Below are 124,278 nucleotides of genomic sequence, written 5' to 3' on the forward strand. Positions count from 1 at the left end.
TCTGCATGAAATACAAAATATTTTAAACAAATATTTTTTAATATTCACCTTGGACCCCTCTATCAAATGGATATCTCCATTTCGACATTAGGTTTACAATTTCACAGAGTTTGATAAAAATGTACAGTCACCCAAGAAAAGTGATACTTTTTCTGTCACATCCATAACGCATCTTTTATTGGCATTTTCTGGCATGCCCTAGATGTACTATGGGAATTGTTCTTGTTCTATCACTTCTCCAGTATGGTACAGCCTTAAAATATGCAACACCTGTTTAAATACTGGGAGACAATAAAACATGCACTGGGTCATTTGTTGCCATTTTGAGTTCAAGTGTCACGTCCATAACGCTGGAATTGCTCTCATCTGGCTTTTTTTTTTTGGATATCGCGAGGAGGACGTGGAACAGCAAATGCCAGTTTGTAAAGTGTGCAAAAAAAAAAAAAAACTGTCAACACAAAAGGCAGCAGCACTACAAATGTGTTCCATCACCTGAAAACTCACCCGGTACAGTATGAAGAGTCTCTTAAACTCCGAACTACTTGCCCACAAGCTAAACCCCCCCCACGAGCTAAACAAATGACCATAGCGGCCTCGTTCTCCAAAGCCACCCCATATGTTGCAATTTTCAAGATTGTTTTTTCAGTTTGTGTGACATCTTTGTTGAATAAAAATAGTCTTATTTCAACTCACTTGTGATTAATCACGAAGATGAAAATTTAAAATGTGTTGTTGAAAACCACCTGTAAAGTTAACCAAGAATGTTATTTAATCTGCAGGGATTGTAGTGAAAACAGTAAAGAGTAAAAGTTAGATTTCTTGGGGTCCTTTAGAGGAGATTTCAGTATATCGTATATCGTGAAATAGAGAAAATGTATCGAGATATTCATTTTTTCCCCATATCGTACAGCCCTAATTCAGACACACCGTCAACTAAAGCCGCCACATATTAAGCATGTGCCGTGTCTGTGTTAATCGATGTGTTTATCGGCAGGACGGAAAATACCGAAGAATTCCGAATCATATCGTGTACGAGTCAGGCTGTCGGTTTTTTCACTACTGCGCATGCACATAACGCATCTCGTTGAATATCGCGATAATCACGTTATCAAATTCAATAGGCCACATTATCGCCCATTTAAACACATGCTTTTGTTGTTGTTTACATCTACATTTGACAAAGCTACGTTGCAATGTGGAATTTTCTGAAAGGTGTACAGAAACCGCCAGAGACGGGGACAAAGCGACCTCGGTCTGAAGAGGAGAAAAAGGCCACCGATAAAGCGTACGAGAAGGAGAAACAACAAAGGACTTGTAAGCAAACGTGGGAGCAGAGTAGCCCTTGGCTGCGATACGATTTTTATGGAATAATTAATTTTTTTCAAGTTGATTCCGAGTCAATATGAAGCTCCTAATGCTTTCTCTCTCATAAATGGTTAAATACAGAAAGCATGTTGGACATATTTTGGGTGCTATAGTCATGATAGTAAGTATATTTGCTTTCAATACTCATACACCAAGTTACCAAGTTTTCCAACATACTATTATTTGTTGATATTATATTATGGTGCTCTGTGTTGTTCTCATTTATGTACAACCCCGATTCCAAAAAAGTTGGGACAAAGTACAAATTGTAAATAAAAACGGAATGCAATGATGTGGAAGTTTCAAAATTCCATATTTTATTCAGAATAGAACATAGACGACATATCAAATGTTTAAACTGAGAAAATGTATCATTTAAGGAGAAAAATTAGGTGATTTCAAATTTCATGACAACAACACATCTCAAAAAAGTTGGGACAAGGCCATGTTTACCACTGTGAGACATCCCCTTTTCTCTTTACAACAGTCTGTAAATGTCTGGGGACTGAGGAGACAAGTTGCTCAAGTTTAGGGATAGGAATGTTAACCCATTCTTGTCTAATGTAGGATTCTAGTTGCTCAACTGTCTTAGGTCTTTTTGTCGCATCTCCCGTTTTATGATTCGCCAAATGTTTTCTATGGGTGAAAGATCTGGACTGCAGGCTGGCCAGTTCAGTACCCGGACCCTTCTTCTACGCAGCCATGATGCTGTAATTGATGCAGTATGTGGTTTAGCATTGTCATGTTGGAAAATGCAAGGTCTTCCCTGAAAGAGACGTCGTCTGGACGGGAGCATAAGTTGCTCTAGAACCTGGATATACCTTTCAGCATTGATGGTGTCTTTCCAGATGTGTAAGCTGCCCATGCCACACGCACTAATGCAATCCCATACCATCAGAGATGCAGGCTTCTGAACTGAGCGCCGATAACAACTTGGGCCGTCCTTCTCCTCTTTAGTCCGAATGACACGGCGTCCCTGATTTCCATAAAGAATTTCAAATTTTGATTCGTCTGACCACAGAACAGTTTTCCACTTTGCCACAGTCCATTTTAAATGAGCCTTGGCCCAGAGAAGACATCTGCGCTTCTGGATCATGTTTAGATACGGCTTCTTCTTTGAACTATAGAGTTTTAGCTGGCAATGGCGGATGGCACGGTGAATTGTGTTCACAGATAATGTTCTCTGGAAATATTCCTGAGCCCATTTTGTGATTTCCAATACAGAAGCATGCTTGCATGTGATGCAGTGCCGTCTAAGGGCCCGAAGATCACGGGCACCCAGTATGGTTTTCCAGCCTTGACCCTTACGCACAGAGATTCTTCCAGATTCTCTGAATCTTTTGATGATATTATGCACTGTAGATGATATGTTCAAACTCTTTGCAATTTTACACTGTCGAACTCCTTTCTGATATTGCTCCACTATTTGTCGGTGCAGAATTAGGGGGATTGGTGATCCTCTTCCCATCTTTACTTCTGAGAGCCGCTGCCACTCCAAGATGCTCTTTTTATACCCAGTCATGTTAATGACCTATTGCCAATTGACCTAATGAGTTGCAATTTGGTCCTCCAGCTGTTCCTTTTTGTACCTTTAACTTTTCCAGCCTCTTATGGCCCTTTTCCACTACCCGTTTTCAGCTCACTTCAGCTCGCTTCAGCTCACTTCAGCCCGACACGGCTCGCGTTTCGACTACCAAAAAAACAGCACGACTCGGCTCGCTTCAGCCCTGCTTAGCCCCTAAAACTCGCACCGTTTTGGAGTGGGGCTGAAGCGAGCCAAAGCGAGCCGAGTGAGGCTGGGGGCGTGAGCAGACACTCCCCTGTGCACTGATTGGTGAGGAGGAGTGTCCTCACATGCCCACACACGCCCCGCGAGCACGCTGGGATCTGTAAACACCGCAAACCCGGAAGAAGAAGAATTACGAGAATTTCTGAAGCCTTATGCGCCTCGCCTCATCTATACGCTCTTGCCAGTATCTGTTGGCGTTGTCGGTGACAACAAGCCACAGCACCAAGACCAGCAACACTAACGACTCCATGTCCTCCATGTTTATTGTTTACTATTCGGGTCATGAGACTACCGCTTAAAAGCTCACTGATATCACTGTTTGCGCTGCTTAACGACATCACATGACGTCCACCCACTTTCGCTAACTCCACCCAATGTGTCCACCCACTTCCAGCCAGGACGGTTCAGCGCGGTTGTAGTCGAAATGCAACTCCAACAGCCCCACTCAGCTCGACTCAGCCCGACTCAGCACGGCACGGCTCAGCAGCGTTTGTAGTGGAAAAGCGGCATTATTGCCCCTGTCCCAACTTTGAGATGTGTTGCTGTCATGAAATTTCAAATGAGCCAATATTTGGCATGAAATTTCAAAATGTCTCACTTTCGACATTTGATATGTTGTCTATGTTCTATTGTGAATACAATATCAGTTTTTGAGATTTGTAAATTATTGCATTCCGTTTTTATTTACAATTTGTACTTTGTCCCAACTTTTTTGGAATCGGAGTTGTATTTAACAACAGTATCAAAATACTCGGGTCTTGAAAAAAATGCACATTAGTCATGAACAATGGTAACTACTCTCTTTTGTTTTATTTTTGACAGAAGTAAAATTCATACATGAACAGATTTTGGCGAGTTGATTTTCTGTTTGGCTAGTTACTTTGGAAGGTAACTAGTCCGGCTAGCTGGCGAAAAAAAAAATCTGAATGTCAAGCCCTGCATACACTCACAATCTCTCTCACTCTCTCAATCTCTCTCTCTCGCTCACAATCTCTCTCACAATCTCTCGCGCTCCCTCTATTCTACAATCTCTCCCCCTATTCTACAATCTCTCCCCCTATTCTACAATCTCTCCCTCTATTCTACAATCTCTCCCCCTATTCTACAATCTCTCCCCCTATTCTACAATCTCTCCCCCTATTCTACAATCTCTCCCCCTATTCTACAACCTCTCCCTATTCTACAACCTCTCCCTATTCTACAATCTCTCCCTCTATTCTACAATCTCTCCCTCTATTCTACAATCTCTCCCTCTATTCTACAATCTCTCCCTCTATTCTACAACCTCTCCCTATTCTACAACCTCTCCCTATTCTACAACCTCTCCCTCTATTCTACAACCTCTCCCTCTATTCTACAACCTCTCCCTCTATTCTACAATCTCTCCCTCTATTCTACAATCTCTCCCTATTCTACAATCTCTCCCTCTATTCTACAATCTCTCCCTATTCTACAATCTCTCCCTATTCTACAATCTCTCCCTCTATTCTACAATCTCTCCCTCTATTCTACAATCTCTCCCTATTCTACAATCTCTCCCTCTATTCTACAATCTCTCCCTCTATTCTACAATCTTTCCCTCTATTCTACAATCTCTCCCTCTATTCTACAATCTCCCTCTATTCTACAATCTCTCCCTCTATTCTACAATCTCTCCCTCTATTCTACAACCTCTCCCTATTCTACAACCTCTCCCTCTATTCTACAATTTCTCTCCCTATTCTACAACCTCTCCCTATTCTACAACCTCTCCCTATTCTACAACCTCTCCCTATTCTACAACCTCTCCCTCTATTCTACAACCTCTCCCTCTATTCTACAATCTCTCCCTCTATTCTACAATCTTTCCCTCTATTCTACAATCTCTCCCTCTATTCTACAATCTCCCTCTATTCTACAATCTCTCCCTCTATTCTACAATCTCTCCCTCTATTCTACAACCTCTCCCTATTCTACAACCTCTCCCTCTATTCTACAATTTCTCCCTCTATTCTACAACCTCTCCCTATTCTACAACCTCTCCCTATTCTACAACCTCTCCCTATTCTACAACCTCTCCCTATTCTACAACCTCTCCCTCTATTCTACAACCTCTCCCTCTATTCTACAATCTCTCCTCTATTCTACAATCTCTCCTCTATTCTACAATCTCTCCCTCTATTCTACAACCTCCCTATTCTACAACCTCTCCCTATTCCACAACATCTCCCTCTATTCCACAACATCTCCCTCTATTCCACAACATCTGCCTCTATTCTACAACCTCTCCCTCTATTCTACAATCTCCCTCTATTCTACAATCTCTCCTCTATTCTACAATCTCTCCCTATTCTACAATTTCTCCCTCTATTCTACAACCTCTCCCTCTATTCTACAACCTCTCCCTCTATTCTACAACCTCTCCATCTATTCTACAACCTCTCCATCTACAACCCCGATTCCAAAAAAGTTGGGACAAAGTACAAATTGGAAATAAAAACGGAATGCAATGATGTGGAAGTTTCAAAATTCCATATTTTATTCAGAATAGAACATAGATGACATATCAAAAGTTTAAACTGAGAAAATGTATCATTTAAAGAGAAAAATTAAGTGATTTTAAAATTTCATGACAACAACACATCTCAAAAAAGTTGGGACAAGGCCATGTTTACCACTGTGAGACATCCCCTTTTCTCTTTACAACAGTCTGTAAACGTCTGGGGACTGAGGAGACAAGTTGCTCAAGTTTAGGGATAGGAATGTTAACCCATTCTTGTCTAATGTAGGATTCTAGTTGCTCAACTGTCTTAGGTCTTTTTTGTCGTATCTTCCGTTTTATGATGCGCCAAATGTTTTCTATGGGTGAAAGATCTGGACTGCAGGCTGGCCAGTTCAGTACCCGGACCCTTCTTCTACGCAGCCATGATGCTGTAATTGATGCAGTATGTGGTTTGGCATTGTGATGTTGGAAAATGCAAGGTCTTCCCTGAAAGAGACGTCGTCTGGATGGGAGCATATGTTGCTCTAGAACCTGGATATACCTTTCAGCATTGATGGTGTCTTTCCAGATGTGTAGGCTGCCCATGCCACACACACTAATGCAACCCCATACCATCAGAGACGCAGGCTTCTGAACTGAGCGCTGATAACAACTTGGGTCGTCCTTCTCCTCTTTAGTCCGAATGACACGGCATCCCTGATTTCCATAAAGAACTTCAAATTTTGATTCGTCTGACCACAGAACAGTTTTCCACTTTGCCACAGTCCATTTTAAATGAGCCTTGGCCCAGAGAAGACGTCTGCGCTTCTGGATCATGTTTAGATACGACTGCTTCTTTGAACTATAGAGTTTTAGCTGGCAACGGCGGATGGCACGGTGAATTGTGTTCACAGATAATGTTCTCTGCAAATATTCCTGAGCCCATTTTGTGATTTCCAATACAGAAGCATGCCTGTATGTGATGCAGTGTCGTCTAAGGGCCCGAAGATCACGGGCACCCAGTATGGTTTTCCGGCCTTGACCCTTACGCACAGAGATTCTTCCAGATTCTCTGAATCTTTTGGTGATATTATGCACTGTAGATGATGATATGTTCAAACTCTTTGCAATTTTACACTGTCGAACTCCTTTCTGATATTGCTCCACTATTTGTCGGCGCAGAATTAGGGGGATTGGTGATCCTCTTCCCATCTTTACTTCTGAGGCCACTGCCACTCCAAGATGCTCTTTTTATACCCAGTCATGTTAATGACCTATTGCCAATTGACCTAATGAGTTGCAGTTTGGTCCTCCAGCTGTTCCTTTTTTGTACCTTTAATTTTTCCAGCCTCTTATCGCCCCTGTCCCAACTTTTTTGAGATGCGTTGCTGTCATTAAATTTCAAATGAGCCAATATTTGGCATGAAATTTCAAAATGTCTCACTTTCGACATTTGATATGTTGTCTATGTTCTATTGTGAATACAATATCAGTTTTTGAGATTTGTAAATTACTGCATTCCGTTTTTATTTACAATTTGTAATTTGTCCCAACTTTTTTGGAATCGGGGTTGTATTCTACAACCTCTCCATCTATTCTACAACCTCTCCATCTATTCTACAACCTCTCCTCTATTCTACAATCTCTCTATTCTACAATCTCCCTCCATTCTACAATCTCCATTCTACAATCTCCATTCTACAATCTCCATTCTACAATCTCTCCCTATTCTACAACCTCTCCCTATTCTACAACCTCTATTCTACAACCTCTATTCTACAATCTCTCCCTATTCTACAACCTCTCCCTATTCTACAACCTCTATTCTACAACCTCTATTCTACAACCTCTATTCTACAACCTCTATTCTACAACCTCTATTCTACAACCTCTATTCTACAACCTCTCTCCCTATTCTACAATCTCTCCCTCTATTCTACAACATCTCCCTCTATTCTACAACCTCTCCTCTATTCTACAACCTCTCCTCTATTCTACAACCTCTATTCTACAACCTCTATTCTACAACCTCTCCCTATTCTACAACCTCTCCCTATTCTACAACCTCTCCCTATTCTACAACCTCTCCCTATTCTACAACCTCTCCCTCTATTCTACAATCTCTCCCTCTATTCTACAATCTCTCCCACTTCTACAACCGCTCCCTCTTCTACAACCTCTCCCTATTCTACAACCTCTCCCTATTCTACAACCTCTCCCTATTCTACAATCTCTCCCTCTATTCTACAATCTCCCTCTATTCTACAATCTCTCCCTCTTCTACAATCTCTCCCTATTCTACAATCTCTCCCTATTCTACAATCTCTATTCTACAATCTCTATTCTACAATCTCTATTCTACAATCTCTATTCTACAACCTCTCCCTCTATTCTACAATCTCTCCCTATTCTACAATCTCTCCCTATTCTACAATCTCTCCCTATTCTACAACCTCTATTCTACAACCTCTCCCTATTCTACAACCTCTCCCTATTCTACAATCTCTCCCTATTCTACAATCTCTCCCTATTCTACAATCTCTCCCTATTCTACAATCTCTATTCTACAATCTCTATTCTACAATCTCTATTCTACAATCTCTATTCTACAATCTCTATTCTACAATCTCTATTCTACAATCTCTATTCTACAATCCCTATTCTACAATCACTCTATTCTACAATCACTCTATTCTACAATCACTCTATTCTACAATCACTCTATTCTACAATCACTCTATTCTACAATCACTCTATTCTACAATCACTATTCTACAATCACTCTATTCTACAATCTCTCCCTCTATTCTACAATCTCTCCCTCTATTCTACAATCTCTCCCTCTATTCTACAATCTCTCCCTCTATTCTACAATCTCTCCCTCTATTCTACAATCTCTCTATTCTAAAATCCTTCTCTATTCTACAATCTCTCCCTATTCTACAATCTCTCCCTATTCTACAATCTCTCCCTATTCTACAATCTCTCCCTATTCTACAATCTCTCCCTATTCTACAATCTCTCCCTATTCTACAATCTCTATTCTACAATCTCTCCCTCTTCTACAATCTCTCCCTCTATTCTACAATCTCTCTATTCTAAAATCCTTCCCTATTCTACAATCTCTCCCTATTCTACAATCTCTCCCTATTCTACAATCTCTCCCTATTCTACAATCTCTCCCTATTCTACAATCTCTCCCTATTCTACAATCTCTCCCTATTCTACAATCTCTATTCTACAATCTCTCCCTCTTCTACAATCTCTCCCTCTATTCTACAATCTCTCTATTCTAAAATCTCTCCCTATTCTACAATCTCTCCCTATTCTACAATCTCTCCCTATTCTACAATCTCTCCCTATTCTACAATCTCTCCCTATTCTACAATCTCTCCCTATTCTACAATCTCTATTCTACAATCTCTCCCTCTTCTACAATCTCTCCCTCTATTCTACAATCTCTCTCTATTCTAAAATCCTTCTCTATTCTACAATCTCTATTCTACAATCTCTATTCTACAATCTCTATTCTACAATCTCTATTCTACAATCTCTCCCACTATTCTAAAATCCTTCTCTATTCTACAATCTCTCCCTCTATTCTACAATCTCTCCCTATTCTACAATCACTCTATTCTACAATCTCTATTCTACAACCTCTATTCTACAACCTCTCCCTATTCTACAACCTCTCCCTATTCTACAACCTCTCCCTATTCTACAACCTCTCCCTATTCTACAACCTCTCCCTATTCTACAATCTCTATTCTACAATCTCTCCCTCTATTCTACAATCTCTCCCTATTCTACAATCTCTCCCTCTATTCTACAATCTCTCCCTCTATTCTACAATCTCTCCCTCTATTCTACAATCTCTCCCTCTATTCTACAATCTCTCCCTCTATTCTACAATCTCTCCCTCTATTCTACAATCTCTCCCTCTATTCTAAAATCCTTCTCTATTCTACAATCTCTCCCTATTCTACAATCTCTCCCTATTCTACAATCTCTCCCTATTCTACAATCTCTATTCTACAATCTCTATTCTACAATCTCTATTCTACAATCTCTATTCTACAATCTCTCTCTATTCTAAAATCCTTCTCTATTCTACAATCTCTCCCACTATTCTAAAATCCTTCTCTATTCTACAATCTCTCCCTCTATTCTACAATCTCTCCCTATTCTACAATCACTCTATTCTACAATCACTCTATTCTACAATCACTCTATTCTACAATCACTCTATTCTACAATCACTCTATTCTACAATCACTCTATTCTACAATCTCTATTCTACAATCTCTATTCTACAATCTCTATTCTACAATCTCTCTCTATTCTACAATCTCTCCCTCTATTCTACAATCTCTCCCTCTATTCTACAATCTCTCCCTCTATTCTACAATCTCTCTATTCTAAAATCCTTCTCTATTCTACAATCTCTCCCTATTCTACAATCTCTCCCTATTCTACAATCTCTATTCTACAATCTCTATTCTACAATCTCTATTCTACAATCTCTATTCTACAATCTCTCTCTATTCTAAAATCCTTCTCTATTCTACAATCTCTCCCACTATTCTAAAATCCTTCTCTATTCTACAATCTCTCCCTATTCTACAATCTCTCCCTATTCTAAAATCCTTCTCTATTCTACAATCTCTCCCTCTATTCTACAATCTCCCTCTATTCTACAATCTCTCCCTCTATTCTACAATCTCTCTCTATTCTAAAATCCTTCTCTATTCTACAATCTCTCCCTCTATTCTACAATCTCTCTATTCTACAATCTCTCTCTATTCTACAATCTCTCCCTCTATTCTACAATCTCTCCCTCTATTCTACAATCTCTCCCTCTATTCTACAATCTCTCCCTCTATTCTACAATCTCCCTCTATTCTACAATCTCCCTCTATTCTACAATCTCTCCTCTATTCTACAATCTCTCCCTCTATTCTACAATCTCTCCCTCTATTCTAAAATCCTTCTCTATTCTACAATCTCCCTCTATTCTACAATCTCCCTCTATTCTACAATCTCTCCCTCTATTCTACAATCTCTCCCTCTATTCTACAATATCTCCCTCTATTCTACAATCTCTCCCTCTATTCTACAATCTCTCCCTCTATTCTACAATCTCCCTCTATTCTACAATCTCCCTCTATTCTACAATCTCTCCCTCTATTCTACAATCACTCCCTATTCTACAATCTCTCCCTCTATTCTACAATCTCTCCCTCTATTCTACAATCTCTCCCTCTATTCTACAATCTCTCCCTCTATTCTACAATCTCTCCCTCTATTCTACAATCTCTCCCTCTATTCTACAATCTCTCCCACTATTCTACAATCTCTCTCTATTCTAAAATCCTTCTCTATTCTACAATCTCTCCCACTATTCTAAAATCCTTCTCTATTCTACAATCTCTCCCTATTCTACAATCTCTCCCTATTCTAAAATCCTTCTCTATTCTACAATCTCTCCCTCTATTCTACAATCTCTCCCTCTATTCTACAATTTCTCTCTATTCTAAAATCCTTCTCTATTCTACAATCTCTCTCTATTCTACAATCTCTCTCTATTCTACAATCTCTCTCTATTCTACAATCTCTCTCTATTCTACAATCTCTCTCTATTCTACAATCTCTCCCTCTATTCTACAATCTCTCCCTCTATTCTACAATCTCTCCCTCTATTCTACAATCTCTCCCTCTATTCTACAATCTCTCCCTATTCTACAATCTCTCTCTATTCTACAATCTCTCTCTATTCTACAATCTCTCTCTATTCTACAATCTCTCTCTATTCTACAATCTCTCTCTATTCTACAATCTCTCCCTCTATTCTACAATCCTTCTCTATTCTACAATCTCTCCCTATTCTACAATCTCTCCCTCTATTCTACAATCTCTCCCTCTATTCTACAATCTCTCCCTCTATTCTAAAATCCTTCTCTAGTCTACAATCTCTCCCTATTCTAAAATCCTTCTCTATTCTACAATCTCTCCCTCTATTCTGCAATATCTCCCTCTATTCTACAATCTCTCCCTCTATTCTACAATCTCCCTCTATTCTGCAATCTCCCTCTATTCTACAATATCTCCCTCTATTCTACAATATCTCCCTCTATTCTACAACATCTCCCTCTATTCTACAACATCTCCCTCTATTCTACAACATCTCCCTCTATTCTACAACATCTCCCTCTATTCTACAACATCTCCCTCTATTCTACAACCTCTCCCTCTATTCTGCAATCTCTCCCTCTATTCTGCAATATCTCCCTCTATTCTACAATCTCTCCCTCTATTCTACAATCTCCCTCTATTCTGCAATCTCCCTCTATTCTGCAATATCTCCCTCTATTCTGCAATCTCTCTCTATTCTACAATCTCTCCCTCTATTCTACAATCTCTCCCTCTATTCTACAATCCTTCTCTATTCTACAATCTCTCCCTATTCTAAAATCTCTCCCTCTATTCTACAATCTCTCCCTCTATTCTAAAATCCTTCTCTATTCTACAATCTCTCCCTATTCTAAAATCCTTCTCTATTCTACAATCTCTCCCTCTATGCTGCAATATCTCCCTCTATTCTACAATCTCTCCCTCTATTCTACAATCTCCCTCTATTCTGCAATCTCCCTCTATTCTGCAATCTCCCTCTATTCTGCAATCTCTCCCTCTATTCTGCAATCTCTCCCTCTATTCTACAATCTCTCCCTCTATTCTACAATCCTTCTCTATTCTACAATCTCTCCCTATTCTAAAATCCTTCTCTATTCTACAATCTCTCCCTCTATTCTGCAATATCTCCCTCTATTCTACAATCTCTCCCTCTATTCTACAATCTCTCCCTCTATTCTACAATCTCTCCCTCTATTCTGCAATCTCTCCCTATTCTACAATCTCTCCCTATTCTGCAATCTCTCCCTATTCTGCAATCTCTCCCTATTCTGCAATCTCTACCTCTATTCTACAATCTCTCCTTCTATTCTGCAATCTCTCCCTCTTTTCTGCAATCTCTCCCTCTATTCTACAATCTCTCCCTATTCTGCAATCTCTCCCTCTATTCTACAATCTCTCCCTATCTCTCTCTCTCACACACACACACCACCTAAATCAAAGCTGTGTAAAGTGTGATGGAAATGAGCGCAGTCTCGAGTTACACTAATGGTTCTACTGATTACTGATGTGAAAATCTCATTGAAAGTAAACAGTACACACACATTCACACTGATAAACTCCCTGTGTGCTACACACGCGCTTCATTTCACATTCACACACCCCAGTGTGAGCGGTAAGCTGTGTGTCGGTCATTAATAAATATCTGATGTATTGTATATAAAACAGCTCAGTGACTGTTTCTCCAGTTTATCGGTTCACTTAGTTCAGTTGCTTCTCTCTCTCACACACACCACAGCGGCCTACTCAGGCTAAACACTTAGCATGCTGGCTAACCGGACGAGCTCGCGCGTTGTCAGCCCGGTATGGCGTACCTCTTTTTGAGACGGAGAGAGACTCTCTACTGAAGAAATGTAGCGTTCAACGTCCGCCTTACTTCGCCTCATGGCTGCGAAAGAAGGGCCACCGTGTTCCAAGCTTCTGCTATCCTCAATTCAGCACTTATTCCACAATTTACCACCAACTTCTACATTTACCTCAGGCGGACGACGCGAGAGTGACGTTCTCGCGAGATGTGGAGGACCATAACACGCTCTCTGATTGGCTGGATTGAAAATCTTGTCAAAACAGTTTGGGTGTGTTCACATTCAGCTGCGCTTCCGACTTCACTGCGCACACGCGTCCAGACAGGAGTGAGAACGGCATTCGGTAGAGTTAACACCTCCGCCAGGCCAGCCACATATTATCAACAGCAACATCAAAATCAATTCACCTGAACCTAGGATAATATTAAAGCTGTGCACTAAATTTCATCAAAATCTCTTTACTACTTTTTGAGTTATGTTGTGTTATGCAGTGAGGTGTGCAGCTGGAACAACTGAATGGTTCAAGCTGAAGGTGGGACTCCATCAAGGATCTGCTTTGCGTCCTTTTTTGTTTGCCATAGTGATGGATAGCTTGACGTACGAAGTGAGGCAAGAGTCACCATGGAACATGATGTTTGTGGATGATATTGTGATATGTGGTGAAAGTAGAAAGTTGGGTTTGGAGAGATGGAGGTATGCATTAGTGGTGTGTCGTTCACGAATGAACCGTTCTTTTTGAACGAGTCTTCGAAGTGAACGACTAGAACTAGTTCGTGCTGCCTCTCGTTCTCGGTCGTTCACGAATCAGCAGGATCTGCTCGCTGGCAGCAGGGCAGTCGCTGAATCTCGGTCGTTGGCGAATCAGCAGGATCTGTTCAGTAGCAGAAGGGCATCCAACTTGCATTTTGATCTGTGCAGAGCAGCGCCACTTTACTTCTTTAAGGGCTATCTGAGCCCTATTATCAGAGCGTTGACACATGCCAGGTCTTAATGGCCCTTTTCCACTACCCTTTTTCAGCTCACTTCAGCCCGACACGGCTTGCGTTTCGACTACCAAAAACCAGCACGACTCAGCTCGCTTCAGCCCTGCTTAGCCCCTAAAACTCGCACCGTTTTGGAGTGGGGCTGAAGCGAGCCAAGCCGTGCTGAGTGAGGCTGGGGGCGTGAGCAGACACTCCCCTGTGCACTGATTGGTGAGGAGGAGTGTCCTCACATGCCCACACACGCCCCGCGAGCGTGCTGGGATCTGTAAACACCGCAAACCCGGAAGGAGAAGAATTACGAATTACGAGAATTTCTGAAGCTTTATGCGCCTCGCCTCATCTATACGCTCTTGCCAGTATCTGTCTGCATTGTCAGTGACAACAAGCCACAGCACCAAGACCAGCACCACTAACGACTCCATGTCCTCCATGTTTATTGTTTACTATTCGGGTCGTGAGACTACCGCTTAAAAGCTCACTGATGTCACTGTTTGCGCTGCTTAACGACATCACCTGACGTCCACCCACTTTCGCTAACTCCACCCAATGTATCCACCCACTTCCAGCCAGCACGGTTCAGCGCAGTTGTAGTCGAAATGCAACTCCAACAGCCGCACTCATCCCGACTCAGCACGGCACGGCTCAGCCCGACTCAGCCGCGTTTGTAGTGGAAAAGCGGCATTAGTTTACAATTTAGAGCTCTCACTCAGCAATACATTTCAGTTCACAGTGAACGAGCTCAGCAGTTCGCGAACGAACGAACAGCCAGCAGCCAGCCTGCCTGCTGCCATACTGGGCTGGGCGCATAGCAACGGTTTCCATGACTGTGATAAACAATGAAGAACGTGGCTCTGGAGATCGCGGCATACTGTGTTCGTTTTTTTAATGTTAATGCAATTTGTAATAAAGTGGTTTGTTCTTTGTAATGAGCGTTGTTGTTGAATATGACCAAAATGGGTGTTACTTAATGGGTTTGAACAACTGCATGAAACAGTCTGCATCTATCGTAGTTGGCTTTACTTTATTTCCCTTGCCTACTGGGAGATACCATTATCAGAAAGTTCGCACCACTATGGGGGCGGGGGGCATGCATGTCTATTACAATTTCATAATAATACTTAAAAAAGAGAGAATAAAATACAGCGGGCTGCCACTACTTATTTATTCAGAACTAGCATTTGTATTCATTTTTTCAGCAACACCACCACCTCTCTCGTTGTTGACAGAGTAGTACACAATTGACTGGTCATTGTAAATTGTGAGTTTTAAAATTGAGACCAGTTCAAGAAGAAACAATGCAAACAATGTAGGCAGTACGAATACATATAAAAATTACAAGAACTTTATTTACCTTTTCAGATTAACTTTACAGTGACTTGATTTATCACAACTTTTACCATCACGATAAGTCCCCCCCTCACCCCGGCTGGGACGAGAGTTGAATATTCCGTTGGTCTTTAACATGAACTTGGGTGCGGATGGGGTGGGGGGTGCATGTTATTCTCTGAAATGAGTGTTGCTGTTAAATAAGCTTTTTTTTTTTTTTTTGCTTAATGGGTTTGAGAGAACAACTGCATAGCCGGCAGACCATGGCTCTACTAAAATAAATATAAAAACAGCTTTATTCTCATCTACATTTAATTAACTTTCAGAGCTTTGTTTATGTAGTCTTTTTCAGATAATGCTAGGATAATGTTTTTCTTCCATCTTTTTCTCAAGCACATTGTAATGTATGAAAATCTATTGTGGATGGCACCTCTGCCGCCTCTCGTTCACTCAAGATGAACTAAACTTCGGACGACAGCCATTGTTGTGCCGCTTTGGTGTGACGTCATCAAAATGAACGAGTGAACGAACTGAACGAACGAATTTCTTTGCTGAACTGACCGACATGAACGAACTGGCGGAAATGAATCGCCATGTCCCACCAATAGTATGCACTGGAATGAAGGTGAACAGGAGCAAAACAGAATACATGTGCATCAGTGAGAATGGGGATGAGAGTGTAGTGAAGATGCAAGGAGTAGACGTAAAGAAAGTTGGTGAATTCAAGTACAGACATCACGAGCATCTTAGAATGTGCGCATATGACGGAGGGAGCGCGAGAGAGACTGCGTGTGTGCCTGTTCATGTAGCACATGCTAGACAAAGAGCATCCTGATTGGTTTACTCAGCAAAATAAGCCAATCAGCTTTCGGTGTGGGCGGGCTTTTATCTCTTTTCTAGAGGACCGAAGTGCAGCCTACAGAGGTTTTCGACCCACGTGACCGTTGCCATGTCAACAAGTAGCCGGCGCCATTTTGACGGTCACAAATATGGCGACTACCGGTAGTGATACACTGTTGATCATGACGAAGTCTCATTGTCGAGTATTTTATCCGGCCTAGATGACGCGAGTAAGAAGTGATAAAACCAGAAAATCAATGATGCTGGTGTACGTGATCCGTACACGTTACCAGGCTATCTTTTTCTGGCTTTGCAGCGCGGGTGATCTTCCTGACCTGCAGTCAGGCGTGTGGGAAATACCAGGGAAAAAACATAAAAGAAAAAGGAGCGAGATGCAGAAAACACCTTCACTATCCAGCGATGTAGGGCATTTACAGGGCGAGCAGAGGGAGAGGTATTTGCAAAAATTGAGGTTAGCAGGCTTAGAGAACGACGTTTACCTGCTTCCACCAGGATTGTTCACTGACGTACGGAAGTACACCAAGCCCTCGTCTTTACCTGACTTCGGCCCACATGATCTGTATACTTATGTCGTTAAAAACCAGGCTGGGTAACATGCCTACATCAGCGGGTCGTCCCTAGCCTGGCTAACGCGACTTCAAAGCTCTCCGAGCATTTGGTCTGGCCAAGCTATTAAGCCAAACCGTTTCCCAGAGCCCGTGGTTGACCTGCCTCCCTGAAATGCCTCAGTTTGCTACTGGTCGAAGCCAGAAAAGGCTGTGACGAAGCTTAAACCAATCACATCACTCTTTCCTCTGACGTATGTGACGCGACGGGGCTAACTGGTAGATTAAACTCTTACCGAAGCCGGTCGGGAGCAAGGCTAAAACGTCCTTCCTTTCAATAAATACCTCCAGGGCTGCTCTTTGCTCCGTTTTCCATGAGAACTTCCCGTTGAATGCTTTCAATACAGCATCTACCGCTGTGTTAAAGGCTTGCTGCTGCTCCATGTTCGTGATGTGAATGAAGCGCTTCCGGCATAGATTCTGTAAACAATCTATGGCTTCCGGTCGCAGTTCTACTACGTCACTGCCTTGAACACGCCTCTACCCAGGGCCGTTGGAGATGCTCAAAGTTGATTGGTTCCCGATTTTTCGGGAGCTTGGAAATGCTGTAGATAGCCTGCCTGGCCAGACTAAGCTCGGAACAGGCCCTCGTGTTGCGTCACGCTTAGGATGGGCGGGCCCAGGCTAGGTTGTCCCTGGAGCCGGTGGTCGCCATGTTATTACAGCTAAGGTTTGTTCACATTTTCATTTACTTTTGGTCCTCAGGATAAACAAAATGTTATTAAATGTCATTGAAATAACTTCTTAGTCTGTTGAGACATGGCCCGTTATAAATTTGCTGTTACCAGGCAATGACCAAGAACTGTATTATTAGGGTCGGTGTCTGTGTTGTAGCAGTGCACTAGCAGCTAGCTGTTAGCACTAGCTAACAATCTCTAGCTAATGTCAACAACATCATAGCTGGTATGTTCATCTCATCTCATTATCTCTAGCCGCTTTATCCTTCTACAGGGTCGCAGGCAAGCTGGAGCCTATCCCAGCTGACTACGGGCGAAAGGCGGGGTACACCCTGGACAAGTCGGGCCGCATTACAGAAAGTTCCTAACTTGAGAATCTCATCTTATCTGTCTAGTTCCCGTGGCAACGGCACTTTAGGATCATATTTAGGAAAAGGCTATTACAGAACAGCCGTTCCTAACTCTGTTGTCCTATCCTATCTCAAGTTAAGAAAAGTGTATTACAGAAGCATCCTAACTTCTAAAAAAACTAAAAAATTCTTAAATACCCGTCCTAACTTTAGGATATCCCCACCGCTGTCCTAACTGTCATTTTTACTGTATAAATCAGCTAGTAGTCTACTATTAGACAGAATGGCAGGTATTTTGCTTTTGAGGCGACAACAACAACGTAACCGGAATTTGTTTATTGAAAGGCAGTTGGTAGACCAAAACGACGTTTTAAGGTTTGATGACAAAACTTTGATAAATCGCTACCGGTTACCCCGGGCCATGATCATACAGTTAGCTGATAAACTGCGGCCAGATTTAGAGAGGCCGACTCGTCAACATGGGGCTCTCCCGGTTATACTGCAGCTAACAAATGCGCTATCCTCTGCCATTCCCTTTCCTTAGATTCTTTAGTTAACGAAGAACTAAATCTCCCGAACAATATATCCTTGGACCCCTCCACTAACGCTACTAACGTTTCAATTTCATCCGGTTTAAAATTTAAAGCCCGTCGTTGTTTGTCCATACTGTTTACGTCTCTTGCTGTCTCGTGTCAAGTCGTCACTTGTAGCAGGGTATTGTTTCTGTTGTAGCAGCTAGCCAGAGATCACTGGACGTTACTTCACGAGACACAGTGTAGCTTTCGTTGCTAGGTAACAGACATTAAAGGCGATCATAGATGTTTCAATCGGTTATTTAGGAATCCTAACTCGAGATAAGATAAGAATCCTAAATGAAGTTAGGATTTGCTTCTGTAATACCAAACTGAAAAGAATCCTATCTCACAGCTGTCCCATCTTAACTTTTGACTTAAGATAGGAACTTTCTGTAATGCCGTCCCAGGTCATCACAGGGCTGACACACATAGACACAGACAACGATTCACACTCACATTCACACCTACGGTCAATTTAGAGTCACCAGTTAACCTAACCTGCATGTCTTTGGACTGTGGGGGAAACCGGAGCACCCGGAGGAAACCCACGCGGACAACATGCAAACTCCACACAGAAAGGCCCTCGCCGGCCCCGGGGCTCGAACCCAGGACCTTCTTGCTGTGAGGCGACAGCGCTAACCACTACACCACCGTGCCGCCCCAGCTGGTATGTTACTGTAGCAATGTTTACGTTCAGTCATTTGGATGACTGTTAAAGCCTTTCAGTCTCAAGTTTTTCCTTTACTGTATTTACTAGTTTACTGAGCTAGCGCGCTAGCTCGGGCAGGCTGGGAGCTAGCGCGCTAGCTCGGGCAGGCTGGGAGCGAGCGCGCTAGCTCGGGCAGGCTGGGAGCGAGCGCGCTAGCTCAGTAAACTAGTAAATACAGTAAAGGAAAAACTTGAGACTGAAAGGTTTTAACAGTCATCCAAATGACTGAACGTAAACATTGCTACAGTAACATACTAGCTACTGTTGTTGACATTAGCTAGCTTGACCTTCAAAATGGCGGACACCGGGGCGTCACGTCACCTGTGACGTCACGTCGAAATCCTCTACAGGATCGTCATGGAAGACTCGCCGGGTTCCCGCGGGTCCTTAAAAAGTCTTAAATACAACTTGGTTTTCAAGGCCTAAAAACGTCTTAAATTGTTTGGAATGACTGGAATTTTCGAAAGGGAGGTATTAAATTTAATATTGGACCGAACGAGTGAAATGTCTCCATCCGGTTTGGGGTATTTTTTTTAACCGTAATTTTAAAAGTGACCAGCGTACCTTTTGGGGGCAGCATTGGTTCTGTGCATTCCGGAGATGAAGAACGAACGTTAGGAGGCTACTGGAGGCGGTGTGGTGGGTGTGAAGAGTGAGAGATGCGCGGGTAGCTTACGCGGGCGCTAGAAAGCGTTGATAATTATGGGAAGATGTCTGTTTAACGACAAGTGGTTGGGGGATGATAAATACCCCCAAAATAAGGAGAAGAATCGTTTGCGATAAAAAGCGCTGGATCGCACAAATGTGTTTAAAGAGGGTAACGCAGCGCTGGGGACACGCCCACTGGGAAACTGGCTTTTCATGGACACAAGGCGCGCGCGCGTGTTAGAGGTCAAGCGCTCCGGAGTGAAACGCAGGGGGGTTCGCGCATGCGCGCAAGAGTCAGGTGGAAAATGGGGCTTATAGGAAATAATAATAATGATGATTAGCATCATTTTTTTACATAATTAACATTGTTTATTGTAGTAAGTTTAATATAAATATATAAACAACCTTTATTTCAAAACTCAATTAAAAAGAACTCCAGAAAATACAATAATTCTAAATATAGTACAAATATAAATAATTTGTACAAAAAGTTTAATTACTTATCGTCTACAACAGTGTTTTTAATATAATAATAAGAATAATATTCACAACCACTAATAATAATTAGTTGTAATAGTAATTATTATTGATTATTAATCATTACTACTTATGAATTAGTGATTAATAAGTACTAGGGATTATTAAATGTTATAAAATTAAGTTATTAAAAATTATTACAAATTATTAAAAATTAGTAATTGGTAGAATACAAACAAATGCTCATGGATTATAGATAATTTTTTTTTTAAATAGTGAACATTGATATAAAATAACTGTACTACTACTACTACTACTAATAATAATAATAATAAACAATAATACTACTAGTAATACTTGTTGTTAGTTATTATTATCAGTTCAATTGTTATATCAATGTTCACTATTAAAAACAAATTATTATCTATAATCCATGAATAGTTTGTATCACTACTACTACTAATAATAATTACTACTTTTTTTAATAATAATTTTAACTAATCTTATAACTCAATTTTATAGCATTTTTATAATCACTACTTATTATTTATTAGTATAATTTAGTAGTTGATAATAATTACTACTTATTATTAAATTACATTTTGATAATCACTGCTTATTAAGTAGTAATTAATAATACTGAATTATAATTGCTACTCAATTAATTAATATAGCTAATAAGTAGTGATTATTAAAATGTTATCAAATTGAGTTAATTTTTAAAATTATTATTAAAAAAGTAGTTATTATTACAACCCCGATTACAAAAAAGTTGGGACAAAGTACAAATTGTAAATAAAAACGGAATGCAATAATGTGGAAGTTTCAAAATTCCATATTTTATTCAGAATAGAACATAGATGACATATCAAATGTTTAAACTGAGAAAATGTATCATTTAAAGAGAAAAAATAGGTGATTTTAAATTTCATGACAACACCACATCTCAAAAAAGTTGGGACAAGGCCATGTTTACCACTGTGAGACATCCCCTTTTCTCTTTACAACAGTCTGCAAACCACTGGCGGCTCGTTAATGGGGGCGATTTGGGCGACGCACTCCCAAACAGGGAGGAAGATTTTTTTTTTTATCTACTCCTACTACCAACAGTAATGTCATTGTCCAATCAGGCTAAGGTCGCGCCTGGTGTAGCCACGCCCTTTTGGGGCGATTTCTGTCAGGTTCAGATTTGCCCCCAAATCTCCCATTGACAGTAATGGTACGTACGTACGTTAAGAGGCCCTGTGATTACCTGGCGACTTGTCCAGGGTGTACCCCGCCTTTCGCCCGTAGTCAGCTGGGATAGGCTCCAGCTTGCCTGCGACCCTGTAGAACAGGATAAAGCGGCTAGAGATAATGAGATGAGATGTTATATCAATGTTCATTATTCAAAAATAATCATTAATTATTATCTATAATCCATGAATAATTGTTTGTATTACTACTACTACTACTACTAATAATAATAATAATACAACCCCGATTCCAAAAAAGTTGGGACAAAGTACAAATTGTAAATAAAAACGGAATGCAATAACTTACAAATCCCAAAAACTGATATTGTATTCACAATAGAACACAGACAACATATCAAATGTCGAAAGTGAGACATTTTGAAATTTCATGCCAAATATTGGCTCATTTGAAATTTCATGACAGCAACACATCTCAAAAAAGTTGGGACAGGGGCAATAAGAGGCTGGAAAAGTTAGAGGTACAAAAAAGGAACAGCTGGAGGACCAAATTGCAACTCATTAGGTCAATTGGCAATAGGTCATTAACATGACTGGGTATAAAAAGAGCATCTTGGAGTGACAGCGGCTCTCAGAAGTAAAGATGGGAAGAGGATCACCAATCCCCCTAATTCTGCACCAACAAATAGTGGAGCAATATCAGAAAGGAGTTTGACAGTGTAAAATTGCAAAGAGTTTGAACATATCATCATCTACAGTGCATAATATCATCAAAAGATTCAGAGAATCTGGAAGAATCTCTGTGCGTAAGGGTCAAGGCCGGAAAACCACACTGGGTGCCTGTGATCTTCGGGCCCTTAGACGGCACTGCATCACATACAGGCATGCTTCTGTATTGGAAATCACAAAATGGGCTCAGGAATATTTCCAGAGAACATTATCTGTGAACACAATTCACCGTGCCATCCACTGTTGCCAGCTAAAACTCTATAGTTCAAAGAAGCAGCCATATCTAAACACGATCCAGAAGCGCAGACGTCTTCTCTGGGCCAAGGCTCATTTAAAATGGACTGTGGCAAAGTGGAAAACTGTTCTGTGGTCAGACGAATCAAAATTTGAAGTTCTTTTTGGAAGTCAGGGACGCCGTGTCATTCGGACTAAAGAGGAGAAGGACAACCCGAGTTGTTATCAGCGCTCAGTTTAGAAGCCTGCATCTCTGATGGTATGGGGTTGCATTAGTGCGTGTGGCATGGGCAGGTTACACATCTGGAAAGACACCATCAATGCTGAAAGGTATATCCAGGTTCTAGAACAACATATGCTCCCATCCAGACAACGTCTCTTTCAGGGAAGACCTTGCATTTTCCAACATGACAATGCCAAACCACATACTGCATCAATTACAGCATCATGGCTGCGTAGAAGAAGGGTCCGGGTACTGAACTGGCCAGCCTGCAGTCCAGATCTTTCACCAATAGAAAACATTTGGCGCATCATAAAACGGAAGATACGACAAAAAAGACCTAAGACAGTTGAGCAACTAGAATCCTACATTAGACAAGAATGGGTTAACATTCCTATCCCTAAACTTGAGCAACTTGTCTCCTCAGTCCCCAGACATTTACAGACTGTTGTAAAGAGAAAAGGGGATGTCTCACAGTGGTAAACATGGCCTTGTCCCAACTTTTTTGAGATGTGTTGTCATGAAATTTAAAATCCCCTAATTTTTCTCTTTAAATGATACATTTTCTCAGTTTAAACATTTGATATGTCATCTATGTTCTATTCTGAATAAAATATGGAATTTTGAAACTTCCACATCATTGCATTCCGTTTTTATTTACAATTTGTACTTTGTCCCAACTTTTTTGGAATTGGGGTTGTATAATATAATATATGCTTTCATATCTTTTAGGGAGCACAGCATATTAGGGAGGCTAAGCGCAGGGAAGGCTGCTCCAATATATCTCAGTTCTTTTCATCAGAAAAGCAGAGTCTCATTGAGAAGGTTACTACAGCTGAGGTGTATTTCACATCTTTTGTTGTTGAACATAATGTCCCATTCCATGTGTGTAGGCACACTGGCAATTTATTTAGGAAAATGTTTCCAGACTCGGAAATAGCAAGAAATTATGCCTGCTCCTCCACTAAGACAGCAGCGATGATGAACCTGGCACTGGAACCTGAATGTTCAGAGGATGTGTACAAATTAATCCGGACAGAAAAAAGGCCATACAGTACTTTGGTTAATGAAAGCAATGACATCATGTGTGAGAGAGAATGTGCTATTTTAGTCAGGTACTACAGTGAAGCACAGGATAAGGTGACAGTTGGATTTGTGGATATGGCAGTGTGCAATGATGACAAAGCTGAAAATATATTCAACTTCATTGCATCATCCATGCATTAAAAAGGCCTTGAATGTTCTAATTGCATAGGATTCAGCAGTGACAACTGCAATGTTATGATTGGCAAAAACAACTCTGTCTTATCAAGAGTGAAAGCACAGGCCCCACATATATACAGTGTTGGCTGTCCTATGCCCCTTTTCCACCAAAGCAGTTCCAGGGCTGGTTCGGGGCCAGTGCTTAGTTTGGAATCGGGTTTTCTGTTTCCACTGACAAAGACTCTGGGGCCAGAAAAACCGGTTCCAGGCTAGCACCAGCTCTTTGCTGGGCCAGAGGAAAGAACCGCTTACGTCAGCGGGGGGGGGGGGGGCGGAGTTGTTAAGACCGACAACAATAGCAAGACCGCGAAAGGTCACCATTTTTAAGCGACAAGAAGCAGCAGCTGTACAACCACGAAGTCATCCATTATTATTGTTGTTGTTGCTTCTTCTTCTCCATTACCCCTTTTCCACCAAATCAGTTCCAGGGCTGGTTCGGGGCTGGTGCTGGTTCACAACTCATTCAACTTGCGAGCCAGCTGAGCACCAGTTTGCTTTTCCATAGCTTGGGGTGCTAAGGTGAGCCACGTCATTATGTCGCTGTGTATGTCAGTTACATCGCTGTATACGTCAGTTACGTCACCGTATACATCAGTTACGTCGCTGCGTTTGCATAAACCTTGGGGTGAACATCGAAACAACAACAACAACAACACGGAGAAGAAGCAGCAACAACAATAATGGATGACTTCGCGTTTGTACAGCTGCTGCTTCTCGTCGCTTAAAAATGGCGACCTTTCGCGGTCTTGCTATTGTTGTCGGTCTGAACAACTCCCCCCCCGCTGACGTAAGCGGTTCTTTCCTCTGGCCCAGCAAAGAGTTGGTGCTAGCCTGGAACCGGTTTTTCTGGCCCCAGAGCCAGTTCTTTGTCAGTGGAAACAGAAAACCCGGTTCCAAACTAAGCACTGGCCCTGAACCAGCCCTGGAACTGCTTTGGTGGAAAAGGGGCACGTGTTGTTGTTGCTTTGATGTTCGCGCCAAGGTTTATGCAAATGCAGCAATGTAACTGACGTATACAGCGACGTAACTGACGTGGCTCCCCTTAGCACCCTAAGCTATGGAAAAGCAAACTGGTTCTCAGCTGGCTCGCAAGTTGAACGAGTTGTGAACCAGCACCAGCACTGGCCCCGAACCAGCCCTGGAACTGATTTGGTGGAAAAGGGGTACTAGTCACTTGGTTAACATATGTGCCAAAACTGCTGCTAAAGAGCTCTCAATGTCACCTGAAGAATTGCTAATTGACATCTACTACTACTTTGAGAAAAGTTCAAAAAGAAGAGAGGAACTTAAACAGTTTCAGGACTTCTGTAATGTAGCCCAGCAGAGAGTACAAAAGCACTGCCCTACACAGTGGCTTTCTTTAGGAAAATGTTTGGACCATCTACTTAACTAATGGCCTGCCTTTACTTCTTATTTTGAATCAGTTAGTGAGAATCAGAACTCCTGTGATATTCAGAAGAGGCTGACAGACCCAATTATGAAAATTTACACTTGCTTTCTCCACAATGTCACACAGTGTTTTGACAAATTTTATTTGATTTTTCAAAACAAGGCACCCATTCCTTTCAAATTAAACAACAGTGTTGAAGAGCTCCTGCATGACATAGCAAGCAGATTTATTGTGCCAAAGGTATTGAGAGAACAGAAAGTGCAGGAGATAGACGTGAGTAACCCTGAAATCCACTGTGAAGATGAAGAGCTTTTTGTTGGGTTCTTGACAAGGAGGCACTTGCTAAGTGAGGAAGCCCTCCCCCCTTACAAGACAAAGCAATTCTTCAAAGATGCCAGAGCATTCTATGTTAGGAGCTTCCAAAAAGTAAAGTTCCCAATGAGAGACCAAATCTTGACAAATCTGTCAGTGGTTAATCCAGACAGCCAAGATTATACAACCCCGATTCCAAAAAAGCTGGGACAAAGTACAAATTGTAAATAAAAACGGAATGCAATAATTTACAAATCCCAAAAACTGATATTGTATTCACAATAGAACATAGACAACACATCAAATGTCGAAAGTGAGACATTTTGAAATTTCATGCCAAATATTGGCTCATTTGAAATTTCATGACAGCAACACATCTCAAAAAAGTTGGGACAGGGGCAATAAGAGGCTGGAAAAGTTAAAGGTACAAAAAAGGAACAGCTGGAGGACCAAATTGCAACTCATTAGGTCAATTGGCAATAGGTCATTAACATGACTGGGTATAAAAAGAGCATCTTGGAGTGGCAGCGGCTCTCAGAAGTAAAGATGGGAAGAGGATCACCAATCCCCCTAATTCTGCACCAACAAATAGTGGAGCAATATCAGAAAGGAGTTTGACAGTGTAAAATTGCAAAGAGTTTGAACATATCATCATCTACAGTGCATAATATCATCAAAAGATTCAGAGAATCTGGAAGAATCTCTGTGCGTAAGGGTCAAGGCCGGAAAACTATACTGGGTGCCCTTGATCTTCGGGCCCTTAGACGGCACTGCATCACATACAGGCATGCTTCTGTATTGGAAATCACAAAATGGGCTCAGGAATATTTCCAGAGAACATTATCTGTGAACACAATTCACCATGCCATCCGCCGTTGCCAGCTAAAACTCTATAGTTCAAAGAAGAAGCTGTATCTAAACATGATCCAGAAACGCAGACGTCTTCTCTGGGCCAAGGCTCATTTAAAATGGACTGTGGCAAAGTGGAAAACTGTTCTGTGGTCAGACGAATCAAAATTTGAAGTTCTTTATGGAAATCAGGGACGCTGTGTCATTCGGACTAAAGAGGAGAAAGACAACCCAAGCTGTTATCAGCGGTCAGTTCAGAAGCCTGCATCTCTGATGGTATGGGGTTGCATTAGTGCGTGTGGCATGGGCAGGTTACACATCTGGAAAGACACCATCAATGCTGAAAGGTATATCCAGGTTCAAGAGCAACATATGCTCCCATCCAGACAACGTCTCTTTCAGGGAAGACCTTGCATTTTCCAACATGACAATGCCAAACCACATACTGCATCAATTACAGCATCATGGCTGCGTAGAAGAAGGGTCCAGGTACTGAACTGGCCAGCCTGCAGTCCAGATCTTTCACCCATAGAAAACATTTGGCGCATCATAAAACAGAAGAGACGACAAAAAAGACCTAAGACAGTTGAGCAACTAGAATCCTACATTAGACAAGAATGGGTTAACATTCCTATCCCTAAACTTGAGCAACTTGTCTCCTCAGTCCCCAGACGTTTACAGACTGTTGTAAAGAGAAAAGGGGATGTCTCACAGTGGTAAACATGGCCTTGTCCCAACTTTTTTGAGATGTGGTGTTGTCATGAAATTTAAAATCCCCTAATTTTTCTCTTTTAAATGATACATTTTCTCAGTTTAAACATTTGATATGTCATCTATGTTCTATTCTGAATAAAATATGGAATTTTGAAACTTCCACATCATTGCATTCCATTTTTATTTACAATTTGCACTTTGGGGTGGCACGGTGGTGTAGTGGTTAGCGCTGTCGACTCACAGCAAGAAGGTCCGGGTTCGAGCCCCGTGGCCGGCAAGGGCCTTTCTGTGTGGAGTTTGCATGTTCTCCCCGTGTCCGCGTGGGTTTCCTCCGGGTGCTCCGGTTTCCCCCACAGTCCAAAGACATGCAGGTTAGGTTAACTGGCGACTCTAAATTGACCGTAGGTGTGAATGTGAGTGTGAATGGTTGTCTGTGTCTATGTGTCAGCCCTGTGATGACCATGGCGACTTGTCCAGGGTGTACCCCGCCTTTTGCCCGTAGTCAGCTGGGATAGGCTCCAGCTTGCCTGCGACCCTGTAGAAGGATAAAGTGGCTAGAGATAATGAGATGAGATGAGATTTGTACTTTGTCCCAACTTTTTTGGAATCGGGGCTGTATGAAACCAGAGCAGATTTTGACTTTGGCTGAGAGATTCCCTTATGTGATGAAGGCAGATGCCAGAGAACAACTCCACTTGGAAGTCCTGGATTATACCTCTACCAGTTTGGAAACACTGGTCCCAAATTACAAGAATTTGTCAATCGATGAGTTCTGGGGGAAGCTGTCCAAGGTAAAATCAGTAAGCTCAGGGCAGGTCAGATTCAAGGAGCTCTGCCAGTTAATGAAGGTGTTGTTGGTTCTGCCTAATTCCAATTGTGATGTGGAGAGAGCATTCAGTTTGGTGCGTCACATCAAAACTGAATTCAGGTGTCAGATGTCTCACCAAACTCTTGTGAACCTGATTGTGGCAGCGGGGGCGTGGTCAAGCTTCGGTCTGTGACTGGAGGGCGGAGTCATGGAAGGTAAGTGGCAGAATCACTGCACCTGATGTCTGTTAATCTGTGTTTGTGTGTCTTCCCCAGTGACCGCGCCCTATATAAGGAGAGAGAGAGCCGAGGAAGGGAGCTCTCTCCCCGGCCAGACGGATGATGTGTGTGCGTGTCTGTGTGAACTGGGAGAGTGTGAAAGCTGAAAAGCTGCTAATAAAGAGTTTTTAAAAACTCAGTTCTGGCCTGCCGTACTTCTGTGTTCCACCCACCCACTTGAAGTAGTACAGTGGTGCCGAAACCCGGGACAGAGCACAGAGGAGAACAGCCCCATGGAGTTCTCCCCCTTCGCAGACCTGGTCCACGCCCTCGCCACAGCCCAACAGAGCCAGCACCAGGCACCAGTGCAGAGAGAGAGCCCAGGCCGGTTTGTTGGCGCTGCGGGGAGCCGGGGCACCTCCAGCATCAGTGCTCAGCAATGGAGGTGGGCATGGTGGTCCCCGACGTGTCAGGAACCGCCCTCGATTGGGCTGGAGCGTATCGCATACCGGTGAGTGTCCAAGGGGATATGTATCAAGCTTTGGTGGACTCCGGCTGTAATCAGACCTCAATCCACCAAAGCCTGGTGCAAGACGAGGCATTGGGGAGAGCACAATTGGTGAAGGTGTTGTGTGTGCATGGGGATGTTCACAACTACCCTTTAGTGTCAGTCCACATTGTATTTCGAGGGGAAAATTTAGTGTAAAGGCGGCGGTTAATCCTTGCCTTACTCACTCTATAATTTTGGGGACTGATTGGCCGGGATTTCGGGAATTAATGACTCATTTAGTGAAGAGTGGGTCCTGCCGTAGTTCAGCAGGGGGAGGGCCTGGTGTGGCATTGGTGGGAGCAGCTGTCACAGAGCCGTCTACGTCATCACCGCGTCAGAGCGAGGAGCTGCAGGCTCCTCCTCCTTCTCTCGGGGAATCCCTCGCAGATTTCCCGTTAGAACAGTCGCGAGACGAGACTCTGCGGCATGCGTTTGACCAAGTGAGAGTAATCGATGGTCAAACGCTCCAGCCAAACGCCACCCCATCCTTCCCCTATTTCTCCATTATGAGGGATAGATTATACCGAGTGACGCAGGACACTCAGACTAAAGAAATGATCTCACAACTTTTGATTCCAAAGAGCCGCCGGGAATTGGTACTCCAGGCAGCTCACTTTAATCCCATGGCTGGACATTTGGGGCAGGATAAGACACTAGCCCGAATAATGGCCCAGTTCTATTGGCCAGGGATTCGCGGTGATGTCCGTAGGTGGTGTACGGCATGCCGCGAATGCCAGTTAGTAAATCCAGCGGCCATTCCAAAAGCGCCTTTGCGCCCTCTACCATTAATCGAGACCCCGTTTGAAAGAATTGGGATAGATCTCATTGGGCCATTAGATTGGTCAACACAGGGGTATCGCTTTATTTCAGTTCTGGTGGACTATGCAACGCGATACCCGGAAGCAGTGCCTCTTCGCAATATCTCAGCACACAGTATTGCGGAAGCGCTCTTCCACATCATCTCCCGAGTCGGAATCCCCAAAGAGATTCTGACTGGTCAAGGCACTTCGTTTATGTCACACACACTTCGCGAACTGTATGGATTACTGGGAATTAAGCCGATCCGCACCAGCATTTATCACCCACAAACGCACGGTTTAGTCGAACGGTTCAATCGCACACTCGAATATAATTAAAAAGTTTGTATGTGAGGACGCATGTAATTGGGATAAATGGCTTGAACCCCTGTTATTTGCAGTGCGAGAGGTCCCACAAGCCTCCACGGGGTTCTCCCCATTCTAATTATTATATGGGCGTAAGCCGTGCGGCATCCTAGACGTACTGCGGGAAAATTGGGAGGAGGGACCTTCCCTGAGCAAAAATGAAATTCAATACGTTATTGACCTGCGCGCAAAACACACGCTCACACACCTAACCCAGGAGAATTTGCGGCAGGCCCAAGAATGGCAAACCCGCCTGTACGACAGGAGTACGTGCCTTAGGGAGTTTGCACCGGGAGATAAAGTACTCGTACTGTTGCCCACGTCGAGCTCCAAATTGGTCGCCAAGTGGCAAGGACCCTTTGAGGTCACATGGCGAGTCAGGGACATTGACTATGAGGTGAGGCGAACAGACAGGGGTGGGGCGCTACAGATTTACCACCTCAATCTGCTCAAACTCTGGAATGAGGAGGTCCCCGAGGCGTTGGTGTCATTGGTTCCAGAGAAGGCGGAGCTGGGGCCAGAGGTTCAAAAAGGAACATTGACATCGCTTTCCTCTCCGGTCCCCTGTGGAGACCACCTCTCCCCGACCCAACTCATGGAGGTTGCCCAGTTGCAGACCGAATTTTTGGATGTGTTTTCGCCCCTGCCCAGCCGCACCCGCCTCATAGAACACCACATCGAGACGCCCCCGGGGGTGGTAGTGCGCAGCCGCCCTTACAGGCTACCCGAACACAAGAAAAAGGTGGTTCGGGAAGAACTCGAGGCCATGCTCAAAATGGGCATCGTCGAGGAGTCCCACAGTGACTGGAGCAGCCCGGTGGTCTTGGTTTCCAAGGCCGATGAGTCGGTCCGGTTCTGTGTGGACTATAGAAAAGTCAACGTGGTGTCTAAATTCGATGTGTACCCAATGCCTCATATTGACAAGTTGCTGGATCGACTAGGCACGGGTCGCTTTTATTCGACACTGGATTTAACAATGGGTTATTGGCAGATCCCCTTGACTCCACTATCCCGAGAAAAAACGGCCTTTTCCACACTGTTTGGCTTACACCAATTTGTCACACTTCCTTTTGGGCTGTTTGGGGCGCCCACTACGTTCCAGCAGCTTATGGACAGGGTCCTCCGCCTCCACGCCACTTATGCGGCCGCATACTTAGACGATATCATAATCTATAGTCATGACTGGCCGCGGCATCTGCAACACCTGAGGGTTGTCCTTGGGTCGCTGAGCCGAGCGGGTCTCACAGCCAACCCAAAGAAGTGTGCAATTGGGCGGTTGGAAGTACGGTATCTGGGCTTCCACTTGGGCAATGGGCAGGTGCGTCTCCAAATTAATAAGACAGCAGTGATTGCGGCCTGCCCGAGGCCCAAGACCAAAAAGGGGGTGAGACAGTTCCTGGGGCTGGCTGGCTACTATCGTAGGTTTATACCTAATTATTAGTGGTTTGTCGTTCACGAACGAACCGTTCTTTTTGAACGAGTCTTCGAAGTGAACGACTAGAACTAGTTCGCGCTGCCTCTCGTTCTCGGTCGTTCGTGAATCAGCAGTCTCTGCTCGCTGGCAGCAGGGCGGTCGCTGAATCTCGGTCGTTGGCGAATCAGCAGGATCTGTTCAGTAGCAGAAGGGCGTCCAACTTGCATTTTGATCTGTGCAGAGCAGCGCCACTTTACTTCTTTAAGGGCTATCTGAGCCCTATTATCAGAGCGTTGACACATGCCAGGTCTTTAGTTTACAATTTAGAGCCCTCACTCAGCAATACATTTCAGTTCACAGCGAACGAGCTCAGCAGTTCGCGAACGAACGAACAGCCAGCAGCCAGCCTGCCTGCTGCCATACTGGGCTGGGCGCATAGCAACGGTTTCCATGACTGTGATAAACAATGAAGAACGTGGCTCTGGAGATCGCGGCATACTGTGTTCGTTTTTTTTATGTTAATGCAATTTGTAATAAAGTGGTTTGTTCTTTGTAATGAGCGTTGCTGTTGAATATGAGCAAAATGGGTGTTACTTAATGGGTTTGAACAACTGCATGAAACAGTCTGCATCTATCGTAGTTGGCTTTACTTTATTTCCCTTGCCTACTGGGAGATACCATTATCAGAAAGTTCGCACCACTATGGGGCGGGGGGCATGCATGTCTATTACAATTTCATAATAATACTTAAAAAAAGAGAGAATAAAATACAGCGGGCTGCCACTACTTATTTATTCAGAACTAGCATTTGTATTCATTTTTTCAGCAACACCACCACCTCTCTCGTTGTTGACAGAGTAGTACTGGACGGAGCTAGCGCCAGATACAGTACACAATTGACTGGTCATTGTAAATTGTGAGTTTTAAAATTGAGACCAGTTCAAGAAGAAACAATGCAAACAATGTAGGCAGTACGAATACATATAAAAATTACAAGAACTTTATTTACCTTTTCAAATTAACTTTACAGTGACTTGATTTATCACAACTTTTACCATCACGATAAGTCTCCCCCCCACCCCCCCTTCGCCCCGGCTGGGACGAGAGTTGAATATTCCGTTGGTCTTTAACATGAACTTGGGTGCGGATGGGGTGGAGGGTGCATGTTATTCTCTGAAATGAGTGTTGCTGTTAAATAAGCAATTTTTTTTTTTTTTGCTTAATGGGTTTGAGAGAACAACTGCATAGCCGGCAGACCATGGCTCTACTAAAATAAATATAATAAATATAAAAACAGCTTTATTCTCATCTACATTTAATTAACTTTCAGAGCTTTGTTTATGTAGTCTTTTTCAGATAATGCTAGGATAATGTTTTTCTTCCATCTTTTTCTCAAGCACATTGTAATGTATGAAAATCTATTGTGGATGGCACCTCTGCCGCCTCTCGTTCACTCAAGATGAACTAAACTTCGGACGACAGCCATTGTTGTGCCGCTTTGGTGTGACGTCATCAAAATGAACGAGTGAACGAACTGAACGAACGAATTTCTTTGCTGAACTGACCGACATGAACGAACTGGCGGAAATGAATCGCCATGTCCCACCAATACTAATTATTCAGATGTCACCAGCCCGCTGACTGATCTCACTAAAAAGGGGGCACCAGATCCAGTCCAGTGGACGGAGCAATGCCAGCGGGCTTTCTCTGAGGTGAAGGCTGCACTGTGTGGGGGGCCACTGTTACACTCCCCTGACTTTTCTCTCCCCTTTATATTGCAGACAGATGCGTCAGACAGAGGGCTGGGGGCTGTTTTGTCCCAGGAGGTGGAGGATCGCCCCGTGCTGTACATCAGCAGAAAGCTGTCGGTGTGTGAGGGGCGCTACAGCACCATAGAGAAGGAGTGCCTAGCCATCAAGTGGGCGGTCCTCGCCCTCCGCTACTACCTCCTTGGGTGCCCTTTCACCCTCTGTTCGGACCACGTGCCCCTACAGTGACTCCACCGCATGAAGGATGCCAACGCGCGGCTCACCCGTTGGTATCTGGCACTCCAGCCCTTTAATTTCAAGGTGGTCCACAGGCCGGGGGCGCAGATGGTTGTGGTGGACTTCCTCTCCCATCGGGGGGGGAGTCGGCTGCAGGCCGGATGGCTGCCCGGCCTGAGTCGGGCGGTGGGGGTATGTGGCAGCGGGGGTGTGGTCAAGCGTCGGTCTGTGACCGGAGGGTGGAGTCAGAGAAGGTAAGTGGCAGAATCACTGCACCTGATGTCTGTTAATCTGTGTTTGTGTGTCTTCCCCAGTGACCGCGCCCTATATAAGGAGAGAGAGAGCCGAGGAAGGGAGCTCTCTCCCCAGCCAGACGGATGATGTGTGTGCACGTGTCTGTGTGAACTGGGAAAGTGTGAATGCTGAAAAGCTGCTAATAAAGAGTTTTTGAAAACTCAGTTCTGGCCTGCCGTACTTCTGTGCTCCACCCACCCGCTCGAAGTGTTACACTGATGTCCTGTAAAATCAACAAATTCATTGACACAGAGTACTGTGAGCTTGAAGTTTCAGGGAAATTGCTCAAGTCTGCAAAGCAAGCAGCATCAAAATACAATGAAACCCTGCAAAAGTCACATGAAAAAGAAATAGGCCTACATTTAGGCTAAAAAACAGTGTTCTATTCATGTGAAGATATGAAAGGAAATTGGATCCTAACATGGAAAAGACATGGAAGTAGGCCTACGTTCTGGCTATGCTCAACCTATGTAAATAGTTACTGAAAAATATGTTCTATTCATGTAAAAGCAAAAATGAAAGGAAATATCATAAGTGTTGTTTTATATGGCTTGCTCTGTAACATGCTAGCAGTTAATTAAAATTTGTTGAAGTTACATCACCCCCCTGTTATGTGCATCTTTCTTTCTTTCTTTTTTTTTTGGGGGGGCATGACTTTTTTCCCATCAGCGGGGGGGTCACAACACCTCCCTGAAATGAGTTTCTGCAGGTCAGGATGTCTGCAAGTACGTGGGGTCAACTGTGCAGGAAAATGGGGGCTGAAATAGTGAGGTGAGAAAGAGAGTGCAGGCAGGAGAAGGATTTCGGGAATCATTTGTGATAGGAAAGTCCCAGCAAAAGTGAAAGGTAAGATATATAAGATGGTAGTGAGACCAGCTGTGATGTATGGATTGCAGACCGTACCCTTAACGAAGAGATAGGAGGCAAAGTTGGAAGTGGCGAAGTTGAGGATGTTAAAGTTTGCGATGGGAGTGACAAGGTTGGACAGGATAAGGAACGAGCATATCAGAGGGACAGCACATGTGGAGAGCTTGGGAATTAAGCTAAGAGAGATGAGACTGAGATGGTATGGGTACATCCTGAGAAGAGATGCAGAGCATGTTGGAAGGAGAATGTTGAAGATTGAGCTGCCAGGCAAACGAAAATGAGGAAGGCCAAAGAGGAGATACATGGATATGGTGAGAGAGGACATGAAAGTGGCAGGTGTGGTAGAGAAGGATGCAGAAGACAGGGAGCAATGGAGACGAAAGATCTGCTGTGGCGACTCCTAATCGGGAGCAACCAAAAGAAGAAGACTTTTTGAGTTATGTTGGGAACAGACAAAAATAATCCTGGATCCACGAACAAATCCAGATCTCATCTCATCTCATTACAGTGGGGCAAAAAAGTATTTAGTCAGCCACCAATTGTGCAAGTTCTCCCACTTTAAAAGATGAGAGAGGCCTGTAATTTTCATCATAGGTACACTTCAACTATGAGAGACAGAATGGGGGGGGGGGGGGGGGGGGGGAAGAATCCAGGAAATCACATTGTAGGATTTTTAATGAATTAATTGGTAAATTCCTCGGTAAAATAAGTATTTGGTCACCTACAAACAAGCAAGATTTCTGGCTCTCACAGACCTGTAACTTCTTCTTTAAGAGGCTCCTCTGTCCTCCACTCGTTACCTGTATTAATGGCACCTGTTTGAACTCGTTATCAGTATAAAAGACACCTGTCCACAACCTCAAACAGTCACACTCCAAACTCCACTATGGCCAAGACCAAAGAGCTGTCAAAGGACACCAGAAACAAAATTGTAGACCTGCACCAGGCTGGGAAGACTGAATCTGCAATAGGTAAGCAGCTTCGTGTGAAGAAATCAACTGTGGGAGCAATTATTAGAAAATGGAAGACATACAAGACCACTGATAATCTCCCTCGATCTGGGGCTCCATGCAAGATCTCACCCCGTGGGGTCAAAATGATCCCAAGAACGGTGAGCAAAAATCCAGAACCACACGGGGGGACCTAATGAATGACCTGCAGAGAGCTGGGAACAAAGTAACAAAGGCTACCATCAGTAACACACTACGCCGCCAAGGACTCAAATCCTGCAGTGCCAGACGTGTCCCCCTGCTTAAGCCAGTACATGTCCAGGCCCGTCTGAAGTTTGCTAGAGAGCATTTGGATGATCCAGAAGAGGATTGGGAGAATGTCATATGGTCAGATGAAACCAAAATAGAACTTTTTGGTAAAAACTCAACTTGTCGTGTTTGGAGGAGAAAGAATGCTGAGTTGCATCTAAGGAACACCATACCTACTGTGAAGCATGGGAGTGGAAACATCATGCTTTGGGGCTGTTTTTCTGCAAAGGGACCAGGACGACTGATCCATGTAAAGGAAAGAATGAATGGGGCCATGTATCGTGAGATTTTGAGTGAAAACCTCCTTCCATCAGCAAGGGCATTGAAGATGGAACGTGGCTGGGTCTTTCAGCATGACAGTGATCCCAAACACACTGCCTGGGCAACGAAGGAGTGGCTTCGTAAGAAGCATTTCAAGGTCCTGGAGTGGCCTAGCCAGTCTCCAGATCTCAACCCCATAGAAAATCTTCGGAGGGAGTTGAAAGTCCGTGTTGCCCAGCGATAGCCCCAAAACATCACTGCTCTAGAGGAGATCTGCATGGAGGAATGGGCCAAAATACCAGCAACAGTGTGTGAAAACCTTGTGAAGACTTACAGAAAACGTTTGACCTCTGTCATTGCCAACAAAGGGTATATAACAAAGTATTGATATGAACTTTTGTTACTGACCAAATACTTATTTTCCACCATAATTTGCAAATAAATTCTTTAAAAATCAGACAATGTGATTTTCTGGATTTTTTTTTCTCATTTTGTCTCTCATAGTTGAGGTATACCTATGATGAAAATTACAGGCCTCTCTCATCTTTTTAAGTGGGAGAACTTGCACAATTGGTGACTGACTAAATACTTTTTTGCCCCACTGTATCTCTATCCCCACTGTATCTTTATCCTTCTACAGGGTCGCAGGCAAGCTGGAGCCTATCCCAGCTGACTACGGGCAAAAGGCGGGGTACACCCTGGACAAGTCACCAGGGCTGACACATAGACAACCATTCACACTTACGGTCAATTTAGAGTCACCATTTAACTTAACCTGCATGTCTTTGGACTGTGGGGGAAACCGGAGCACCTGGAGGAAACCCACGCGGAGAACATGCAAACTCCGCACAGAAAGGCCCTCGCCGGCCACAGGGCTTGAACCCGGACCTTCTTGCTGTGAGGCGACAGCACTAACCACTACACCACCGTGCCGCCCACAAATCCAGATTTGTACCAAAATCTAGCCATTTGTTCCTCAGCATATGGCCCACCTTTCCACCAAATTTCATCAAAATCTGTTCACTGCTTTTTGAGTTACGTTGGGAAAAGGCAAAGAAACAAAGAAAGGCCTTCTCCAACATCACCTTCTCCAACAAAGTGGACGGAGCTAATTACGATTACATCCATATATGAAATAAATGGAATGTTAAAAAAACTGATCAACAGAACAAAATGTTAAAAATATTGTGACTAGAGGCTGAACTTTCCCAAAGGCACATGAACTGTAACATAAGTCCCCATGGAGTGGTGTTGTGGAGCTCTCTGTAAACGTAAAAACACACACGAAAATATATTTTAACGTTTTATTTTAAGTATGTTTCATTTTCATTTTGCAGTTTATGTGGAATTTTTTTTCTTTTGGTGAATCATCCTGTACTATCCAGTTTGCGGCAGAGTTTCTGGCAGTTTGCCACATGACTGCAAACACGAGATAAGAGCATGGCTTCCTTAACAAACAACACAAATAAGCACAAACTTACATGCTGGTAGAACAAAACATCAACCAAACACAAAAATAATGTAAATCTAACAGAATAATGACATTAAACATTACAAAAACAGGAATACCATGGAAGCTTGTGCATATGCAAATTAATGCCCACTAACACAAAAAGTAAATATTTTGTACCTTTACTGTGTACCTTTGTACATTTTACCTGGAAAGGTGCATGCGGTGTACTTTTTAATTAATACTCAAAAGCTAATGAACAGTTCAAGAGTGGTGTTTGAGGTTCTGTAATGTACCTTATATACATTATTATTGTTGTTGTTGTTGTTACAAAACTCACATTATGATTTAAAAGATACACAATGTACAAAAGATGTAACCCTCAGTGTACTGCCCCAGTGACAATGAAAGTCACAGTTTAGTACTTTCTCAGTGTGTATCAGCTGCTCTTGACTACAATAGGTGCTTTGTAATGTGTGTATCAGACAGGGAGGGAAGAGGGGCGCATGGCTCAGTGTGTCATGTAAGCAAGCTCTAACTTCAGTTCATGAGTTAGTACTTGGCACACTTTTCTTCCGTGGAAGAAAGTGCTCCAGCTATTGAGGGAGTTCCAGCTGAAGAAAGTTCTCCAGCTGTAGAGGATGTTCTAGCTGAAGAAAGGGCTCCAGCTGTCATTTTAGCTGCAAACAAGGATGTACCCACATACCCACCAGCTGCGAAATGGTTGACTATATACATGTTGGAGTCATCTCCAGTATACGAACAGGTCCGGATGCCGCATGACTACGTTACCTCTGGTTGAGTAAATCCACCCACACTTGGCAAATAAGATCAACTGGATGCTCCTGGAGGGCAAAGCCAACTATGAAATTATGAACTTGATCAGGGCTCCTGAGTGCCTGAGGGAGCGTGGGGTGGATTGTGTCATGTACTGTGGTGTGGAGTGTGTCATAGAACATACTGTAGAATGTGTAATAGATAATATTTTATCCAGCACTTATTTTTAATTTGCTTTTTTGAAAAATAATGTGGGAGTATGGGTAGCACAGTGGTGTAGTGGTTAGCACTGTCACCTCACAGCAAGAAGGTTCTGGGTTCGAGCCCAGTGGCTTACAGGGGCCTTCCTGTGTCTGTGTGGGTTTCCTCTGGGTGCTCTGGTTTCTCCCACAGTCCAAAGACAGCACAGGTTAGGTTAATTGGTGACTCTAAATTGACTGTAGGTGTGAATTGTTTGTCTCTATGTGTCAGGCCTGTGATGATCTGGTGACTTGTCCAGGGTGTACCCTGCCTCTCGCCCATAGTTAGCTGGGATAGGCTCCAGTTTGCCTGCAACCTTGTACAGGATAAGCTGTTATGGACAATGGACAGATGTGGGATTATTTACCAACACATTTTACAGAAAATATTCATGACAGTTTCATATAAAATGAGTTAAAATGGTTTTATTAGTTCACTAGCTTGTTTGGACAGTGGACAGTTTCTGTCATGTAAGGGTAGATGGATGTAAGTGCAGGAAGAGTTTTATTGAAAGTGTGCCAGCAAAAGGTCCAAAACATAGACAAAGGCAGAGTCAAAAAACAGGTAGTGGTCGAGTGAGGCACAGAAAAGATATCAGAGGTAATACAATACTCACAGTCCAAAAACAGAAACAGGGTCAAAACCAGAAAAACGATACAAAATGCAAGGCTTGGTAACATCAGACACAGGGTACAGACCGTACACTTCACAAAATCTGTGTTACTGAGAGTCCTTACATGTATGCGCTGTGATTACAGTTTAATCAGGAACAGGTGCACAGTAATTAGTCCGAATGGCACTGCACATGTTGTAGCAGCTGTGTGCTCATCTCATCTCATCTCATCTCATCTCATCTCATGTCATCTCATCTCATCATCTCTAGCCGCTTTATCCTTCTACAGCAGGGGTGTCAAACTCATTTTGGTTCAGGGGCCACATACAGCCCATCTGATCTCAAGTGGGCCAGACCAGTAAAATAACTGCAAAATAACCTTTGTCAACTCCAAATCTTTAGCATTGTTTTTTCAGTAGGCTATGCTTTATGCTTCAGCCTACATTTGTAGCCTACATAATCACTGATCATAAGGGATCTAGATTATTACACATTTATTCACAGAGAGGCCAATGGATTTGAAATAAAATGCATTTCACTCTCAAACAACTGGTTTATTTTTATACAGTTGAGTGAATGCATTTTTACATCTGACAACCTGAACCAACTCCCCACACTAATGTTGGCAAAGGCGGATTGCTTTTCAGGGCACACAACTTCTGCAGCCTTCAGCATGCATTTTTTCACAAGTTCACCATCAGAAAATGGCTTGGATGCTTGCACCAACTCGTTTGCAATAAGGTAGCGAGCTTTCACTGCTCCATCACTGACCTCACGGCTGCGAGTAAATGCAGACTGCTGTTTCTTCAGACCAGCTAACAATTCATTTATATTCTCTTTTCTTAATTGTCCATACAAATTGTGAAATTTTTCTTTATGATGAGTCTCATAGAGGCGCTGAATATTATATTCTTTGAGCACTGAAACCTGTTGATTACATACCAAGCACACTGGTTTTGTATTCACCTCTGTGAATAAATAATACTCAGTCCATTTTTCCTGGAAAACTCTGCACTCTACGTCAACTTTTCTTCTTTTTGACAAAGACATTTTGGTAATGGGGGTATCACTCTTGATAATTTTGATAGCAACTTAATAGTGGTGAGGCAAGACTGCCATTCATGGAATCAGACAGCATATCTGGGCAATGTGCTGTTTATTTCCTAATCTCTTGTTATGTCAGTGCTTCTTTTTTTTGGCTGCCCCTAGCGGCTGAATTGAGCATTTCGGTTATTTCTTTAAAAATTCATAAGTCATCACAGGAATGGGCTAGAGATTTTCTTTTTTTTTTTGACATCCTTAGAAATTTTTTCTCTACAAGTCTGGGGCAGATTAAACCATCTAGCGGGCCCGCGGGCCGTATGTTTGACACCCCTGTTCTACAGGGTCCCAGGCAAGCTGGAGCCTATCCCAGCTGACTACGGGCGAAAGGCGGGGTACACCCTGGACAAGTCGCCAGGTCATCACAGGACTGACACATAGACACAGACAACCATTCACACTCACATTCACACCTACGGTCAATTTAGAGTCACCAGTTAACCTAACCTGCATGTCTTTGGACTGTGGGGGGAAACCGGAGCACCCGGAGGAAACCCACGCGGACACGGGGAGAACATGCAAACTCCGCACAGAAAGGCCCTCGCCAGCCACAGGGCTCAAACCCGGACCTTCTTGCTGTGAGGCGACAGCGCTAACCACTACACCACCGTGCTGCCAGCTGTGTGCTCCTGTTATTCTATTCAAGTTGGTTTTGTGCCCTCACAAATATTTTGCTCATACACTCGTCAGGAGTTCTGCTTTTAGGCAGTGCATAAATATCTGTGTTTGGTGTCAGGAGATATGGAGAACAGAGTTAAAACAAGATGGTTGTATCACAATGTTTTTTTCATTTTTAATGCATGTGGCCAATAGTGTCATAAGGCAGAAGTTTTCAATCTTTTTGTACACAGAGATGACTTTATGAAATAAATTCTACAGATCCCCTCACAAAGTACACATTATTTTATGAACATAATCCAACTCCCCAAATGTTCAGCTCATTATTTGAATATGCAAAGTAATATTCTGATTATTTATTTCTGAAATTTTCACTAACACAACACATTTGTGTTTGTAGGCCTACTTGCTTTTGAGCAACCGAGGTTTGGATAAAACTCCATAAATTAAAATTACTTTGAAATGGTAGTTTGTGTTTTCCATCACTTTAACTAAATTTAAAAAAATTCTGCTGCCAGCTCTGCTTCATTGGACCCCTGGGGGACCCCACTTTAGGAACTTCTGTCACAGTGGATACAAACATGTCTACACACCCCAAGTTAACTCTTGTTAAAACTTGTAAACTTGTGTAACCAGGTTACTGTCGGTTTTTTCTTTCTCTTTTTCCCCCTAAATCATTTCTATTTGTTGACTTCAGTGCTGTTTGTTGTCATAATTAAATGTGGAAAAAGATGTGGCTGATTTTTCTTGGTTTCATTTTCTACATCACAAAATCCTACAACTTTTACATGGGGTTGTGTACACATTTGATATCCACTGTATGCATATATTCAATAAATGTCACAGTGATTAGCCTTGATATGTATCATTATTATTGGTGCATGAGGTAAAGAAACAAATGTCAAAGGTTAGAGCAAATCACTAAAAACACTCCCACTTATTCATGCAACTGAACATTTCATCTATATTTCAATGAATACACAGAGACAAGATAGACCAGAGGGAAAATCTGAAGGTCTTGCGATTGCAAAAATATCCCCAATTGGGATACTTCCATATGAGGACCGCACTCTGTCTAAAAAAAAAAATAAGAAAGAAAGAAAGAAAGAAAGGATTTTTGTTGGCATGTTCAAGGAAACTCATTCATTTTAAAAAATATTCTTAAAGGAAATATGCAGAACCTTTATTTTTAAATACATTTCTGAGTGGATAGTATCTCCATCCTTGACTCTTGTATGCTGCATAAATGGGAATAAAAAAATATATATTTTTGAGAGTTAACATCAACCGCAAAGTTGTCATTCGAGCTGCCCCGCTGAGCCAGTCAGCCCTGGGTGTGTGACGTCACAGCGGTAACCGGTTTTAAGGCCGAGGACTTTGACAGCTATAGACCAAAGCCAGACTCGGCAGGCAAGAGTGGTTGCAATGGCCTCTTCATTCTGATTTATTGGAGATTCTTCGGATTCCTCAGATAGTAATACAACTGACTGTGATAGTCCTGAAATTGGAGTGTGTGTACATGCTACTGCTATACACGTAGAACCGTATCAGTTCGAACCATCGGGAAGTGAATCCAATAGTAACATGTCGGCCACATAGGCCCCCACCTTACGAAATAAAGGCAGAGAACAAAGCCATCTAGAGAATTGGGTGGAATTGAACTGACAGTCTCATGTGACTCTCATTAAAACAGGATAGGCATTATAACTTATGCAACATACATGTATATGCATGCATTTTCACTGATAAAATGTAAAAGGCTAAGAATCAGATGAACTGAGACAGTCACATTCTGAAGCAAATTAAATAATCTTATACTGGTAACTTAAATACACAATACAAGTTACATGTATTAATCAAAATGCAGGTAAACGAGTGTTGTTGTTATTATGTAACCAAATGAAAGTTGCATCTTGCCCGTCTGTGTTCTCACTTCTTGAAGGCCAATCTTGTGGCCAACTGTTTTGAAACAATCTGACTTTCAGTTCTTCATTCATTCGCTTCTTCCACATAAGGGATATTGCTGCTGAGGCAAGCATATCCAGCAGGGAAAAAAAAAGCATGTCCAGTGGAGAAATCTGACGACTGGTCCACTCATTCTCCATTTTCACCATACTGAGTACTCCGCCATTACTGCTCAGCTCACACTCCAGGAGAACTGGTGCAACTGAACTTACTTTCCTTTTCTTGTAGTTTTCTTTTCCTTTAATTGTTGGTACTGCACCCTCTTTCAATATGTGCTCATAGCCAACGCTCCTCAACAGATCAGAGGTTTTGTACGAGTCATCAGTAAAATGTGCCTGTGAATTTCTCGCAAAACATGTCCAGATCTTTGCAGTTTGAACATTCTTGGGCCATGAATGCAACATAAATCCACCTTCTGTCATGTTGCTGCACCTACCAGCAACACATCTACATGGCATGGCGATAAATTAGCTCAAAATGGAGGATCAAAGTTGCAGTTAGCTCTGTGTTTTAGTATAGTGAAATGGTGATGAGACCGATAGCCTTCCTGCTGTGACGTCACAGATGTCAAGGTCATTCACTCAGACCGCTACCTATCTGAATAGTTTTAATCATAAAAATTACTATTTTAGATTTATTCTTAACACTTAAAACTGTTCCTATGCCATTCTTGAGGTCTCAAGGTATTTATAAACAAAAAGTGAGGCCATGGTTCTGCGTATCTCCTTTAAATCTTAATACACGCATAGACAGTACCAGTCAAAAGTTTGTACACCCCTCCTAATTCATAGGGTTTTCTGTATTTTGACTATTTTCTACATTGTAGAACAATACTGAAGACATCAAAACTATGAAATAACATATGGAACATACAACCCCGATTCCAAAAAAGTTGGGACAAAGTAGAAATTGTAAATAAAAACGGAATGCAATAATTTACAAATCTCAAAAACTGATATTGTATTCACAGTAGAACGTAGACAACATATCACATGTTGAAAGTGAAACATTTTGAAATTTCATGCCAAATATTGGCTCATTTGAAATTTTATGACAGCAACACATCTCAAAAAAGTTGGGACAGGGGCAATAAGAGGCTGGAAAAAAGGAACAGCTGGAGGACCAAATTGCAACTCATTAGGTCAGTTGGCAATAGGTCATTAACATGACTGGGTATAAAAAGAGCATCTTGGAGTGGCAGCGGCTCTCAGAAGTAAAGATGGGAAGAGGATCACCAATCCCCCTAATTCTGCGCCGACAAATAGTGGAGCAATATCAGAAAGGAGTTTGACAGTGTAAAATTGCAAAGAGTTTGAACATATCATCATCTACAGTGCATAATATCATCAAAAGATTCAGAGAATCTGGAAGAATCTCTGTGCGTAAGGGTCAAGGCCGGAAAACTATACTGGGTGCCCTTGATCTTCGGGCCCTTAGACGGCACTGCATCACATACAGGCATGCTTCTGTATTGGAAATCACAAAATGGGCTCAGGAATATTTCCAGAGAACATTATCTGTGAACACAATTCACCGTGCCATCCGCCGTTGCCAGCTAAAACTCTATAGTTCAAAGAAGCAGCCATATCTAAACATGATCCAGAAGCGCAGACGTCTTCTCTGGGCCAAGGCTCATTTAAAATGGACTGTGGCAAAGTGGAAAACTGTTCTGTGGTCAGACGAATCAAAATCTGAAGTTCTTTATGGAAATCAGGGACGCCGTGTCATTCGGATTAAAGAGGAGAAGGACGACCCAAGTTGTTATCAGCGCTCAGTTCAGAAGCCTGCATCTCTGATGGTATGGGGTTGCATTAGTGCGTGTGGCATGGGCAGCTTACACATCTGGAAAGACACCATCAATACTGAAAGGTATATCCAGGTTCTAGAGCAACATATGCTCCCATCCAGATGAAGTCTCTTTCAGGGAAGACCTTGCATTTTCCAACATGACAATGCCAAACCACATACTGCATCAATTACAGCATCATGGCTGCGTAGAAGAAGGGTCCGGGTACTGAACTGGCCAGCCTGTAGTCCAGATCTTTCACCCATAGAAAACATTTGACGCATCATAAAACGGAAGATACGACAAAAAAGACCTAAGACAGTTGAGCAACTAGAATCCTACATTAGACAAGAATGGGTTAACATCCCTATCCCTAAACTTGAGCAACTTGTCTCCTCAGTCCCCAGACGTTTACAGACTGTTGTAAAGAGAAAAGGGGATGTCTCACAGTGGCAAACATGGCCTTGTCCCAACTTTTTTGAGATGTGTTGTTGTCATGAAATTTAAAATCCCCTAATTTTTCTCTTTAAATGATACATTTTCTCAGTTTAAACATTTGATATGTCATCTATGTTCTATTCTGAATAAAATATGGAATTTTGAAACTTCCACATAATTGCATTCCGTTTTTATTTACAATTTGTACTTTGTCCCAACTTTTTTGGAATCGGGGTTGTATATGGAATTTTGTGGTCAACAAAAAAGTAAAACAAACAAAAAAAACCAAAAATGTTTCTGTGACAACCTTCTGTGTTGGGATAATGAGGAACTGGGAGGCAAGTTTCAAGAATACCGGTAGGTGTGTTTTAATTTTCCTTTCACTTTTCAGTGACTACAAATATTTCTCTCTCTCTCTCTTTCTCACACACACACACACACACACACACACACATAGCACTGAGTGGCTGAGCTCTCTGTCTTATAACTGGCTGTGTGAAAGACACACAGAGACATACATTAATATATATAAACTTTAATACGGACTCAAGGCCCACAAAACAGACATTACATTACATACAACAAAAAAATTACATAAATATTTAAAAAAGGAAGAACAAAAAAGCTAAAAAAAGGCACTCATGCCAATGTTCCCAGATCTTATGGCCCTTTTCCACTACCCTTTTTCAGCTCACTTCAGCTCGCTTCAGCTCACTTCAGCCCGACACGGCTCGCGTTTCGACTACCAAAAACCAGCACGACTCAGCTCGCTTCAGCCCTGCTTAGCCCCTAAAACTCGCACTGTTTTGGAGTGGGGCTGAAGCGAGCCAAAGCGAGCCGAGTGAGGCTGGGGGCGTGAGCAGACACTCCCCTGTGCACTGATTGGTGAGGAGGAGTGTCCTCACATGCCCACACACGCCCCGCGAGCACGCTGGGATCTGTCAACACCGTAAACCTGGAAGAATAATAATTACGAATTACGAGAATTTCTGAAGCCTTATGCACCTCGCCTCATCTATACGCTCTTGCCAGTATCTGTTGGCGTTGTCGGTGACAACAAGCCACAGCACCAAGACCAGCAACACTAACGACTCCATGTCCTCCATGATTATTGTTTACTATTCGGGTCGTGAGACTACCGCTTAAAAGATCACTGATGTCACTGTTTGCACTGCTTAACGACATCACCTGACGTCCACCCACTTTCGCTAACTCCACCCAATGTGTCCACCCACTTCCAGCCAGCACGGTTCAGCGCGGTTGTAGTCGAAATGCAACTCCAACAGCCCCGCTCAGCTCCACTCAGCACGGCACGGCTCAGCCCGACTCAGCCGCGTTTGTAGTGGAAAAGCGGCATTAGAGGTATACTTAACAGAGCTACGACCTGGATCTGTCATCAGAACAATTATCTCATTTGTAGAGTGGTCCAGCCTGCTCATAAACTTAAAGGTGAGGTTCCTCAAGAGTGCCATGAACGTGGTTAGTCCCAGTTTACAGAAAAGGTCACTGGCTCTAGTGCTCCTTGGTTTTTCCAGGAGTATCCTAAGACAGTCATTATACGCCACCTTCAACTTACGCAAGCTCTCCTTCTTGTACTTCACCCAGAGTGGAGCTGTATAAAGAGGGGAGCAGTAGGCTCTAAACAGGTTTACCTTAACATCAACAGAACAGTGCTGAAATTTTCTAACCAGCATGTTAGCTTGTACATAGAGCAATCTCCTCTGTCTACTCATGTCAGCATCGTCCTCCAATGTATCAGTAATAATCTGCCCCAAGTACTTAGTAGAATTGGACACCCCCAGCTCTTTCCCTGATAGATGAAAAGTAGGGAACTTAATTTCTATGTCATCCTTGGTCCTACAAACCATTACCACACTCTTCTTAGCATTATACTTAATGTCAAACTCCACCCCATAATTAGAACAGATGTTAAGCAGCCATTGAAACCCACTGCTACTGGGGGATAGAATGGTAAGGTCATCTGCATATAGAAAATGATTAATCAAGGTATCGCCTACCATACACCCTGTCCGGCACCCCCTCAACTGCCTAGACAGGTCATCCATATAAACATTGAATAGGGCTGGGGATAGAATTCCCCCCTGCCATACCCCATTACCTACTTTAAAAGGGGTGGAAAAGATGCTCCCCCATTTAACCCCCATACTTTGGTTAGCATACCAATAAACCAGTATGCGTACTAAGCTACTGGGGACACCCCTATACTTGAGCTTGTTAAACAGCTTAAAGTGATTAACACGGTCAAAGGCTTTAGATGCATCTATAAAACCTATCAGCATAGGGGAACCCTATCTTCTATATGTCTCAGTGACCTCTTTCAAAGCATAAATACATTGGTCAGTACTATGCCTGAGCTTAAATCCAAACTGACTGTCAGTGGTGGTTATATAACCACTTAACCTGTCCAAGATCAATCTTTCTAGCACTTTAGAAAGAGTGCTGGCAAGTGCTGTAGGTCTATAATTATCAATACGACCAACTTTACCAGCCTTATCTTTAATAACTGGGACTAGAATTACTGACATCATGGAGTCTGGCAATGTACCATGAGTCACCAGCCCAGTAAAACATATAGACAGCAGCACTGCCAGCCTTGGGCCAGCTAACTTTAAATACTCTGCTGTTATATTGTCCAGGCCACTTGCTTTTTTGTCTGCAAGTTGCCCTATGGCATTAAGAACATCATTGGTGTGGAAATAAATATTTTTCTCTTCTATTTTACCAACATGATAAGGCTCACCCCTGATACAGTTAAACAAGGCTGCATAATGCTGCCTACAGAGGTCAGCTATGTCCTCTGTATCCATTACCCCCTCTATATTACATGGAAGAGCAGTTTTAGCCCTATTCAGGGTTTTTACCTCTTTCCAGACGTTAGTGATGTCATTTTTTAGCAAATTGTCAGCCATGGAGTGAGCACTCAATACCTGCACTTGTTTGCTTATATACCGCAGTGCATATTTATACCTAGCATTCATTTTCTTTTTATATTCCAGCTCCGGCCCCTGCCTGGGCCTACCAGCTATTACCCAGGCCCTATGGGCTTCATTAGCTTCAGCATGATGACTAGCAACAAACTTATTCCACCCTGCCTTTATATTTTTGGCCTTCCTAGAATGAGTGAGCAGTGACTTGGTAGCCCCAAGTAGAGCTCTCACTAGGTCATTGTACATATTACACAAACTTTCTCCATGGGAAGAGTCCTCACAGTTAACATTAGTACAACAAATGGCATTCATGGGCAAATATACCTTTTTCAAAAAAGCTTCTGAATTGAAGCAATATTTGAGGACAGCACCATCAGACAGTTTATCCCAATCTATCTTAGCCTCACTGACAACCTCATTTTTAACCAGCTTGGGTACATTGTCCACATTTAATACCATGGCAATAGGAATATGGTCAGAGGTAGCTAACCCATAACAAACCTCAATGCTTTCTAATGAGGCATGAGCATCAACAGTGGATACTATGTGATCTAACCACGAAGTAGTATTCCATGCTTCACTAACGTAAGTATAACTTGAGTCAGGCAAGAGCACTTTACTTGAAATTACCAGGTTAGCATCATTTGAGAACCTTAACATATGTTTAGCAAACAACGAATTATTATCTGTCAAGTCTGCATTAAAATCACCCAAAACATAGATGCAAGACAAGTTGTTATCTTCAGTAAAGGATTCTACAAAAGCAAGCCTACTGACATATTTATCAACATGATCATATGATTAGTATGGAGTGTATATATTAAGAATAATAAAAATCTTTCCATTGCAATTAACTTCAAGACCAATGGCCCAGTCCACATTAAGACGCACAACTTTAACCATAGGGTCATATTTCATATTCCATAAAATAGCCACTCCCCCAGCTATCCTACCTCTGACGATTCTCGTACTAAGGGCCGTAGATTCACCCACACCATCAAAGTCTGGGTGCAGGTTATTTAATTTATCCAAGTCTTGCTTGGCCAGCCAGCTCTCCTGAATGCACAAGATATCACAATCGTCCAGAAGTATATCCACAACCAGTCGCCTTGTCTTGTCTGCGGTCATGTGTCCTATTCGGAGACCACGAGAGTTGTAGGACACCACCTGCATTATGAGTCTGTGGGCTATGGGCTGCTGGTCTCCTCGGTCTCTGCTAACACGCCCGTAGAGACTGCGGACGCTCTCGCACCAGGGACCGACAGACCCTCACTCAATCCTAGGCAGGGCAATCCCCCTCCGATTCTCTCTGGGTGATTTGCCCCACCAGTTGCTCCTCTAGTACAGTGAGGCTTGAAGTAACGTCTGACGACTGACCCAGCAGGCCAAAACAGGGGATTATACATTTCCTTTCAGTCGTCCCATTCAGCTGTAAAGCAAAAGAAGCTATATTTACTGCGTGAAGTCTGTATTTTCCTACACTTCACCCCACGGTTTATCTGTCCTTGTAGAAAGAGATGGAGAGTATCTGCATCAAGGTTCGAATTGAATCTCGTAGCAAACACACTGATCATCTTCGTTTTTACAGTAGACAGTTCCACATTGTTTGTCACCGCAGTGTTAGGGTTTTGCTGGGATTCGAACCTGGTTCGTTGGTGTGATAATCCAGCAAACCCCCACTAGGCCACCAGGGGGATGACTCAAATGCAGAGGCGTGAGGCGGAAGTAGAAAAAGAATCAAAAGGTTTATTTAAACTATATACACGGCAAAACAAAAGACAAAAAAAACCAAAGAGTATAATCCAAAAGAAAAGCAAAGTGCAAAAATTCAAAAGCTAAGAAGATCAAAAAACACAGTACAAAGGAAACTGGAGATAAACATAACAGCACAAAGACTCCGTGACAAGAGGACTGAACTCAGGGGTATAAATAGACAAACTAATTAAGGACACAGGTGAAGATAATTAGGCAATTAACACAAACACAAAACACAGGAACAGTGGCGGCCTCTAGAGGCCAAAATAAACATGACATGAAAAGGAAATAACAGCGGCCTCTAGAGGCCAAAACAGTCCTAGTCCTAACAGGACCCCCCCCTCTAGGAGCGTCTCCTGACGTTCCCAGGGCGATCCGGATGGGCCGAATGGAAGTCCCGACATAGTTCTTTATCAAGGACATCCCGAGCAGGAACCCAGCAGCGCTCCTCAGGACCATAGCCCTCCCAGTCCACCAGATATTGCAACCCGCCGCGGACCCGGCGGGAGTCAAGCAGGCGATTCACAGTGAACACAGTCTGCCCCTGGAAGATGCGGGGGGGTGGGGGGTTCCTAGGGGCAGGGGCATACGTAGACGTCAGTACGGGCCGTAACAGGGAAACATGGAAAGTGGGGTTGATCCTCAGAGTCCGGGGCAACTGGAGCCGGTAGGAGACAGGGTTCACCCTGCGCACCACCTTGAAGGGGCCAATGTAGCGAGGAGCAAGCTTGCGGTTCTCCACCCGCAGTGGAAGGTCCTTAGTGGACAGCCAAACACGCTGCCCAGGGCGGAAAGCGTGTGCAGGTCTTCTATGGCGGTTGGCCTGAGTCTGGTTGGTTCTGGAGGTCTGTATGAGGGTCTTCCTGACCTTGCTCCAGGTCTTGCGACACCGTCTCACATATTGGTTGACCGAGGGCACCCCCGCGTCCTCCTCCTGGTCCGGGAACAGAGGTGGCTGGAACCCGAATTGGCACTGGAATGGCGACAGCTTGGTGGCCGATGACTGCAGGGTGTTGTGGGCGTACTCCGCCCATGGCAGCCAGGTGCTCCACGATGTCGGGTTATCCATAGCCAGGCCTCGCAGGGTGGTTTCCAGGTCCTGGTTGAGCCTCTCCGTCTGACCATTGGACTGTGGGTGAAACCCAGAGGAGAGGCTGGCAGTGGCTCCGATGACCTTGCAGAACCCGTGCCACACTCGGGAGGAGAACTGGGGCCCTCGGTCTGAGACGATGTCCTGTGGAAGACCAAAGACTCGGAAGACATGATTAAACAAAAGTTTCGCAGTTTCAAGAGCAGAGGGGAGTTTGCACAGTGGTATGAAGCGGCAGGCCTTGGAGAATCTGTCAACTAAGACCAAAATGACCGTGTTACCTTGTGACTCAGGGAGACCCGTGATAAAGTCGACTGCCACGTGGGACCAGGGACGCCGGGGAATGGTCAGAGGATGCAGGAGACCCTGGGGACGCTGTCGTGGGTTCTTGGTTCTGGTGCAAACCTCACAGGACAGGACAAATGACCTTACTTCCTTCTCCATGTTAGGCCACCAGAAGCGTCTTTTCAGGAAGTCCAGGGTCCTCCGAGCTCCCGGGTGGGCGGTGAGAGGGGAAGAGTGACCCCACTGGAGAACCTTGGCCCGGGCTTGATGTGGGACGTACAAGAGGCCTGGTGGCCCCGTCCCAGGACCGGGGTCCTGGCGTTGGGCTCGTCGGACAGCCTCCTCAATACCCCAGCGGACAGGGGCCACAATCCGGGACACAGGGATAATAGGCCCGACTTCATTCTCCCTGTTAGTGGCAGAGAACAGTCTGGACAGTGCGTCAGGTTTGGTGTTCTTGGAGCCGGGGCGGTATGAGAGGGTGAAGTCAAACCGACTGAAAAACAGGGCCCACCTAGCCTGTCGAGGGTTCAGTCTCTTGGCTTGCTGGAGGTACTCCAGGTTCTTGTGGTCAGTCCAAACCAGGAATGGATGTTGTGCTCCCTCCAGCCAGTGCCTCCACTCCTCAAGGGCCAGTTTGACCGCTAGCAGTTCTCGATCCCCCACATCGTACCGGGACTCAGCAGGACTCAGGCGGTGGGAGAAGTAAGCGCAGGGGTGCAGCTTTCCTTCCGAACGTTGAGAGAGCACCGCGCCGACACCACTGTCCGAGGCGTCCACCTCCACGATGAATGGTTGGGAGGTGTCCGGGAGAACCAGAATGGGTGCCGTGCAGAAGCGGTCCTTGAGGTCTTTGAACGCCTTTTCTGCCTGAGGAGACCAGCCATAAGATCCACCTGTCCCTTTGGTGAGGTCTGACATGGGTGCTGCCACAGAACTGAAGTTCCTGATGAACTTGCGGTAGAAGTTAGCGAATCCTAAGAACCGCTGAACCTCCTTAACGGACTTGGGAGTAGGCCAATCCCGGACGGCCAGGGTCTTGGCAGGGTCCATTTGGAGTTGGCCTGTCCGTACAATAAATCCCAGAAAGGAGACCTCGGGAACATGAAATTCGCATTTCTGGGCCTTGGCGAACAGATTGTTCTGTAGCAGCCTCTGGAGAACCTGGCGGACATGGTGGCGGTGCTCCTGCACGGTCTTGGAAAAGATAAGGATGTCGTCGAGGTAGACAAAAACGTATAGGTTAATCATGTCCCTTAAGACGTCGTTGATTAGGGCCTGAAAAACAGCTGGTGCGTTGGTGAGTCCGAAGGGCATCACCTGGTATTCGTAGTGCCCAGACGGGGTGTTAAAGGCAGTCTTCCACTCGTCTCCCTGTCGGATACGGATGAGGTGGTATGCGTTCCGTAGGTCCAACTTGGTGAAGACGGTGGCGCCTTGGAGCAGGTCGAAAGCAGTGGACATCAGCGGAAGGGGATATCGGTTGTGCACAGTGATCTTGTTCAGGCCCCTGTAGTCAATACATGGTCGAAGCCCCCCATCCTTCTTGCCGACAAAGAAGAAGCCGGCACCAGCAGGTGAGGTGGAGGGTCGAATGAACCCAGAGACCAGGGCGTCTTTGAGGTATTCCTCCATAGCCTTGCGTTCTGGCTGAGAGAGGGAAAACAGTCTGCCACGAGGAGGGGTAGTCCCAGGGAGCAAGTCGATGGCACAGTCGTAGGCCCGGTGCAGAGGAAGAACGGCGGCCCTGCTCTTGCTGAATACCTCCTTGAGATCCCAATACTCTGTGGGAACTTGAGATAACTCGGTGAGATCAGGGGGCTCGGCAGGAGACACAGGAGAGCTAGAGAGCAGACAAGAGGCATGGCATGCAGGGCCCCATTCCACAACCTGGCTTGTTACCCAGTCTATGCGAGGGTTGTGGCGAGTAAGCCAAGGAAGGCCTAGAATAACTGGGAACTCAGGTGAAGGAATCAGGTGCAGGGATATTTCTTCCTTGTGACCTTGAGACTGGAGGAAAACTGGAGAAGTAACTTGGGTGACTCTTCCATCACCTAACGCTTGGCCATCCAGGGCAGACACAGACAGTGGGACTTCAAGAGGCGCAGTCGGAATATTGATGCTTTGGGCGAAGTGAATATCCATAAAGTTCCCAGCCGCCCCTGAGTCTATCAAAGCTTGACAAGAGTGGACAGACTCACCCCAGGAGATGGAGACCGGGATGTAGATTCCTTGGCCAGGGAGTCCGGGAGAGAGGGTAGGCCCCGTCACAACCCTCCCTCGGCTGGACGGGGCGGTCCTTTTCCCAAGAGTTCGGGACATGATGCTCGGAAGTGACCAGGCTTGCCACAGTAGATGCAGCACTTGTCCCTCCTTCTGCGCTCCCTCTCAGATGCGGAGAGGCGAGTACGACCCACTTGCATGGGTTCTGGACAGTCACTGAAGGAGGTAGACGGTCTCCAGGTAGAGGTAGGGAGGCTGGGGGGGCTCAAGGCTTGGTGGCGTTCTCTCATCCTGTTGTCCAGACGAATAGCATGTGAGATGAGGGTTTCGAGGTCACTTGGGCATCCAATAGAGGCCAGACCGTCCTTGATGGGGTCAGACAGACCATGGTGGAAGGCTGACACCAGGGCAGTCTCGTTCCATCCACTTACTGCTGCGAGTGTTCGGAACGAGATGGCGTAATCTGCGACGCTTCCTCCTTGCCGGATGGACATGAGCTTTCGGGCTGCGTCGGTACTGATGTCTGCCTGATCGAAGACCCGAAGCATCTCTTCAGAAAACAGCTGGAAATCAAAGCACTCAGGTCCCTGTCTTTGCCAGATAGCAGTAGCCCAGGCTCGCGCCTTACCAGCTAATAAGGTTATCACAAAGGCAATCTTGCGGCGATCCGTAGTGTAGGTGGTAGGCTGAAGCTCAAAGGTGAGTTGACACTGGGTAAGGAACTCTCGGCACTCACTGTGCTTGCCGTCATACCTCTGTGGTGCAGGAAGGCTGGGTTCGCGAGGTGAAGAAGGCAGCATTGCAGGAGGCACTGGAGCAGGAGTGGGAGCTGGATCAGGAGCAGGAACTGGATCAGGAGCAGGAGATGCAGGCAGAGATGTCAGCTGTGCCAGGGTTTTCCCAATTTGCTGGAGCAGTTCCTCGTGGCGAGCGAGGGCCTCACGTTGGCTGGTGAGCGTACGTCCATGAGCGTCCATGGTCGCTCCGAAGCGTGTCAAAGCTGCCATAATTCCCTGAAGGTTGGCCGGGTAGACAGTTGAAGCAGCCTCTGCTGAGTCGGTCATGACGGAGTCTTTCTGTTAGGGTTTTGCTGGGATTCGAACCTGGTTCGTTGGTGTGATAATCCAGCAAACCCCCACTAGGCCACCAGGGGGATGACTCAAATGCAGAGGCGTGAGGCGGAAGTAGAAAAAGAATCAAAAGGTTTATTTAAACTATATACACGGCAAAACAAAAGACAAAAAAAACCAAAGAGTATAATCCAAAAGAAAAGCAAAGTGCAAAAATTCAAAAGCTAAGAAGATCAAAAAACACAGTACAAAGGAAACTGGAGATAAACATAACAGCACAAAGACTCCGTGACAAGAGGACTGAACTCAGGGGTATAAATAGACAAACTAATTAAGGACACAGGTGAAGATAATTAGGCAATTAACACAAACACAAAACACAGGAACAGTGGCGGCCTCTAGAGGCCAAAATAAACATGACATGAAAAGGAAATAACAGCGGCCTCTAGAGGCCAAAACAGTCCTAGTCCTAACACGCAGTCCCAGTAATGGCAGTTTTTTTCCGTGTATACCTAACTTGAGGTTTCACAACACGAGATTTAACAGCATGCCAGTGATCAGAGTTCTCTGGGACTGCCTTTTGTTTGCAGCCATCCCTCACCACAGTACTCCAGCTAGTATGTTCAATCTTCCCCAGAGCTTTTTCACTCCAGGGAGCAGGGGACAAGCCCAGGGATTCACCCTCATTTGTACACTCCTTGTCCCATCGTAGGTCTTTACAGGCAGTAAGGGGAGATCTCCCTGGCTTAACCACCATCTCCGCCACAGCCAAGCTTGGGCCCAAATCAGACTTATTGCCCGCTGGGCCCGCTTCAGCAGGCCACAGAGGAGTACGCGTAATCAGGTGGCTTTCCTTTGAGGAGACGTCGTTACCACGCCCCACATCAATCGTGTTGGGGTTTTCCACTGCCACCAAACGCTGATTTAAGGGAGTCGGATACCTCCAGCAGTTTTTCCCATGCAGTCGCCTGTGAAGTAAGGGAAGTCTTCAAAAGTTCAATGTCAGTATTAATCTGCAAAATTCTTCTGAGTAACGCAGAAATATCAACATGTTTGAATGAGATGGGAGGCAGTTCGTCAATGTAATGGGACACAAATCTTGGTAGCACCCCTTTCTCCTTAAATACAGCCAAACACATTTTGATGTAGATTTCATCTTTCTTCTCTCCTCTTTGAGAGGCCCAGCATTTGCTATCAGGAAACAACTCAGCCATTACGGCTTTAGAGTCTTCAATCCGTTGCCAACTGAAACTGGACTTGACAATCTTAACAATATTGTCTTGGTCAAGAGTTCTCAACTTAATCAAGAGAAAGTTCAGCAGTTCATCTTCAACTATTGTTTCTCCATTTATGGTGTGATAAATCATAGGTTTAATGCGGGCAAACGCACCCACATCACACCGACGCTTCAATCCCGCACTCTCCACCATCTAGCCATTAATAGACAGCTAGTAATTAGACACAGGTCTAACTCGTCACATGTTACCTGCTGATTCAACCTGACTCCTTGCCGTTCACAGCTGACACTCGACCATATCCCCGTTGCCACAGTTTCATATTTTTGATTCTTCAAAGTCATACCATTTACCTTGATGACGCTTTGCACACTTAGTCACTTGGAATGCTTTTCAGTTCGCAGGTGTGCCTCATCAAGGGTTAATTAATGGATTAATTTCTTGCCTTCTTAATGTGTTTGAGATCAAACAGTAAATAGTAAATAATAAAAATACAGTAAATAGCCCTATTCCTCAACTGTAGTTATTCATATTATGTCAAGAACTGCTCAACTAAGTAAAGAGAAACAACATCCATCATTATTTTAAGACATGAAGTGACTTAATTAATAAAAATAAAGAAAAAAAACCCAGTGAATTCGAAGCAGCATCTAAACTTTTGACTGGTACTGTCTATGATGATGTGAGAGAAAAAGAAACTAACCATTTAAACGGAGAACTTTACAGACAGATACCAATCTTCTTTCTTCTGTCCTTGGAGTTGTGTTCACGCTTAGCTAGACGGTACCTCAGCTGTGTTGGCATTCTTTCATAGCACTGTTTGCATACAGGCTTCAGATCAAGCTCCACAAACTTATCCCTATATGATTTATAAAGCCAAGAGAAAGTCAGAAGCAATGAAAAAAAGAGATGGATGGTTTCTAAAGCTTTATGTCAGAATCCCTTTCGGAATCTCCTCCATAATTGTAGTTTCTTGCTTATTATTATTATTATTATTATTATTATTATTATTATTATTATTATTATTATCTAACAGTAATTTGCCATGAGATATGCATGCAATGTTGAGGCATGGGCTTCTCCAAAAATATGGTGTTAATGTGTGAGATGGTATCACAATTAAAACTCTGAGTTTTTTTGTGTGAATGAACAGAATCTTACTTCAGGGTCAGTTTTGAACTGCAAGTGGAACAGGAAAAGCAGTTGATGCACCAGGCTTTATTCAGTGCTGAAATGACTTGAAGAAAAATAGAAGAGTTGAACAAACTCTGTGTATCTACAGGTTTGTGCACAGTTGATGTAACAATAAAACTTTCTGTATAGGATCCATCCAGTCTCTCTCAACCTGTCTGGAGTAACTTTTGATATCTAGTATAACATTATTAAAAAAAAAAAAACTTTAATCATCAAGGTTTCAAACCTTCTCTAAACATTTTATGTATTTGAGAAATTGTCACCTGCACTGTAATCAAATTACTCATAAAGCACTTTGTTTACTACACGTAAGGAGGACATATGACAAGGCTTCAGGTAATTGCAGCAATTTTAAATTAATTAATTAAATTTAAAAAAATGTTCATGTTCCTTATAAAATATCCAGATTATACAAATATGACTCAGATTTATAACAGTAGCATTGTATAATACAGTATATAATACAATATTGTGTGTGTGTGTGTGTGTGTGTGTGTGTGTATGTGTGTGTGAGAGAGAGAGAGAGATTTGTTAATTATTCAATGTAAGACCATAAAAACAATACAATGTCATCATGTTTTATGATCTTTTACCTTCTCCTTCAATGACACGATTGCAGTGGTGACAGACACCTCCAAAGAGCTAAAGAAAAAGCAATGTTTAATTAAATTTATTTTAATTCTTTCCTTTTGAATATAAATCTGTTAATCTGGAAGCAAATGCTTTTGTTCGTACCAGATTGTAGTGGGTCTCGCAATAAGCCAGGCCTTTGCGTTCATAATGTTGATGGCCAAAGAAAGGTTTTTCACACTTGGCACACACAAAATGCTACAACACACACACACACAAAATACTTCATGTAAAATACTACTATTGACCTTTAAAGCACTGAATGGTCTAGCACCACAGTACCTGAGCGAACTTCTGATCCTTTTTGACCCACCACGCCTACTTAGTTCAAAAAGTGCAGGCTATCTGTTGGTACCTCATATAGTAAAGCCGACATCACGAGGCAGAGCCTCTTCTTACAGTACAAAGCCCCACAGTTATGGAACAGCCTTCCAAGTAGTGTTCGGGACTCAGACACAGTCTCAGTGTCTAAGCCTAAGCTGAAAACATATCTGTTTAGTCAAGCCTCTTGTTAATAGTTTTTATTAGGTAAAGAAGTAGATCTGGAGGGTCCTCAGGCATTAGAGTGTTTTGGTAAACTGGGATGTATGGATGCTGTCGGCCCCCCACTCACTCGCTCACTTGGGTTTGTTGACAGTGTAGTGGCTGGCTGCTTTATGTCCCAGGGCTCCCTCATGCCTGTGTTACCTTCTGGCTCTCCCCTTTTAGTTATGCTGTCGTAGTTAGTTTTGCTGGAGTCCCTGCTTGCACTCAGCACAAAATGAATACTGTTCTTACTCATTAGGTGACATTGGGCATACCTAACAACTTGTGTTTTCTCTCTCTCTCTCTCTCTCTCTCTCTTTCTCTCCCCACCTTCATTCTGTCTGTCCCTCTGAGTTACATGTCAATCCTGAGACACAAGTAAGATGCTGACCTCTTCTGCTCCTCAGACCTGCCTGATCCATCCTGATGCCCTATGTCTGGCTGGAGTCTCATCACATTGGTCCTGTGGAGGACGGCCGCATATGGACAGTCAAAAGTCACACTTGGAAGATGGCTCTGGACACTTACACTAACGCATTTATTTCTGAGGACTACAGTTGACTTGCTAACTTTAGGACTGCAGTTGTCATGAATAGTTTTGCACTCAAGTTTGCATCAAAGAACAGTTTATAACTTCAACAAAGTAGACTTCATGTTAAAAATATAATGAATTTCCTGGTTTCAGTTATACTGTGTGACTCTATAGGACACAGTTATAGAAGCGAGTTATTTATAATCACGCTATCTGTTATCACCCAAATGAGGATGGGTTCCCTTTTGAGTCTGGTTCCTCTCGAGGTTTCTTCCTCGTGTTGTCTGAGGGAGTTTTTACTTGCCACCGTCGCCACAGACTTGCTCATTGGGGATAAATTAGGGATAAAATTAGCTCATTTTTAAAGTCTTCAATTTTCTGTAAAGCTGCTTTGTGACAGTGTCTCTTGTTAAAAGCACTATACCAATAAACTTGACAGGATTTCATAATTTGCATTTCAAAATTTAATTTCAAGATTGATAATTTCAAACACATCTCCTTCTTCAGGACATGTGTTTTCTGAATAATAATATGTTCTGAAACATGATACGGTGTAAGTACCTCAACGTGCCATTGCTTGCCCAATGCATTCACCACTCTGCCCTCTATCGGCCTTCGGCATGCCCCACAGATTGCCACACCCATCTTGTCATGGCATGGCAAGCAATACAGCTCGTTCTTTAGCTCCCTGGCATCAGCAGTGAGTTCCTTACTGAAAACAAGACACACAAATCATTCCCCTAAATCATCAAATTTTATTCTGAGAGTAACAAAGTAAAATAAAAGTGTTTAAAATGTTCAGAAGAAGGGCTCAATTTCTTAATTCTGCCAAACTGGATCAGAACGAGTTATTTATACATTGTTACTTTACATGTAGCTTTCAAGTCTGAAAATTTGTTCAAATTTTGTTCACACCATAGGTTGTAATATTGCTTTCTATGTAAATACTACTACTAAGAATAACAATAATATGAAGTAGAAGAAATTTAGCTGCAATCGGTGATCCCAGGTCTGCCAGGTCTGTCTGGCCTCCTCCCCTGCCATCTGATTCAGCTCCCCACCAGGTAGTGATCAGTTGACAGCTCTGCTCCTCTCTTCACCTGAGTGCCCAAGACATACGGTCGTAGATCAGATGAAATGACGACAAAGTCAATCATCGATCTATGGCCTAGGCTGTCCTCGTGCCACGTGCACTTATGGACACCCTTATGCTCGAACATGGTGTTTGTTATGGCCAAACCATGCATGGCACAGAAGTTCAACAACTGAACACCACTCAGGTTGAGATCAGGCAGGCCGTTCCTCCCAATCACACCCCTCCAGGTCTCACCGTCATTGCCCACATGAGCATTGAAGTGCCCCAGTAAAACAATGGAGTCCCCTCGTGGTGGACTGTCTAGCACCCCACTCAAGGACTCCAAGAAGGCTGGGTACTCTGAACTACCATTTGGCGCATAAGCACAAATGACAGTCAGAGACCATTCCCTGACCCGAATGCTCAGGAAAACGACCCTCTCATTCACTAGGGAGAACTCTGATGTTAGCGCACTGAACTGGGGGGCTACCAATAGCCCCATCCCTGCCCGGTGCCGCTCACCCTTGGCAACTCCAGCATAGAAGAGAGTCCAACCCCTCTCCAGGAAATTGGTTCCAGATCCCAAGCTATGCATTGAGGTGAGTCCAACTATATCTAGTCAGTACCGCTCAACCTCACGCACAAGCTCAGGCTCCTTTCCCACCAGAGAGGTGACATTCCATGTCCAAAAAGCCAGTTTTGTCAGCCAGGGATCAGTACGTCAGGGCCTCCACCTTTGGCTGCCACCTGATCCACAGTGCACCGGACCCTTACGGCACCTCCTGTGGGTGGTGGGTCCACAGGAGAGTGGTTCCATGTTGCTCATTCGGGCTGGGCCCGGCCAGGACCCACAGGCATAGGCCCGACCACCAGGCATTCGCCGACGAGCCCCTCCCCCAGGCCTGGCTCCAGGATGGGGCCCCAGTTTCCCTGGTCTGGGCGAGGGTACTTGGATACTTGTTTTTCCTTTCATAAGGGTCATTTTGAACCGCTCTTTTTCTGACCTCTCATCTAGGACCTGTTTGCCTCGGGAGACCCTACTAGGAGCAATTGCCATGACAACATAGCTCCTAGAATCCCTGAGGCACTCAAACCCCTCCACCATGTTAAGGTGGCAATTCAAGGAGGGGCAGACTTGGCAGGCCCAAAAGAGTAGTGAGGGTATGCTGGGAACATCTGGCAGAGGCTCCCGTCCGTCGGATCTTCAACTGCCACATCTGGCAGCACTTCAACTGCATACCGGGGGAGGATGGGGATATTGAGTCCAAGTGGACCATGTTCCACACCTCCATTGCTGAGGCGGCCGTGCAGAGCTGCGGCTGCAAGGTTGTTGGTGCCTGTCGTGACGGTAATCCCCGAACCTGGTGGTGGACACCTGTGGTGAGGGGAGCCATCAAGCTGAAGAAGGAGTCCTATCAGACTTGGTTAGCCTGTGGGTCTCCAAACGCAGCTGACAGATACCGATGGGCCAAGCGGAATGCAGCTCTGGAGGTCACTGAAGTAAAAACTTGGGTGTGGGAGGAGTTTGGTGAGGCCATGGAAAGTGACTTTTGATCAGCCTTGAAGAGATTCTGGTAAACCGTCTGGTGGCTCAGGAAGGGAAAGGAATAGGTTGAGGATCTCCTCAATCCCACCTTCATGTTGTCCGAGGAGGATGCAGAGTCTGAGGGTGCTTGGGAGGACTCACCCATCACAGGGGCTGAGGTTGCCAAGGTGGTTAAAAAGCTCCTCGGTGGCCAGGCTCCGAGGGTGAATGAGATTTGTCCTGAGTTCCTGAAGGCACTGGATGTTGTTGGGCTGTCTTGGCTGACATGCTTCTTCAACATTGCGTGGAGGTTGGGGACAGTGCCTCTGGATTGGCAGACTGGGGTGGTGGTCTCCCTTTTTAAAAAGGGGGACTGGAGAGTGTGTTCCAACTATAGGGAGATCACATTTCTCAGCCTCCCTGGGAAAGCCTATGCTGGGGTGCTGGAGAGGAGAGTCCAGTCGATAGTTGAACCTCGGATTCAGGAGGAACAATGCGGCTTTCATCCTGGTCGTGGAACACTGGACCAGCTCTTTACCCTTGCAAGGTTACTGGAGGCTGCATGGGAGTTTGCTCAACCGGTCTACATGCGTTTTGTGGACCTGGAGAAGGCTTACGACCATGTCCCTTGTGGTACCCTGTGGGGGGTGCTTCGGGAGTATGGGGGTCCCTGTATGACCGGAGCAGGAGTTTGGTTCGCATTGCCGGCAGTAAGTCAGACTTGTTCCCGGTGCATGTTGGACTCCACCAGGGCTGCCCTTTGTCACTGGTTCTGTTCATAACTTTTATGGACAGAATTTCTAGGCACAGCCAAGGGGTGGAGGGTGTCCAGTTGGGTGGCAGCAGGATCACGTCTCTGCTTTTTGCGGATGATGTGGTCCTGTTGGCTTCATCAATCTGTGACTTACAGCATGCGCTGGGACGGTTTGCAGCCGAGTGCGAAGCGGCTGGGATGAGGATCAGCACCTCCAAGTCTGTGGCCATGGCACTCAGCCGGAAACAGGTGGAGTGCCTACTCTGGGTCACGGGGGAGTTTAAGTATCTCGGGGTTTTGTTCACAAGTAAGGGTAAGGGGGAGCGGGAGTTGGACAGATGGATCGGGGCAGCGTCAGCAGTGATGTGGACGCTAAACCCGTCTGTTGTGGTAAAGAGAGAGCTGAGCCAAAAGACAAAGCTCTCAATTTACTGGTCCATCTACGTTCCCACTCTCACCTATGGTCACGAACTATGGGTAGTGACTGAAAGAATGAGATCGCAGATACAAGCAGTAGAAATGAGTTTTCTTTGCAGGGTGGCTGGGCTCTCCCTTAGAGACAGGGTGAGAAGCTTGGTAATTTGGGAGAGACTCAGAGTAGAACCACTGCTCCTCCACATCGAAAGGAGTCAGGTGAGGTGGTTCGGGCACCTTGTTAGGATACCCCCTGGATGCCTCCCAAGGGAGGTTTTCTGGGCATGCCCCACTGGGAGGAGGCCACGGGGCAGACCCAGGACACGCTGGAGAGATTACATCTCTCGGCTGGCCTGGGAACGCCTCGGTATTCCCCCGGAAGAGCTGGTGGAGGTGGCCGGGGAGAGGGAAGTCTGGGCTGCTCTGCTTAGGCTGCTACCCCTGCTACCTGGATTCGCATAAGCAGTAGAAGATGGATGGATGGATGGATGGACGGTGATCCCAGGGGTCTGAATACTTTAGTAAGTACTTTCTACTTTGCAATTACTGTAAAAACTGCTGTTTGTTCAGTCTTTCCAGCAGTCTCTGTCAGTAGGACACAGTGTAGAAACATGATTTGCTTTGTGCTGATGTGGTCTAAATAAATAGCTGGCTTAAAATTTAGAATGAAGTCACAACATAAGTGATATATTGGCAAAGACTCTATGGGAACCAACGGCTGGGGTAACCAACAGTTTGAGCTTTTTGTTTATGGCACTGTGTGTCCATAACATATCGTGCAATGATAAATTGTGATACAAATTTATAACAATTCAAATCTATAAAATAAAAAAATAATCGTGATTATTATAAGCCTGCATAACTTCTTAGTTTTTCCTAGCTGTACAGTAGCGTGAATACATATGACTTCACCATAGGCTGAAGTAACACAGGTCTAATGCCACAAAAACACACAAGAAACAGATCTAAAATGGGAAAAAGCTGTTGTCCAATTGACTGAAAGCTAAAGACAAGAAAACCAAATGGAAGTAGTACAAATGTTCATAAAAGTTTATTAATCAAAGACTGATTTGTTATTAACTTTCTTTCATTTCCAGATTTAGTTACAATCATGCAGTTGATATAATTTGGCCTTACTGTACAGAATTTTTTGTCTACCAGGGAAAAGACAAAATGCTGAAACTCACCCACAGTTGGTGCAGTTGAAGTGATCAGGGTGGTATGGATCATTCTTGAAGATGAGTGGCTGTTCATCAATGATGGTATGACACTTCTGGCAAACATACTTGCCAAGGCCACAAGCTCTCTCACGGATGTGGCATGGACGACATAAGTGTCTGTAAACAGTTGAATACAAACCTTCAAAACCTTCTATTCTGATTAAATTATTTATACAAATGCAAATTCAACACTTGGAATCAACTCCAGACAATAATTTGTCATGAAGTAATGAGGAACCAAGCCACACCAGGCCATGAAACTACTTCTCAGTCAATTGTCTGGTTACTTTTGAACCTGTAAAAATGGCTGTAATTCCTAAACTGTTCATGCAATATTTTTGCATTCAACACCTTGAATTAAAGCTGAAAGTCACATTGCATCACATCCTGATGGCTTTATTTCAAATCTATTATGTTGGTGTATGAAGTTACGAAAATTGTGTCATTGTCCAAATACTTATGGATCTGACATATTCTCAAGTTTCAGAATGTTATTAAATATAGTATTAACGTGCTTATCATGCTTAACATGCTTAGAGTATTTTATTTTCAATCAAGGATTTTGGTGTGCATACTGTAACCATAACAACCATCTTAGTAGCTTTAGCTCGTGTTGATCAACTAGCTTAGCTTGCTGTCTACATCATATTTACTGCCAGTAATGAAGATGAAATAAATACTGGTTGAACTGTGGTTGTGAGGAGGTTGTTTATCTTCGTTGTAGCCATGGCAACAGACAATTAAGGGACTTTGAGCTGTTTGTGTGACTCGGTTGTATGGAGCCATGGTTAAAGTGGGATATGTGGTCATATCACATTGTGGCGGATTTACCCAAAACAGACAATTTGTTATTTGTAGTTGCACTGTCAAATTCAGTCCCTCCCGTGCCAGGATCTGGTCTTCCCAGGCAGTCTCCTGTCTGAGTACAGTACTAACCAGGCCCTTAAGGCACATTGGGCAGTGTGAATCTTTGTTTCTATAGCCCTCAGCCTCTTGTTTATTGTATAGCTAGGGTTACACTGAGGGGCCAGTCCTCTGGTAGTAGTTGCACTGGAACCCTATACTATTGGCAGTTAAATAGTTTCAATTCTGCCTGGATTGGGCCACTTGGCATAGGATTACATATGTAAAATATTAATGGTTATTCTGTCATTTGTTGCCAGGATATAGTTACCTGCCTGCATTCTTTGCAAAACCAACATCAGCAAGCACAGTGTGGCAGATATCACAGCAAAAACACTCTGGATGCCAGCTATTGTTCATGGCCTTAATGACACGACCAGTGATGAATTCCCCTGCACACATCATACAAAGACAAACAATGTACACTGGATTAGAACATAGAACCTAGATCAAGGGTTCACAAACTTTTTGGATAAATGATCCCAAATGACCATTCAGAAATTTCTGATACTTCAAACCTTCAACCAAAGAAAAATTCCTTGCACTGACTAACCAATCTAGTGGGAAGGGGTTAGATGAAAGATCCAGCTTCAGACCAGACATAATTAATAAAACAAGACAGGCGTGTTGTTATTGGAAAATAATCCACTCTGGGGTGGAGTAATACCAAATGGAGCAAAACAAAGGAGGCTGGTTGATGTATGACTTGACACCTGACTTGACGCATGACTTTGTGGGCATGTGCAGAAGTAGCAGCTGTGCGAGCTGATCTTATGTACATCTGGAGGAACAAAAAGCCACATTTGTTGTGGATATTGTCCGGTTCTGTGGACATTTTTAGCCTGCTGTTCATTACCTGGCCACTAGATGTCACCATTCAGCAGTGTATTTTCTTTTACCCTTGTTTTCCTTTGGTTACACTTGTCCTCATGCTATTGACTAATTGAATCACTGATGGCAAGGAGTTGATTGGTTGGCCTATATATATGAGTCTATTTTCTTTTCACTCTGCTGAGTTCTCCTGTGAGCCACCGTGTGAGTACTTGTCTTTTTTTTTTACTATAGCTGTTTGCTCCACTGTTCTGAACTGCCTTTTTTGACCACTGCATCTGTTTTGCTAAGAAGAGGATTGTTTTGCTTTGGACTATCTCTACTGGACATAAACGTTGTACTCTGCTTTATTTTTTGGACACTTAGAACCCTGTGGGTTTTTTTTTTCTGTTGGATTTTGTAACCTTGGACTAGATCGTTTTGGACTGTTGCTTATGAATGATTTTTTGAACTTTGAACTTTTGTGCCAAGAGTTGTTTTGCCATTTTGGGATTCCTAATTTTTTTGTGCGTTTTAATTACTGACCTTTTTGCCTTATTGGATCTGGAGTTATACAAGCTAAAGTTTTATTTGTATTTTTTCTGGTGCTCTCAGTAAAGACTTCCATTTTGAAAACACTAATTCTCTGCATCTCTGTCCTGTATCTCTGTCTCCTTCTGAGGGTGGCCTTGTCCAAGATGCTCAATCCCCATCTCAACCACAACCGTGACAGAAGAACTCAGCCAGCAATGGATGGAGCAGAGGATATACCACTTCCCGAGTCCGATTCTGAGCCAGAGCCTGACCCCTTACCTGCAACTGCCCCCGCATACGACCCGGCACTCACCCTCCAGCACCTGGTAGCAGCCATCACCAGCCGAGAGGACACCATGCGCCGTCATGAAGAGGTCTTAGCCCAGTGGGGGGCTGAAATGGGAAGACAAGCTGGCATGCTGACCAAGATCCACCAGGCCCTCCAACTTCGTCAACCTGCTCAACCTGCCCCTTCAGCCTCTTCAGCTCCTCCAGCCCCTACAGCCACGTCTTCCAACGAGCCTACAGCATCTCTTCCTGTGCCCAGCCATGAGCCCCGCCTGCCTGCCCCAGAGAGGTACAGTGGAGACCCTAAAGGTTGCAGGGGCTTTCTAACCCAGTGCCGTCTGTCCTTCGACCTCCAGCCTGCCGCCTACCCAACAGAGCATTCCCGAGTGGCCTACGTCATCACACTCTTGACTGGAAGAGCCCTGGCCTGGGCTACAGCCCTCTATGAAAGCAACAGCCCTGTTTGCGCTTCCTTCTTGTCCTTCTCCAAGGAGATGTTGAAGGTCTTCTCCCCAGAAGTCAGCGGTCGCACAGCAGCCAACAAACTTCTCCAACTTCGCCAAGGCCGTCAGTCGGCAGCGGACTATGCCATTCAGTTCCGCACCCTAGCAGCGGAAAGCGGCTGGGGAGAGCAGGCCTTGCTCGCCACCTTCTACAGTGAATTGGCTGACCGCATCAAGGATGAGCTAGCTTCGTGGGAGGAGGCTGAAGACCTCGAGTCGTTGATCTCTCGAGTCATCCGGTTGGACAATCGGCTGCAGGAACAAAACAGAGTCCCAAAAGGCTCCTTTTACCAAGCAGTTCCAGTCCGTAGCAGCCCAGCAGTCGACTCCTCTGATGGAGGACCGGAGCCCATGCGGCTGGGGGGAACTCGACTGTCTCAGGCAGAACGTGACAGGTGAATGAGGGAGCGTTGCTGCATTTACTGCGGAAAGCCTGGACATTTTTGCAGCACCTGCCCAGAACTCCGGGGAAAAGGCCAAACCCCGTCCAGCCCCAGGAGATCTGTGACGGGGGTGACATCGTCTCCTGATCTCCTGTCCACCGGATTCTTCGTTCCTGTAACTCTCTCCTGGGATCACCAGCTGCACTCTCTCCAGGCCTTTATTGACTCTGGTGCTGCCGGCAATTTCATGGACCTCTCTCTAGCACAACATCTTGGGATTCCCACATCTGGCCTTGATTCCCCTCTGTCAGTGACTGCCTTGGATGGACGGCCTTTGGGTGGGGGTCTTGTAGATCTAATGACCTCTACTGTTCATGTACGGATCGACAGTCACCAGGAGGAACTGTCATTCCATTTAATCCAGTCCCCAGAATTTCCCATAGTCCTTGGATTCCCCTGGCTGACTCGCCACAACCCTCATCTAGATTGGGGCTCACGCACGATCCTCCAGTAGGGCCCCACTTGCCATGCCAGCTGTCTTGTCTCAAAACCTGTCCCGAGTTTCTCAAGCCTCTCGAGTTGTCCCGAGTGCCTCCCGAGTATCATGACTTGAAGGAAGTGTTCTGCAAAGGGAAAGCAGTGGCCCTACCACCTCACAGACCCCATGATTGTGCCATTGACCTGCTGCCCGGCACTTGTCCACCTAGGGGTCACATCTTCTCACTCTCTGCGCCAGAACGCCTAGCCATGGAACAGTATATCAAGGAGTCACTGTCCTCAGGCTTCATTCGACCCTCCTCTTCTCCAGCCAGAGCTGGCTTCTTCTTTGTGGGCAAGAAGGATGGAGGCCTGAGGCCTTGCATCAATTACAGAGGACTCAACAAGATTACTATCCGTAACCGTTACCCCCTGCCGCTAATGTCATCAGTTTTCGAACTCCTGCAACGCGCCACCATCTTTACCAAATTGGACCTTTGCAATGCCTACCATTTGGTCCGAATTCGTGGAGATGAGTGGAAGACCATGTTTAACACCCCAACTGGCCACTATGAATACCAGGTCATGCCCTTTGGACTCACAAACGCCCCGGCTGTGTTCCAGGCCCTAATTAATGATGTCCTTCGTGACATGCTGAACAGATTTGTTTTTGTTTATTTAGATGACATTTTGATTTTTTTCTACGACCCCCTCCGAGCACATCCAGCAGGTCCAACAGGTTCTCAGTCGCCTCCTCAAGAACAACCTTTTTGTTAAAACTGATGTGAATTTCATGTTCCCAAGGTGTCCTTTCTTGGCTATGTCATCTCTGAGGGGAGGATTCTCATGGACCCTAAGAAGGTGGAAGCAGTACAGGATTGGCCTGTCCCTAACACAATCAAGGAGACGCAGAGATTCTTGGGCTTTGCAAATTTCTACCGGAGGTTCATCCGTAACTTCAGCTCCATTGCTGCCCCCATCTCTGCACTCACTCAAAAATGCCACTCCCCCTTCTCATGGACTCCTGAGGCTGGCCAGGCATTCAGGGCTCTCAAGCAGCGTTTCACCTCTGCTCCCATCCTCCGTCATCCTGACCCCACTCGACCATTCATTGTGGAGGTGGATGCCTCAAATGTAGGGGTTGGAGCAGTCTTATCCCAGAGATCCTCTGATGGCAAAGTCCACCCTTGCACCTATTTCTCCCACAAATTGTCTCAGTCAGAGGAGAACTATGACATTGGCAACCGGGAACTCCTGGCAGTTAAGCTGGCATTGGAGGAGTGGAGACAGTGGCTAGAAGGGGCTCATCCCTTCCTAGTGTGGACTGACCATAAGAATCTGCAATATATCCAGCAGGCTAAGCGGCTGAACCCTCGCCAGGCAAGATGGGCTCTTTTCTTCAACAGATTCAACTTCACGCTCTCTTATAGACCAGGCTCTAAGAATCTCAAACCTGATGCACTTTCATGCCAATTCCAGCCAAGCAGTCTAGAAAGCCCCCCTGAGACAATCATCCCAAGTTCACGGCTCATTGCACCAGTCCGCTGGGGCATAACATCTATAGTTCAGCAAGCACTGCGCAAGGACCCTGGCCCTGATGATGTTCCTGCAGGTCTCTTGTTTGTTCCCAGGTCTGCACGTGGTCAAGTTCTCCAGTGGGGTCACTCCTCCCAACTGGCAGTCCATCCTGGGTCATCTCGAACACTGGAGTTCCTTCAGCGTCGCTTCTGGTGGCCAGATATGAAGGAGGATGTGCAGATCTTTGTGGCCAGCTGTCCCAACTGTGTCCAGGGAAAGGATCCACACCAGAGGGCCCAGGGCCTGCTCCACCCCTTGCCCATTCCTCGCAGACCATGGTCGCACATCTCCCTCGACTTTATCACTGGCCTGCCTACCTCTGAAGGTAACACCACCATTCTTGTTATTATTGATAGATTCTCTAAAGCCTGTCGCTTCTTGCCTTTGCCCAAATTGCCCTCTGCCTCTGAAACTGCCAGACTAATATGTGACCATGTGTTCCGAGTCTTTGGTCTTCCCCAAGATGTCGTCTCAGACCGTGGACCCCAGTTTACCTCCTGCTTCTAGCAAGCCTTCTGCAAGCTAATCAGAGCGACTGCGAGCCTCTCGTCTGGCTTCCATCCCCAGTCTAATGGGCAGACAGAGACTGAATCAAGACCTTGAAGCCACCTTGAGATGCATGGTCTCGACCAACCCCACCTCCTAGTGCTCCCAACTCCCATGGGCTGAATACGCTCACAAAACGCTGGAATGCTCAGCTATAGGTATGTCGCCCTTTGAGTGTCAGTTCGGCTACCAACCGCCTTTGTTCCCTGAACAGGAGGTGGATGCAGGGGTCCCGTCTGCCCAGCAGTTTGTGCGGCGGTGTCAGCGTACGTGGGGTAGAGCCAGACGTGCCTTGCTGAAAGCCTCCCGACAGTACCAGCAGCAGTCCAATCGCCGTCGGAGGTTGGTCACCTTCCGACCTGGACAGAGGGTCTGGCTTTCAGCTCGGGATCTTCCTCTGAGGGTGGAGAACCGGAAGCTGGCGCCGCAGTTTGTTGGTCCCTTCAAGGTGCTCCGCCGGGTCAACCCTGTGGCCTACACTCTACAGCTGCCCCGCTCCATGAGGGTCCACCCGACCTTCCATGTCTCCCGTCTCCGCCCAGTGGTGCTCCTCGGCCACCGCCTCCCCCTCAGCTCATCGATGGCCGGGCCACGTACACGGTCAACCGGCTCCTGGATTCCCGCTGTGTCCATGGGGCTCTTCAGTATCTGGTGGACTGGGAGGGGTATGGGCTGGAGGAGCGCTCCTGGGTGCCGTCCAGAGACATACTTGACCGCTCCCTGGTTAGAGACTTCCATCGCTTGCGCCCTGATCGGCCTGGGATCGTCAGGAGACGATCTTAGGGGGGAGGTTCTGTCAGGTTCTGTGGACATTTTTAGCCTGCTGTTCATTACCTGGCCACTAGATGTCACCATTCAGCAGTGTATTTTCTTTTACCCTTGTTTTTCTTTGGTTACACTTGTCCTCATGCTATTGGCTAATTGAATCACTGATGGCAAGTTGTTGATTGGTTGGCCTATATGAGTCTGTTTTCTTTTCACTCTGCCGAGTTCTCCTGTGAGCCACCGTGTGAGTACTTGTCCTTGTTTTTTTTTTACTATAGCTGTTTGCTCCACTGTTCTGAACTGCCTTTTTTGACCTGCATCTGTTTTGCTAAGAAGAGGATTGTTTTGCTTTGGACTATCTCTACTGGACATAAACGTTGTACTCTGCTTTATTCTTTGGACACTTAGAACCCTGTTTTTTTTTTTTTTCTGTTGGATTTTGTAACCTTGGACTAGATCGTTTTGGACTGTTGCTTATGAATGATTTTTTGAACTTTGAACTTTTGTGCCAAGAGCTGTTTTGCCATTTTGGGATTCCTATTTTTTTTGTGCGTTTTAATTACTGACCTCTTTGCCTTATTGGATCTGGAGTTATACAAGCTAAAGTTTTATTTGGATTTTTTTGTATTTTTTCTGGTGCTCTCAGTAAAGACTTCCACTTTGAAAATGCTAATTCTCTGCATCTCTGTCCTGTATCTCTGTCTCCTTCCGAGGGTGGCCTTGTGGTCCAAGATGCTCAATCCCCATCTCAACCACAACCGTGACAGATATTGGGATAGCAGAGCCAAACAGCACTGTCCATCAGGTTTCCAAGTTGAACTGCAATGCCTACACAAGTTCTGTGACAGTCAACATAGTGAAAAATACACTTCATTTAAATCAAACTTGAATGAATGAATGAATGAATGAATGTGACTCCCAATAAAATTTCAAGATAAATTTGGTTTTGGCAGCACGGTGGCGTAGTGGTTAGCACTGTCACTTCACAGCAAGAAGGTTCTGGGTTCGAGCCCAGTGGCCGATGGGGGCCTTTCCGTGTAAAGTTTGCATGTTCTCCCTGTTTCTGCATGGGTTTCCTCTGGGTGCTCCAGTTTCGCCCACAGTCCAAAGACATGCAAGTTAGGTTAATTGGTGGCTCTAAATTGATCATAGGTGTGAATAGTTGTTTGTATCTATGTGTCAGCCCTGCGATGACGTGGTGACTTGTTCAGGGTGTACCCCGCCTCTCACCCATAGTCACTGGGATAGGCTCCAGCTTGCCTGCGACCCTGTACAGGAGAAGCGGTTACAGATAATGGATGGATGGAAAATTTGGTTTCATCATTAAATGGATAATAACAATAATAATACAGTAAACCCCCAAATCAAATTACCTCCCATATCGGGTCATAATCTCTGGTTTGGGAACCCCTGGTATTCCAAAATGTGACGTTTCATCTGAATAACTCACCACACTGATGACAACAAGGAGCAAAGAGCATGTGGAAATCATGCTCGCAGTATTTTCTGTCATCAAACTGCAAAAAGAACAGTCAGGGTTTTAGTGCATTGGACAAGGTGTTACTACAGACCTGACATTAACCCCAGTCAACTAATACCATAAAGAAAAAACTAATAAATGAAACAACTAAATTAATTATTGTCTGATTAAGACAACTGGTTTAACATCACAGTTTAGAGCACACGGAGGCTCAGCTTATTTGCTGACACTGAAAAAAATAACATTGCTAATAATAATGACTTCTAAAAGAAATTACATTCACTTTTCATTAATACAGTAAAACTGTGTCCTGCTTATTCAGTTCTGACTACAATGTGATACAATCTAAAATATACATGAGTTAATATACTTACACTACAGGTCCTTCTCAAAAAATTAGCATATTGTGATAAAGTTCATTATTTTCCATAATGTAATGATAAAAATTAAACTTTCATATATTTTAGATTCATTGCACACCAACTGAAATATTTCAGGTCTTTTATTGTTTTAATACTGATTATTTTGGCATACAGCTCATGAAAACCCAAAATTCCTATCTCAAAAAATTAGCATATCATGAAAAGGTACTCTAAACGAGCTATTAACCTAATCATCTGAATCAATGACTTAACTCTAAACACCTGCAAAAGATTCCTGAGGCTTTTAAAAACTCCCAGTCTGGTTCATTACTCAAAACCGCAATCATGGGTAAGACTGCTGACCTGACTGCTGTCCAGAAGGTCATCATTGACACCCTCAAGCAAGAGGGTAAGACACAGAAAGAAATCTCTGAGCGAACAGGCTGTTCCCAGAGTGCTGTATCAAGGCACCTCAGTGGGACATCTGTGGGAAGGAAAAAGTGTGGCAGAAAACGCTGCACAACCAGAAGAGGTGACCGGACCCTGAGGAATATTGTGGAGAATGGCCGATTCCAGACCTTGGGTGACCTGTGGAAGCAGTGGACTGAGTCTGGAGTAGAAACATCCAGAGCCACCATGCACAGGCGTGTGCAGGAAATGGGCTACAGAGAAGCAGCACTGGACTGTTGCTCAGTGGTCCAAAGTACTTTTTTCGGATGAAAGCAAATTTTGCATGTCATTCGGAAATCAAGGTGCCAGAGTCTGGAGGAAGACTGGGGAGAAGGAAATGCCAAAATGCCTGAAGTCCAATGTCAAGTACCCACAGTCAGTGATGGTCTGGGGTGCCATGTCAGCTGCTGGTGTTGGTCCACTGTGTTTTATCAAAGGCAGGGTCAATGCAGCTAGCTATCAGGAGATTTTGGAGCACTTCATGCTTCCATCTGCTGAAAAGCTTTATGGAGATGAAGATTTCATTTTTCAGCACGACCTGGCACCTGCTCACAGTGCCAAAACCACTGGTAAATGGTTTACTGACCATGGTATTACTGTGCTCAATTGGCCTGCCAACTCTCCTGACCTCAACCCCATAGAGAATCTGTGGGGTATTGTGAAGAGGAAGTTGAGAGACACCAGACCCAACACTGTGGATGAGCTTAAGGCCTCTATCGAAGCATCCTGGGCCTCCATAACACTTCAGCAGTGCCACAGGCTGATCGCCTCCATGCCACGTCGCATTGAAGCAGTCATTTCTGCCAAAGGATTCCCGACCAAGTATTGAGTGCATAACTGAACATAATTATTTGAAGGTTGACTTTTTTTGTATTAAAAACAATTTTTTTATTGGTCAGATGAAATATGCTAATTTTTTGAGATAGGGATTTTTGGTTTTCCTTTACTTTTTTGCCAAAATCATCAATATTAAAACAATAAAAGGCTTGAACTACTTCAGTTGTGTGTAATGAATCTAAAATATATTAAAGTCTAATGTTTATGAGTACATTACAGAAAATAATGAACTTTATCACAATATGCTAATTTTTTGAGAAGGACCTGTATATGGCCAAAAGTATTTGGACACCTGACCATATGTGCTTGTTAAACATCCCATTTCAGATTTATTCCCTCTTTTCTCTTATAATAATCTCCAGACTTTTGGGAAGGCTTTCCACTAGATTTTAGGGTGTGGGTGTGGGGATTTGTGTTCATTCAGCTACAAGAACATGAGTGAGATCTGGTACTGATGTTGGGTGAGGAGGTCAGAGGTGCAGTCAGTGTTTATTATTATTATTATTATTATTATTATTATTATTATTATTATTATTATTAATAAACCTTTATTTTACCAGGGATAAAAATCACATTGAGATTAAAATCTCTTTTACAAGTGAGCCCTGGCCAAGAAGGCAGCACACAAAAACAGGATTAAAAACAGAATAACAATCATCACACACACTCACAGAACAAAAAAAAAAAAAAAAAAATTATATATATATATATATATATATATATATATATATATATATATATATATATATATATATATAAAGAACAGACAAACAAAGCAGACAAAATTTAAAAACAAGAACAGACTGACTGATACACTCGGTTAAGACAAGCTTTGAAATCAACAAGTGAAAAAAAACCAAGTTTTAGTTGTCTCTGTAGCTCATTCCATGCTGTTGGAGCACTACAAGCAAAGGCAGTCTTACCAAACTCAGATTTTGCCTGCACAACATCATACAAGATATATCTACTTGACTGTAGATTGTACTGAGATGTACTAGGTGTTAAAAGAACAGATATATAAGAAGGAAGTTGGCCAATTATTGCTTTTTACACAAAACTGAACCAGTGTTTGTCTTCTCATAAAGAGTGAGGACCAACCAACCATTTCATACAAGGCACAGTGATGGGTGGAGTAACTTCCTTGAGTGATAAATCTTAACACAGAATGATACACAGAGTCTAAGGACTGTAGCAGAACTTTAGAGGTATGTCTATAAAATACGTCCCCATAATCCAAGACTGGCAGAAAAGTAGATTCAACCAATCTTTTCCTTGCTTGTTGAGTAAAGCAAGATTTGTTTCTAAAGAAAAAAAACAACTTTAATTTCAGTCAACAAAGTAAATTCTCAACATGCAATTTAAAGGATAGATCTTCCTCCAACATAAAACCCAGATATCTATACAAGGAAACTAGTTCAATTGATTTACCCTGCAAAGTGCAAAGTTGAGGCAGGGAGGATCCCAGCTTATGGGTTCTAGAAAAGAACATGAACTTTGTTTTCTTATCGTTAAGAATTAATTTCAAGGAATTTAGATTTCGCTGTACCACAGTGAATGCTTCTTGCAGCTTTAAGATGGTCTCAGCCGGTGATGTAGCAGAACAGTAAATTATAGTATCATCTGCATACAGATGCATATTTACATTCATAAGATCTTTACTGAGATTGTTAATATATATTGTGAACAACAAGGGCCCCAGTACGGAGCCCTGTGGGACACCAGATTTAACAGTAAGCTTCTCGGAGAGGTACCCGTTTAGTTGAACATGTTGACATCTATTATCTAGGTAGTTTCTAACCCAGCCTAATGCTGCTTCAGAGAGACCAATATTAATCAATCGTGACAATAAAATATTATGATTAACAGTATCAAAAGCTTTAGTTAAATCAATGAATAATGCAGCACATGATTTTCTACTATCTGGAGCGCTGATTATATCATTTAATACTTTCATGGTAGCAGTAACAGTACTATGATTTTTACGAAAACCAGACTGAATGACAGACAAAATATTGTTATTAACTAAAAACTCTTTTAACTGTTCACTCACAATAGTTTCCAGAATCTTAGCTATCACAGATAGCTTAGAAATTGGACGGTAATTGTCTAGTTTAGATGGATCGCCCCCTTTTAAAAGGGGCAGAACCTGAGCTGATTTCCATACTTCAGGTACAACGTTCTGTTCCAGTGACAAATTTAAAATATGGGTCAATGGCTCTGCAATGATTTCAGCTGCATGTTTAAAAAATATGGGCTCAATTTCATCTGGCCCAGCGGACTTCTTTGTATCAAGCTTTTTTAAAACCACCAAAACTTCATGTCTTGAGATTGGACTAAAATTGAACCTATGTCTAGTTTCATGCCCTGAATGGAAAACATTAGAACTGTTCTGTCCAGAAACATCATGAAAAATAGTTCCAGCTGAAACAAAATGTTCCAGTTTATTGTACAGAGAACTCATGTTCTTTCACACTAACCGTGTAAACTTGGCAAAGCATGTCTTCATCGAGCTCGGTTTGTGCAAAGGGACATTGTTAAGCTGGAACAGGTTTCAGTTTCTTAGATCTAGTGAAGGGAAATTGTAATGCTACGGCATACAAAGACATTTTATACAATTGTCAATTTCAGTTTTTCAATTTTATTTGTATAGTGCTTTTTAACTATAGAAATTGTTACAAAGCAGCTTTACAGAAATCTATAAATTCTGGATAAAAACTTTAAACATATGAGTTTAAAAAATGTATACCGAGAAATGCACCGCTCAGCCATAAGAGGTGACATGAATAACATTGATTATCTCATTACAATGGCACCTGTCAAGGGGTGGGATATATTAGGCAGCAAGAGAACAGTCAGTTCTTGAAGTTGATGTGTTGGAAGCAGGAAAAGTGGGCAAGCGTAAGGATCTGAGTGACTTTGATAAGGGCCAAATTGTGATGGCTAGATGACTGGGTCTGAGCATCTCCAAAATGGCACATCTTGTGGGGTGTTCCCAGTATGCAGTGGTTAGTACCTATCAAAAGTGGTCCAAGGAAGGGCAACCAGTGAACCGACAGGGTCATGGGTGTCAAAGGCTCACTGATTCACATGGGGCACAAAGGCTAGCCCATATGGTCCAATCCCACAGAAGAGCTACTGTAGCACAAACTACTGAAAAAGTTAGTGCTGACACCTTTCTGTTTTAGCCAGCATTAACTTTTTCAGCAGTTTGTGCTACAGTAGCTCTTCTGTGAGATTTGACCATGTGGGCTAGCCTTTGTGCCCCATGCGAATCAACGAGTAATATGAATGTGATGCTACCTGCAAAGAATTTCATATAATCTACAAAAACTGAAAACTTGTCCCAAGTCTCACTATTCTCCCCTACCTGTATCTGGATATAAACATTTCCCTGATTTAAAAAAAATTAAATATAAACGCTAACTGTTTTCGTAGCAAGGGTGTTTTCCAGGAACAAGGTGCTGGCCTGAAGCCCAACCACTTACATTTAGTATAGAGACCATAAGTGGAAATGTCTCTTTCCTGACTGCCAGCTGGTGGGTATGCCACCTTGTAACATGCTGGCATGCAGGGTGGAACTGCTAATTAGTACCTTCCTGGTGTCATAAGCCCCCCAAAGGTTACAGGCCTCCCATGCACTAGACCCGGGCAGGCACCAGGTAGGAACAAGCTGCCACACCTCAACAAGGTTACACAGTTCCTTGTCCTGGTGGGGTGAGGCTCCCAGGACCATGACAGATGGATGACTGATGGATAAAGAACTAGACTGTAGAGTGGGAAAAGCCTCAGCCACATTCAATCAGCTTGGCAAGATCTGGAGAAGTAAGAAACTCTCACTCAAAACCAAGATGCAATTCTACAACAGCAATGTGTTAGCTACCCTCCTGTATGGCTGTGAGACTTGGCACATAAAGATCAGTCAAGAAAAGAAACTGAATGCCTTTGACAGCAAGTGAATCTGAAAAATCCTGGGCATCAGATGGAGCGACTTCATCACAAGCAAGGAAGTTAGATATTGGACCAACCAACAGCCAGTGTCCACAATCATCTGTAAATGACGACTGAGCTGGCTGTGACATGTTGTTAGACTCCCGCCAACAAGACTTGCCAACCAAGTTCTATGATGGAATCCCCAGGGACAACATTGGACGGGATGTCCGGAAATGAACTGGCACCAAACAACTGACAGAGACTTGCAACTAGTTGGTAGAGGATGGAACGACGCAATAACATTGGCTGTAGATCAAAAGTGCTGGACAAGCGTGACTGCCTCATGCGTTGCAAGACGCAGGAGCGTCTAAGTAAGTCTAAACACTACCACTCTGCCTCTGAAAAGACTGGGAAAAAACTGAATTCATAAGTTCCTGAATTTCATGAATCCAGAAACGGGGCATGAGACTGTGTTTAATCTTCAGAGAGAAAAGCCTAATTTAAACCATCATGATGATGAACAGGCAGTTTCCAAAGATGTTCACACGTGAATGTTAATGAACACGGTCTTTATTTGAGCATCATATCTGGCCACTCCCTCACACCCACATGAAAGTAAATACCTCATGATTGTGTAACATATCTTTTCTATGTCTTGTTCACCTGAACCTTTCTGGCAAGTGTTCTAAAATATTTATAGTTCAATAATTGTTCAGTCTAAATAATGTATTCTAATTTGGTTACATACAGTATTTAGTACCTTGTAAAGAATGATGCAGAGCCTGAGTTTATCAAGAATCATTTTAGTTTTTGTTGTCCATGTATCATCAATCCCAGAGCAACCAGTGTTGCTTCTGTCACTGTCTCAGATTAAATAAATCATGACTCAAGGCAAGAAGAAAAAAAGAGCAAACCTACCTCATAATATAACCCTTCAGAAAATTGCTGGAAACACTGTGCACACACGAAGCACTGTTCGTGATACAACTCCCCGTTACTGTTTACAATTTTCTCCGCAGGAGTGAAGCCGGCTTTGCAAAGCTCACAAATAGCATTCGCAAGGGCGTTTTCCATATTACTGTGGAGACAAAAATAAGGACACATTGTTGAAACCATTATATATTTGGAGCTTGGTTAAATTTTCTTGAAGTATTTCATGTAATCGGTAACATGACTGATACAAGGATGTATTTCTAAAATAATTAAAATAGACTCTTATCCATGAACACGAATAGTATGAGATACTGATGAAGGGACCCAGTCACCTGATTGCTTTTCATTTTCTTTTCATTTCTATTTAGTTTCACTTCTTTGGCTTTGAAATATTAAAGCAGTCTGAAAGCAGTCTGGAAAAGTACCAAATCAAGACACTGTTCTGAAAAATAAAATATACGGTATATGAACTAAAGGTCAGCAAGCCTTTTTTTTTAACCAGAACAATATTAACATTAGGGCAGTACAGTGGTTAGCACTGTCGCCTCACAGCAAGAAGGTCCTGGCTTCAAGCCCAGTGACCGGCGAGGGCCTTTCTGTGTGGAGTTTGCATGTTCTCCCTGTGTCTGCGTGGGTTTCCTCCGGGTGCTCCGGTTTCCCCCACAGTCCAAAGACATGCAGGTTAAGTTAATTGGTGGTTAACTGACCGTAGGTGTGAATGTGAGTATGAATGGTTGTTTGTCTCTGTGTCAGCCCTGCGATAACCTGGCGACTTGTCCAGGGTGTACCCTGCCTCTCACCCACAGTCAGCTGGGAATGGCTCTAGCTTGCCTGTGACCCTGTAGAACAGGATAAGTGGCTACAGATGATGGATGGATGGATGGATGAATATTAACGTTAGCTAATTTTTGACTTAAAGTCAGGAAAAATTGTCAATTAAGCTGCTGGAGAGAAAACAATATCAGTCATCCATTATCTGTAACCACTTATTCTGTGCAGGGTCACAGGCAAGCTGGAGCCTATCCCAGCTGATTATGGTTGAGAAGTGGGGTACACCCTGGACAAGTCAGCAGGTCATCGCAGGGCTGACACATAGACACAAACAACCATTCACATTCACACCTATGGTCAATTTGGAGTCACCAATTAACCTAACCACATGTCTTTGGACCGTGGGGGAAACCGGAGCACCCAGAGGAAACCCACACAGACACAGGGAGAACATGCAAACTCCAGACAGAAAGGCCCCTGTCAGCTGCTGGGCTTGAACCCAGAACCTTCTTGCTGTGAGGCGACAGTGCTAACAACTATAATTAAATGATACAATCTGTGATGATTCTCATTAATTCCATTCAGGATTCTGTTTAAATCTTTCCAGTCCAGAAATTCCCCTTGCCCTCAGGTACAACAGAGCTGCTCATTCCCATGCCTTTTTTTTTTAGAAGACAAATCACAAGGCACACATAGTTTCAACAGAGAGGGTGTGGTCAGTTAGCGATGAGGATGACTCCTCAGTGTTTTCTTGGTTTTCTCACCTTGCAGGGAGCCAAATACTCGAATATAGCTACTTAGCTATATTTGAGATAACAAATAAATGTTATATAGATAACATGTTATATAGATAACATCCCTGGTCGTGTCCTGAGAGACTGTGCCGAGGAGTTCACAGATGTCTTTACAGACATCTTCAACATCTCGTTGAGCCAGGCTGTTGTCCCCACATGCCTCAAAGCCACCACCATCATCCCAGTCCCAAATAAGCCATCTCCCTCCTGCTTCAATGACTACCACCCTGTCGCACTCACTCCCATCCTCATGAAGTGCTTCGAGCGGCTAGTCATGCGGCACATCAAGTCTGCCCTCCCCCCCCGCCCTGGACCCTTTCCAGTTTGCATATCAGTCCAACCGTTCGACCAATGACACCATCTCCACTGCCCTCCACTCAGCCCTCACCCACCTGGAGACAAAAGACTCATATGTCAGAATGCTGTTCATAGACTTTAGCTCAGCATTCAACACAATCATTCCTCAGCAGCTCATTCATAAACTGGACCAGCTGGGACTCAACACCTCCCTGTGCAACTGGCTGCTGGATTTCCTGACGGGGAGACCACAGGCTGTACGGGTCGGCAGCAACTCCTCCAGCACCATCACATTGAACACGGGGGCCCCCCAAGGATGTGTGCTGAGTCCCCTCCTCTTCACTCTGCTGACCCATGACTACACACCAACATCCAGCTCTAATCTCTTCATTAAGTTTGTGGATGACACGACTGTGGTGGGTCTCATCAACAATGGCAATGAAACAATCTACAAGAGTGAGGTGAGCCGCTTGGCCATGTGGTGCAAGGACAACAATCTCTGCCTGAATGTGGAGAAGATGAAGGAGAGTGTTGTAGACTTCAGGAGAGCGCACAACCAGCATGCTCCACTAACTATCGACGGTGATGCAGTGGAGAGGGTGAGCAGCACTAAGTTTCTGGGTGTGTACATCTCTGAAGACCTGTCCTGGAGCAACAACACTGCATCACTGGCCAAAAAAAGCCCAACAGCGTCTGTACTTCCTCCACAAACTAAGGAGAGCAAGAGTCCCGGCCCCCATCATGTACACATTCTACAGAGGCACCATCGAGAACATCCTGACCAGCTGCATCACCGTGTGGTACGGCGCCTGCACCGTGTCTTGCTGCAAGACTCTGCAGCGCATCGTGAGAGCAGCTGAGAGGATCATTGGTGTCTCTTTCCCTTCTTTTATGGATATCTATAACTCCTGCCTCATCCATAAAGCCATCAGGATTGCAGGTGACCCCACCCACCCATCTCAGAGCCTCTTCAGTCTGCTGCCACCAGGGAGGAGACTGCAGAGTCTCCGGGCCAAAACCAGCAGGCTCAAGGACAGTTTCTATCACCAGGCAATCAGGAGGCTCAACTCCCTCCCTGTTCTGCCCCTCCTCCCCCCTCTGCCCCCTGCCACAGATTCTGCCCGCACACCCCCCTGCCCCCCCTTCAGCATCTGGCATGTCACCCTCACAGTTCTCCCCCCAACACACACACACACACACACACACACACACACATACTCTCAACGTTCATTCACACACTGAACTCAGGGAATGCACATTTCACTTTACCTCGCTCATTTGCACTATTCCGCACTACCTCATCTTAACAGCTATTAGTTTATTGTTTATACTGCTTATTTCATGTTTACGTGCTATACCTCAAGTGCCCTTGACTGTTTATTTGCTCCAATTTATGTGTGTATACGTGCGTCTGTATAATATATATATATATATATATATATATATATATATATATATATATATATATATATATATATATATATATATATATATATATATATATATGAGTGTTTAGTCTATGTCTAGTTCTTATCTAGAGTGTTTATACTGTTTATATTGTTTATTTCAATTATTTTATTTTTATTTATTGCATTGCCTGTTTGCACCGTGGGTCAGAGAGGACTGAAATTTCATCTGTGCTGTATGTCGAGCATGTATAGCATATTTGATAATAAAGTTGACTTGACTTGACTTAGGCAGTGCTTAAAAGTGGATCTCCTGATGAGTGTATGAGCAAAATATTTGCAAGGGCACAAAATCAAGCTGAACAGAATAATAGTATTATAGCACCATGAATGAACCATTGAATTGTGTTGTGTTGTGTTGTGTATTTCACCTCAGTAAATTCAAAGATTCAAAGATTTTTTTATTGTCAATTCACTATATATCCAAGACATATAGGAGAATCTAAATGCCGTTTCTCTCTCACCTTACTTGTAAAAACAGATAAAGATTACAAAAAAAATTTATATTAAGAAAAACAATATATATAAATATTTATAAATATAGATAATATAGATAAAATAACACTCTAAAATCAAACAATGTACAAAATAGCGGTAGTGCAAATACAGTACAATATCTAACCGAGAAGGTGCTTAGAAGAGCAGCTTATGAGGTGTATATGAACAGTAGTGCAAATGAGCAATAGGAGCAGATACAGCAGTAATACAAATGTTTGTAGTGTGATGTGCAAATGGATGAGATAGAGTTTCTTGTGTGAGTGAATGTGTTACAGACCAGGGGTAGGGGGTAGGTAGTGGACAGAGTTCAGCATCCTGACAGCCTGGTGGATGAAGCTGTTCAGCAGTCTTGTGGAGTGGGCCCAGAGGCTCCAGTACCTTTTCCCTGAGGGCAGGAGGTTGAAGAGTGAGTGTGAAGGGTGGGACGTGTCACCAGCGATGCTGATGGCTCTGCGGGTGAGACGGGTGTGATAGATGTCCGTAAGAGAGGGCTGAGGGGTACCGATGATCTTGCTGGCCGTGTTCACTATGCGTTGCAGAGTCTTCCGGCAGGAGGCACTGCAGCCTCTGTACCACGCAGTGATGCAGCCAGTGAGGACAATCTCAATGGTGCCCCTGTAGAATGAGCACATGATGGGGGGTGGGACTCGTGCACTCCTCAGTTTGCGGAGGAAGTAGGGGCGAGTTTGAGCCTTCTTGGCCAGCGATGTGGTGTTGTTGGACCAGGAGAGGTCCTCAGTGATGTGCGCCCCTAGGAATTTGGTGCTGCTCACCCTCTCCACTGCAGCACCATCGATGGTCAGAGGGGGATGCTGTGAGTGACCTCGCCTGAAGTCGACTACAATCTCTTTGGTCTTCTCCACATTCAGGAAGAGATTGTTGTCTTTACTCCACTGGACCAGTTGGCTCACCTTATTCCTGTAGATGGCTTCATCGTTGTTAGTGATGAGGCCCACCACAGTCATGTCATCCACAAACTTGATGATGTGGTTGGTGCTGTAGATTGGTACACAGTCATGGGTCAGCAGGGTGAAGAGCAGCGGGCTGAGCACACACCCTTGTGGGGCCCCTGTGCTCAGCATGATGGTCCTGGAGGTGTTACTGCCAACCCAAACATTCTGTAGCCTCCCTGTAAGAAAGTCCAGCACCCAGTTACAAAGAGAGGTGTTGAGTCCCAAATGTCCAAGTTTTTGTATTAGCTGCTGGGGAATGATTGTGCTGAATGCCAAACTGTAATCCAAGAACAGCATTTGAACATAGGTGTTCTTTGAGTCCAGGTGAGTGAGGGCTGGGTGGAGAGCAGTGGAGATAGCGTCCTCTATGGACCTGTTTGACCTATATGCAAACTGGAATGGGTCATGAGAGGGAAGGAGAATGGACTTGATGTTCTGCATGACCAGTCGCTCAAAGCACTTCATGATGATGGAAGTCAGTGCTATGGGCCAACAGTCGTTATAGCTGGATGGGAGGGGCTTCTTTGGCACTGGTATTATGGTTGTAGCTTTGAAACACATGGGGACAACAGCTTGGTTCAGGGAGATGTTAAAGATGTCAGCAAGGACATCCTTGAGCTCCATGGCACAGTTTTTCAAAACACAGCCAGGTATGTTGTCTGGTCCAGCTGCCTTACATGAATTGATCCTGGAGAGGGTCCTCTCCATGCTGGCTGGAGCCAGACATATGGCCTGTTCATCCGGGGGAGGAGTGGTCTTCTGTGCTGGTGTGTTGTTTTGTGTTTCAAAGCGTCCAAAGAAGTCATTTAGGCAGTTTAGCAATGTGATGTCACTCTCACAGGTCCATGGTGGGGGTTTGAATGCCACGCCAGAGAGACTGTGCATCTCTGGTGTTGCTGAAGTGTCCAGATATTTTATTGGTGTACTGACATTTTGCCTCCCTGATGCTGCGGGACAGGTTGGCTCTGGCTGTTGTTAGACCTGCGGTGTCACCAGCCCTAAAGGCTGAGTCCTGAGCCCGCAGGAGCCTGTGAACCTTTCCTGTCAGCCAAGGCTTCTGGTTAGCACGAACAGTGATTGTTTTGCAGTGAGCGACATCATCAGTGAATTTAGCGATGTATGCTGTGACGGCCTCGGTGTATTCCTCTAAGTCTATGTGGTCATTGTAAGTGTCTGCTTCTTTGAAAATGTCCCAGTGTGTAGTGCTAAAACAGTCTTTCAAAGCATAGGAGGCCCCCTCTGGCCACACACGTACCTCCTTTTGTGTTGGTCTGATGGCTCTCACTCTGGGTCTATATGCAGGTCTCAGCATGATGGTGATGTGATCAGAGAGACCCAGGTGGAGGAGGGGGGAGGCCTTGTAAGCTCCTTTGTGAGTTGTATACAGTAAGTCCAGTAAGTTGTCACCTCTTGTTGGAAAGTCCACATGTTGATGTAATTTGGGCAGTAAAACCTTTAAATCTGCATGATTAAAGTCACCTGCTGTGATGAGGAATCCGTCTGGGTGCGCTGAGTGCCTCGCTCCTAAATTGCTGCATTGTCTTGTGACAGTGACACCAATAATGCATAACGCATCACAGTTACGAATATATATTTATTCCTTTATTTGACACCACATGCAATGTGCCAGAAACAACAACACAACATTTATTATGATGTGACTCTGCTGGGTGCCTGGTGGACAGCAGTGAACCAGCACTTTCACATTACATCATTACTATATAGTTACCATCTAATATCAAACTCGATATATCAAACAGTTGTATGGTTACATCTCTCACACCCACACACGCTGGAGCTCGCAGAACTAGTTAGGACTTAGGACTAATGGCCATGCACCTGTTCCTGATTAGAGTGCAATCACAGCGCAGACATATAAGAACTCTCAGTAATGCAGACTTTGCAAACTGTATGCTCTGTACCCTGCATCTGACATTACCAAGCCTTGTATTTTGTATTGCTTTTCTGGTTTTGACCCTGTTTGTGTTTTTGGACTGTGAGTATTGTGTTCCCATCTGACACTGGTTTTTGACTCTGCCTTTGTCAACGTTTTGGATCTGTTTGCTAGCGTGCTTTCAATAAAACTCTTCCTGCACTTACATCCATCTACCACCCTTACATGACAGAAACTGTCAACTATTCAACAAGCTAGTGGACTAATAAAACTGTTTTAACTAGTTTTATATGAAACGGTCATGAATATCTTCTGTAAAAGGTGTTAGTAAATAACCCCACATTATTTTTTAAAAGCAAATAAAAAATAAGCACTGGATAAAAACCCATCGTGTGGAAATAAGGATACAAATCTTGTTTTCTGGTGGTCAAGTGTTTGAGATATGTTACCTTGCACATATGATTGGGTTCTCTATGGTGGTACACGGTCGTACACATGGACGTAATATAGTCAAGCCATCAAAAATCAGGTCGACGCATTCTCCGAAGTATGGGGCTCCGCTCCGCATACTTTGCGTATGGGGAGCTCTGCTAAACAAAGAAAGTGAACTTCTCTTTTATGTATTTGCTCATCAGCCATCATAGATTTCCCTTTCATGTCACAGTTTCCTTGGTGACAACCCTCATAGCAAGAGGATTTGGCCCATGCCGTTTTCAACAAGGCAAATCTGCGTTATGTGTTCCACATTCATGCCGGCTGAGATCTGCACCTTAAAAATGATTTGCTAGTATGACAATTAATGCACAACACCCAAACCACAATGTGAGATCTGTGCCATTTCCGGCCTAAAGCAACCCAGATCGGGCACGGATGCATTTTGCATCTGATTCATCCCCGGCTGCCACATCTGGGCAAATAACAAGGCCCGGGTTTGGGCCAATGTGCATAACTAAGTTGGTCCAGATCTGGCATACATCTTAAAGCATATACACAGAGCCATGGCCTCACTTTCATTTACACTACCGTTCAAAAGTTTGGGGTCACTTTGAAATTTCCTTATTTTTGAAAGAAAAGCACTGTTCTTTTCAATGAAGATCACTTTAAACTAATCAGAAATACACTCTATACATTGCTAATGTAGTAAATGACTATTCTAGCTGCAAATGTCTGGGTTTTGGTGCAATATCTACATAGGTGTATAGAGGCCCATTTCCAGCAACTCTCACTCCAGTGTTCTAATGGTACAATGTGTTTGCTCATTGCCTCAGAAGGCTAATGGATGATTAGAAAACCCTTGTACAATCATGTTAGCACAGCTGAAAACAGTTTAGCTCTTTAGAGAAGCTATAAAACTGACCTTCCTTTGAGCAGATTGAGTTTCTGGAGCATCACATTTGTGGGGTCGATTAAATGCTCAAAATGGCCAGAAAAATGTCTTGACTATATTTTCTATTCATTTTACAACTTATGGTGGTAAATAAAAGTGTGACTTTTCATGGAAAACACAAAATTGTCTGGGTGACCCCAAACTTTTGAACGGTAGTGTATAAATGCCTTGAGACCTCAAGAATAGCACAGGAATAGTTGTAAGCATTAACAATAAATCTAATTTCGTAATTTTTACAATTAAAGTGATTTATATAGGTAGCGGTCTGAGTGAATGACCTTGACGTCCGTAACGTCACAGCAGGAAGTCTATCGGTCTCATCGCCATTTCCGGTATACTAAAACACAGAGCTTACTGCAACTCTGATCCTCCGTTTTGAGCTAATTTATTGCCATGCCACGTAGATGTGTTGCTGCACCCTCCGGCAACACGACAGAAGGTGGATTTACGTTGCATACATGGTCCAAGAATGTTCAAACTGCAAAGATTTGGATGCTTTTTGCGAGAAGTTCACGGGCACATTGGGCACTTATGAAGTGGTCTGTCCTCTGCTCTGCACATTTTACTGAAGACTCGTACGAGACCCTCTGATCTGTTGAGGAGCGTTGGCTATAAGCCCGTATTGAAAGAGGGTGCAGTATCAACAATTAAAGAAAAAGAAAACTACAAGAAAAGGAAAGTATTTGTTTTATTTATTTATTTTTTTAAAAAGCAAAGTTCAGTTGCACCAGTCCTCCCGGAGTGAGCCGAGAGTTGTTGCTAAAACCCGGGATGGAACGGGGCATAACATATCGCTTGGGCAGTGACCTCCCTGCAGTTGTTGCTAAAACCGGTGACGTCCTATTCCGTCCCGGGTTTTAGTAATTGCCTGAGCCGAGCAGTAATGGCGGAGTACACAGTATGGACAAAATAGAGAATGAGTGGTGCAGTGTCTGATTTCTAAACTGGATATTGCTGACATCTCGCCCTTACATGGAAGAAGTGAATGAACGGAGAACTGAACGAACAACTGAAAGTCAGACTGTTTCAAAACAATCGGCCACAAGATCGGCCTTCAAGAAGCGAGAACGCAGACGGGTAAGCTCCAACTCTCATTTGGATACAAAAAACACAAAAACATGTTGTTTACCTGCATTTAGATTAATACATGTAACTTGTATTGTGTGTTTAAGTTACTGGTATAAGATTATTTAATTTGCTTCACAGTGAAAATGCATGCATGTTGCATAAGTTATAACACCTATCCTGTTTTAATAAGAGTCAACCCACAATCAATGAAGTCAAATCAGTCTTAGTTGAGCAAGTCGGTAACGGTATTTCTTACTTTCACCATAAATTTTTATTTATATGACTTTGATCTATAGCTCTAAAAGGCCTCGGCCTTAAAACCGGTTCTGGTGACATCACGCACTCAGGGCTGGCTGGCTCAGTGGGGCAGCTCGAATGCCAACTTTGCGGTCGATTTTAACTCTCAAAAATATTTTTTTTTATTCCCATTTATGGAGCATACAAGAGTCAAGGATGGAGATAGTATCCACTCAGAAATGTATTTAAAAATAAAGGTTCTGCGTATCTGCTTTAAGGACAGTCCGTGCTAAATGCGGGTCAAACAAAACTTACTATCAGGGAAGTGTCATCCACTCACTTTTTTTTTCTAGTCCGTTATCAGTCCTTGTGTTTTCATTGGTTTGTTTGCTGATTGTGGCCCCCTGTTTTGTGTCAACTCCTAATTAGTTTGTCTGTTTATAACCTGTTGTGTGTGAGTATCTTTGCAAAGTGTTGTTTGTTTGTCTGTTCCCAACAAAACTCAAAGTAGTGAACAGCTTTTTATGATATTTGGTGGAAAGGTGAGCCATGGGCCAAGGAATAATTGATTAGCTTTTGATGCAAATCTGGATATGTATGTGGATCCAGGATTTTTTTTTTTGCCTTTTCCCAACATAACTCAAAAAGTAGTGAACAAATTTGGATGAAATTTGGTGTACAGCTTTAGAATCATCCTATGTTCAAGCAATTTTGATTTTGATGTTGATATGTGCCTTAGTGACAGTATGCACTCTACCAAGTGCCCCTCTAGTTGTTGTTTTAATTGTCCTCCAGCCCTTCATTATTGTCAGTGTCTGACCACAGTCCTGGTGTAATAAACTGGTTGGATCTTGGCTGGATATTTTTGATTTGTGGGCTGTTCTCAACCTGTGATGCTAAAGTGTTTAAAAATCCCAGCAATGCAGCTGCATCTGATCCACTCATACCAGTATAACACACACACACACACACACACACACACCCCATCATGTCAGTGTCACGCCTCAGTATCTGGTCTGTGCTGGTCTTTAGGTGACCTATTTTCACTGATATAAATGCAAGCTGCAATTAGTGTATAGAAACAGTTCCAGTGAGTAACTCTGTACCTAAGGGGAACCTATATAATAAGTGATCGCCAGCAAGTGTAGATACAAAGGCGAACTTTATACATATACAAAGGTTCAAATTGATCACAAGTAACTGAAACTCTAGCATAATTGTAATCTTATTTTAAGCCATTTAATTACATGAGAGTAGCATTTAATATTGTCAGTGTCAAAACTTTAGATGACTTATGGATATTACCATTACTCTCCTAAGGTTAAGGTCATTCAGGACCAAATCAATTGAGATGCAGAGTAGAAATGTAGAAATATGGAAAGAGGGGCAATGTTTTAATTTTACAAAAAAATCCTCACTTTATAATCATATTTCAATGCTATGAAAGAAAACATTCTGAATTTTACTGAAACCTAGCTTAACTGATGTGCCAGTATCTGCAGGCAAGTCATAGCTCTGGAACTGATTTTCTGCTATACGTAAAAGAAATGTGAATCTCAGCCTGTGAAAGAGAATAGCAAAGTGTAAACCAACAAATAAACCATAGTGTGTACAGGGAAGAAAAGTGAAACTCACAAGCGCGCATAGAAGTCGCAAAACTCCTTGTAGACTTTCACATCACTATGTCTCCTCTGAGATTTGGAGAGAGGCACTTCAGCTTCTCCACCATTTTGCCTGTCATGGACCCCTTTCATCTGCACCTCTATGAGCTCTTCATTCTCAGGAATTGAAGCTGGAATTCCTCGTTTCTGTGTCTCCATGTTGGTTACAATATGTCAGTCAGGTTGCTTGTAGTAATCCAAAAGGATGGGGCTCATCTGTGGGACTGTGAGGAAACAGAGCAGACTTGTAAAAGTCTCAAAGCAGGCAGATCACTTCCCCTGTGCTTCACTACAAATAGACTCATGGCATCATCGCCAAAATAGGTATTAGCAGCTGCTATGTGTTTTCATAGAGGCGAGTGAAGGTGTGTGGGGGAGGGAGTTCATTCCTCCAGCAGTTTATTTCTCTACCAGTCAGCTGTACCACTTTGATGTCTTCTGGGTTGGACACAGCTTACACTCCCACCTATGCAATACTACTGCTAGCACTTCTAAGGGTGACCATATGTCCTCTTTTGCCTGGACATGTCCTCTTTTTGGGACCTAAAAACTGCATCTGGCCAGGATTTCTAAATCACCAAAGATATCCAGGATTCAGTTTTTGCTATCTCCAGTCTCCATTCATTATGTGCATTTTTGCATTGCTTTGAACTGGTCCCACCTTCTTGCATGCCACGATTGGTCAGTCAAAGGAAGGCCTTTGTTACCTGTCTTGTTAAAAACTAGCAATTAATGCATTAAAGTTCAATAATATAGTTCCATGGTTGTGGAAGCATTTCTCAACTATGTACTGTACCCCCGCCCTTCAAAAAAAATAATCATAATAATTTTAAAATAAATAAATAAAAAAGGCCTCAGTGCCCCTTCCCCATCTCCAGTCGCAACCTTCCACCCATTGTGGGTATCCATCTGCCTCATACCATGACACCATCCTGCCCCAGTGTCCTCTTTTTTGAAAACCAAAATACGGTCACCCGAGTACTGCTAGTATGAGAAAACCTTGAATATGTCTGCTTTTATGCTTAGAAAATATTGTGGGTCAGTTAATCATCGTTGTCATTGTAGAATAATGGTTGAACATGAAAATATTTTTATGTCAAATACTTAAAAATAATAAAATATAACTGTTTTCATGTGTAGTTTGGCGCAACAGGAAAGTTTTTGAGTTTTTGAAATGGAAAATCCTTTCATGTTCAAGAAACTAAAACAAATATTAAAAGTACACGCCCTTTCAATTTCATAAAATCGGTGAAATTTAGTTTCCTCTAAAATTTGGTTATTGTGATATATGTCTATTTCTGTAATATCTAAAAAAAAAACAACAACCACTAAACAACAACAACAAAAAAACCCCAGGCCATTCTGTGGCTGGGAAGTTATTTAATTTGAGGGGATTAAACCTGATGAGAGACACCAGCTTAATAGAATTGAGGAATGTGTAAAGGACATTAGACACTGGATGCTTATTAACTTCATTCTGCTTAACTCTGACAAGACTGAAGTACTTGTATTAGGACCACATGCAGCTAGAAGTAAGTTTTCTGATTACACAGTAACTCTGGATGGCCTTTCTGTTTTTTCACGTGCAGCAGTAAAAGGCCTCGGAGGGATTATTGACCCCAGTCTTTCATTCGAAACTCACATTGATAACATTACCCGGATAGCTTTCTTTCATCTCAGAAATATTGCTGAGATAAGAAATTTAATGTCACTACGTGACGCGGAAAAACTAGTTCATGCTTTCGTTACCTCCAGGTTGGATTATTGTAATGCCTTACTGTCTAGATGTTCCAATAAGTGCATAAACAAGCTCCAGTTAGGTCAAAATGCAGCAGCAAGAGTCCTTACTAGAACTAGAAAATATGACCACATTACCTCTGTCTTATCCACACTGCATTGGCTTCCAATCAAATTTCGTACTGATTATAAAATACTACTATTGACCTTTAAAGCACTGAATGGTCTCGCACCACAGTACCTGAGTGAACTTCTGCTCCTCTATGACCCGCCACGCCTACTTAGATCAAAAGGTGCAGGCTATCTGCTGGCACCTCGTATAGTGAAGGCTACATCAGGGGGCAGAGCCTTTTCTTACAAAGCCCCACAGTTATGGAACAGCCTTCCAAGTAGTGTTCGGGAATCAGACACAGTCTCAGCATTTAAGTCCAGGCTGAAAACATATCTGTTTAGTCAAGCCTTTTGTTAATGGTGTTTATGAGGTAAAGGTGTAGATCTAGAGGGTCCTCGAGTGTTTTGGTAAACTGGGATGTATGGATGCTGTCAGTCCCCACTCGCTTGCTCACTCGAGTTTGTTGATGGTGTAGTGGCTGGCTGCTTTATGTCCTGGGGCTCCCTCATGCCTGTGTTACCTTCTGGCTCTCCCCTTTAAGTTATGCTGTCATAGTTAGTTGCTGGAGTCCCTGCTTGTACTCAGTGCAACATGTATATTGTTCCTACTTATTCAGGTGACATTGGCATACCTAACAACCTGTGTTTTCTCTCCCTCTCCCCCCCCCCAAATCTGTCCCTCTGAGTTACATGTTGGTCCTGGGATCGAGATGTTGACCTCTTCTTCTGCTCCTCGGACCTGCTTGATCCATCCTGGTGCCTTGTGTCTGGTTGGAGTCTCATCGCATCGCTCCTGTGGAGGACGGCCCCATGAGGACAGTTGAAAGTCACGCCTGGAGGACGCTCTGGACTCTTACAGTAATGCTTTTATGACTGAGGACTACAGTTGACTTGCTAACTTTAGGACTGCAGTTGTCATGAACAGTTTTGCACTCAAGTTTCCATCAATGAAGAGTTTATAACATCAACGAAACTGACTTCATGTTAAAACTGCTAATATTATAGTCATGCTGTCTGTTGTTGCCTAAATGAGGATGGGTTTCCTTTTAAGTCTGGCTCCTCTTGAGGTTTCTTCCTCATGTCGTCTGAGGGAGTTTTTCATTGCCACCGTCGCCACAGGCTTGCTCATTGGGGATAGATTAGGGATAAAATTAGCTCATGTTTTAAGTCGTTCAAATTCTTTAAAGCTGCTTTGCGACAATGTTTATTGTTAAAAGCGCTATACAAATAAACTTGACTTGATTCCCGTGCAAATAATGTGCATGAAATCGCTCGCTTCACACAGTCAAGCAGACAGAGGAAGTCCATGTGTGCATGCGCAGGTTTACCTTTACCGTGCACTGACAGTTACATCATTCTGTTGCTAAACGAACAGCTGATCACACCGAGGTGCTCGCTGACCGCCAGTATTTATTAGTTTGATCCTCCGTTTCCTTTCCTTCGCAACATAGAGTCTTTTCTTCTCGCTTTCCGTTACTGTAGTTGGTCTTTCACGTTTCATTCACACACTCATGTCCTCCATTTTTCTCTCCTGTTTCAAATTTGTATCCTACAACCCCGATTCCAAAAAAGTTGAGACAAAGTACAAATTGTAAATAAAAACAGAATGCAATGATGTGGAAGTTTCAAAAGTCCATATTTTATTCAGAATAGAACATAGACGACATATCAAATGTTTAAACTGAGAAAATGTATCATTTAAAGAGAAAAATTAGGTGATTTTAAATTTCATGACAACAACACATCTCAAAAAAGTTGGGACAAGGCCATGTTTACCACTGTGAGACATCCCCTTTTCTCTTTACAACAGTCTGTACTGTAAACGTCTGGGGACTGAGGAGACAAGTTGCTCAAGTTTAGGGATATGAATGTTAACCCATTCTTGTCTAATGTAGGATTCTAGTTGCTCAACTGGCTTAGGTCTTTTTTGTCATATCTTCCGTTTTATGATGCGCCAAATGTTTTCTATGGGTGAAAGATCTGGACTGCAGGCTGGCCAGTTCAGTACCCGGACCCTTCTTCTATGCAGCCATGATGCTGTAATGGATGCAATATGTGGTTTGGCATTGTCATGTTGGAAAATGCAAGGTCTTCCCTGAAAGAGACGTCGTCTGGATGGGAGCATGTGTTGCTCTAGAACCTGGACATACCTTTCAGGATTGATGGTGTCTTTCCAGATGTGTAAGCTGCCCATGCCACACGCACTAATGCAACCCCATACCATCAGAGATGCAGGCTTCTGAACTGAGCGCTGATAACAACTTGGGTCGTCCTTCTCCTCTTTAATCCAAATGACACGGCGTCCCTGATTTCCAGAAAGAACTTCAAATTTTGATTCGTCTGACCACAGAACAGTTTTCCGCTTGCCACAGTCCATTTTAAATGAGCCTTGGCCCAGAGAAGACGTCTGCGCTTCTGGATCATGTTTAGATACAGCTTCTTCTTTGAACTATAGAGTTTTAGCTGGCAATGGCGGATGACACGGTGAATTGTGTTCACAGATAATGTTCTCTGGAAATATTCCTGAGCCCATTTTGTGATTTCCAATACAGAAGCATGCCTGTATGTGATGCAGTGTCGTCTAAGGGCCCGAAGATCACGGGCACCCAGTATGGTTTTCCGGCCTTGACCCTTACGCACAGAGATTCTTCCAGATTCTCTGAATCTTTTGATGATATTATGCACTGTAGATGATATGTTCAAACTCTTTGCAATTTTACACTGTCAAACTCCTTTCTGATATTGCTCCACTATTTGTCGGCGCAGAATTAGGGGGATTGGTGATTCTCTTCCCATCTTTACTTCTGAGAGCCGCTGCCACTCCAAGATGCTCTTTTTATACTCAGTCATGTTAATGACCTATTGCCAATTGACCTAATGAGTTGCAATTTGGTCCTCCAGCTGTTCCTTTTTTGTACCTCTAACTTTTCCAGCCTCTTATTGCCCCTGTCCCAACTTTTTTGAGATGTGTTGCTGTCATGAAATTTCAAATGAGCCAATATTTGGCATGAAATTTCAAAATGTCTCACTTTCGACATTTGATATGTTGTCTATGTTCTATTGTGAATACAATATCAGTTTTTGAGATTTGTAAATTATTTCATTCCGTTTTTATTTACAATTTGTACTTTGTCCCAACTTTTTTGGAATCGGGGTTGTACAATGCCTTACATGAACGGGGAAAGCCCACCACGTGATGCATGATGTAGAATCTTGAATTGGGTCATGGTGAAGCAGGAAAAAATAGTGCAGAATTTAGGGCCATGTGGCCCTAAATTCATTCATTGCTCTCATCATCTCTAGCCGCTTTATCCTGTTCTACAGGGTCGCAGGCAAGCTGGAGCCTATCCCAGCTGACTATGGGCGAAAGGCGGGGTACACCCTGGACAAGTCGCCAGGTCATCACAGGGCTGACACATAGACACAGACAACCATTCACACTCACATTCACACCTACGGTCAATTTAGAGTCACCAGTTAACCTAACCTGCATGTCTTTGGACTGTGGGGGAAACCAGAGCACCCGGAGGAAACCCACGTGGACACGGGGAGAACATGCAAACTCTGCACAGAAAGGCCCTTGCCGGCCACGGGGCTTGAACCCAGACCTTCTTGCTGTGAGGCGACAGCGCTAACCACTACACCACCGTACTGCCCCATTCATTGCTCTATTTAAAAAAAAAACCTAATAAAATTGTTAGTCTGTGATTTGAATTCAGTAGGTTTTGATCCACACAACAAACATAATTGGGCGTAAAGGAAAATTCTTTTTATGACCTAAACTTGAAAAATCTGAAAGGCAGTACAGCTTTAAGGGAACTGTTTGGATTCCCTTAATGAGCAAGAATGTATTCTCACTCTATCTCGCTCTCGAACTACACACATTCCTCCTGCTGCCTGATGAGATGCCCATGACCCTGACCCTTCTGCCCTCCGGACCTGCCTGATCCACCCTGATGCTCTGTCGTGCAATGAGGATGGATGGCCCGATGGTGTGATCAGTGAAACCAGTGGAGGATAGTGATAACGTAGAATTAGACGGAAGGGCAAAACGTCTCATCAATGGCATAATAAAAAATATTGGGGCAAAGAATATTGGTGAATAATGTTAGTGATTTTTATAATTTTTTAGTGTTTCATGCTCATAGTCCTCTGCTGGGGTCATATTGCATTTCCTTTGAATTGTAAACATCAATCAGAAAAGCTCAAATGCATTCATTAAAACACGAAGCTTCCAGTTCTAGCATTTGTACTATGATTGGACAATGTGTGCTCAGCCTGTCAATTTTCAGTTTCTCCTTCAAAGACAATCGATTTGGAGCTCAATCATGTTCATTACACCCATGATTGATTCTGTAACACAAATGATGAAGCGTCACTAAAGCAGACTGAAAAATATCATCCCCAATACACACAAAATCTATGGGGAGTGTGTAATCACCTGACACAACTACCACGGATAGGCTCTGTGAATCTACATCTACTGCAGTAGGCATATTAGACTTCATAATATTTGATGTTTTTCTTACATCCAGTGATGCTGTTCCACAAAAATCCAAAAGAATCAGTTTTAAGACATTTGTTAACCTCAAAGAATCTGACGTAGATGCTACAAAGTGGGCCTGGCTCCAGGGGGGCAAGGAGGGGTGGGTGGCCCACCCAATCACAAAGCTGGTCCACCCACCCAAGAGGGAGAGAGAGAGAAAATTTGTGTTCTCACAAGGATGTTTTTATTTATTTATTATGCTTATATTTGCATTTATTCTCACTATGGATATGTTTTTAAAACCGTCTGGCTTGGGGTTTGTCTGTTCAAGTCATCAGCATTACAGTTTTAGTAATATGTTTGAATAATTATTGCCCTGGGGTGGCACAGTGGTATAGTGGTTAGCACTGTTGCCTCACAGCAAGAAGGTGCTGGGTTCAAGCCCAGTGGCCAGCGAGGGCCTTTCTGTGTGGAGTTTGCATGTTCTCCCCATGTCTGCATGGGTTTCCTCCAGGTGCTCCAGTTTCCCCCAAAGACATGCAGGTTAGGTTAATTGGTGGCTCTAAATTGACCATAGATGTGAATAGTTGTTTGTCTCTGTGTCAGCCCTGTGATAACCTGGTGACTTGTCCAGGGTGTACCCCACCTCTCACCCATAATTAGCTGGGATAGGCTCCAGCTTGCCGGTGACCCTGTACAGGATAAGCAGCTACAGATAATGGATGGGTTATTGTCCTGTTTGTGCCATTTGCACATGTGCACTTTATGTAGATTGTGTAGTCTGATCAGGTTCTATTTGGTTTCATGGAGCTCTGTGTTGTTTTATGATGCACCATAGTCCTGGAGGAACATTGTTTCGTTTCAGTGTGTACTGTAGATGGTTGAAATGGCAATAAAGCCATTTGACTTCATTAATGTTACTTATAACCAGTAGGTGGCACCAATAAACATCGGTGAAGAAAAACTTTACCTTGGCTCCCTCTCAGGAATAAAGGAAATAGAAATTATATGGAGCGCTTGCATGTGACGTCACAGCCGATCCAGATTGTGACAGACGCCATCTTGTCGGTCAAACGCCATATTTCCGCCTTCTACTTCTACTTCTGGTTCTACTTCTGCTTCTACTTCTACCTTTTCTTCTGGAAAACCCTATTATATACAATTCTACTACAATGGCTGCGGCTACAAGCTCTCCCTACCTGTGCACGTTTTTTATGTTTTTTGTGTGTATTTTTGTGTGTTGTTCGTCTGTACCGGACTTCAATATCCACTACAACCGTATGGACTTACTGGACATTGGTTTCCAGCAGAAAATGATGGTTTGTAGCGATTTCCATCGCATGCACAACATTCCGGACAAGAAAAAAAAAAACATTCCGGACGAGATAGCGAGACCAGCGGGGTCTCCGTGGATTGTTATCGGGAGCAAAGCGAAGGAGGCAGCGCCGGGAGCCGAAGCAAAAGCGAGGTTGAAAATTGATCCATTCTGTACACGCGTGCAGCAGTATTCAGCGGTGTTTTTGACCGACAAGATGGCGGTTGTGTACTTTCCAGTCACGTGACTGCAAGATACTGTATGTTTCACATTTCACCAGTGTACACTACAGGATGGTCCCCATTAAAAGTGTATATACTGAATACAACCCCAAATCAGAAAAAGTTGGGACAGTCTGGAAAATGCAAATAAAAAAGAAAGCAGTGATTTCTAAATTTACTTTGACTTGTATTTCATTGGAGACAGATTGAACCCAAGATATTTCTGGTTTTGTCTGGTCATCTTCATTTCATTTGTAAATATACATCCATTCCTGTGTTTCAGGAGGGTGACCAGATGTCCCCATTTTCTGGGGACAGTCCCCATTTTTGGTGGCCTGTCCCCAGCTGGAGCTGTCCCTGGAAATGTCCGTTTTTAACCATGACCAACAGACCGAAAAAAACCCAGACCGAAACATCAACCAGATTTGAGCAGATGCCTCGCGTATTGTTTTGTGGATAACTTTAAGACGGGCTCAGGCCGATAGCAGAGATGTTCTCGAACAGTGTTTCTCGACAACTGGGCCGCAGCCCATTAGTGGGCTGCTAAGTGCCATCTAGTGTGCGGTGAATTTTTTTCAAGTTTGAAGTCAAATACTAAATAGGATGTTGTAGTGTCCCAAATCCAGTAGCTGGTTTGCCAAACACTTTTCAAGCGGAATAAATACATTTGTGGGTAAATTAAGAAGAACGAGCCTTTATTTTTGTCACCTTCCTCCTCTACATTTAACACACACACACACACACACACACACACACACACACACACACACACACAGAGCATGCATGTGCAGTGGGCAGAATAAATAAATATGTTTGTGGGTAAATTATATGGTTCTGTGATGCCTGCTGAAAGAGAAGAGCAGGGAGGATTGAGAATCAAGCGGCTGTGGTTTGTTTACAGCTGATACTAAAACTTGTAGCATCCTAGCAACCATTGGAAAGACGTGTACAAAATGCCCAGAAATGCCTCCTTACCATATTCACGGATGTAAATCCAGCAGACGCGGAAGTGCTATGTGACTACGGTTTGCTCCGGAGGCCTGCTCAACCACCGACCCCCACTCCTGCATCCAGCCTACAGTGGAGGTGCCACAGGCGGAACATGCAGAAGCAGAAGAGGGGCAAGTGCGGAGGTATCCGGGCTAGGCTAGCGGCTAGCCCTCACTGGCTGGCTATCCCTACCATCACTCTGGCCAATGTACGCTCGCTGGACAAGCAGCTGGATTATGTCCGCCTACTCCGTTCATCTTCTAAGTCTGTGAGTGAGTGTTGTGTCCTTGTGTTTGTGGAAACATGGCTTAATGACAGCATCCCAGACTGTGCCATTCAGCTAGCCCGGCTAACATGCTACCGGTCAGACAGAGGGCTAGTCGGGGGGGACTCGTGGCAGAGGACTCTGTGTTTACATCAGTGATGCCTGGTGCCACAATGCTGTTGTGGTCTGCAAACACTGCTCACCACTGGTGGAGTTTATAATTATTAAGTGCCGGCCATTCTACCTGCTGAGGGAATTTACAGCCATATTGCTGGTAGCAATATACATCCCTCCCAGCTCCAATAAAAACAAGAGTGAAGCACTGAATGAACTCTATCAGCACATCAGTGAGCAGCAGACAGCCCACCCAGATGCTTTCCTCATCCTGGCTGGGGATTTCAACCATGCAAACCTCAAGAGCGTGTTTCCAAAACTCTATGGACATATCAACTTTCCCACATGTGGAAACAATACTCTGGACAATGTTTACACCATGCATAGAGGCGCCTACAAAGCCCTCCCCCTCCCCCACCCCCATCACTCCACTGTTATGCTAATGCCAGCATACAGGCCGCTGGTTAAAGTCACCAAACCAGCTACAAAGCAGGTACGTGTGTGGCCAGAGGGGTCCTCAGAGGCACTCCAGGACTGTTTTTCCACCACTGACTGGAGCATGTTCAGACAGGCAGCCACCTACAACACCACCACAGATCTTCAGGAGTACACGGAGACCGTCACTGCCTACATGAGGAAGTGCATGGACGACATTACAGTCACCAGAACCATCTCCATTGGGGCCAATCAGAAGCCATGGCTGACAGGGGAAGTCCACAGGCTCCTGAGGGCTCAGAACGCTGCCTTCAGAGCTGGGGACAAGGTGGGCCTGAGGACAGCTAGGGCCAACTTGTCATGAGCCATCAGGGTGGCCAAGAGACAGTATTCCAGGAACATTGCTGACTACTTCAACGACAGCAGAGATACCAGGAACCTGTGGCAGGGGATTCAGACCATCACAGACTACAAGCTCTCGCCACAGACCTGTGACAACTCCACCTCTCTGCTGAATCAGTTGAACGACTTCTTCACTTGTTTTGAGGCAGACAACAGCACCACGGCACAGAAGACCCCACCACCTCCCGGCGACCAGGTGTTGACGCTGTCCCCAGACAGCGTGAGGAGAGCTCTCAGGACGACAAATGGATGGAAAGCCCCAGGTCCTGATAACATTCCTGGTCGTGTCCTGAGAGACTGTGCCGAGAAGCTCACAGATGTCTTTACAGACATCAACATCTTGTTGACCCAGGCTGTTGTCCCCATGTGCCTCAAAGCCACCACCATCATCCCGGTCCCGAAGAAGCCGTCTCCCTCCTGCTTCAATGACTACCGCCCTGTCGCACTCACTCCCATCCTCATGAAGTGCTTCGAGCGGCTAGTCATGAGGCATATCAAGTCTGTCCTCCCCCCGCCCTGGACCCTTTCCAGTTTGCATATCAGTCCAACCGTTTGACCGATGATGCCATCTCCATTGCCCTCCACTTAGCCCTCACCCACCTGGAGACAAAAGACTCATACGTCAGAATGCTGTTCATAGACTTCAGCTCAGCATTCAACACAATCATTCCTCAGCAGCTCATTCATAAACTGGACCAGCTGGGACTCAACACCTCCCTGTGCAACTGGCTGCTGGACTTCCTGACGGGGAGACCACAGGCTGTACGGCAGCAACTCCTCCAGCACCATCACATTGAACACAGGGGCCCCCCAAGGATGTGTGCTGAGCCCCCTCCTCTTCACTCTGCTGACCCACAACTGCACACCAACATCCAGCTCCAACCTCTTTTATTAAGTTTGCGGATGACACGACTGTGGTGGGTCTCATCAACAATGGCAATGAGACAATCTACAGGAGCGAGGTGAGCCGCTTGGCCATGTGGTGCAAGGACAACAATCTCTGCCTAAACGTGGAGAAGACGAAGGAGATTGTTGTGGACTTCAGGAGAGCGCACACCCAGCATGCTCCACTAACTATCGACAGTGCTGCAATGGAGAGGGTGAGCAGCACCAAGTTTCTGGGTGTGCACATCTCTGAAGACCTGTCCTGGAGCAACAACACTGCATCACTGGCCAAAAAAGCCCAACAGCGTCTGTACTTCCTCCGCAAACTGAGGAGAGCAAGAGCCCTGGCCCCCATCATGCACACATTCTACAGAGGCACCATCGAGAACATCCTGACCAGCTGCATCACTGTGTGGTATGGTGCCTGCACCGTGTCCTGCTGCAAGACTCTGCAGCGCATCATGAGAGCAGCTGAGAGGATCATTGGTGTCTCTGTCCCTTCTCTTATGGATATCTATAACTCCCGCCTCACCCGCAAAGCCATCAGGATTGCAGGTGACCCCACCCACCCATCTCACAGCCTCCTCAGCCTGCTGCCATTGGGGAGGAGACTGCAGAGTCTCTGGGCCAAAACCAGCAGGCTCAAGGACAGTTTCTTTCACCAGGCGGTAAGGAGGCTCAACTCCCTCCCTGTTCTACCCCTCCTCCCCCTCTGCCCCCTGCCACAGATTCTGCCCACACACACCCCTGCCACATCTGACATCATGTCATCCTCACAGTCCCCCCCCCACACACACACTTTCAACATTCATTCGCACACTGAACTCAGGGACTGCTCATTTCACTTTACCTCACTCATTTGCACTATTTTGTACTACCTCACCTTAACAGCTGTTAGTTTATTGTTTATACTGCTTATTTCATGGTTATCTGCTATACCTCAGGTGCCCTTGACTGTTTATTTTATGTCCTTTTGCTCCAATATATGTGTATATGTATGTGTATATGTATGTATGTGTGTGTGTGTATATACATACATCACCTCTCAGCTGTGAGTGTTTAGTCTATGTCTATTTCTTATCTAGAGTGTTTATACTGTTTATTTCAGTTATTTTATTTTTATTTATTGCATTGCCTGTTTGCACCGTGGGTCAGAGAGAAATGAAATTTCATCTGTGCTGTATGTCGAGCATGTATAGCATATTTGACAATAAAGTTGACTTGACTTACCGGGGCAAAAACGATACAGGATTTATCTTGTAGTGTTCTGATCCCCAAATTGTTTACCCAGCCACATATAAAAAGTTGTACGCTTCCATGCTCTTCCAGGTTTTCATCTGTTTGTGTCGAATGATATCTGCAGCACCAGGTAGTTTGAGATGTTCGGGAACTCAACGGATGGAGAATTTGCCAACTCATAATAAATGAATGAATAACTTTATTTAAACACGATAAGTTGATCAGTAGAGCTGGTGGGGTCGTGCATGTACAGATACAAATAATTACAAATACAAAAGACTAAAAATATACACAATCTTTAAAAAAACACCCTTAAAATCTGTTGATTATCTGTTATCATCACATTAAGTTAATTAATGGTATGCATAACTATTGTTTTTGTATTTAGTTATGGCTACAATAGGATCAAATTTTATTCTACTAATGTCAAATTTAGCTAGTAAATTTTTCTTTCATAGGAAAAATCCTTCTTTTCTAATGTGTAAGAATCTAATCCCATTGAGTGGTTTCTATATCCACTTCTTTTGAGTGTACTTCTTGGTTTTAATAACTTATTTGTTTTCTGGACACAAAAATGGCAATAAGTTCTTGTGTTAAATCGACCAGACTCCACTTTGGGATCATTAATCCCTTTTGACTGAGAATGACCTACATGCATAGTTTTATGTCGGCTTCTGGCACATCAATACAGTATTAAATACAAAACCTACAATTAAAACCAGTTTGTTTTTATTGCATTTATTTAATTCCTGGACTCCCATCTGTAACAGGGAGTGATGTTGCATCCCATTAATACACTTTACAGTAGATTATTACATTCTAGTAGAACAGATCAGCCAAAATACAGTGCCTTGCAAAAGTATTCATCCCCCTTGGTGTTTATCCTGTTTTTTGCATTACAAGCTGGAATTAAAATGGATTGGGGGGGGGGGGGGAGGGTTAGCACCATTTGATTTACACAACATGCCTACCACTTTAAAGGTGCACATTTTTTTTTATTGTGACACAATAATTCGGATGAAAAAAACAGAAATCTGGAGTGTGCATAAGTAATCACCCCCTTTCGTATGAAACCCCTAAATAAGAGCTGGTCCAACCAATTCACTTCACAAGTCACATAATTAGTTGATTAAGATCCACCTGTGTGCAATCAAAGTGTCACATAATCTGTCACATGATGTCTGTATAAATCAACCTGTTCTGGAAGGACCCTGACTCTGCTACACTACTAAGCAAGCAACATGAAAACCAAGGAGTACTCCAAACAGGTCAGAGACAAAGTTGTGGAGAAGGATAGATCAGGGTTGGGTTATAAAAAATATCCCAAACTTTGAATATCCCAGGGAGCACCATTAAATCCATTATACAACCCCGATTCCAAAAAAGTTGGGACAAAGTACAAATTGTAAATTAAAGCCGCTAGCGGCCTTGACGGGCCCTCCTCGCATGTGTGGTTCCGCAACCCAGGACATTCCGCCACCCAACAAAATAGTCACATGTCATATATTCATCAAATGTTCAAAGGTGATGTGCATGTTGCAAATGCCATGACTGCTTGACGGATGAGAGATAGACAGACAAAGACTGTAAGTGTGTGTGTGTGTTTCTGTGGTGTGAAAATGTACATTTATATATGTACAAAACTATACATGTGTCTCCTCCTTATCTCAATCTCATGCTGTAATCTTAAGTCATCTTAGCTTTCCTGTGTCTACAGTGTGTGTGTGTGTGTGTGTGTGTGTATACATGCAGAGTTTTCATATGTCTGCAACAAAATGCACAATGATGGCAGGTCACTAATATATAGATTTAGGCACTGCCTAAAAGCGGAGCTCCCATCTGTTTCTGGGTTGTAGAATTTTCTTATATCCTCGCCAGTCTCTTTTGTTTTATTTCTTTACTGGCTAGCACTGGCCACTAGGCGCTGTGTATGACTGGTAATTACTAACACTGGCCACTAGGCGGTGTGTATGACTGGTAATTACTAACACTGGCCACTAGGCGGTGTGTATGACTGGTAATTACTAACACTGACCACTAGGTGGTGTGTATGACTGGTAATTACTAACACTGACCACTAGGCAGTGTGTATGACTGGTGGTACACGTACAAACCACAAAAAATCGACTCGATGGGTTTACCATTTTTTCTTAGGTATGGTGCTCCACTGGAGCTCTGCTATTATTGTGTGTGCGTGTGTCTGTTTGTCAGAGGGGGAGAGAGAGAGAGAGAGTGTGTGTGAAAGAGAGAGAGTGTGCTCATACAGTGGTGCTTGAAAATTTGTGAACCCTTTAGAATTTTCTATATTTCTGCATAAATATGACCTAAAACATCATCAGATTTTCACACAAGTCCTAAAAGTAGATAAAGAGAACCCAGTTAAACAAATGAGACAAAAATATTATACTTGGTCATTTATTTATTGAGGAAAATGATCCAATATTACAGATCTGTGAGTGGCAAAAGTATGTGAACCTCTAGGATTAGCAGTTACTTTGAAGGTGAAATTAGAGTCAGGTGTTTTCAATCAATGGGATGACAATCAGGTGTGAGTGGGCACCCTGTTTTATTTAAAGAACAGGGATCTATCAAAGTCTGATCTTCACAACACATGTTTGTGGAAGTGTATCATGGGACGAACAAAGGAGATTTCCGAGGACCTCAGAAAAACATTTGTTGATACTCATCAGGCTGGAAAAGGTTACAAACCCATTTCTAAAGAGTTTGGACTCCACCAATCCACAGTCAGACGGACTGTGTACAAATGGAGGAAATTCAAGACCATTGTTACCCTCCTCAGGAGTGGTCGACCAACAAAGATCACTCCAAGAGCAAGGCGTGTAATAGTCAGCGAGGTCACAAAGGACCCCAGGGTAACTTCTAAGCAACTGAAGGCCTCTCTCACATTGGCTAATGTTAATGTTCATGAGTCCACCATCAGGAGAACACTGAACAACAATGGTGTGCATGGCAGGGTTGCAAGGAGAAAGCCACTGCTCTCCAAAAAGAACATTGCTGCTCGTCTGCAGTTTGCTAAAGATCATGTGGACAAGCCAGAAAGCTATTGGAAAAATGTTTTGTGGATGGATGAGACCAAAATAGAACTTTTTGGTTTAAATGAGAAGTGTTATGTTTGGAGAAAGGAAAACACTGCATTCCAGCATAAGAACCTCATCCCATCTGTGAAACATGGCGGTGGTAGTATCATGGTTTGGGCCTGTTTTGCTGCATCTGGGCCAGGACGGCTTGCCATCATTGATGGAACAATGAATTCTGAATTATACCAGCGAATTCTAAAGGAAAATGTCAGGACATCTGTCCATGAACTGAATCTCAAGAGAAGGTGGGTCATGCAGCAAGACAACGACCCTAAGTACACAAGTCGTTCTACCAAAGAATGGTTAAAGAAGAATGAAGTTAATGTTTTGGAATGGCCAAGTCAAAGTCCTGACCTTGATCCAATGGAAATGTTGTGGAAGGATCTGAAGTGAGCAGCTCATGTGAGGAAACCCACCAACATCCCAGAGTTGAAGCTGTTCTGTATGGAGGAATGGGCTAAAATTCCTCCAAGCCTGTGTGCAGGACTGATCAACAGTTACCGCAAACGTTTAGTTGCAGTTATTGCTGCACAAGGGGGTCACACCAGATACTGAAAGCAAAGGTTCACATACTTTTGCCACTCACAGATATGTAATATTGGATCATTTTCCTCAATAAATAAATGACCAAGTATAATATTTTTGTCTCATTTGTTTAACTGGGTTCTGTTTATCTACTTTTAGGACTTGTGTGAAAATCTGATGATGTTTTAGATCATATTTATGCAGAAATATAGAAAATTCTAAAGGGTTCACAAACTTTCAAGCACCACTGTAGATGTTGCGTGTGCATGTGAGTGCATACATGTGAGTGTATGTGTGTATGCATAAATATGCATATAACTGTGAGTGTGTGTATGAGTGTGCACAGAATTGTATATGTTATATCATCAGACTCATGATATCTAATATTTTGTAAAGTTTCAGATCAATCCATCAATGAATTGAACATTTTTCCCCATTTCCTGCTTGGCCAGATGGTGGCGCTGTGCTAGGCATCTGAATTACACATGTGAATATCATCATAATACACAATATTTTGTAAAGTGTCAGATCAATCAGTTAAGGCATTGCCAATTTCTGGCACATTTCCTGCTTGGCCAGGTGGTGGTGCTATAACAGGCAGGCCCATTGGGCGTCAGGTTGTCATAATAATCATAATATCTATTGAAGTAAGAAGTGTCCGACCATACAGTCAATGCACTGTGGCTTTCTGAAACATTTCCTGTTTATGTGGCAAGATATTAAAATCATAAGGCCATTTCAACATATTACAAGATATCAAAAATCCCTTCGCAATTTAATATCAGCAACATCTTGGCATCACGTATAACAAATTTCACATGAATCTCATGAACCGTCTAGGAGGAGCATGTTAAAATTCATCATGTGTCAAAACACACACATTCAAAACCCTATTCTTTCCTTGGCCAGTTGGTGGCGCTATACCAGACAGGCCCATAACGGCTAAAGAGTCTCAGAATCAGAATCATATTGCAAGATATCAAGTTCAACATTCAGCAATATCTTGGCATATTATATGTTATAATATTTCAACATATTACAACATATCAAAAATCCCTTAGCAATTCAACTTCAGCAATATCTTGGCATCATGTTTGCCAAGTTTGACATGAATTTGATGAACCATCTAGGAGTACGTTAAAAATGACCATGTGTAATTTCACTCCAAATGGCCTTATGACATCATTCCAAAGTTCTACCCATTCATTTCAATGGGAAATGGGGGCGCTATGAAGTCCCTGGGCCATGCCCGGGGCCAAAAGTCTGTGGCTGAGTAGCGGTGACAATGACTGATGTGTGTATCAAATTTCATGAGTTTTTGTGCATGGGAAATGCCTCAAATAAGGCCAAATGCGGCAGAATAATAATAAGAAGTAGAAGAATCCTTCGAAAAACAATAGGGTCTTCACACCGAACGGTGCTCTGGCCCTAATAAAAATGAAATGCAATGATGTGGAAGTTTCAAAATTCCATATTTTATTCCGAATAGAACATAGATAACATATCATATGTTTAAACTGAGAAAATGTATCATTTAAAGAGAAAAATTAGGTGATTTTAAATTTCATGACAACACCACATCTCAAAAAGTTGGGACAAAGCCATGTTTACCACTGTGAGACATCCCCTTTTCTCTTTACAACAGTCTGTAAACGTCTGGGGACTGAGAAGACAAGTTGCTCAAGTTTAGGGATAGGAATGTTAACCCATTCTTGTCTAATGTAGGATTCTAGTTGCTCAACTGTCTTAGGTCTTTTTTGTCGTATCTTCCGTTTTATGATGCGCCAAATGTTTTCTATGGGTGAAAGATCTGGACTGCAGGCTGGCCAGTTCAGTACCCGGACCCTTCTTCTATGCAGCCATGATGCTGTAATTGATGCAGTATGTGGTTTGGCATTGTCATGTTGGAAAATGCAAGGTCTTCCCTGAAAGAGACATCGTCTGGATGGGAGCACATGTTGCTCTAGAACCTGGATATACGGTACCTTTCAGCATTGATGGTGTCTTTCCAGATGTGTAAGCTGCCCATGCCACACACACTAATGCAACCCCATACCATCAGAGATGCAGGTTTCTGAACTGAGCACTGATAACAACTTGGATCGTCCTTCTCCTCTTTAATCCGAATGACACGGCGTCCCTGATTTCCATAAAGAACTTCAAATTTTGATTCGTCTGACCACAGAACAGTTTTCCACTTTGCCACAGTCCATTTTAAATGAGCCTTGGCCCAGAGAAGACGTCTGCGCTTCTGGATCATGTTTAGATACGGCTTCTTCTTTGAACTATAGAGTTTTAGCTGGCAACAGTGGATGGCACGGTGAATTGTGTTCACAGATAATGTTCTCTGGAAATATTCCTGAGCCCATTTTGTGATTTCCAATACAGAAGCATGCCTGTATGTGATGCAGTGCCGTCTAAGGGCCCGAAGATCACGGGCACCCAGTATGGTTTTCCGGCCTTGACCCTTACGCGCAGAGATTCTTCCAGATTCTCTGAATCTTTTGATGATATTATGCACTGTAGATGATGATATGTTCAAACTCTTTGCAATTTTACACTGTCGAACTCCTTTCTGATATTGCTCCACTATTTGTCGGCGCAGAATTAGGGGGATTGGTGATCCTCTTCCCATCTTTACTTCTGAGAGCCGCTGCCACTCCAAGATGCTCTTTTTATACCCAGTCATGTTAATGACCTATTGCCAATTGACCTAATGAGTTGCAATTTGGTCCTCCAGCTGTTCCTTTTTTGTACCTTTAACTTTTCCAGCCTCTTATTGCCCCTGTCCCAACTTTTTTGAGATGTGTTGCTGTCATGAAATTTCAAATGAGCCAATACTTGGCATGAAATTTCAAAATGTCTCACTTTCGACATTTGATATGTTGTCTATGTTCTACTGTGAATACAATATCAGTTTTTGAGATTTGTAAATTATTGCATTCTGTTTTTATTTACAATTTGTACTTTGTCCCAACTTTTTTGGAATCGGGGTTGTCGCAAAATGGAAAGAATATGGCACCACTACAAACCTGACAAGAGAAGGCCACCCACCAAAACTCACAGACTGGGCAAGGAGGGCATTGATCAGAGATGCAACAAAGACACCGATGATAACGCTGAGGGAGCTGCAAAGATCCACAGCGGAGATGGGAGCATCTGTCCATAGGACCACTTTAAGCCATACACTCCACAGAGTGGGGATTTATGGAAGCATGGCCAGAAAAAAGTCATTGCTTAAAAAAAAAAAATCACGTTTGGAGTTTGCCCAACAGCATGTGGCAGACTCCCCAAGCACATGGAAGAAGATTCTCTGGTCAAATGAAGCTAAAATTGAACTTTTTGGCCATCATGGGAAATGCCATGTGTGGCGCAAACCCAACAACCTAAGAACATCATTCCTACAGTGAAGCATGGTGGTGACAGCATCATGCTGTGGGGATGTTTTTCATCTGCAGGGACAGGAAAGCTGGTCAGGACTGAAGGAAAGATGGATGGCACTAAATACAGGGCAATTCTGGAGGAAAACCTGTTTGGGTCAGCCAGAGGTTTGAGACTGGGATGAAGGTTCATGGTCTCGCAGGACAATGACCCTAAACATACTGCTAAAGCTACACTGGAGTGGTTTAAAGGGAAACATATTTAAATGTCTTGGAATGGCCTAGTCAAAGCCCAGACCTCAATCCAATTGAGAATCTGTGGCATAACTTGAAGTTTGCTGTACACCAATGTAACCCATCTAACTTGAAGGAGTTGGAGCAGTTTTGCCTTGAGGAATGGGCCAAAAGCCCAGTGGCTAGATGTGCTAAGCTAATAGAGACATACCCCAAGAGACTTGCAGCTGTAATTGTAGCAAAAGGTGGCTCTATAAAGTATTGACTTTTTTTGGGGTGGGGGGTGTTACTTATGCACACTCCAGATCTCTGTTTTTTCATCTTTATTGTTTGTTTCACAATATAAAAAAGTGCACCTTTAGCATGTTGTGTAAATCAAATGGTGCTAACCCCCCAACAATCCATTATAAATCCTGCTTGTAAGGCAACAGAACAGGACAAACACCAAGGGGGATGAATACTTATGCAAGGCACTGTAATTGGAGATCTTTTTTTAATGAGCCCCGACTTGTTACAAGTATAAATAGGTGGGCCTTAAAATGGAAAAGGTTGAGAACCCCTGTTCTCGAACACCTCTGGCGAGAGCTTTTCCAGTATTTTGATTGGTGGAGCTGAGGAGCAATTTTTTAACCAAGCGCTAGAATCTTTGCCTAAGGTCATTCATTCAGCTTTGACAGATCGCTTCATCCGCTCCTGGACAGGTGAACCATAGTCTTTTCTTGTCGGCCTCAGTGACATTGTCATCTATGTTATTTAGCCTTTAAATGTGTCAGCTACATTTTGTGATGTTGTATATGGCATAACATTACTTGTCACACTGGATTGAGATGTAGTGGTTGACCTAACAAACCATAGCCTACTGTGGCCAATGCTAGCAGGAGAAAGCTCAGTGCAGCGCCAATCAGTCAGCTGAAGTTGTTGCTGGATGTCGCATTGCCAGAAATCCAGCTGAGGTAGAATTGTAATAGTTTAACAGCATAAGCTAACTTGCACACAGATTGGTGTGTTATCCCCCAGAGTAGCTGGCTATGTAAAGTTGTAAGGTTATGGTAAATGTTACCAAAGTGCCAGTAATTTGTATAATTTGTTGTGATGTGTAGCGGACTACACATTTTGATTAAGACTACTCATTTAGGCAAGGTCGTCAGTTCAGTTATGGCTACAGTTTAGGCTATGGAAGATCGGGAATCATTTGTATCCTCAATAATAATAATAATAATAATAATAATAACAGGGCAGCACAGTGGTGTAGTGGTTAGCGCTGTCACCTCACAGCAAGAAGGTCCAGGTTTGAGCCCCGTGGCCGGTGAGGGGCTTTCTGTGCGGACTTTGCATGTTCTCCCAGTGTCCGCGTGGGTTTCCTCCGGGTGCTCCGGTTTCCCCCACAGTCCAAAGACATGCAGGTTAGGTTAACTGGTGACTCTAAATTGACCATAGGTGTGAGTGTGAATGGTTGTCTGTGTCTATGTGTCAGCCCTGTGATGACCTGGTGACTTGTCCAGGGTGTACCCTGCCTTTCGCCCGTAGTCAGCTGGGATAGGCTCCAGCTTGCCTGCGACCCTGTAGAACAGGATAAAGTGGCTAGAGATAATGAGATGATGATAATAATAATAATAATAATAATAATAATAATAATAATAATAATGTTACCATACCTTGAAATTGCTTGGAATAAAGTAAACTGTTTATTTAAGTTGTGTTGTGTGTTTTGTACATTTTAAAATACATTGTCCATTACTTGTGGCATATATAGAATAGAATGCCTTTATTGTCACTATACACATGCACAATGAGATTAAAGCATCTCCAATAACAGTGCAAAACAGCGTGTAGAGTGAGAGAGGGAGGAAGGGGGAAAAATATGGTAATATGGTAATTAATTTAATATATTTACTTTCATGGGTCTAAAACATCTATGTCAGCTAGCCTACAATTTAAGAGTCTATAAATCTAAACTATGTAGCCATACCAGAGATGTTCACATTGCCTTTCATGAATGTTAATCTAAAGCCATTGCAGAATCGGCCTACAGTGCACTTAGTGAGGAAAATCCCACTTTTTATGCAATGCATGATCAAAGTACATGAAAACCAGAAATGTCCCCAATTTTTATTACAAAGATGAAAACATGAGATGTTTTAATGATATTTTCACTGCTGAACTGAAAATGTCCCCAGTTTTCTTCTCAGAAATCTGGTCACCTTATGTTTCAGGTCTGTAACACCTTCCAACAAAAGTTGGGACAGGGGCAATTTAGGGCTCGTAATGAGGTAAAACATTTAAACAATAATGTGATTTGAAACAGATGACATCAACAGGTAATTTTTAATCATGATTTGGTACAAAATCAGTATCCATGTAAGGCCTAGTCTTTGAGTAGAAAAGATGTGCTGAAGATCTCCAGTTTGTCAACAAATGCATGATGAAATTCCTGAAATGTTGAAAAACAATTCCTCAAGGAAAGATACAAAGGGAGTTGGATATTTCACCCTCTACGGTGCATCATCAGATCATTCAACAGTGCAAGGAATCTGATGACTTTTGACACATTTGGTATGCAATAGTACAGTATATGGCCACAGGTTTTGACTCCGATGGCCTACTATGTAATATGTGCCTTCCCACCAGACGCATTCACTGACGAAAGCGGAAATAAAGACACTGGCTGTAGTGTTAAACTTACGGGAAGCTTCATGTTTGGTCTAAATATATACATCTAGATATACGCACACACTATATGATAGTGAATGTTGTTTTAAAATTAATTATTAGACTGTGGTGAGATTAACTAGTGGTGTGTCGGTATGGAGGTGAGTAGGCATCTCTCTGTATATTAATACACTGCATTCATACTGCGGCTATAAAACTACAGGTGTCAGACAGGGAATTGATCTGACTGTGTGTGCACAGAAGGAACCGGATGTGGAGTGCAGCAGCTCCGCTTCATGTACGGGCGCCGGGAAATCGAAGGTAATTTATTCAACATTTTACTTTAAACTTTACATGTGGAAATACTGAGCTTTCCATATCAGCTAATGGTGTTTACTTTTCTCCTCATGTATCTGAAGCTGGACACATTGTCTAAAGATGACCTCATTAAATTTGCTAAAAAGCAAATAGGAGCAATGCAGAAGTTAAAGTCACAGTGTGCAGGTAGGGACTCAGTCTCTTGCTCACTGGGTCACTCGCTCTGTCACTCAGTCACTGTCAGTCACGCATTCAGTCAGTCACGCGCATTCACTCACTGTCACTGACTCACTGTCACTCACGCATTCACTCACTCAGTCAGTCACTGTCACTCACTCAGTCACTGTCAGTCACGCATTCAGTCAGTCACGCATTCAGTCAGTCACGCATTCAGTCACTGTCACTGACTCACTGTCACTCACACATTCACTCACTCACTCAGTCACACTCACTCACTGTCACTGACTCACTCAGTCACTCACTCACTGTCACTCACTCAGTCAGTGTCACAGTCACTCAGTGAGTCACTGTCACTGAGTCACTGTCTGTCACTCGCTCAGTCTCTGTCCTTCATGTCATTCAGTCTCTGTCCCTCATGTCACTCACGTCCCTCAGTCTCTGTCATTCAGCCTCTGTCCCTCATGTCACTCAGTCCCTGTCACTTAAGTCCCTCAGTCTCTGTCACTCACGTCACTCAGTCTGTCACTCACGTCCCTCGGTCTCCTCTGTCACTCACGTCACTCAGTCTCTGTCCCTCAGTCTCTGTCCCTCACATCCCTCAGTCTCTGTCACTCATGTCCCTCAGTCTCTTGTCACTCACGTCCCTCAGTCTCTTCTGTCACTCACGTCCCTCAGTCTCTGTCCCGCAGTCTCTGTCCCTCATGTTCCTCAGTCTCTGTCCCTCTCATCCCCCAGTCTCTGTCCCTCTCATCCCCCAGTCTCTGTCCCTCTCGTCCCTCAGTCTCACTCAGTCTCTGTCCCTTACGTCCCGCAGTCTCTGTCCCTCTTGTCCCTCAGTCTCACTCAGTCTCTGTCCCTCAGTCTCGGTCACTCACGTCACTCAGTCTCTGTCCCTCAGTCTCGGTCACTCACGTCACTCAGTCTCTGTCCCTCAGTCTCGGTCACTCACGTCACTCAGTCTCTGTCCCTCAGTCTCTGTCCCTCACGTCCCTCAGTCTCTGTCCCTCAGTCTCTGTCCCTCATGTCCCCCAGTCTCTGTCACTCGCGTCTCTGTCCCCCACGTCCCCCAGTCTCTGTCACTCGCGTCTCTGTCCCCCACGTCCCCCAGTCTCTGTCACTCGCGTCTCTGTCCCCCACATCCCCAGTCTCTGTCACTCGCGTCTCTGTCCCCCACGTCCCCCAGTCTCTGTCACTCGCGTCTCTGTCCCTCACATCCCCCAGTCTATGTCACTCGCGTCTCTGTCCTCCACGTCCCCCAGTCTCTGTCACTCGCGTCTCTGTCCCTCACGTCCCCCAGTCTCTGTCACTCGCGTCTCTGTCCCTCACGTTCCTCAGTCTCTGTCCCTCTCGTCCCTGTCCCTCACGTTCCTCAGTCTCTGTCCCTCTCGTCTCTCAGTCTCACTCAGTCTCTGTCCCTTACATCCCGCAGTCTCTGTCCCTCTTGTCCCTCAGTCTCACTCAGTCTCTGTCCCTCAGTCTCGGTCACTCACGTCACTCAGTCTCTGTCCCTCAGTCTCGGTCACTCACATCCCTCAGTCTCTGTCCCTCAGTCTCGGTCACTCACGTCACTCAGTCTCTGTCCCTCAGTCTCTGTCCCTCACGTCCCTCAGTCTCTGTCCCTCATGTCCCCCAGTCTCTGTCACTCGCGTCTCTGTCCCCCACGTCCCCAGTCTCTGTCACTCCCGTCTCTGTCCCCCACGTCCCCCAGTCTATGTCACTCCCGTCTCTGTCCCCCACGTCCCCCAGTCTATGTCACTCGCGTCTCTATCCCCCACGTCCCCAGTCTCTGTCACTCGCGTCTCTGTCCCCCACGTCCCCCAGTCTCTGTCACTCACGTCTCTGTCCCTCACGTCCCTCAGTCTCTGTCCCTGTCCCTCAGTCCCTGTCCCCACGTCCCTGTCCCTCACATCCCTCAGTCTCTGTCACTCATGCCCCTCAGGTCTCTGTCCCTCACATCCCTCAGTCCCTGTCCCTCACATCCCTCAGTCTCTTCTGTCACTCACGTCCCTCAGTCTCTTCTGTCACTCACATCATGCAGTCTCTTCTGTTACTCATGTCCCACAGTCTCTGTCACTCAGTCTCGGTCACTCACATCCCTCAGTCTCTGTCCCTCAGTCTCGGTCACTCACGTCACTCAGTCTCTGTCCCTCAGTCTCTGTCCCTCATGTCCCCCAGTCTCTGTCACTCGCGTCTCTGTCCCCCACGTCCCCAGTCTCTGTCACTCCCGTCTCTGTCCCCCACGTCCCCCAGTCTATGTCACTCCCGTCTCTGTCCCCCACGTCCCCCAGTCTATGTCACTCGCGTCTCTATCCCCCACGTCCCCAGTCTCTGTCACTCGCGTCTCTGTCCCCCACGTCCCCCAGTCTCTGTCACTCACGTCTCTGTCCCTCACGTCCCTCAGTCTCTGTCCCTGTCCCTCAGTCCCTGTCCCCACGTCCCTGTCCCTCACATCCCTCAGTCTCTGTCACTCATGCCCCTCAGGTCTCTGTCCCTCACATCCCTCAGTCCCTGTCCCTCACATCCCTCAGTCTCTTCTGTCACTCACGTCCCTCAGTCTCTTCTGTCACTCACATCATGCAGTCTCTTCTGTTACTCATGTCCCACAGTCTCTGTCACTCAGTCTCTATAGTAGCCATAAATACTTTCTTATTTTTTTGCTTTTCATTATGGTGTCAACTTTATGGGTATTGGTTTATTTGGTTTGTGTTGTTTTTCCTGCTCCTCCTGGGGAAGCATTGGCATGACAGTTTTATGGAGCTGGGTTGCATCTTTAAAAAGTGCATGACAATTTTCAAGATGAGATTGTATGGCTTCTACATTTAGTTCAGTTTGGCATGGGGTGAGCACGGGGTAGGCTATCTTTTGTGTACAAATATTGCGGCTACCAGATCCAACTAACCAAATATTCAGAAGCCGCGGTGGGCTAAGCAGGGGAAACAATTGTCTTACGTGCACTCAATGATCCAATGTCCACACGATTACTCCCGTTTCTGCAGTTTATTGCTCTCCATTTCATTTAGACTCCAGTAGTCTTTCCAAGTGCAAGGCAGAGCAAAAAAACCATCCAAACGAACAGAAGTTTTAGGTGAGTCCATGCGATGTGCTATGTGCAGTACACAAAAGATAGCCTTCCCCGTGCTCACCCCACGCCAAACTGAACTAAAGCACAGGTGTCAGGTAAGGCTAATTAAGGCTCCCAATTGCACACAGCACACGCCCAGCGCCACACCCATGTCCAAAAGTAACCAATAAAATGAAAACAACACAAACCAAATAAACCAATACCCATAAAGTTGACACCATAATGAAAAGCAAAAAAAAAGTATTTATGGCTCCTACAGTCTCTGTCCCTCACGTCCCTCAGTCTCTCACGTCCCTCAGTCTCTGTCGCTCACGTCCCTCAGTCTCTGTCACTCTGTCTCACTCAGTCTCTGTCACTCTGTCTCACTCGGTCTCTGTCACTCACGTTCCTCAGTCTCTGTCACTCACGTCCCTGAGTCTCTGTCACTCACATCTCTGTCCCTCAGGCTCTGTCCCTCACATCCCTCAGTCTGTGTCACTCACGTCCCTTAGTCTCTGTCCCTCATGTCTCTGTCCCTCACGTCCCCCAGTCTGTCACTCACATCTCTGTCCCTCATGTCCACCAGTCTCTGTCCCTCACGTCTCTGTCCCTCACGTCTCCCAGTCTCTGTCCCTTTGTCAAACTCAGTCTCTGTCCCTCACGTCATTCAGTCTCTGTCCCTCAGTCTCTGTCACTCACGTCCGTCAGTCTCTGTCACTCACGTCCCTCAGTCTCTGTCCCTCAATCTCCGTCACTCAGTCTGTCATTCACGTCACTCAGTCTCTGTCACTCACGTCACTCAGTCTGTCACTCACATCCCTCAGTCTCTTCTGTCACTCAGTCTCTTCTGTCACTCACGCCACTCAGTCTCTGTCCCTCAGTCTCTGTCCCTCATGTCCCTCAGTCTCTGTCCTTCACGTCCCTCAGTCTGTCACTCACGTCCCTCAGTCTCTGTTCCGCAGTCTCTGTCCCTCAGGTCCCTCCGTCTCTGTCCCTCTCGTACCCCAGTCTCTGTCCCTCTCGTCCCTCAGTCTCTGTCCCTCTTGTCCCTCAGTCTCACTCAGTCTCTGTCCCTCAGTCTCGGTCACTCATGTCACTCAGTCTCAGCCACTCACGTCCCCTAGTCTCCGTCCCTTGCGTCTCTGTCCCTCACGTCTCCAGTCTGTCACTCATGTCTCTGTTCCTCACGTCCCTCAGTCTCTGTCCCTCACGTCCCTCAGTCCCTGTCCCTCACGTCCCTGTCCCTACATCCCTGTCCCTCAGTCCCCTCAGTCCCTGTCACTCACGCCCCTCAGTCTCTTCTGTCACTCACGTCACTCAGTCTCTTCTGTCACTCATGTCACTCAGTCTCTTCTGTCACTCACGTCATGCAGTCTCTGTCCCTCGAGTCCCTCAGTCTCTGTCCCTCACGTCCCTGTCCCTCACGTCCCTTAGTCTCTGTCCCTCACGCCCCTCAGTCCCTGTCCCTCACGTCACGCAGACTCTTCTGTCACTCATGTCACGCAGTCTCTTCTGTCACTCACGTCATGCAGTCTCTGTCCCTCAGTCTCTGTCCTTCACGTCACTCAGTCTCTGTCCTTCACGTCACTCAGTCTCTGTCCCTCACGTCCCTCAGTCTCTGTCCCTCACATCCCTCAGTCCCTGTCCCTCACATCCCCCTGTCCCTCACATTCCCCAGTCCCTGTCCCTCACATCCCCCAGTCCCTCACGTCCCCCAGTCCCTGTCCCTCACGTCCCCCAGTCTCTCATGTCCCCCAGTCTCTGTCCCTCACATCTCTGTCCCTCATGTCCCCCAGTCTATGTCCCTCAGTCTCTGTCCCTCACATCCCTCAGTCTCCGTCACTCACGTCCCTCAGACTCAGTCTCACTCAGTCACTGAGTCCTTTAATTCAAATACATACAACATGCTGGGGACCATGATGTTTTACTGCCTTTGTATTAGCCTTAGTTTAATTATCTATGAATTGCTTCACTGTGTACTACGTTGCACTATGATTTGAGAAACTATAACTGTACAGAATTAAATGGCATGAACTTTACTCTTAATCTACATGTTAAATGGATTTCCTGCATCAGTTGAACAACAGAACTTACCAGGGCCAGGTGGGGCAGAATCAGGATACAGTTTTCTGTTTAGATTTCTTACAGCACTCTCATAATCTTCATCTGCATAGTAAAAGTATGTTGAGGTCATTAAAAGATAGATAAAGCTGTTGCAGTAATAACACAGATGTCAAAAGATCTGTGGTTTATGGTTCAGTGAATTTTACAGGGACATGGCGATAAAGGTAAGAGAGTGCCTTTGCAAGGTACAGACGCCGAGATCAGTTCTCTCTTGTATACTCATGCAGCCTAAATACATCAGGACAGGAACCTTCAGAATGGATTGGGCAAACTGGCACAGTGAATAAAACGGAACCCAAGTCAGTTTGCTACCTGAAAAGAAATTGCTAATGTTGGTGAAGTGGATTTAAAAGGTAACTCAAAAGCCGATTAAAAATGTTCCCAAAGTGAAAGTTCAAGGATTTTATCCAGGTAGTAAAGTGACAAGTGCAAGTACTGCACATTGTTGCCATACACAATCACATTTAAACCAGATGTTAGTCAAGGTCACGGAACTACACTGTTTACCAGATTCAGTGGTTCAATTAATTTAACGGAGATTTCCAACGACCAATCAGGGAAATGATAAAATTATTTCTAAAAAGGCAGTAAACTCTTACCATCACTATCATCACTCACATATCCTGGCTTATTTTTGTAAGTAAAAAACGTTGGCGGTGGCATTAGCTTTTGGGCGAGGTCTGCCTGCTCCGGAGTTGGCTGTTGCTCAAACACAATTTCAACATCAGAGTCATGACTGTCACCAGCATTCCTTACATCCTCCTGGATATTAGAAGCTAAAAAAAAAAAAAGGACAAACAAACAAGAATTAAACCCACTTCTTGATGAACAAAGGCAAACGAGTGCACTGAAGCAGCTTCTGGGTGAAAAAGAAAACTACTTTTCCACAAGCAAAAGACTGATCCATGACAACCATTTTAAGCTAAAGTTTCTTCAGTGGCACATTTAACAAAACTCAGACAGACGCTAAATCATTTTCTATAGAATGATAAACAGATTACAATAAATGTACTGCAATTCGCTGTAAAGCAAAGTAAGGGTTTTTTTTTCCTCCATAAGCATTACCTTGATGGATAAATAAAAATACACATATTTAGCCAATACATTATATTATATAGACAAGTGTTTTACTGGGAAATACACCACTTGTATGTTTCATACGAGCTCCATCCAGGACATGGAGAACCAAAACCATGACATAAATCTCAATATGTCACTTGTGAGGAAATCAATGAATTGTTTCAATAAATTTGGGTACTTTTTGTTTGTGAATGTGTCTATATAATAAAAAGAAAATCACATGTTGGCTTGAAGATATGAAGTCTATCTTCTCGTGTTGAAAAACTCACATTTTTTCATCAAAATACATTGCGGATCTGAGTGACATATTTAAATAATATTGGCTGGCTTTTTTTCGTGGTCTATCAGATATATTCCATTCAGCTAGCATGATACTGAACGAGTTGAAGATGAGTAGCTGAATGGAATATATCTGAGACACCACAAAAAAACAACACCCAGACATTATTATTATTATTATTATTATTATTATTATTCATACACATTCCTTTCAGGTGTTCATGTCTTTTTGTCTTTCAAAATTCTATTAAAATCTTCCGTATTTAACAAAGCAAGCCTGGCGGCCTTGTTAGTTTACAAATTGTCACGGTCGCTCGCTAGTGCATTAGTTTTACGTCTCCGACGTTTGATGTGCTGTCTTGACAACCATGCAATATCGTAAGCCATATTCAATGCTCGTTTTTCATTGGGTAGACACACAGGATATGCAATATGCTAACAATATTGCATGCTATCAAACCAAATGAACGAAACCCGCTAGAAGGGACCAGAACAAATTTTTATTCCATCAAAAAAAAAGTGTCCTGCATGCATGAAAATGCGGCACGGTGGTGTAGTGGTTAGCACGGTCGCCTCACAGCAAGAAGGTTCCGGGTTCGATCCCAGCAGCCGGTGAGGGCCTTTCTGTTTGGAGTTTGCATGCTGTTCTTGTGTCTGCGTGGGTTTCCTCCAGGTGCTCCGGTTTCCCCCACAATCCGAAGACATGCAGTTAGGTTGACGTGAGGTGGCCTTGGGCCGAGGTGCCCTAGAGCAAGGTACCGAACCCTTGACTGCTCCCCGGGCGCTCTGGTGTGGCTGCCCACTGCTCTGGGTGTGTGCGTGCGTGCGTGTTCACTGCTTCAGATGGGTTAAATGCAGAGGATGAATTTCATTGTGCTTGAAGTGTGCATGTGACAAATAAAGGTTTCTTCTTCATAATAATAATAATTCCCGATATTTCACTTTGATGTCACTCCCAGTGTTTTCCCACTGACTACACATGCATTGTCAAAATAGCGAAACAGTTAAAAATTAAAATTCTTCTGATTAACTTGCGTGTGTGTGCGTGTGTCCCCGTCCATATAATTATTATACATGCAGGCCACTTTTTCCATAGAATAAAAACATGTACTCCATTCCTTTCTAGCAGGTTTATTGATAGCATGCAATATTGTTATATCGCTTATCCTCCATGTATTACGCCACTCTCCCCAATGGAGAATGAGCATGCAATATTGTTATAATATTGCACGCCGTCAAGACAACATGACGTCACACGTCAGAGTTCATGCAAAGATCCAATGACAAAACGTTCCTGCTGCGCATGTCATTTCTTTTTTGGCCAGGAGAGAGAGAAAAGACAGGGTTAATTCAGTGCTCAGATTAAGTACCAAATAAATAAACTGAAAACTGAAACTAAAAAGACACGCTGAATACCCGAAAGGCTACCAAATTTTCACTGGATATTCTTCAGGCACATTTATAAGAGAAAAACAGACCAACGGACATCGAAAAACTGGAAGAGAGAGCAATAGCAGAAATATTCTTTCTAATCTTTCTGCGAAGTCTAACAAAGTTGGAGATGCTTGCCGAGGGATCTTGGGACACTTATTGATATGTAAACGTTAGATAAGCAGTTGAAATCAGTCATCCTTCTTATGCAGTTCAACCACCATCTTTTGTGTTCTTTGTTTTTCCCCCTATGCTAATGGGGGGGGAGGATTTAGGATAGTAATAGTAAAGTAGAATTAGGATAGTCAAGTAGATTTAGCACAGCAGAGTAATTTTAAGTCATTTCTTTTAGGAGGCCGGTAACTGATGATCAAATGAGATGGACAAATTCGGAGTAAACGCCTTTAGGGTATAGACGTGTGTGGGGCTATCAAATAGAACCAGAGTTACTGACATACGTATAAGAAGCAAGCACCCCGACAGAATGTTAGCCATTTAAAAGCTGTTAGGCAAAGTACAAATACAGCAAGGATGCAAATTCAGTGTGCGATTTATTAATATCAGAAATCAGAATCAGAAATCAGAAACACTTTTATTGCCAGGTATGTGGACACACACGAGGAATTTGACTCCGGTTCACTTAGCTCTCATAGTACAAAACAGATAAAAAACCCATATACCCAAAACAAACAAACAAGCAAACAACAACAAAAATAGGTGCATAGTGCAAAGTAATCCAGGTAAGTCAAGTATGGAATAGTTAAATAAATATAAAGTATACAATGTGCACAGAAAGACGGTATAAGTGTCCAGATATTTTACAAGTGATATTACTGATATATGAATCTGGATTTTAGCTGTTCATCACAGAAAAGATTTCCCTTTTGGTGCAATATGGTGCATAGTGCAAAGATTAAATAGTAAATATAAATAAGTATAAATATAAATAAGTAACAGTGAGCACAGAATGACGGTATGAGTGTGCAGATATTTTGCAAGTGATATTACTGATATATGAATTTGTATTTTAGCTGTTCGTCACAGAGACAGCCTGAGGGAAGAAACTGTTCTTGTGTCTGGTTGTTTTTGCATACAGTAATCTATATTGCCTCCCTGAGGGGAGAAGATTAAACAGATTATGACCAGGGTGTGATGGGTCCGCAGAGATGTTACCTGCCCGTTTCCTGACTCTGGACAAGTATAAGTCTTGGATGGAGGGCAGGTTGACACCAATAATTTTCTCTGCAGACCTTATTGTCCGTTGCAGTCTGTTCTTCTCCTGTTTGGTGACCGATCCAAACCAAACAGTGATGGAAGAGCAAAGAACAGACGGCAGAGTAGAATTGTGTCAGCATCTCCTTAGGCAGGTTGAGCTTCCTGAGCTGGTGCAGAAAGTACAACCTCTGCTGAGCCTTTTTGATGATAGTGACTGTGTTTGTCTCCCACTTCAAGTCCTGAGAGATTGTGGAACCCAGAAACCTGAAGCTTTCAATGGCAGTCACAGTGTTGTTGGTGATGGTGATGGGCAGCAGAGTGGGGAGGCTCCCCCTAAAGTCCACTGTCATCTCCACAGTTTTGAGCGTGTTCAGCTCCAGATTGTTCTGACCGCACCACCAGACCAGCCGTTCAACCTCCCGTCTGTATGCAGACTCGTCACCGTTCCGGATGAGGCCGATGACCGTTGTATCATCTGCAAATTTCAGGAGTTTAACAGACAGGTCTCTTGAGGTGCAGTCGTTGGTATAAAGGGAGAAGAGCAGTGGGGAGAGCACACACCCTTGGGGGGCGCCAGTGCTGATAGTCCGAGTGCTGGATATGATGCTCCCCATCCTCACCTGTTGCTTCCTGTCAGTCAGGAAGTTTGTAATCCACTGACAGGTGGAGGAGGGCACAGTGAGCTGGGTGAGCTTGGTGTGGAGGATGTCTGGAACAATGGTGTTGAATGCCAAACTGAAGTCCACGAACAGAATCCTGGCATACGTCCCTGCAGAGTCAAGGTGTTGCAGGATGTAGTGCAGTCCCATATTGATTGCATCATCCGCTGACCTGTTTGCCCGGTAGGCAAACTGCAGGGGGTCCAGCAGGGGGTCTGTGATGTCCTTCAGGTGTGACAACACCAGTCTCTCAAAGGACTTCATGACTACAGATGTGAGAGCTACAGGCAGGGCCGTTGACAGCTTTGGCTGGGCCCGGGACAAAATAATCTGAGTGCCCCCCCCCCAAATAATCTGAGTGCCCCCCCCCACACACACACACATACGCGCGCACGCACATCGCCACACAGCAACCACCCACACCCAACCCCTCTTTTCACAGTCTCCATTCACTCCAACCCTTAAATAACAGGTATTCCAAGCCCATTATAACAGTCAACCATTTTATTTCAACATTTCAACATATTTACAGTTTGAACATTTCCTTAGTCTGCAACTATTCAGGTGCGAAATGCAATGTGCCGGACTTTTGCTGTGGCAAAGTCGTCAATAAGGTCATTGAAGTCCAGCTTCTTTGCAAGTTCGCGCTCTATAGAGAGCATAGCCAGCCCATTGAGCCTCTCCTGTGACATGTTTGAGCGCAGGTAGTTGATAAGCCAAAATGATTGTTTACGGGATGGAACTGGGCCTCAATGAGAATGGAGTTATGGCTTTCCCAAAATCTGAACATAGAAGCATCACCACTAGTGATGTGTACAGTGAGTTTTTCAGTGTATTTTTTTGTCTTGTTTTTCATAAACGTCCTTTCCGTATTCGATTTAGAATGTTACAAAAAAAATTGACACCCTCCCAACCACGTAACATTAGCCTATCTGACCTGGGGGCTGACACGTTTATTACGGATAAACCAAAAGGATTACAACGTTCCCTGGATATAGAACTGGACCGAGAAGATTTCAAAATCTTAACGTGTAAGCAACAACAATAAAACAGAGGTTGTTTTATTCATTTAGGGCTTATTAGGCTACTTTCATTAATTGCGCTTTTCATACAGGCCTATCATTTTTCACTTGAGCAAGGGAATTGTTTGAAGAGTATCCAGTCTAAGCGAAAGTTTAATGTTTTGCAACAGACTAACCTCAAAACACCCCATTTATAGCCCATTCGTTACATTAAACTCTATCTAGCTGGCAATTTCACATGCCGTCGTATCTACACGGGATGATTTCCAACAAAATAAGGTTTAATTAACAAGAGGCAGCGTTCCACGGGCTTTCAGCTAACCGGAGTCCAGCTCAGCAAGCGTGCCTAAACCATTTGGATATGATTGCGGGCCAATGTGCTATTCTTTGCTTCATTGAGATATATGCAACACAGTGTTATTAAACCGATATGTTTATGAAATAATTCAATGCCCTGTGCATTTCAGTGTTCACTCAGTGTACCCTGCTATCCCCTACTTTATAATTATGAATGGCGCGTCGCGCGTGCTGGGGTTACATTACGGGGCTGGAAAAAAGTTATCTGTGTCTTACCTGGCTCAGCTGCATCATCTGAATCTTTTCTAAAATATCTATGCAGTGAGCCCCTGAGGCTCTTGGCTTCTTCATCTCTTTTTCTCTTTTCTTTTCTTTGCTCCTGACTTGTGCATGTTGGCAAATGGGCTCGCACGCTTATTGTTGAAGCGTTATGATGGAATAGTGCCGTGTTATTTGGCACCTTAATCAAAGACCAAACCATTTCTGCATTAGGGGTGGTAGGTGGGTTCTTGAATCTATTTTCGAAGACAATAAAGGCAAAAGAACCAGAAATCATTCATTGAATGCAAATATAGCACATTTTTCTCCCCCAAATCAACACATTTTGAAATGAAACAGAATGATTAATGGCATCTTCATGAGGGACCAGTTCTGGGCCCCCCCTCATGCCTGGGCCCGGGACAAAATACCCGGTTGTCCCCCCCTGTCGACGGCCCTGGCTACAGGCCTGTAGTCATTCAGTCCTGTGATGGTGGTTTTCTTGGGAACCGGGATTATTGTGGAGGGATTGAAGCATGAGGGGACTTCACACAGCTCCAGGGATCTATTGAAGATCTGGGTGAAGATGGGAGCCAGCTGATCAGCACAGACCTTCAGACAGGAGGGTGACACACCATCTGGGCCGGGTGCCTTCCTGATCTTTTGTCTGCGAAAAAGCTGACAAACATCCTCTTCACAGATCTTGAGTGCTGGTGTGGGGTCAGAGGCGAGAGGAGGCAGAATAGCAGGGGGTGTAAATGGGTCTTTAATGTCTGGGGGGGGGAGAGGTGTGAATTTGTTGAATCTGGAGTAGAACACATTCAACTCGTCAGCCAGTTGATGGTTCATTGCAGTGTAGGGGATGGTCTCCTGTAGTTAGTGATATTCTTCAGGCCTGACCACACTGATGCCGGATCGTTGGCTGAAAGGCTGTTTTTGATCCTTTCAGTGTAGCTCC

At 44.0% G+C, this 124,278-nt stretch overlaps 3 protein-coding genes and 1 long non-coding RNA gene across 4 annotated transcripts in view; 2 read left to right on the forward strand and 2 right to left on the reverse strand.

Moving 5' to 3' along the window:
• ranbp2 (RAN binding protein 2) overlaps nt 1-13,300 on the reverse strand; it is a 110,830-nt gene extending 97,530 nt beyond the window's left edge. The window contains exon 1 of the mRNA XM_060929172.1: nt 13,118-13,300. Coding sequence (XP_060785155.1) covers nt 13,118-13,189 — 72 coding nt within the window. The 5' untranslated portion in view covers nt 13,190-13,300. The remainder of the gene's footprint in view (nt 1-13,117) is intronic.
• A 25,635-nt stretch (nt 13,301-38,935) lies between these two features.
• Nucleotides 38,936-117,764, reverse strand: LOC132891513 (LIM and senescent cell antigen-like-containing domain protein 1). The gene is made up of 12 exons (XM_060929176.1): nt 117,679-117,764; nt 89,285-89,534; nt 78,270-78,429; nt 71,743-71,809; nt 64,680-64,800; nt 63,473-63,622; nt 59,079-59,229; nt 57,566-57,658; nt 57,424-57,472; nt 56,798-56,873; nt 56,340-56,495; nt 38,936-41,916 (listed from the first exon to the last, which is right to left on the reverse strand). The coding sequence occupies exons 2-11, from the start codon at nt 89,467-89,469 to the stop codon at nt 56,357-56,359; spliced, it is 1,191 nt and encodes a 396-aa protein (XP_060785159.1). The 5' UTR covers nt 89,470-89,534; nt 117,679-117,764; the 3' UTR covers nt 38,936-41,916; nt 56,340-56,356.
• Nucleotides 111,406-111,897, forward strand: LOC132891515 (uncharacterized). Its single transcript, XR_009655332.1, has 3 exons — nt 111,406-111,557; nt 111,658-111,717; nt 111,816-111,897. It is a non-coding gene; the product is annotated as an uncharacterized LOC132891515 (long non-coding RNA).
• On the forward strand, nt 112,356-116,834 carry LOC132892112 (proline-rich protein 36-like). Its single transcript, XM_060930510.1, has 3 exons — nt 112,356-114,447; nt 115,299-116,249; nt 116,329-116,834. Exons 1-3 carry the CDS (start codon nt 112,356-112,358, stop codon nt 116,832-116,834), a joined length of 3,549 nt encoding a protein of 1,182 aa, XP_060786493.1.
• Nucleotides 117,765-124,278: the final 6,514 nt, after the last annotated feature.

This window comes from Neoarius graeffei, chromosome 9, assembly GCF_027579695.1.
Source record: "Neoarius graeffei isolate fNeoGra1 chromosome 9, fNeoGra1.pri, whole genome shotgun sequence".
NCBI lineage: Eukaryota > Metazoa > Chordata > Actinopteri > Siluriformes > Ariidae > Neoarius > Neoarius graeffei.

Bases quoted from the DNA above. Each gene is read 5' to 3' on its own strand.
- LOC132891513 (XM_060929176.1), bottom strand. From the start codon at position 89,469: ATGGAGACACAGAAACGAGGAATTCCAGCTTCAATTCCTGAGAATGAA. The intron at 78,430-89,284 runs GTGAGTTTCACT...TTGTCTCCACAG, and splicing joins TGCGACTTCTATGCGCGCTT to TAATATGGAAAACGCCCTTG. The intron at 59,230-63,472 runs GTGAGTTTCAGC...TCTTGTTTTCAG, and splicing joins TTCAACTGCACCAACTGTGG to TAAGGAACTCACTGCTGATG.
- LOC132892112 (XM_060930510.1), top strand. From the start codon at position 112,356: ATGTCACTCAGTCCCTGTCACTTAAGTCCCTCAGTCTCTGTCACTCAC. The intron at 114,448-115,298 runs GTCTCTTCTGTC...CACGTCCCTCAG, and splicing joins TCTGTCACTCACGTCCCTCA to TCTCTGTCACTCTGTCTCAC. The intron at 116,250-116,328 runs GTCTCTTCTGTC...CACGTCATGCAG, and splicing joins CCTGTCACTCACGCCCCTCA to TCTCTGTCCCTCGAGTCCCT.